This window comes from Silurus aristotelis (assembly GCF_946808225.1).
Source record: "Silurus aristotelis genome assembly, chromosome: 8".
Classification (NCBI taxonomy): Eukaryota; Metazoa; Chordata; class Actinopteri; order Siluriformes; family Siluridae; genus Silurus; species Silurus aristotelis.
In genome coordinates this window covers 21,290,944-21,435,122 of record NC_139581.1, presented here as the reverse complement: position 1 = coordinate 21,435,122, position 144,179 = coordinate 21,290,944, and the positions used below count along the sequence as shown (strand labels likewise).

Here is a 144,179-nt window from a genome sequence, read left to right as displayed (position 1 = left end):
CCCAGTCCGAGGGAGATTGACAGTCATGTTTAGCTTCTTCCATTTTCTAATGATTGCTCTAACAGTGGACCTTTTTTCACCAAGCTGCTTGGCAATTTCCCCGTAGCCCTTTCCAGCCTTGTGGAGGTGTACAATTTTGTCTCCAGTGTCTTTGGACAGCTCTTTGGTCTTGGCCATGTTAGTAGTTGGATTCTTACTGATTGTATGGGGTGGACAGGTGTCTTTATGCAGCTAATGACCTCAAACAGGTGCATCTAATTTAGGATAATAAATGTGGTGGAGGTGGACATTTTAAAGGCAGACTAACAGGTCTTTGAGTGTCAGAATTCTAGCTGATAGACAGGTGTTCAAATACTTATTTGCAGCTGTATCATACAAATAAATAGTTTAAAAATCATATATTGTGATTTCTGGATTTTTTTTTTTAGATTATGTCCCTCACAGTGGACATGCACCTACGATGACAATTTCAGACCCCTCTATGATTTCTAAGTGGGAGAACTTGCAAAATAGCAGGGTGTTCAAAAACTTATTTTCCTCACTGTATATATGTGTATATATATATATATATATATATATATATATATATATATATATATATATATATATATATATATATATAAAACATGTAATATAATAATATTAAAATAAGAAGAAGGAAAATAATTCGATAATGAAATAGAAAATGAAAAATGTTTAATGTAATGTTTTAGATCCACATTAGTTGCCTGGCAGCCCATAAAATAATATTTGATACAGCACAATTAATTTTTTTAATAAGCATATAGGCAAAAATGAATAGCTGCTTTTGAGGGATACTGGAGGTGAGTCCAGAGTTCCTTCTTTCCCTTAAATTCTTGTTGCATGTACTGACAAGTGATATAAATTGGGTGTACAGTAATGTTACAGAGAAAAGCAGCTCAAGTGTGAACAATTTACCATTTTAGTTTGTTGGTTTAAAGTTTTTTCTGCTTGACAGGACCATACAAATTTGTGTAACTTGTATTAGAGCAGTTACAATTTAGTGCTTTGAGTACAATTCTTTCATATTGACCACTGGATCTTCAAAATGGCACCTCATTGCAAAAAAACGTTCTAAGATTTGAGAATTAGTATCGTTGCTCTCCACAAAGATGGCCGAGGCTATAAGAATATCAGTAACACCCTGAAACTGATTTACAGTACAGTGAACAGGTCATACAGAGGTTTTCCAAGATGGGTTCCACTCGAAACAGACCTCACAACGGTCGATCAAATAAGTCGAGTCCTCGTGCTGTGCGTCATGTGCAGAAGCTGCTTTAAGAAACAGACACATGAGTGCTGCAGCATTGTTTAGGGGGTGCAGAAGTAGAAGGTCTGCTTGTCAGTGCTCAGAACATACACCGCCTACTGCAACAAGCTGGTTTGCATGCATCGTCCCAGAAGGAAGCCTCTTCTGAAGCTGGATCAAAAGAAAGCCCTCAAAAAGTTTGCTGAAGACAACTTGTCCAAGAGCATGGATTACTGGAACCATGTCGTCTGGTTTGTTGAGACTAAGATAAGATGTTTGGCTCAGACAGTGTCCAGCATGTGTGGAGACGCCCTGGTGAGGAGCACCAAGAAAATGATGTCTTGTCTACAAGCATGGTGGTGGTAGCATGAGTGCTGTTGGTACTAGGGAGCTGCAGATTGAGGGAAACATGGATTCCAACATGTACTGTGACATTCAGAAGCAGAACATTTTCTTCCCGAAATTGGGGCGAACGGCAGTTTTCCAACATGAAAACACCCAAACACACCAGCAAAATGACAACTGCCTTGCTGAGGAAGGTGAAGGTGATAGAGTGGCCAAGAATGTCTCCAGACTTGAACTCTATTGATCACCTCTGGAGCATCCTCAAGCGGAAGGTGAAGAAGTGCCAGGTATCTAACATCCAGCAGCTCTGTGATGTCATTATGGAGGAGTGGAAGAGGATCCCAGCAACAACCTGTGCAGCTCTGGTGAATTCCATGTGCAGGAGAATTGAGACAGTGCTGGATAACAGTGGTGTTCAAATAAAATATTGACACTTTAAATGTCAATAATGGATGGTGAAATGTGAAGGGGTGTACTCACTTTTGTGAGATAATGTACACATTATCCTGACTGTGCATTGTGTATAAATCTTTCTTCTATTAATTTTAAATATTGTTGTATCTAAAAGCTTCTTTCACCATAATTCCTTCTATGTGTGAGCACACTTGGTAAGAAAACCAATAAAATCTACACAAAATGCCATCCTATTATTTTTTTCAATGTATACTGTTGTCCTGCTGGAGTTAAAACTCTCCCATGTTTGAGAAAAAATAGGGGGAAAAAAAATATATTGATATCAAGGTCAGAATCCTGTGTAACTAAAACATGCACTGTTGGTAAAACATCACATTATTGAACAATGCACAATGATTGTATTTATGTCTGTGATCTCAAAATCAACATTACCTATGAAATTGAAAACTAATTTCTCACTGCATTCGTATTACTCAAGTCTGAATGAAGCCCTAAAACCATATCTGTAAAGTTTCCCAACATCTATCACTTCTGGTTTCTTTTTAACCAATTTAAATCTGTGAGATTCTTTAATCTGAAGCAACTTACAATTCAAATTTAACTCACAACCAGACTACTAGCACATGATCTCAGTTTCTGACATGCAAATGCCAATAAACAGAAAAGTTCAAATGTGGGAATATACTTACATATTTCCACTTAGTTAATATGATGTCCTCTTGTTTGATGCTTCCTTTGTTGCAAGGCACCACAACAGTTTCCCCATATTTACCCACTATGGGCTGTCCAGTCACTGAAACAAAACAGAAGAAAAACTTCAGAAAAGGGCAGGTAACAAAGCAGAACAATAGTAGTGCCATTTTTGTGAGGACTTCAAATATTAGCCATACAATCGCATTAGTTATTTAAAGAGTACATTTAAGAACAAGCAGGTTAAGAGGTTTAATTTCTCCTATCAAATTTGAATCCTGTTGGATTGCGCTGAAAGTCCTCGTCTGCTTGACAGGCAAAGCAGCCAGGGATTTTGAATATTCAAAAATTAGTCAAACGCTACCATGGAATTGAAATAAAGTGCATAGCTTTTTCTTCCCTTTAAACAACACTCCAGGGTTGTGATTCCTTGTAGCGATTCGTCGCTCTAAGCTATATATGGACTGAATATAGACTGCTATGCAGCATAGTGTGTATGCAATATATTCAGGCTGAATACTATATATAGTCTAAACTCTTTAGAGATATCTGTTTCATCCCAAATCTGCAAAATCATTCCCATTGATTTATCTAGTAACAGTATAAAAAAAACTAAAATATCCATTTAAGACTATGTGAAATTTGTCTTGTTTAGCTAAATTTACTAAGATTTAATGAAGTTACATACACTATAAGGACAAAGGTTTGTGCACACCTAACCACAACATTTGTATGTGCTTTTTGAACATCCCCGTTCACATTTAGACCCCACTGATAACCTGATGTTAGAGCTTGGACTGTACTTGTGGAGATTTGTGCTTATTTAGCCATAAGAGAGTTAGTAAAGTCAGGTACTGATGTAGGGTGCGGTGGTCTGGGGTGCAATCAGTAAATAGGGTTGAGGTCTGAGTGCTATAGCAGGCCACCCAAGATCTTTCACTCCAACCCATGTAACCCATATCTTCAAGGAGCTGGCTTTGTGCACAAGGGTATTTTTTATGCTAAAACACGTTCTGGGTCTCCTACTTGATATGATTTGATATGGTATGATATGATATATGGTTATGGACAAGCCATATTTTAGTCTATAATACTTGCTTATCCCCCCCATTTTCCATACATGTATAACTATTTTCAGGTTCAGGTTTCGACAAACACACCATCTATCCAATACACAGCACATCCTCCCAAACCTTCACCTGTCCTACCTGCATCAATTACATAACAGTAGGTATATAATCGTAAGCAAACTATAGCATAAAAAACAATATTTCATTTATTGGTGTGCAACATCTTTAAGAGACTTAACATGCTGCTAGGCTGCATGTTAAGTCCCTTAAAGATGTTGCACACCATGCCATTTTCTACTAATTATAGGTTTAATGACTGAATCTGTGTCATGATATAACAAGCTGAGCTCACATTTAAACTCCCCAAACTATTATTTTGTAATAGAAGTAAAAGAAATGACTTCTTACATAAAATATGGGAAATGAATTAACAAAAACTTTATATATAATTCGAAAATAAGAGACCCAGAAAAATGGAGGTTAAAAAGAATTCTTGTCCCGATTTGAGCGACTTGACATTTTGTCAGTACTGCTAATTGTGCCCTTGTATTTTTTGACGCGTTTAAACCCAGTCAAAGATCAAATTTCATAAATCATTCATTGCTCGTTCAATTCGTGGTTGAACCGGTACATGATGTAATGTAACTAGCTGTTAAGCGAGTATTGCACAACACTATACAAATATTTTCAAAGCAGAAACGTTGCACTAAATATCAGCTCATAAGTGCATATATGCCTGCATATGCAAATCAACATGTACAAATGCTAATTTTTATTTCGACATGTAAAGTGTTTTTATTGTTAAATCAATCAACCCTGAGGCAGTAGTTTATTAGCAGCACTGGGTTACAGAGTGTCAGGCAGGAAATGCATACGCCTATGTCATAGGTCAGATCAGAGGTGTCGAAACACATCACACCCATCTGTCACAAAGGAATTCTGACTGGCATAAGTGACACTGTGACAGGCACGAGCCAGCTGCCAATCATGGGGGAAAACTGGTGGAAATAATATAAACTATTAACAATTTATTAAATATAGTGAGAATTGATGCACGATAGAAAGATTATTAGCTGATTTTCTTTATTTCCGAGTTTGTATCGTTAACCAGTCATTATTTCTAAAGTGAAGGATATACAGTATGTGGAGAACTAGTTGAATTCTTGTGTTTCTGTGTAATTTTGTACTTCATTCTCTACTGGTGTGTTTTTCATCCACTGACATTTGTCTTTTAGCAGACAAAGAGAGAGACTGTAGCTTTGTTCTTGGCTTTATATATTAGCTAGCAAGCTAAAGTTAGAAGTGATGGTTAGCTTACTGCTATAGCTGTTTATAGCTTACATTTAGAGCAGTCCAAGAAGTCAAGTAGTGTGATGTCAAATTAGAACCAAGCAACCCTTTCCTCCCCAACCACACATTACATTTTCAATACATTCGACAGCTTTGACGCAAACTGCACGTACATAAGCCTGATGTGAAGGCTCTATTTTACAAACTTGCATGCCTGTGTTTAAATGAATCCCAGACGTACCATCCTGCGAACACAGATGTAGTCACCTGTCATACCTGTCAACAGAAGCCTCTGCTGTAGATTTATGACCTGAACAGACTTGTTGCAAGACAGATCTTTGTCTCTACTTGCACGTTTTTCAAAAATGGCGCACAAAAAGAACGAGATATCTTTTGTTTGGCTTTTTTATGTTATCGGTTAAGTCAGCTTGCAAAACACCGTTTTAAAAGTCACTAATCAAGCAAATCGATATAAAAAAAATGCCCACATAAAGGTTGGCTAAGTCGTAACGATAAGACCTTGACATACGGATCTTCTAGTGTTCTCGATCAGATCGGATTTCTCTATCCGGATGGATCGCATTCGTAACAATGAGTGACTCATGTCTTTCTTTAATGTGTAAGCGTCTTTCCTCAGAAATGCTGTGCATGCAAATATCAGTACCAATCTTGCATGGTCCACAGGAATCCAAAACAAAGAATTCAACCTGGTAATGTGAATGCGGTCTAGGTTTTTAGAAATGACCGTAGTAACTTAGTCTGCGAATACACAGGAAATATTTATCTTTGCTGATTTAATCATCACATATTCATGAAAGATACATCTTCAGTGAGTTGTCTGAAAAAAATGTTGATAAGATACACAATCTGGGTTTGAACCTTTTTTTTCTTTTGAAGCTGTTTTCTGTTTTACTTTCTTTTCTGTTGCCATGGCTTGACTTGATTAGCATGGCAAGAGGGCAAAATGGCTAACTCATCTGACCTGAATTGCTATAACAGATGTCTATTTTATACAAGCGTTTCTAATAGCCTTTATGTTCCTTGGATGCCACAGGCAGTGCTGCCCTAAAAAACCTTCCTCTTCATCTAATCCCGCTCAACAAACAGAACACGCCATAACACCTACATTAGAGTTGTGAGCACCAGATGAGCACACAAAGAGGGATCTGCAAATGTGCTGTGGTGTGTGTGTGTGTGTGTGTGTGTGTGTGTGTGTGTGTGTGTGTGTGTTTCCCCTGCGCTGATGACTGTGGACCAGGTGAAGTAAACAAATCCACCCCATCCCCCAATTTTCAATCTTCTTTTGTTAGCAGGTGCTTTGTTTAAACATTGCGCTCACCCATCACTCATCTGGTGCCAAAGTATCACACAATGTCTAATGACTTCTATCCACTGCACATACAAATACAAAACACACACTTTACAACATTCATATTCTAAACCTGTATTAAAGTTTCACATAGCTGGATTGAAATGACATGTATCGTCAAGAAATATTCATCATTATAACATTAGGTAAGAATATAACTGTGTCCTTGGCTTTATTACCTCAGCGGTATGTAACTGTACTGTATTGATTTTATGTCTTTTTTTTTTTTTAAGAGATTGATTGCATCATAAAGCCTATTGGGCTAATGTCCTTAGCAAATTGAATATATATATATATATATATATATATATATATATATATATATATATATATATATATATATATATATATATATATATGGTACAAATATAAATTCATGTTTCTCAAAAACAAAAAGACATCTGAATTTTTTGTCCGTGATCGTCAGATTATTAACATCTTAAAATAGATTATTTTGGATTTTTGCGGAGCCAAGCACAACAGCACCACAAAGGGCGGATAAGAAAAATGCATAGGCATGAACACGCAGCATAGGGCTCGCAGCCAATTCACACCGTCTATCACTGACAGTCACAGTGTGAAACGCCCCACAGATCTTTATTTCGGCTCATATTTTGCATCACAGATCACTGAAGTGTATTAACAAAGGCGGTGTAATGCACTACCGATCACCTTTCTTCCATATAATGCCTTTGGGGGAGGAATTAAAAGTAGATAGGCTATGCAACACATGTCCAATTAATGATATAAATTACACAAAAATACAGATGATGGAACTTAATGGGTTTTTTTTTTTTTTTTTTTTAAAGGGGTTATCTGCTTAATCAGGGAAACGTGACAAACACAGATGGGCATTATGCCAGTGAAATGCCTATCTATATTAAGCCAATTAAGCTGCCTATCTGTCTATTAGTGTGTGTGTCTAATTAAGCCATTGAAGCCCTGTGATATAATGCACTTCTCATTCCTAATAGGTTTTCGCCCTCTGGTCTAATGTCTTATCAAGCCAGCATTGTACAATAAATAATGTTTCTTCTAGGCCATAACATCGACTAAGAGGATGGAACAGCTTTTATGGGAAGAGTTTAGCGTTCACTAACCACTGATTATTAACCTTTAGGACGTTAAAGTTCAGTAAGGCTGTGTCTTGGATAAATCGAGATGGCCATTTTCTAAGTGTTGAAATTGATTTCCAGCCCATATTACTTTCCCAAATGTCCTTGTGTCAATCCAATGAGCAGATCCCATTAAAGCTTCTTGAAACTGCCATAAATTAAGTCAGCGAATGCCTGCATCGGGTAAATGCTTCATAAAAACAAAAGTCGTTTTTTGCAGGTTACGAGATAAGTGCACTCCGGATTCACATCCATTAAGAGCTAAATTATGAATTTGATGGGAGATGCCTCTGGGGGCCAGAATGCATTAAAATAATATCCAGCATAGTCTCCCATAATGAGGAATCATTAAAAACCAGCGCGATTTAGCACCTGGTGACTGCATGTGGTTTTGTTCACAATGGCTACTGCATCAAAAAATGCATTCAGACATAGCACATTTGAATTTCCAAGACCTGCAGCGCTGTGTTCATAGTATCAGCATTTGCATGCATGACGTAGGAAGGCGGTCACAGCTGCCAATCGGAACTGGTGCCAAAAAACGAAGGTCAGCTAACTAGCTTTGACATGAACATTCTCTTGACTTACCGACACCTTTGATGAATGGAAAGGTTGGTAGTGAGAAAGAATAAGCCCATGTTACTTGCACAAACAAAAACTATGTAAATAAAACAGCAAACATACTGTAGATCGTCTGTGCAGAATGGAAAACAAATAATAGCTTTGAAATATTAGATTTTGTTGTGGTCATACCCGTATTTTTCCCTTCACTGTGCCGTGTGCTTCCATGGTAATGAGTAACAACCCCTCCAAGAGGACTTTAATTAAGTCAGTCTCGGTTTGCATGTTACACATTCATTTTACATTCCTACTTGGTTAGGGGCCTGCCCGGAACAGGAAATTACGAAGCCATGCAAGTCCTAACCTGCCTACCTTACTTTGATCTGTCCTGCCTTGAGGATTCATCCTGAAGCATAAAAACCCAGCTACAGTTTGACTGCTTATGCACTAGCCTATTATCAAGAATGCATTAATATATGGTCTAAGGAACGCATAGCCTACGCTATTATTCACATAATTTCATTAAGCCGTTTCGCCTGCTTCAACGTGAGTTAACCTAGATTACAAAAATGTCAATGGATAACTTTTTTTATAGCTGACTCTTCACCCTGTGTGAGGAAAACTGTCAGCAGCTGTTGAAGCAGTGCTCTTTGGGCTAACACAGAGGCTTAAAGACTATAGAAATGCAGGAAAAAGAGACTTTTAAACGTTCTACGCTATGGAACCGCACACCTGGAACAGGTGTGTCTGCTCCAAATTGCAGTGGCAGTCTGTGTTGGCTTGCATACTCAAAGCAAAGTAACATCAAAGTTTGCCCTAATGAAAGACTGCCCCACCTGCAGCCTATTCTCCTTTTTTTGACCAACCGCAAGCAATCCGTGTCTCATAATCAGGCTTTTGCTTACAGTTCAGCGCTGATCTTCTGTAGAAGTATGCGGCAGAGCAATTTCACGCTACAATTTACAGTGCTCTAAAATGCTGTACTTAAAAGAAGTTTGGGAAAGTGGCTGCAATGACGAAATCTACATATCCAGACCACTTACGGCTACTAATTATCAATATTTTGGTGAGGGTTGTCGGGTGAATATTTGCCTTTAACTACCAGAAGTGTGCCCCCCCCCAAACCAGTTGAACAGGAAGTAGCTTAGTGAAACAATGGTGTGGTTTAAATTTTTTTTTCCATCATTGAAGTTTCGAGTCTGAAAGCTCATGTCTATTGATTTATAGACACATAAATACACTTTAAAACATCAATATACGTTTATAGTCTAAATATTTTTCTTCCTACGTAACTGCAAATCTTGTATAAATTACGCTCCATTTGGACAAAAAAGACACCTAAAGACCATCGATTATTTAACTGTGACTGCACATGATGAGAAAAGGGAAATGAGTCTGGAGCCACTGACAATTCATGACCAATGACTTTACAGCAGTCGGTCTATGTACAGCCTCTGATTCAGTCATGTGTAACATTTAAATGACTGGCAGTTTGAGAAGTATTCCATTCCTCGTGAAGGGAATTTCTCAAATAAATGTCGACTGGCGCAAAAAAGGCTCCTGAAGATCACTTCGGGATAAGAAACACATACTCTGTCTTAGATTTACCATAAGATCTGGCTTTATTTTCTAAACCCTGGCACGCCCTAAGCAGGATTATGAGCTCTAAAAATCTTAGTGAAGCTCCTTTGTGCTCAACAGCTAAATAAACCTGCTAAATAAAGTTGTTTTAAGGTGATAGCATGATAGACAATGGGTACAGTACTTATTCTCTTTCTTCACCTAATCAGAATGAAGCACTAAGACCTTATAGAGTAGGTCAATATTAGAAACTGTTCCAGTCACTCCAGTCTCACAAAATGTAAATAGACCCGATGGCATATTTCAGACTGAGAGCCTGCAGCCGCATGGGGTGCAGTCATTCATATGAGCCCCAGGATCCTCAAATAAAGGAAATAAAGGACATAGAACAGATAAGAACCTCTCCATGGGGGTGTATGCACTTGTGTTAAATTCGAAAGAAGAACTCCTCACTTGGAGATATACATGTGCCGGTTAGGAAAAACCCATCGGACAATGCGGCCCACAGGGGTAAAGTGCATAACAAAGGGAGGGGAAAACTTGTCTCATTGTCCAAAGCAGGGTGGACCTCCAGGAGCACTAGAGCTTCTAGAAAGCACCTTAAGCGCATTTCAATGGGACCCGTTCCTGCGCTGCAAGAGCGGCAGAGTCGTCCTTCTGTCGGTCGTAAAAAGCAAGACATCTCCTCCTTTTCGAATGCAGAAACAATTGTTCTCTTGTTTTGCTCGATAACAGATAAAGTCGCTCTTATGAATAAGTGCACTCCCAGGAAAGAGGAATTGTGGTTGGGGGGGGATTTACCATTTTATTTTATAATTCACTTTATGTTAAGGTAAATTTGAGCAACTTTTTCTACACTGAATATTGGACAATTGCAAATAAAAAAATTAAGAAAAAAGGGAATATAACATGTATCGATAAGTGATTTCTTTTTGAACCAAGCAAAAAAAAAAACTAGCCTGCTTACTAAATAAACCGAGAAAAAGCTCGATGAAAATGTTGATCTAATCACAAAAACAATTAAATATTCCAACATTGGAGAAGTATCTAAGTATTTGTTTGGAAGACAGGGAAGGGGACGTTCTAATAAAAATAAACCCGAGAATCCCACCAGCTAAACTAGTTGGGCCAGGTGTGGCTCTGCCAACACTGTGTGCGTGTATGTGCCTGCACATTTGTGTGTGTGTGTGTGTGTGTGTGTGTGTGTGTGTGTGTGTGTGTGTGTGTGTGTGTGTGTGTGTGTGTGTGTGTGTTTATGTATGAGACCCGAGGGGGTGGGGGAGGCCAGGAGAACCACAAGAACAAAAAACAGATGCCTCGCTAAGGCTACTTTTCTGTGACTCCTTCAATGACCAGTAAGCCATATATGATCTGGTGGAACATGTCGCAGTGTTACAAAAGAATCTAAGTTCAAAGAAGATTTTTCGGCCTTTAGAAGATACCGGTACCTGTTTATCAGGTTAAGTTCAATGCCTAGCTCGTTTCACCACACTGGAGGAAATGCGGGCTGCACTCAACTATAACGACACCGAGATCACACATGTGCACCCTCCACCCTCGCAAAACAGGCGGTCAATCCCCGAGCACGAGACATCATTATCAAACTGACATCTTCGTGTGGATGTGTCTGACCACGAAACTACCCTAAGTGAAAAACCATCCTTTCTATTAAACAGAAAGGGTTCTTCTCACAAGGCCATTCTGACCGGCTCACAAAATACTGATAATGAAGATGTATTACCGAATCTTTAGAATGCAAACCTATTCTCAGCATGAACCTTTTCATCACCTGGCACAAGCTGCATTCATATGCGAGCCTGGGGGAAAGAAACCAACGCCTCTCTCCCACACCAACCCCCTCTTCACAATACCTCACTCTTTTACTCTAACGCACTCATACACACATTCCTGAAAAAAAAACCTTATCACTGGCACAAAATAGCAGTGTGTTAGACAAAGTAAAGTCTCTCAGCCATGCAACAGGTGCTGACTTTTTCCTCATATTTAGTGTCTACACTTCCCACACCCAGTCTCCAAAAAGAAGACGCTTTTCAGTTAACTTCTATCACTTGATCTCTTATCTGAATGGGCACAGCTGTAAATAACTCAAACCCCCCACCCCCCCAAACCAGAGCACATCTTTACATTTCTTTAGTAATCCACATATGGGTATGTGTGAGTCCACATATAAATCTGGGAGATCATTCGATCAATCCAGTGCTATAAGGATTACTTTGGTAGTCCCTGAACTTAATTCAGAGAGTTGAGATTTAATCCAGGACAATAAGGACTTCTTTAGTAGAAGCTGTACTTTATTCAAAGCTGTAAGATTTATTCAAGTACAATAAGGATTACTTAATTAGTTCTAAGAGCTAATTCAGAGATGTGTAAGTGTTTATTCCATGCAGTAATGCCTGCTAAATCAGTCATTATAGTTCATTCAGGTCTGTATGTACTGAATTACAGCAAGTTGGTTAAACAATTCAATACTGAAAAAAAGAAGAAAAAAAACAATCAGCATTTTGCTGTAGTATTTTTATCTTAATATAGTTACCCCTGATTCAAGATCACTCAAGATCAGATCAGATCATTGCACTCTAGTGTTAAAATGCAATCTCTATATCCAATTGCTTGCAAAATAAATAAAGATATAAATAACCCCAACTGCATTCATTCATTCATGGACATTACCTTGATCCAGCAGGGATATGATCAGGACGCACGCAGAAAACGCAATCGCATGCATTCTTAAAAAAAAAAACAATCAGTACGCCTCCTTTTGCGATTAAAAAAATGCAATTAGATGATGTGAGTTTTGTAAAATAGGTCCTCTGGAGCCTTTGTTGCTCTACAGGAGCAGCGTGTTGCACAAACGATTCAGACTGTAAAAGTGATACGGACCGCGTGCGCCTCCTGTTCAAGCCCTAGCGCGCCACAGCCATTGGTCTGTTTACGAGGCCCCGCCTTCAAATCCATGTAGCCCCTCCCACTTTTGTTAGACTTTTAAACTTACTGGTAGGGATGGCCTCAGTGGTTTAGCGGTTTCTCTCTTTTTGTTTCCACTTTTCAGCTTTTGATTCACTTAAAGTCTAACAAAAGTGTTGTACTAAACTAAAAACACTGCATTCAATCCAATGCAGTTCACTTATAGTTATTTTAACAGTGCACATTGTCCCAAAACAGCTGTATAGATATAGGGTATAAAATCTGAAATGATATATTAGTGCCTTATAAATGTATTCCCAATTAATGATCCAGTGGCAACAATGACTCCATGGGAACCAATCCTTATCTGGGTGACACCAAATGTCCATTCATTATAGTTTTATCATCGTTGACGTGCCGTTTAACAACTGAATGCAGAGCTACACATGCAAATGTAGTAATGTAACCATTTTGAGCTGTACTGTGGTCTGAACTGCACAATATTAATTTTGTCTCCAGGTCAGACTACAGTACAACTCAAAATGGTTTCACATGAATAGTCTAAAACTTCATAAAGTGACTGAGCAACTCAAGAACTATGAGGATGGATTTGGACTGTAATTAATATCAACAGTCTACTACACAACATCTTTTGAACTACATTACTACATTTGCATGTGTAGCTCTGCATTCAATCATTAAATGACACACGTCAACGACGATAAAACTATAATGAATGGACATTTGGTGTCACCCAGATGAGAATTGGTTTCCATGGAGTTTTTTCTTTGTCATTTTTGCCACTGGCTCATTAATTGGGAAGCACTGTAGTTTCAGCACTGGACTTTTGCTGTCAATAAGGTCAACTAAAAGTGTGTTTGTTTTGTTTTTAATAGCCTATTAAGATACCCCAACTAGAGCTATCTTCTATTATACTTTTATACTACCAAGACTGATGTACCACATCTGCTAATAATGTTTGTGTTCATAATATTGGTTAGATATGCTCCACACACACACACACACACACACACACACACACACACACACACACCCACACACACACACTCACAAACACACACACACACATATATATATATATATATATATATATATATATATATATATATATATATATATATATATATATATATATATATATATATGTGTGTGTGTGTGTTTGTGAGTGTGTGTGTGTGTGTGTGGGTGTGGGTGTGGGTGTGGGTGTGTGTGTGTGTGTGTGTGTGTCTATATACACACTCATGCATATCTATATTCTATTTGTAGTATTATCTCTTAATTCCAAAACATTACATCAAGTTAGCAGTACCATCAACACTGTGTCTTTAGTTCCTTATAACAGTGTAATGCCATATACCTGTATATAATCACGTTCCTGGTGTAATACACTATAATTACGTTGACATAAGATCAAAGAATCTTAATATCTCTCCAGGGACTATGTCCCTTCGCTCATGGTCACTCTCTCTTTTGAATTTACATTTTATGGCCGTTATTACCAAAAGTGTCCCTGCTGCTACACTATTCTTTCACTTCATGCACATTTCTATTGTCCTTCGCAACACCTCCTATTGGCCTGATGGTGAAGCTTGACCCCCCCGAACAGAATGAGAACCCACAGCAGGAGATGAGATTTACTTGGTTTTGGGGACAAGTAAAAGAAAGTAAATCTTAGTTATAAATCAACCATGCTTTTTATTAGCATGGTGTGAGTAGATTTTATCCTTTGGAGCAGTCAGACAATTTAACCAGACTTTAAAAGACCTATATATGTTTTTTAACAACTTTTGGAAATTGGACAGAATTCAACATGACCTATGATGTGTTTTGAGAAGATTAAAAATTTGTATCAACTTACACAAAGGGTCTTGTCATAAAGTACCATCTGTAATACTGGTATTGCACCAAAAAAGATTTCAAACTACGATATGCAACCATCCCAACAATAGACTATTTTCTCTGTTACGTTTAGGAAAATGCTTTCGCTTCTTGAGAGCAAACACAGAGAGAATGAGGAGGAGCTTCTTCTCACAGGCCATTTAGTGTCTAAACCAGGAGACACCCAGCAACTAGCACCTGGACTTCTCTCTCCGTCTCAATTTGTTCGCTGGACAACTATTATCTACAAGTATTTACAAGTATTTACAATTATTTACTATAATTTACTATTATTTGCATTACTTACACTAGTGGAAAAACATTAACTCTGGACTCTAGCCATTCTAACACTGGACTGGACTAGCACAGCGTCACTTTCATACCATTTCACTTTTACATTTTTTATACCAGCACATGGACAATCACATTAATGACACTTTAGAGTCACTTTTCATACATATCCATCAATCTTTTCTGTTTAATTAATGTATATATATATATATATATATATATATATATATATATATATATATATATATATATATATATATATATATATATATATATAATAATTATTGTATTTCTCTTTCATGTTTACAACTTGAACAGTCATGAAATGCATTTCACTATATGTCATACTCTTTATAAATTTTAATTTGTATTTTTATTTTTATTCTTACAGTTCTATTAGAGTCACTACATACTAAGTACTATTTAAAAGTCCATATACAAGTTTTTGTTTTAAATTTGGGTTAAAAACAAAACAAAAACTTGTGATTTCTTTAGATACTTTTTAGAGTATTCTTTAGAAACAGTATCTAAAGAAATATGTGGAGAGTCTCTTTTCCGGCGTGCTCCGGAGGAAATAAAATGGCTTACTACACGGAGAATTTATGGTGACACTTGGCCATACAGAAGGCAGTGGCGAGAGACCGCATTATGTCCAGAGCAGAACAAAAAAAAGGGCAAAGAGCAGAGGAGGAATTCAACATACTGTCAGGTTCTGGACTGGCAGGAGGTGCAAATGGCCTTAATAGCTGTCTGATTGTGTGAATGCTTCATTAGTTCATGTAAAAGGATCTCATCACTTTACAAAAACTAAGTATGAGGGTTTGCTTTTAGCCTGTACCTGTATATAAATTATATTCCCGAATGTATACAGTTATAGAACAGTATGAAAAATGTAATTTGCATGATATTCTTGTATGTAGCATATAAATATGTAAAGCATTTTCTCACATTCCTATATTTACATTACATTTTCCATATTCAGTCAGTGTCTAAACAACAAATTAGAAACAGTATGTAATTGAGTCTTGCGACTTGTTTAAGGGCCCATGAGTGGCAGCTCACTGAAGCTGGGATTTAAACTTCTAACCTAGCATAGTGCAGCTCAGTGGTTAAGGCACTGGAAGGGTAGGCTGTATGAGAATTAGATCATTTAAATGTCATAAAAGGTTAAAACTCTAACTTTGTGGTTTAGTAAATAGTGTTGATGCCTTATATCTCCCTTCTACACTTTGTACATATTTTGATGATATAGTTATTTATCTGTTTTCTATAGTTCTTCCAAGTTCTCCAGTTTCTCCTAAAACATTAAAGTAGGGAGATTGTCTGTGCTAAAATGCTTGAAAGTGGAAATGAGTACTCAATTGTGTGATTCTGGTTTACAATCCGAAGGGAATTATGCCCAGTCTTCCCTGGAAAAGCTTTTACTGTAATTCTGATTAAGATAAAGCATTTAATGGTGAATGAATTAATCCTCTTCTTCTTCTTCTTCTTCTTCTTCTTCTTCTTATTCTTCTTCTTCTTCTTCTTTAGGCTGCTCCCGTTAGGAAATATTTCTAAGTTAAGAAAAATGTTATCTATATCCGATGCAGAGAAGCTCGTCCATGCGTTCATGACCTACAGAATAGACTACTGTAATGCATTACTAGCTGGATGTCCTGCGTCATTAATAAACAAGCTTCAGTTAGTTCAGAATGCGGCAGCAAGAGTTCTTACAAGGTCAAGAAAATATGACCACATAACCCCGATCTTATCATCCCTACATTGGCTTCCGGTTAAGTTTCGAATAGACTTCAAACTACTGCTTCTCACATATAAAGCACTAAATGGTTTGGCTCCCATGTATCTCTCCAGTCTTTAAACACGCTACAATCCGTCACGCTCCCTGAGATCTCAAAACTCTGGGCTTCTAGTAGTTCCTAGAATAGCAAAGTCCACTAAAGGTGGTAGAGCATTTTCACATTTAGCTCCTAAACTTTGGAATAGTCTTCCTGACAGTGTTCGGGGCTCAGACACATTCTCCCAGTTTAAGTGTAGATTAAAAACATATCTTTTTAGCAAAGCCTACACATAACATACGTCTCACATCATAACATTAAGTCTGGTTCCTCTCAATGTTTCTTCCTCATTACATCTAAGGGAGTTTTTCCTTGCCACAGTCGCCACGGCTGCTCATCAGGGATAAATGCACACCGTTCACATTGACTGTTGATTTCTGTAAAGCTGCTTTGAGACAATGTCTGCTGTGAAAAGCGCTATAGAAATAAACTTGACTTGACTTGACTTATGGGTCGCCACAGCAGATAATCTGTCTCCATACTACTCTGGCCTCTACATCTGCCTCTTTCAAACCTGCATGTCTTCCCTCACCACATCCACAAACCTCCTCTTTGGCCATCCTCTTTTCCTCCTTCCTGGTGGCTCCATCCTCAGCATTCTTCTACCGATATAAACCATGTCTCTCCTCTGCACATGTCCAAGCCATCTTAATCAAGCCTCTCTCACTTTGTCTTCAAAATGTCCTACATGCACTGTCCCTCTAATAAACTCGTTTCTAATCCTGTCCATCGTCGTCACTCCCAACGAAAAATCTCAACATCTTCAGCTCTGCTAACTCCAGCTCCACCTCCTGTCTTTTACTCAATGCCACTGTCTCTAAACCATACAACATCTCAGGTCTCACCACAGTCCTATAAACCTTCCCTTTCACTCTTGCATATACCCTTCTATTTCCACCTTTTAGAATGTTAAACAATCTTGTTATAAAATCCTTACTAATTCCATCCAACTGCCTGTTTCACCATATTCACATCAACCAACCTTTTCTCTTATTCATCAGCTGCTCAAAATACTCCCTCCATCTTCTCAACACACACTCATCTCACTAGTCACCATACTTCCTTATTCATCCTTTATTGCTCTAACTTGCAGCACATCCCTCCCAGCTCGGTCTCTCTGCCTGGCCAATGGGTATACATCCTTTTCTCTTTCCTTAGTGTCCAACTTCTCATACAGCTCCTCATATGCCTTTTCCTTGGCTTTTGCGACATCCCTCTTTACCTGCTGCCCCATCTCCTTGTAGTCCTGCCTACTTTTCTAATCACTCTGTCAATCCCAATCCTGTTTCGCCAACCTCTTTCTCCTTATGCTTTCCTGCACTTCCTCATTCCACCACCATTCCATTCCACCATCTTTTAGTCTTCCATTTTTTTTCCAGATGTCATACCAAGTACCTTTCTAACTGTCTCCCTTATCCAGGACCTCTTCACCACCACTGAGCCCCTGTCCGACCTCTTCCCTGAATCTCACACTACAGTCCTCCTTCTTCAGTTTCCACCATCTTATTCCTCTTTCAGTCTTCACTCTCCTCCTCTTATTCTTCATCTCCACATTCATCCTACAGACCAGCATCTAATGCTGTTTTACTTCACTGTTCCCTGGCAACACCTTACAGTCTCCAATCTCTTTCAGGTTGCATCTCCTGCATAGAACATAGTCCACCTGTGTGGAGATTCCGCTACTCTTATATGTCAAAAGATGAATGAATGAATGAATGAATAAATGAATAAATTAGTATATGAATGAACGAATGGGTGCATAGTTATTCATTTATTCAAAAACACTGTCACAGTTATGCATGTTTTCAGCCATACAATAACTGTGTGTGTGATCAAGACCAATAAAGTGGTGTTACTGGAAATAGAATAATGATCCCCATATAGTTCCTTATGAAAGGAATATCTGTAAGCTCAAAGTATTTGTAGTTTGACTATGTGAGATGTGTGTACTTACTCATTTAGGAGTTAATTCATCTGTCCTTGATAGCACTTCTCAATTATTTAGATTGGAATGAAATTCAATCGTTGAAGGTGTTTGGACTGTCGAATAGGTAGATGGCAGACAGACAGAATGTGATGAAATATCCCTCTAGGACCTTATTACATCAGTATACCAAAACTCCAATCCAAGTCTTCTCACTGCCTACACTCATGTAAAAAAGATCTGTCCACCTTCTGGTTACACTCCTAAATGTTAAGATTCTTCAGCCTCCCTGGGCATAAGCTTATCCAATGATTATTAAATCATTATGAATCAACTTGAAAAACAATTAAAATTGCAAGTACTGATTATAAAGCCCTGTTTAATTTGTACATTTGAACATGACATTTACATTTTACGGCATTTAGCAGAAGCCCTTGTCTAGAGCGACGTACAAAAGTGCTTTGAGTCTCTATCAATAAATAAATGTACACTTGTACACTAGATTACAACTTAAGGTAAATCAGCCTACAACTCTGTTGAGGTATTTTTATTTTTTTTTTGACTTGCCACACATGGCATGGTTAATATTCAGTTGAAAATACAGGGTATTATTAGCTGAGCTTTTTATTCAACAGTGATCTATGAAATAGGGCTTTGCTAGGCTGATTATCCGTGTGCATCTAAAAGGATCCGGGAAAAGTAATCTCTAATTCATGCACTGTTCATCTTTATGTAAAGTCAATGTGGATGTATTCAGTTCTGTGCTAATTCACACTAGTATTTTAATGTGTTCTGAGAGACAGACATGGCATGCTTTAAATGACCATTGCACCAATGATGAGTTCACTAATGAATAATTAATCACATTAATAATAAATCACACAATTTTTTTTGTTATAGCTGAATTGCCATGCACATAGCATGGACAGGCAATTATAGATTCATATTTGTGCTTACTGTTTTTAATTAATTCAACTTAAAAATAGTCATGATACATGTACAGTGGTGCAGCCTATATCAAAATGCTGAGCTGATTGACAGTGGAGCCACACTGCCTGAGCAAAAGAATAACATTAAGTACAGCAGCCTTACTATGAATAAAAACGTACAGTATGTGGCAGTCAGTCACAATCCAGATTATAACAAGTAGAAGTGAAAATGCACAGACATGGACTAGAAGTTTGCTTTATATAACTTGAACATGGATACAAGATGACAGTGTAATATACATTTTGCGTCAAATTGACCTGATCATATCAATGAATTATTAATCCCTAATTTAAGAGTCCAAAATTTCTATATTTTCCTATTTGTCTGATGGTGAAGCCTGAATGCCCCCCTATACCCCCTGAACAGAATGAGAACCCACAGCAGGAGATGGGATTTACATGTTTTTGAGGATAACATGAAAAAACCCACCAAGCTGCCAGGATTTCATGACAACGTTCTAACCACTGGGCTCCCACCTCCGTAACCAGATTTTAAAACAAATATATATGTCTTTAAACAGCTTTTGGATATTGGACAAAAGTTGGACATGACTTGTCACCTGTTTTTGAGAAGATACAATGGCAAAAACAAAACATGCATATTGTTATTGCATAACAATAAACAAAGTGTCTTTTACAATCATGGAGTTTCAATTTGTGCTCTGGTGGTTTTAATCTGGTGGATGAAGTACACAAATCATGTACTTGAGTTAAAGTAGAGACTCTGTAAAATGCTAATCCAGTAAAAGTGCTTCCTTTAACCTTTCATGTGTGTAAAAGTACAAAGGTCTTCAACGGTAATTAAGTATCCAAAGTACTATGATTTATTATGGCTATAATGTTCCTATTACCATTTTTATCACAAGACTCTGTGCCTAATCAACTCAGTTGATGTGAAAAGACTCTAATGTTACTTTTAGCACACTGATCTATTATTAGAATGATATTAATAAGTCAAACACTGATTGATATCTATTAAAATTATCACGAGCCCAAAACAAAAAAAAAAATCATGCAAATAAGGCAATGGGTGTTGTGACACGTTCAAGTCAGGAGTTTCTTCCATCATTTATTCCTCTTAAAATGTTCTTCTTGCTGTTGTACCAATGCTGAACTGTATGTTTGTAGATACCACCAAGCAGCAGTCTTTCTTTCGGCTTCTCCCATTAAGGGTCGCCACAGAGGATCATCCGCTTGTTTGTTTTGGCACATGTTTTTATGCTGGAAGCCCTTCCTAACGCAACCCTCCCCATTTATCCGGGCTTGGGCCTGGCACTAAGGCTTGTGCAACCCTAATGGCTGAGGTTGGTTCCCTGACCGGGGATCGAACCCGGGCCGCAGCAGTTAGAGCGCAGCATCCTAACCACTAGACCACCAGAGAACCTACCACTGAGCAGCAATCAAAAGTTCAAAACAGAGCGTGTTCTTTACCCTGATTATCTAGTTAACGTGCTTGACCAGTTATGTCAGGGTTTATGCAGGTTGCACAAAGTCAAATTTAAGACTTTTTAAGAACTTTTAAAGACCATTAGGAATTAAATTAAAGACCAATATCACAACATCAAAAACACACATACAAATATTTTGGTAGCAACTGGCCCTAACCAAGCCCTCGATAAATTAAGCTAAGTATTGCTAACCTTGCAATTCCCCACAACTAAAAAATAAAATGGTACAATCTGAGAGAATTTTGCACCAATAAGAGAAAGCTGATTGGCTGTTGCATGTTGGTCTCAAGTTATAAGGAATCTTCTGTAATACTGCTATTGTACCAACAACAAATTCAAACTATGCTCTTCTTGGAAATTACTATTATAATCACTTTAAGATACATAAAAAATGCACATAGACTTTGGCACAGTTGTCTAGTGGGTTAGATTTCCATGTCAGTTCTGAGTTTGAGTTACAGTCTAAGCAGTTTTCCCATGATTTACTTGTATCAACCTAATATTCCCATGGGTTCTCTTGTTTCCTCCCAAAAATGTGTACACAAGTGGACTGATTAGAACAATAAAAGTGTGTGCACACAATGGGTTTGTAGGTCTTATTTTACTTTTCACCTACTGTTTCTAGAATTAGCTCTAGATCCAAAAACAGCCTGAACAGGATAAAATGAATACCAACTTATGTTTCAATGTTGAATTGAATTGCTTTTAGGACTTCATATACTTTGTAAACTTTAATAAAAAGAAATTATAGTGCTGCATTTATACAATAACGTTTAGCCCTCAATCTCCACAGATATCCATTCATAGTGAATGACAATATGTTCTGTCTAAATGGCAGTTTAAATAGGACACCCCTCTCACACAGCTGACACAACTATCTACTTTTGCATAAAATCGATTTGCTCTCTAATGTTTGTATTGATGTTAGCTCAAATCAATTTGACACTTCATACCAGGTTGTAACTTCTACTTGCCTCCAAGCAACAATATAGCAACAAATCAAACTACAATGACAGCAGCTGAAACAGTGGGAAAAAGGTACTACATTTTTCGAGCAAAAAGACAAGATATTAAATTAAGGATACTTTGAAATTGGATATACAGATAATGAAATGTTATAAAGTAAAATGTGATTGAAATGATACATGAAATATAATTTAACAGCAGAAAACAGCCTAGAGGAATGATCAGGTTTAGAAAAAATCAGTCTCGATTTATACACGGCTACACTCCTGCGCAAAAAAAGTAAAAAATAGCAAAATATTAATATTAATTAATATTAGTCTTAAGAACAAATCACTTTTCAAAAAATAATCATGAATCGAAGAAACAGATTAACTGACTTGCTACAGGATAGTGTTTCCTTTCTGATTTATTTAAAGGTTTTATGTTTTTAATGTTTTAAAGACCTATCGTTAAATTAGTGTTCCCTTTTTATAGAAAGAAAAGTCAGTGTAGCTCCATTCATTGTTGATGGATTTAGACAGATGATAATAATTTATTTCAAAAATTGTAAACCCAGACATATGTTTAATTTTACAATGAATATCATAATTTTAACTATACACATAGCTTCTAGCTTTTCCTCAAACACTGTAAAATATAAACATGCAAATGGTGGCGAATGAGTTTGAAGAGTTATTTTGTTTTATTCTCTTCTGACCAATGATTTGTTATTATGTCTATTAAAAGTGTAATATTTTGCAATTTTGGGCTTTTCTCAAATCAAATATATATGGTACATGGACTAGATGGTAGAATTTGACAACAAATTACAATGAAAAGTAAAAGCTAGACATTAAGTGTGGTACAAGACTAAACCAAAATCATGTTTGTTAAACCAAAACTTAACTCAGGTCTACAGACATGCCACATGATCTGTTGAGGTACAGTGGCTGATGGAAATTATAGTCATGTGTCGTCTTTGGCATAACTATGACACGCTAATGACACGATCATGAAAAATGATTGCATTGACTCCAAACATTTCATGTTCCTTACAGTCATTTAGAGCACTTTCTTTGCTTTTTAAAAACAATCAATTACAGATAGATATATTTACTGTATACGACTTCCACTGAGGAGAAAGTTGACATACTCCAAGATTACTGACTCTTTTCAACAGTCTGGATGACTGTCATAATTAACTCAGTCAAAACCTGGACTTCCACATGTGTAGTTTCTCCACAGCAGCAATGTCTGAAAGTACCAAGGCCATCTGTACAAACAATAGCATGCAAATATAAGAAACTTGGCCACACTGACACTGCACCAATTAGGGAAGAGACACAAATTAACCCTCAGAGATGAACTTTGGTATTAAAGGTCACTGAACCTTCACACAACCTCAAAAGAAACTAGTGATAGGGATCAGGTACAAAAAAGCTTGTACAGCCATTAAGAGAGTCTTACGTAGTCTGAAAGTCTGTCCCGCAAGGAAAAAGCCTCCCCTGTTCTAAGGCAGGCGGGTGAAGATTGCAGGTGCTTACAAGCCTCTTTACTGTCCAAATGAATCAATAACTGACCTGTTTGTTCATTGAGAAAAATACCATATATACGTAAAAGAATAGGAGTGAGGGTTTTTAATCTGATGAACCACCATACTGTACCAAATGTGAAGCATGGGAGTGACGGCATCATGATATTTGGACCAGGAACTGGTGAACGTAAGAAGCTTATCTACATATACTCATACAAACCCACAAGATATCAGATAGAATGATCAAAACCTAGTTTTTTGATAAATCGACCTCCAAATTTTTTATACTAGTTTTTAATGACAACAAAGTACAAGTACTAGAGTGGCCATTACAATGCCTTGACTCTCTGGAAAATTTGAGACTGAACTGATAAAGCCTGTTTGAGCAAGAAGGTCTAAAAATCTGACTGAGTTACAGTTCCGTTAAGAATTCCAGCAAAGTATTGTTAGTACGCTTGTGACCAAAGTATTTGAAAGTCATCAGCAACAAATATAAATTTAAATACTAATACAAACAAGTGTTTGTAAATCCTTAACAAATAAATTAAAGCTAATAAATCTGTCTCTTAGCAATTATTTTGAAAAGATCTGTTCTGAAAATTAATTACACCCTAATTGGTGCCACTAGTGATAAAATAAAATGTAAGTCATGAGTCATGAAAACTTTTCTTTGAATGTTTTTCTTAACTGTACTTCCAAATCCTTTCAAATGAATTTATGTAGTTTTATTTCCAGTGCTTTATAAAAGCAGGACAGAGGTCACTTAAAGAGGGCCATGCTTTAGTGCTTTAACTGAATAATATGGTTGCTACAAACACGCAACTCATCAAAAAAATGCAAAATTCACCTGTGTCATATAATAAATTTCATTCATATGCATTCTGAAGAATCCCAATTCAATCAAAAACCAAGAGCAGGATTCAAAAGACACAAAAGACAAAAGCAAAAAGAAGCCATAAAAGAGACCCCACCTAAAATGCAGCAATAGAGCATATGCATTCGAATAGAGAAAGCCCTAATAAAATCGACCCCCGAGAAACAGATTCTCTAATGACACTGATACTGCTAAAGAGAGTGAAAGTGTGGCAAAGACCAATCCTTACAACAAACTGAAACATTAAACAATTGTTTTCAATTGACAGAAAATTATGTTTATGGTTTTTATTATGTTAATGGACCATTGTTTAAATTTTTTTAATAAGTAAACAATGCACAGTCTGTATTTTCCACACAGAAAGTAATTTGTCTGACTGTGTCTAAATGAATACGTAGACAGATATTTGATACACTCAGAAAGCAGAATCCAGCAATATTATTTTATAATGTATAGCTTATTTATATAGCTTTATGCTGGTCTGGGTGACAGTGAATTTGATTCACCCTGAATGAAATTCCAGTCATCAACCATCATGTATACATACATATTCACATATTCATTCACATCTAGGGACATTTTACCACAGCCACTTGATTTACCTGCAGTTTTTTTTGGAAAGTGGGAGGAAACAGGAGATCCTGGAGGAAATTCAGAAGGAAAAAGGAAGAATTCTACACAGCCAATAATCTAAACTCAGTTAATAGCGCTGTTATGCAGCGATACCGCCATCTGAACCATTGTGCCACCCTACAGATTATTCAGTTTGTTTATACAAATCTGAGCCACTGATACTCTGTTGTGACATCAATCTATCTACGATTATACTATACTATTATACTATACTGCAAAAAATTTTCAACCAGTCACATCATTTAATTGTTAATAAGACAATTTTAGTTATACGCAGATTTTATTTTGATTATTACTAAGATTTTTTTTTTGTGTGACAATATTTACATTAAGCAGGGTATACATGATACGTGAATCTTTAAAGCTCTGTTGTGGAACCACAATGGCCTATGCAAGATCATTCATATGCCCCTGGCAGTTTCTTGGAGAAATGTAATTGCCCTTTCCAACAACGCTCACATTCCAAACCAAGGTCAATACCCAACCTCCCCAAATGTCTACATTCAAAACAAGCTCTCATCTAGAGCCCCCACTACCATCGACACCCTCCCATCACTAAAAGAAGACACACAAACACACACTGATCCTTTCTCTGATATCCCCCAACCCAACACTTGTAGTGTTTCAATGCCCTGAAGAAAAATACTACTTTTTTGTAATGAATGTAACACAAATTTAAGACAAAGAACATTAAAAAAAGCAGCACCCAGAAACTAATTACAGCATTTATTCATGTTGTAATTGGATCTATAGTATAGACTTGTTTTTGAGTTATTTCGTTTCGGATTAAACTTCTTTAGGCAAACAGGCTTATAAATTATCTCCAAATAATCTCTAATAATATCCATATTTGATTGCTTTGATAATGGTTGTTGTATTTTCCACCAGTCTGTGCTTCACTCCACATTGAGAACATTTTTAATAGCATTTCGGACTATGACAAAAATTCCCTTCAGTGTCACTAATTCAACAAATGAAATGATCATGGGCATACTGGTGGACAATTTAGTTTCAATATTGTATAGTGTTTGGTTCAGTGTTTAAATTCTAAAAAAAAAAAAAAAGGCTGATATTTGGAAACCATCACTTTAAACCTCCATTAATCCGTTGATAGGCAGCTTGTTGCAACACAATACATAATAGCTTAGTGTTAAAAGCTTGGTGAGGTTAGGGAGAATTGGCACTCCTGGCACTCCAGCCTCTGAATGGCTTTTATGTTTTCGTTTAGATTTGTCTTTGTGTTGTAAGGCTCACTAAACTGCTGGACATTAAAATACATATAAAATATATATATATATATGTATAATTTCCATTTTTTTCTTCTCAGTTGATAGATAGAAAGAAAGAAAGAAAGAAAGAAAGAAAGAAAGAAAGAAAGAATAGATAGATAGATAGATAGATAGATAGATAGATAGATAGATAGATAGATAGATAGATAGATAGATAGATAGATAGATAGATAGATAGATAGATAGATAGATAGATAGATAGATAGATAGGTGCAGTTTAGCATTTACCAGAAGAGCAAATAGTAGCAATTGTTCAAATTGACAAGTGCAGATAAATATGTAGTATATGTACAGCGCGTGTGTGTGTGTGTGTGGGTGTGTGTGTGTGTGTGTGTGTGTGTGTGTGTGTGTGTGTGAACATATGTACAGTAAATAAATATAAAGGCTATAGCAGTGAAAAATATCTATAGTTATCACACACATGTTTAGTAAAGAACTCCTTAGCTCATTGATAAATAATTCCTACCTTATACGCTATATTTCTACATGGTCCACCTCAAACCTTTTGTGGAAGTAGAAAAATGGCAACCGTTTCCAATCAATCACACAGAGGATACATGAGGAGAAATTTCACATAATTCAAAACAGGTGGTGTTTACTTTTTGGTGTTCCATCTTTCAAAGGGCAGACCTTTGCTCTGCTGGAACACAACCTGTCCCATGCATAATGTAACACTTTTTTACTTTTAGCAGAGCCTGAAGGGAGTCTACATTTGTGCTTTGGGATGTCTGATCCCTGTTATGAATTATAAAAGGGAGTGTTCTCCCCAGGCTCCAGGCAAGCATTGAGGGTCAAGCACTCTCGACTCGCTGAGAGCAGTAACAGCTGCAAGGCTGCCAAAAGCCCTCTAACCGCCATTAAAAGGGCCAACGGACCACACATTTTTAGGAAGCCCTCCTGTTCATTTTCTGTTTTTCTAACCACTGTTCTCAATTTCTTTATCAGTCTCACCTGTCTTTAGATTGTTTTAGCTGCTTCTTGAAGTTTCTTGGTGTTGTGTTTGCAATTTTCGTACATGCATAATGTTGTTTTGTAATATCTTTGTGTGTTAGTGGAGATTTATTTAATTATTTTGAATGATGAAGCTTAAATATGGCATGAATTATTTGCAAAAAGTCTTCCTGTTTTCGCCTTCCAGCATATGGAGGTGCTGCTTAAGCATGTAAATTCTGTAAACCGTTTAAACTTCATGCCAATTGTTGTTTTAGTCTATTACAAATTCTATTTTGTTATTTTAATTAAATTTATATATACAGTGAGGAAAATTAGTATTTGAACACCCTGCTATTTTGCAAGTTCTCCCACTTAGAAATCATGGAGGGGTCTGAAATAGTCATCGTAGTTGCATGTCCACTGTGAGAGTGGACATGCACCTACTCCTTGGTTATCCTGGTTGTGTGCTTCAGGTCATTGTCATGTTGGAAGACCCAGCCTCGACCCATCTTCAATGCTCTAACTGAGGGAAGGAGGTTGTTCCCCATAATCTCGCAATACATGGCCACAGTCATCCTCTCCTTAATACAGTGCAGTCGCCCTGTCCCATGTGCAGAAAAACACCCCCAAAGCATGATGCTACCACCCCCATGCTTCACAGTAGGGATGGTGTTCTTGGGATGGCACTCATCATTCTTCTTCCTCCAAACACGTTTAGTGGAATTATGACCCAAAAGTTCTATTTTGGTCTCATCTGACCACATGACTTTCTCCCATGACTCCTCTGGATCATCCAAATGGTCATTAGCAAACTTAAGACGTGCCTGGACATGTGCTGGTTTAAGCAGGGGAACCTTCCGTGCCATGCATGATTTCAAACCATGACGTCTTAGTGTATTTCCAACAGTAACCTTGGAAACGGTGGTCCCAGCTCTTTTCTCACCTTCCTTAGGATCATTGAGACCCCACGAGGTGAGATCTTGCATGGAGCCCCAGTCCGAGGGAGATTGACAGTCATGTTTAGCTTCTTCCATTTTCTAATGATTGCTCCAACAGTGGACCTTTTTTCACCAAGCTGCCCGTAGCCCTTTCCAGCCTTGTGGAGGTGTACAATTTTGTCTCTAGTGTCTTTGGACAGATCTTTGGTCTTGGCCATGTTAGTAGTTGGATTCTTACTGATTGTATGGGGTGGACAGGTGTCATTATGCAGCTAACGACCTGAAACAGGTGCATCTAATTTAGGATAATAAATGTAGTGAAGGTGGACATTTTAAAGGCAGACTAACAGGTCTTTGAGGGTCAGAATTCTAGCTGATAGACAGGTGTTCAAATACTTATTTGCAGCTGTATTATACAAATAAATAGTTTAAAAATTATATATTGTGATTTCTGGATTTTTTTTGTTTGATTATGTCTCTTACAGTGGACATGCACCTACGATGACAATTTCAGACCCCTCCATGATTTCTAAGTGGGAGAACTTGCAAAATAGCAGAGTGTTCAAATACTTATTTTCCTCACTGTATATATATATATATATATATATATATATATATATATATATATATATATATATATATATATATATATATATACACACACACACTCTAATCAAACGAAAGAAGATGCTGAAGATTTTCATTCTAAATGACGAGAATGAACATGATTAGAAAAGAGTGTATTAGAGGGACAGCACATGTACAATACTTTGGAGACAAGATGAGGGAGGTGCAATTGAGATGGTTTGAACATGTGTAGAGAAGGGGACATGGGCTATATAGGTAGCAGAATGCTGAGGATGGAGCCGGCCAGGCAAGAGGAAAAGACGATGGATTTGGTTGCGGGAGGACATGCAATTAGTTGGTTTGAACAAGGCAGATGTAGAGGACAGAGTAGTATGGATGATCCACTGTGTTGACCCCCTACGGAAACAGCCAAAAGAAGAAGAAGAAGAAGACTCTAATAAAACAAAATATAAAAAATGTTTACCATAAAATAAAAATGCATTTATTGGGGACACTTTTTCACAGATTTTTCTCATAATTTTTACAATGAACATTTATTTTCATTCATTCATAAGCCAGTTCAGTGGGGCCAACACAAAGCAACAATGTCGAACTCGAAGCATGTTAGCCAACTTGTTTTCTGTTCATTGGAATTTCACGTAAAATATATCCCTGACGCATTCCCTGCATTACTGCTCTAACGATGCGCTCATCCTAATCTAAAATGAATTGAAATCCTTCCAGTGAATTATTGATGGGAATGCTCTTGCTTCCTGAGTTGTACATAATGAGAGGAGTGTGCATTTTCATTGCTCTCAGTATTAACAAGCTGTTGTTTCCGATTATCACACAAATCAGCTGATATTAATTATTCAGTAGATCTAATATGATGGAATTATCTGAAACAAGATACGTCAGAGTGTAGAATGGACTCCGAGCGGTTTATTTGTTAGTGTAAAATATGTTAAAGTCAGATACAATAAATCAGTGAGTCAGTAGAGTTTATTTGAAAGTAATTATTCCAGGTGTACAGGTGCTTCTGTTCAGTGGAATCGGATGAGTCACAACAGTAGATAAAAGATGAGGTTGAATGTAAACAAGGTAAAACACAGACTTTTTGAAACATATACTTTTGCATTTCCTCCTTACACTCACTGGTCACATTAATATATGGACGATGTAACTGTAGAATATACATGCAAAATCAACAGATCAAGCGCTTTAATATTAATTTCTAATATTTAAATCGAACGTCTAAATAGGGAAAGATGTGAGCACGGTAAGCACGGCAGAGTTGTTGTCAGAAAGGCTACTTTCAGTATTTCAGGAATTTCTGAATATTGCATGATGTTTTCATGCATAAGATTCTCTAGAGTTGACGAAGAATGCTCCGAATAACAAAAACAAGAGAAACATCTTCTGAGTGACAGATCTGTGTGTGGAAATGCCTTGTTAATGACAGGTCGTCTGCACTGACAGGAAGTCTGTGGTAACTCAAATGCTTGCTGCCAGCATGGTGAGCAGAAACAGGTTCCACTTCCATTAGCTCATTGAGATGCATTCTGATGTTCATCATAAACATCACCTGAAGCTCATAACTCTTAAATGCCACATGATTGGTCAGATTGAATAACCGCACATTTTGTTCAAAAATGTCAAATTAAAATGTAAATATAAATGTGTCTTCAGTAAACTTTAATATGTCTCTGATTTTGACCACAGCTCTTCCATATACCGGAGATAATGAATAATAAACAATTCATAGTTTATTATCAAATATAATAATAAAAAGCAACATTTATGAGTTATGTGAATATTGCTCAAAGATCCCTTTTTGAAAAAAATGATCTCACTTGATTTGTAGCTTCCTTTTCATTGTGCTGTGGCTCTGTTAATGGTTTTGGCTACCAGATTTTATTTTTGTGCTTCCCATCATGCTTTTGCTCTTATTGACATTTAGATGGAGGAAGTGGTCTTTGCCAACAAAGAACAAAGCTGTCGATTGTGGATTGTCTCACCCCTGACACAGACATGTCTACAAAGAGCACATCATCTGAATATTTGAAGAAATGCATCTGCCCTGCGGGTACTACTGCACAATGGAAAAACGACAGATTTTCTATTAAATATATATATTTTTTTTTACATTGAAGGAAAAAAAGAAAAAATCAATGAAATGTGGTTTGTATTGCTAAAGTGAGTAGGTTCTGTCTGCCCAACAGTTGACCTTTATTAACATATGCTGTTTAGAACCAACATACTTACAGCATGTTTGTTGTGTGTGGTGGTTAGAATAACAGTGTACACAAACAACACAGGGTCGGTGCTAATGTACTAATGGTTCAGCACCAGGTGCTCTGAAAGGAATTCGGTGACCATTATGACCCCTGCCTTTAAATAGCACGTCTTATAGTATTTGATTCCATCAATACCACAACAATTTGAAATGGACAATTTGATTTCTTTAATACCACAAAAAAAAAATTTAATTTACTGAAATAAAACTAATGACATTTTATTTAAATGACATTTTCTCACATAGTGTAATAATAGATTTTCATAAACATGTAGTCACACTATAGACACATTTTTATCACTGTTCAGCAACATTTCAAAATATGAATATTAATCAGATACAAAACACTTTGTCACAAAAACAAGAAATTAATGTTTATTACATTAAAACATATTTCGACTGTGGCTTAATATTCAAATCTGGTTTTCTTTAAATCACATACATTTAAAGACAATAAATGCTGTTCAAATGGGTCACTAGTAGAAAATGTATGTGTTTGGAACCACAAGGAAAAAGTTAACTAATTCAAAAACATGTGGTTGCCAGGTGACTATAAAAACATGTTTAGAATGATATGATCTTTGCACTTGAATTACTCATTGATGGTATGAACGTAGCTCGATGCAGAAGCTGGTTATTTGGCTTACACAGCGAATGCACCTGCAATTTACAACAACTCTGCTATTTTTAATTGTAATATATACAGAGTTTGTTTCTCATTTCATCATATCATCATACCATGTCTCCATTAACTTTTCATTTCATTTAACTTGACAGATTTTAAAGGAACATTAAATCTTATTATGGATCATATTCTGCGCAAAATTGTTATCAGGTACTAAAGTTCATTGCGAGCCAACGTAATGGTTCCATATGGAGTAAATTTAATAAAGAATAAATGTGCTCATATTTGCACTTGGTTTTTCTGGGCAGACAAAGCCTTGTTCTGGAAAACACTTCAAGAGCTGATGCTATTCCCTTTATTCGTGAGAGTTTCAATATATCTTCTTATAGTGCTATTAGTTTTTTTTTTTTTTATAAATCTGATTAACCTACAATGTCCTTACAAACAATTCAAACAATAGTTTACAGTCAGTCTCCAATGTCACATGAAGCCAGTTTCTTTGTTTTTTATTAAAAGTCATTTTTACACCTAATTCTTTGCAACCTCTTTTTTAAGTATTAAAATGTATTTATTCATCTTTAGTGAGTGCTTAATCCTGGTCAGGACCATAGTGGGGACAATTTAGTTGAACCTACAGCAGGATGATTTTAGGACATGGGTGGAAACCAGAGAAAGGAAGAGAACCTCACAGGGTGTAGGGTGGGTAATAAATGCATACTATAAATCTAGAAATCAAGAAATAAGAAAAAAGAAAGTCAGATCGATCCAACCTTTTCATAGAGGTTAATTTATTCAGGAAATAAAAGTATTGTATGAAACTACAGATTGTTCATGAATGAGTTGTAGAAAATACTAAATTACTGAAATAATTATAGTCCAATGTCAGATCCCCTCCATTATACCTATAAATATAAACAAACAAATAAATATTGGTAATCTTAACATCTCTAGATAGAACAATGAACTCTTTTAGAACAGGGTTGATGATCCAGTGGTAAGATTCCCTTACAGCATCTTGTCTAATTATTAAATTCATGTAATTTTTCAAGATTAAATGAGCTTCAGGTCATTCCCTTCATTCATTTTTCTTGTCTACATTAATTCACTTTTAATTTTTAATTAACCATGTATCAAAAATGAGAGTAGATGTTACTGTAGAGTTTGTCGTTGATGATAATGACGACCATCATGAACATCATTACTGTAGTGATATATCAAATTATAGACCTTTATCTATGTCCATGTTGGATTATAGAAAATTCATAATAAAGTACTATATATGCCACCTCAGTAGACATGCAGTTTCTTTTGTTCTGTGTTAGTATTTAAACAAAAAAAATAATTCAGTGCATGTGTCTGAATGTTTCTTATATTTATAGTCCCAATTGCTAATTGCTTTAAGAATAATATAGAAATAAACAAATGAGATACAATTTCTATCATACTTCTAGGAAATCATCCTGATGTAATTAACTTCAGCTTTAAACTGTAAACACACTAAATTACGCAGCTAGACCATCCTAATAAGTCATTAAGTATATATTAATGATATTTTTTATAAATACAATACATACAGATATGAAGATCCAGTAATTCCATTATTGATATTGTTTTCTAAATGAATTGTACCTCTATACATTTCCCATTTTATGAAACCACAATAACCCACATGTCTAATATTCATGTCTCCCTGCAACCACTTGCTTTTCCTGAAAAAAAAAAAAAAAAACGCCCCAAAAACAAATAAGATCAATAAAAATTCTGTGCAGTTTTACACTTTTGTGTACTTTTACACACATTTCCCTCCAGGACAGTTAGACGAAGGATAAATACTTAACCGTCAATACTCTCATCGATTTTTAAATAACACGAGGGAAGCAGATGCAAGTGTAGAATCATCTTTTACTTCAAAAACCAAAAACATTACAAACAAAACACTGAATACCTAAAAACCTAAACAAGACATGGAGAGGCACTGAATGCAGTGAAGGGTGAAGCTTTTTATACAAGTACTTATCAAGGTTACAAGCAACAGCTGATCAGTAACATGTGACAAACAAGGAAGTGCGGTGGCTGTTGTGTAATGTAGTCCATATGTAGAATCCGGACAGGGACCATAAGTACGTTGAGTTTATAGAGCACTGGCAATGAAAATTAACAGATAAAAACCTTCACCCACTCCTATAGATTTATTACCTATTATAGCTATATTTATTTTATCGAATGAAATACTATCCAATGAGACACAATGGACACACACACTTACACACAAACAATCCAGGTCAAACAGGTTTATCTATTTTGGCACAATAACAAAGTAAACACAGACTAAACTGATTTCTGATGTCTGTGTATCAAGAGATGAATGTGTTCAGGCAACAGGGTTAAGCAGAAATAATGAAAAGGAGGATTGTGATGCCAAAAGAGTTGAATAATTATTGTCCAATGTCAAATGTATTTATAAGTAACTGGGAGTGGCTGCAATGGCTTTTTCTATTCTATTCTATTCTATTCTATTCTATTCTATTCTATTCTATTCTATTCTATTCTATTCTAGTCTAGTCTAGTCTAGTCTAGTCCAGTACAGCTATTGTTTCTGACACAGCTTATAATAATAGTGGTATATTAGTATATTAATACTGGAGTATTAGTATTAGTGTCCATTAAATAAGATTTTTTTTCCAGCTAGGTTTCAGTGAGTTTGTAACCAGTCACTTGCATTCAGGAAATTGCCATGTAACCTGTGTAAACCTTCAAGACTTTAAATTATCATCTAAATTGAACACTAAATCTGACATACAGTACATGTAAAATACATGCACTGAACTGTAACCATTTCAAACAACATTATAGCTTTTACAAGGTTATTTCATTTGGCTGGATTTCACTCTCTTATTGCCACAAGAACATTAAAGACATCCCAATGACTTACTTGAAATGATTTTTCTTAAATTAACCATTTTTTTTAAATGATCGTTGCGCTAATGAGGTTGTACATTCAAAGTGACCCCATCAGCCATAAATCTCACTAAGAATAAAGGAAACAAGAAGTGGTAAAAATGACTTTATTCCCTTAGATGATCTTCAGCGAAAAATCAAGTGACTAACATTTCATAGAGATAAACGTGTTCAGATAATAAGGTTGAGTGAAACTTAAATGTACATATACATTTTTCATAGCTGAGTCATACAAAAGGAAGATTGAATAATTATATGACAATTTTTGTTATAATTAACTGGGAGTTGCTGTAACTGTTTTGATCAAAACTTTTATTTTTATCTTAAATGTTTATCCTAAACATTTATAAAGTTCTATTCTATTCTATTCTATTTTATTCTATTCTATTTTATTCTATTCTATTCTATTCCATTCTATTCTATTCTATTCTATTCTATTCTATTCTATTCTATTCTATTCTATTCCAGTACAGTTCTATTCCAGTACAGTTGTTTTCAATTTTATTCCACATTTCATTGTCGGAAAGAGGCAACACTCTGTTCTCTTGAGAAAAACATCTCAATCTTTCACAACCTGATTTGACACGCAAATAATAATGACGATTCGTGAATACGCAAATGAGCAAGTGGCTTTCTTTTAGTTTAGGGCGTGGTTCAAAAGAACATTTCGAAGGGTCAAAAAAGTAAACATGAACAAAGCCACAGCCCCATCTTCTGGTGAAAGTTAAATATTGCAGGTGTACAAGATTTCCAATAATCTTTAATAATTTTCGACATAGTTATTATAATGATAATAGATATAAAAAAATCTGCTAGAACTAAAGACACTGCTGCAAACTAATTTTCAATTAACAAATAAAATGACAGCATTATGTCAAAAAGTAGAAAAATACATCATTATTTAATGGACAAATAAAATAAAAGTAAATAATAATAATTAAAACCAAATATTCAGCGCTGACTAACTGATTACAAAATGTAATTGGTAACGGTCATTGTCAATTAAAATATAGTGGAGTAAAAAGTACATATAGTTAATTAGAGAGTAAAAGCTGCTTGTATCTTCAATACACAGTAAAACTAGAAATGACTTAAGAACAGTAATGAAGTACATTTACTCAAATTCTTTACACCACTGCTTACTTACTACTACTAAAACATTATATAAGGTGGTGTGGTCAACATTAAACATCATGTTAACGCCTAAAATATTTGGGGTAATAAAATGACAACAATTTTTACAGGTAAAAAAGTTTCATGACTAATATGTTGTACATATTGTGTGGCATATAGTTGCCGATTGTGGCCTTACATCTCAAAATGAGCTTAAATATGACTGCTTCTGAGCACAGTTTTATGAACCATTATTAAAGATTAGAACAAGTGTGTAGCAGGGTTTATTTAGAGTGATTTATAAAATATTAAGTTATAATTTTTTCACTTGAATCTTCTTGGTTGGACTTTGTCACCTGGAAATTAAATTCTGATATGACAAATTTTTTTACATCACATAAACCTGCTTTTAAACATGGGAGTCTTGACTTGTTATTCGACGGTATATGTGTCACCACTAGGTGTCAGTGAAAACACTTAATATCAGGTAATGTCGAACAGAAAGTACATAGAATAGCGATAAGTGAAGATATCTTAATGTGACTGGAGTTCTTGTCTTCATTAAATACATATTTTGGTGACAATAAAGTTGGCATTAAATAGAAATGATTCTGTCTCTCCTGCATCATACATTCTATAGGGACAAATGTCTATAGGCCAAGGTTTTCTACAATGCTTAGGAACCAAAGGCCAATTTTTCTTTTTGCACATTCCATTAAAATCAGGATTTTGTTGGTGCATTGCACAAACTGACTGTATTCTGCCTTCATCAAACTGATGAAATGCTAATGGTGATCTGTGCAAATATAAAAGCTTCTTTGATTACAGCTTGCTCTCACACTTGGCAAATGCCTCAGCATCCAACATACATGAACTCTTGCTGCACAAACATCAGCAGTACAACAGATCACACCAGCTAAACAAATATCATACATGAAATTGTTATAAGTGCAGATCAGATTTGAACATACAAAAGGCAAGAACTGAGGTAAGACAGAACACTATAGCATAGGTTTGAAAATCAAAAGGTAGAAATAGTAGCATCTGCAGTGGAAACACCAGAGATTGTACATGTTCTTGAGGTAAAAAGTGAACAATATGGTTGATAGATGTTCATCTGTGTCCACACACACACACACACACACACACACACACACACACACACACACACACACAGAAAGCATCTACTAATACTCTTTTCATGTCCCCCCCTGAAGCCACTTAAAGTAAAACTGTTGACCTACTCCTGAGTAGATTTACCTGTTCCGTGCTAGTTCTCTCAGTTAGAGATGGAGTCAGAAAATAACTACCCCACTTACAAAAGGTTGACATCACTGAAAAGTGGATGCTTCTCTTCAGTTGTTGCTCCTTTGTGAACACTCTTGCATTGTGCTGAACTGCTCCACACAAGTATGGCCAGTGACAGTGTGCCTAAAGACCAAAGCTGTTTTCAGATAGACTGATAGAGCGCATAAAATCTCAGCCTTTCAATTTATGGCCTCTTACATACACAAGATATACGTGACACTTTTGACTCTGAAAGCTGTTCCGACACAATTTGTATTGTATACAGTTGCAGTGTGAGTGTTTCATCATGGCAGTGAAACACTTGGACTGTGTCCAGAGAGCAATCGTGGAAAGTAAACAAAGGCTTTCTAATCCAATATCATCCTCTACACCATTGGCTGTTTAAATGGTTGGTATCCCAGAGTGCCAGAACGCACTGAACATCCTGTCTTGACACAGTGTTGACACAGCTGAGGCATGAGAAAAAAGTGGGGACCCAACAGTGTTGTGGTTTTGCTTTGGATAGACTCATTATGTGTCATCAGATCAGCTTTAAGCCAGAGAAATACAGGTGCTTGGTGCTAAAGAGGGGGAGGACGACTGTCTAGACCTGAATTTGATCCACTTTTCTCTAGGAGGCATCAAATTACCATCAGTCACAGAGAAGCCTATTAAAGGCATTGAGAAGACCACTGACAGCCGTCTGATGGATGCTTCATCCATTAAGGTCAGCATTAAGGTGTGAACTGGGAGAAAATAAAGGGTGGACAATGCAGTGGACCAGGCTATGAATCATAGCTATGGCAGAAGGCTCTTGTGAGAACAGAGTAGAGATTGGTGGCATGGTGGCATTGGTGCGTTTAAAGTTTTTATGCAAATCTCTGTAGGACAAACTCTCGCACTGCACCACGCTGTCTGAGAACCTCCAGCACTGCTCGACTGGTACCTCCTTCTCTCAGAATGAGAGGTAAGTACACTTCAAGGCTCTTCTCTGCTCTGGCACGGAGGTGGTGGAATGACCTTCCCCTAGATGTCCGTACAGCAGAGTCCCTGACTATGTTCAAGCGACGACTGAAGACCTACCTCTTCCTGAAATACTTAAATTAGCACTTTCCAAGCTTGTAGAATTCAAGGGTTATATTTATATTAGGTTTGTAATCTTGCGTACCAGTGTAGATTTATTCATTACTAGAGACTCAAAGCACTTTTGTACGTCGCTCTGGATAAGGGCGTCTGCTAAATGCCGCAAATGTAAATGTAAATGTAAATGTAAGTGTACACACATGTATATCTCTCACATTGTTATTTCTATCACACATTAAGTAATAGTATAAAGACCACCCAATGTTGAGGCTAAGAATAATGCAGTTTCTAGTGTTACTTCATGAACGGGCATGATACAAATGCACATTAAACACATTCTTCAGGTAAACACTTTTTCTGGAGGTAAGGACATGTGCAATAGAGTGTTTAATACCCACACCTGGATTGTAAAAGAGTTATAACACAGTGGGACACAATGGGTTGATGGGTACTTTGCTCAACAAAACGCTTCCCAACTATAGTAAAATAATTATCAGTATCAAATTAAATCCAACCAGGCATAACATTATGACATTATAACATTATGATGGGTGAAGTGAATAACGCTGACTATCTCTTCATAATGGCACCTGTTAGTGTGTGGGGTATATTAGGCAGCCAGTAGCAAAAGAAATGGCCAAGCATAAGGATTTGAACAAGTTTAACTAGGCCCAAAATTGTGACGGCTAGACGACTGGGTCAGAGCATCTCCAAACCAGCAGCTTTTGTGGACTTTTCCCAGTCTGCAGTGGTCAGTTTCTAATAAAAGTGGTCGAGGGAAGGAACAGTGGTGAATCGGCGACAGGGTCAGGGGCGGCCAAGGCTCATTGATACACGTGGGAAGAGAAGGCTGGTGTATATAAAGCAATGTATTTTAAACTGGAGTTCATACTTATGGGTCATTTCAGACAAAATGTAGTCAAATGTAATGTGTTTATTGGAAATACACTTCCATAAGTACGTACATCTGCAATGAAAAATTACTTTTTACAAAATCAATAAACAACCAACCAAGTTATAATGGGATATGGCATTTACATAAACATATTGCTACTTAAACACAATGATATACACAAATGCATATAGAATTATCAGCACCCTTCATAAAAATAAGCAAACATGATGATTTAAACACTAACTACAAAAATAAACATTTTTGAATAGTAACAGCAGACACTATTTAATCCCTTTTTTCACAAACATACCACCAGTTTATATGCATTAACGCATCAAACTTTCAATATTAAAAATGATGACCTGTAGCTGTGTTAATCATATTGAACCCAGTGTTTTGTAGAAATGCTTGCATTATGCACTAAATCATTTTTGTGCTTAATAAACTTGATTAAATAAAACATGCAAAGTCTGTGTAAGTTTGAGCTCAAAGAATCAGTTATTGTATGTGTTCTATTGTATGTGCTGTATTCTTTTAACTATATTACATTTTTACTACTATATACTACTTACTACATTTTTATGAAGGGTATATAATAAAAACTAGGTAAGGTAATAAACAAAAAGCTGCCTTTGTCTACATTTTTACAATAAGTATACTTTTTTTTTATCAAAACAGATGATGGTCTGAAACAGGATGTATTTAGTTTAAAGAAATAGCATAGCCAAATATAAAGAAAAAAAATAGATTGTAAAAATGGCATTAACTCTGGCTGTGCCAACATATCATTTCTGTAACTGGCAGTGTCTCCAATGGAAAAATATTTCGAAGAGCAAAAGTAGTGTTGCGTTCTTTATTCAAAGCTGGAGTTTGATACGCCAGTCAGAGAAGGGGGACTGGATCGGCGCAGAAGCCTGATGGAAAGGATGAAGAAGCTCAGACTCAACAGGCCCAACACTGTCACGCCAGCAACAAGAGCACTTGTCACTGTGTCCAGTGGGGAGGAGGAGGTGCTAGGTGAAGCTTTAGTGAAATAGGGACAGAGAGAGTCTTTTATTAAGAATCATTTCATTTTTTTTTTTTTTATAACTAGTGACACTTAAAGTACTTGTTACTTCAAAGCCAGGGTCGGGGTCACATTACTCCCAATACACAATGCAGATTTTAAATATGGTCTCTCAAAACTACAATACCCAGGACTCAATAACTCAACTTAACAGTGATCGCACACACAGGAATCCAGGAAGGGTCAAAGTTTTCCTAGGAGTGTGTCCTCCATCTATTCAAATGGGTGTTCACACACCTTTTAAGAGGGCAAGGAAGTTAGAAAGAGACTCCTACCCTCAAGGGTAACCTAGGCAAAACAAGCTGGCACTTTCTGTTAAGATAAGCTTTCATCAGTTTCCTCACTGAACATGTCGGCCATGCCTTGAATCTCTGATTGACCTGTACATTCACCTAGACCTGCTGCAAATGTGCCTTAGGGAGGTTACAGGGAAAATAAACTCTGGGGTTCTATCGTCCATTGTACCAATCCGTGAAAACTAGTACCTTAACAGCAAATGTCTTCCTTCATCACCATGAAGTTCCTTAAAGTGCATGCACACACCTGATCCTCAAATCTCCTGCACAGAAATAACATACTGGCACACACATACTGTATGTCTGTGCTACTGAGCTCATATTGTACTTCTTTTCCATGTAACCACGATTATACCGTGTCCATCAGAAATAGACACTTCCCAGCTTTCACAGACCACTAAAACCTCAGGCATATTTAGTCATATTTTTTCCCAAAGGCTTATCTGCAATCTTACCATCTATCCATCCCTTCCCCAGAGGAACACATCTTACAACACTAGACATGCTCTGTAGGGGGTATAACCTGGAGCATGTATTGGAAGATCCCAGATGACATTGTGACCCAATGAGGAGACCAATTTTCATCCCAAGAATGGGGGAGAGAATTTGGGGTTTTCCATTAGCCTAACCTTCAAGTAACAAACCCCCCTTCTCCAAGAAAATGAACAAGTGGAGGGAACTCCCAGATCAACTGATTCCTTGGCACATTAGTGCAGACAATTAGGATGACTGCATTACCATTCTTACATCTACTTTTTATATTTTCTATTGTTAGTTTTAATGTGCTAGCTAAGATTTTTAAGATTATCTAGATGAAGCTTGTTAGTTGTCAGTTAACATTTGTTTCATAATATTCCCTTCTTCCTTAGGGGGCAATAATTTACCACCATCAACTAAAATGTAAATGAGATTTAAAATAAAATAAAACATTTTTGTGAAACTTTCTTTTTTGTGGGTTTTTTTTGCCACTGCTGTATGGCAATTAATTGTATTGTGAATGAAAAAAAAAAAAACCTTACCAAGCTGTGAGTTGGAGGTTGAGGTTTCATCTGCAAAAGAAAAAGACATTTAAAGGCTATAGTATGGTGATGGGGAAGATTGTGTATGCACAAGTAGGAAAAAAGTTTTTTGGTTTTCTGGATGATAGTAAAGTTAATGGAAATATATAAAAAAATGTAACTGTAAGTATGATTTGGATGTATGTAAATTATGATGTAAATAATTCGCACAAAATTGCCAGGACACCTTTATCCCTGGTAGTTCTGTATAATATGCATTAAGCCAAATAACTGAATAAGTCAAAGGGGGAAGATTTCACCAGTCTGCTACACTCATGACTACAGTTTGCATTTGATCACCTCAACATCATTTAGCTGTAATAAATGGCCATTCGGTGCCACCCAGCTGGGGATGGGTTCCCTCTTGAGTCTGGTTCGTCTCAAGGCAGTAAGATTTGAGACAATGGCAGTAAGATTTGAGACAATGGCAGTAAGATTTGAGACAATGTTCATTGTTAAAAGCGCTATACAAATTAAAATAAATTGAAGTGAGTTGAAAACACAACCTTGACTATTTTACTATTTTCTTACCGCCTCTGGTGATTATCGGGCCTGCGGTTATGATAGCATCTTCAGAGGAAGCATGTGGCACTATAGTGTCCTCCCTCTTTTTTCTTATTCCACAGATCTGAGATACCATTACCACAGATATTAAGTATTAAGATTTCAGTCTGTCTGAAAAGCCTTTAGTAATAGAACACAGTCTGTGTTAATTAACAATAAAAAAGAATTACAAATTTACCGGCAGCAGCATTGCACAGTCGTCTACCCGACACAACTTTGTGACACAGTGCAAGAAGACAGTGGACATCTTCTGGTTTTTGTGTTTCACAAACCGAAAAACTTCAAAGGCAAAGCGGCCCATCTGGCTTTTCCCATTCTCAAAAACTGTGGTCTGTGGATCTTTGTGACATCTATTAGGAAATGAAGACTCAAGCTCAAGTAAGACTCAAACTATCCCTTAGTATACACACACACACACACACACACACACACACACACAGACACACACAGAGAGATAAAGCATTCTGGAAAAGGCCATTGTAAGAGATTTGTATAGCAAATGGTTGGTTTAAGCAGGTAATGAGCTCTCTGCTGGTTAATGCGCACCTCTTAACGCACCACTTTAGATAAAGTGAAATTACCCGAAGAAAAGATCGTAGCGTATCTCATCATTGGGATTCCCAGAGGGGGTGGTGTAACAGTAATCCATCAGTATATTCCATCTAGGGGTGGACGGGGTTGAAATAAGCATTTGTGTTACTGAAGCCATTCAAATCTCTGATCGTAAAGATTTTTTAAATAAATGTTAAGAATCTATATATAAGTTGAATGAAAGAAATTCAACATATGAAATATGTAATTAGTATTCATGTTTTGTTGTAATAACTGTATATTGTCATGATAGTTTATTAACATTTTTTTTTTCAAAACAAGCAAGGGGCAAAGTTAGTGTGCACTTCATAGCAAAATTCATTTTGTAGTATGGAGATTTTATTTAACAATACCTTCTATCAAGATTAGTCGCCTTGACAGCAGCAAACACTCTAGTCTTCAGAGCCAGACCAGCCATTGGAATGGACAACTGCTGACCGAAGGATGAATCCTAAGAAGCAATGTGTATTAATTTATATATATATATAAATGCACCCATCTATTAAACATTGACCATGATAAAGCATGCATACACAAATAAAGGAAAAGGAGACAGTATCATTAACAGAAACCTAATATAGTGACTAGTGCAGTAAATATTAATATAAAACTTTGTATGATACAAATGTTTGCACAGACACTTCTTTCTCTTAATAAAGCGAAAACAACTAAATATCAAATGTACTCACATTGTATAGAATCAAGCTCAAGGTGCTAACAAAGGTGCCATTGTTGTCTTTTACTGCTATTGCTGCTGATGATCTTGAAAAAGTAGAGAAAGAAAGTGCCTTTATTTGTCACGTGTACATTACAGCACAGTGAAATTCTTTCTTCACATATACCAGGGTGCAGGGTCAGCCATGATACAGCATCCCTGAGACAATTAAGGGCCTTACTCAAGGGCCCAACACTAGCAGTATGGTGGTGATGGAGCTTGAACCCCTTGACATACTAATCAGTATCCCACAGCCTCTACCAATGAGTCACCATTGAACAGGCCAGATGTTCAAAATGTACAACACAGTGCATTAAAGTAACATAAAATTTGATCTTTTCATATGCAGATCAATTAACATTTAAAAAGGTAATGTTGATCAAATAATACACTTCTACCCGCATCCCTTAAATTTAACTTTTGGATCATTTGATATTAAAACAGCTCTACAGAGGAGAAGACTTACGATGCCAGCTGAGAGTTGTTAACCAGATACTCCAGAGGGTAACTGCAGCTGAATTTATAAAGCAAGCCTGGCAGGTAGCTAATGATGGTTGGAGGGTCAGGGGTATCAATGTAGCCTGATACATTCCCAATCTGTACCAGGGACATGTTCCCAAAAGCATTGTAGCCCTGAGCTGCAGAAACCTACAAAAAGACAGATTATTATAACTGGAATATAACTGTCATAACATTTTATAACAGATTATTTAAAAGCAGCTATTAATGTAGCCTTTAAAGAGTCACCATTACTAGACTAACAATTGCACAACACAATGCTATCTTAAAAAAATTGTCAGTTATTAAAACTAATATTAGCTTGAAGCTTTACAACCATGAACCACAAATAATTTAAAGATAGTAAAGTGCACTGGTGGTTTGACTTCTCCTGACCAAACAACAATATTTAACAGTTCTCACCACCAGCATGTTTCCACAGGCCTCCAGCGTGCTGAGGCTAATGCTGAACAGCACTGCTGTAGGGAAGGTGTTGTTGTTAATAAAGCCGCGGCACTGGGCGTCGCTGTGATGGCCATTCAGTGCCAGGTCAGCATCAGTGTAGCCCGAGTAGAGCACCGGACAGAAGTTGATCTTTAGTGTGATGGTCTGCACACCACAGTACACAGTAATATCTCGCTCAGCTGCAAATATACATAAAATTAAGGAAATAATAGTTTAGTTTCAAAAGAAGCACTTAGTCTAGAAAGAGAAGCAGCTAATTGTAGGTATTTATCTCCTTACCTGGAAATCTACTGTGGAAGGCAGGATCACAGTTATAGCCATTAAACTGAGTAAAAGCCAAAGGCAATCCAGGTATTAAAAAAATGAAAAGGCATATTAGCTCCATTTTGGCACCTGGAAAAATGGTGATAGCGAGACCCATGTGAAAAAATTTATCCACTGCCAAGGATGAAAGGTATGTTCTAAAAAGAAAAAGATAGTGTAAGATTTTTGTGTCACTTACTGTTCTTCCCTGAATCAAATGCGTTTAGCAGAGCCCCATGTGCTCTGACCTGCTGCCTTCAAATGAATGGCTATGCAGGCTCCAAAAAGATGACATCTGCAATCCAGCCACCTGCTTAGAACCAAGACATGGAGTTATTATCAGAACTCTTCAACAATACGAGCTGTCCTGCCCAACATGGGAAAATGCATCAAATTGGACTGCCTTGAACAAATCTTTTCACAGGCCTGGAAACATGAAACTCCTTTGCAATTTCCCACTCATATCCTTATGCCTTGATCTGCTTCTGTCATCAGGCACTAATGTCTGCACTCAGCAGGGGGCTAAATCATGGAATTATGTTTTCGTCAGCCACTGAAGGGACTAAACGGGCTTTTCTCTGAGTCTGTCTATCAGGAAAGGATGGAAGGGTAGGCAGCTGACTTTGACGCATTGAGACTCAAGCTCATCTACTACATCAGGCCACTTATCTGCAGCTAATGATGCTAGCTGGATGCTAAAATCAAATTCTTGGTCCTTTCAGTGAAAAGAAATCTGGAAAAGATTAAATAAATAAGGTGGTATGCCATTGCTGTTTCCCATTTGTAAATATATATTCATAAAATGATTATGAAATAACATAATGCTGGCTTATAAAATCACTTTCTATAAACATTTTAATGAGATTTTTTTTTACAGTTTTTTACATTTACAGCATTTAAAAGACGCCATTTTCCAGAACACTTCAAAATTGGTGAGTTCGGGGTTAAGCATCTTGCTCAAGGGCCCAGCAGTTTAGTTAGGTGGTACTAGAATTTTAACTTGTTACTTTCCAATACAGAGAATTGCATTGTGTGTTGTGTGTCAGTAGGAGTAAGACAGAATACATGTGTGTGAATGAGAGGGAGGGCAGTGGAGTGGTGTGGTAGGAAACCCTAGATTTTTAGGTTTTCTTTGGGAGTGACAAGGATGGACAGGATAAGTAATTAGTTTATTAGAGGGACAGTGCATGTAGTATGTTTTGGAGACAAGTTGAGTGAGGCACGATTGAGATGGTTTGGACATGTGCAGGGGAGAGACATGGGGTATACCGGTAGGAGATTGCTGAGAATGGAGCCACCAAGAAAGACATGCAGGTAGTTGGTTTGAAAGAGGCAGATGTAGAAGACAGGGGTGGTATAGAGAAGGATGATCTGCTGTGGGACCCCTAATGGGAGCAGCCGAAAGAAGAAGAAGAAGAAAAAGAAGAAGAAGAAGAAGAAGAAGAAGACTTTTCAATAAAGAAAATAATAGCATAACCATTAAGCTACCTCCCTGTGTATAGAACATATTTACAATACAGTGCACATACACATGCTAGACTTTGGCTGGAGCACATCCTTTTGGAGTATAGAGACAGATTAAAAAAACTCTTTCAAAGTCAGTAAAAGTGAACTTTATCCTGATCTTAATTTTCTAATAATTCACGCCTTTTGTGCCCTTAAGATTATTTATAATTATCCCAGTGAATAAACCAGTTTTAATGTCACTATATTTTGAGCAATAATCATAACCAATGTTTGTATAAAGTCTGATCACATGTGTTGTGACTGTGGAGCTATGCACTACCTCATGTTTGGCTCATGGACGTTTGCACTATTGTGTTGAGATTGGCTTGTGGAGCTGTGTATGGTGCTACTATTGACATGTGGAGCTGTTCACTGTGCCGTATAATTATGTTCCTGTCCATTAGAAGGGTTTAAACAGTTTGTTCTTCTTTTTTTGTTGACCGGCTTACTTCTTGTTTGCGCACACTGGCTGATTTGCAAGCATACGTTTTGGTGTTTCACTAGGGGATACCCACCTTCCACATATTCCTCAGAAGCCGTATTACATTGCACCAGCGCCTACTGGCTGGCAAACATGATACATTTGTGTCTGGGAGTGGCTACCTGCTGCCAGTATATAAAAAGGCTACACAATGTCTCTGTTATTCAGAAAACTTTTACTTCAATCCAGAAGCCTGGACTACTATATATAGCAATGCTCCTAGAACATTTACAGAAAAGAGTGTATTAATTTCTTCAAGGTCAGTAATGTATTTTAGACTGATTGGATTTGGTAACATTCTGAGTTTGACTGGTAGTGGACAGAGTGAAAAGCTTCCCTTAATGTCTGGCCAAGTTTCAGGAAGGGTACAATGTTTCCTTTCAAATATACCTCAGACTTTTACATCTAATGAACTCAGCATTGATAATCATTCCCCCAGATTGATTATTTATCAGAGAACTTCAGTGCTGTGTAACCTCTCTGAGATTGGATTCATTACGGACCTGTGAACAAGGAAGTGATCAAACAAGTTTAGGCCATTGGTGCCACCCTTGATAGGTGGACCATTACGGCAGAGTGACACACAGTGGGTGGACCTACTTTTCCCATCAATGTTAATTACCTCTAGAAATTAAGAGAAAGGTGACAAAGACTGATGATGTTCCTCTATGTTGTCACAAGCAGAGGAAAATTTCTTGATCCTCATTGAGAAATCATAATACTATGGGCCTGGCCAGTGAGTGGGTTAATTTAATCTGGGTTGCCAAAAGCGTTAACAGAATCATATTAAATGCTAAAACCTTGTCTGATAGGTTATGTTATATGCTACAGTATGTGATGGCATGCATTTAAACACAAGAAAATTTTTTTGTGCAGTTACAGTTATTCTATAAATCCTGTAAGATTTGATAGACCAAGGAAAGACATTTTAACCATTAAACTGTCAGATAGTTATGACAGATGTTATTCTTAACACCTATTTTTTTCCCTTGTGGGATTTAGTATTGGTACTCTTTCGTTAATGCTCTTTCAGCAATCTTTTTCTGTTTTTTTCTGGTATCTTTGGCAAACTGTGTTAGCAAATTTAAAGCTGTATACATATGTGCAATTTACACCTGGGGATGTATTAGAATTAGAATTAGAATTAAGCTCTTTTAATGCAGTGTAAATGTTGGTCATTTCTCTTGAACTAAGAGTCTTTCATACTTTGCCTCAGCAGAGCATCAAACGCTAATAGCATTATGTCCTCATATGAGGAATATTTCATTACACCGGCACCCAGACACTTTTAACACAGATTTATAGTACTGTTACTAGTTTTAAAGCATATGAATAGATATGCTGAATGGATTAGAAGCATCCTACATTATAAGTGTCTGACTCTATGTATACTAAATTAATAATGGAAAGACTGCTTCATTGACTTATTATTATTGTCATTATTATTGTTATTATTACATACTAAGAAACTAGTAGATTCTTCTTATTATTTTGCTTACTAGATATTTTTAGTAAACATCCGTTTGGTTTTGTTTACTATAATCCATGCCTAGACAAGGTGTCTGTACTCCTTTTGTGGAAAGTAGATGTGGTAATTCAGTTTTTTATCAAATATTAATTAAAAAAACAAAAAACAAATCCTCCATTCCATGTATTTAATGATGCAGGTTTAACTTCTCTTTTATGGGGTTAACCCCACATTGCTGTAGCAAATGTGTACAATGTGAACCAATGTGGCATTAGAATGAAATATAATCGATATAAATGTTCAAAATAATCTTTGGAATTGCTTTAAGGACAATAATGAAATTTCTTGGTTTAAGTGATAATTGAAATGTATGAAGATATTCACTATATGACAACAAATAGCCTTTTGAATTCATTGAATTAAAAAAACATTGCAATGTTTTAATAGTATGTTTAATAGTAATTATGTGGTAACACATAAATGAACTTTGAGATGAAAAATTGTGCTTGTGGACCAATCTAGCAGTATCTGATTAGAAAAGTCCATTAACTTTTGACCCCGGCTCACTGAATGATACTGCAGCATTTCCTTTGTGAGTGTGATAGGGGCTGCAGCCATGGCAGGGGTATCTGTAGTAATGATGAGCTGCAGTAGGCTCTGAACTGCATGTCATCTTGGGCCACATGGGACTGAAAGTGCTGAGTTAGCTCCAGACACAAATCGAGGAAAGTCTGCTGATGTACTAGTTGTAAGCTAATAAGGGGCTAGATCAGCCATGTCAAACTCAAGGCCCCGGGCTACTTCCAGCCAATGGATCCATTATATCCATCCTGCAAGGTGATATCATTTTTCTCTTATAACTTGTAATGATTGACTTTGTGGAGGCTGCAGTTTCTATGCTTACTCCCTGAAACAATGCACGCTTACAGGCAGCTTAAACGCACTGCATGTGTGGAAGTACATTATCTGTGCTCTATTATGAAGATTAACAAAAGCACAAACAGGATGCTGATCATCTTACTGATGAACACCTTCGCTCTTTCATGAGAGTTGCCCCAGCACAGACCCTAACACCAAACATTAATGTACTGGCAGTGAAATAACGATGCCAAGCAACTCGCTCAGACCATATGAGTAGATGTACTGCTTTTGATTACTGTTTAATTTTTCTATAGTTCATTTGGTATCCTCTCTGTCTTCTTGTTCATTAAAAAATGACAGTGTTTGGCCCTCTATGTAGACCCAGTATTTTATTTTGCCCCCCCCCCCCCCCCCCCCTCTTTACTTTAGTCCCATCTTGAATGTTCAGTTATAAATCCATGATTGCGCTACACACACACACTAGCACAGGTGAGATGGTGTAATAGAGGGATAGCATGATCGCATGATGGGGAGGCATCGCCCTCTGGTGGACGGGCAGTTACGTCACAATGTCTACTTATCAATTCTACTAGACTTGTGCACAACCTTAGGTACAAGTTAAATGGGCTTAAATCCCTTAATAATCACAGATTAATGATTGTATCTTTTGGATTGAGTCCTCCGGAAAGGTTGTTCAAAATGATATTTCATATCCATTACTTGGATTATATCCATTAATATCCATTACCTTTTTTAGAGGCAACAGGCAATGATAGGATCCTTAACCAAAAACACATGTATATAATAAATCATCCACGAATCATTTATCAATCCTAATTAACATCACTGGCCTAATTTATTGCATGGCAGCCGAGTGAAAATTCTCATCTTAGACTGTAAGAAAGCATGGGTTTATATATATTTCATGAACGATTAGAGCAAGTGCATTAATGATTTCCTGCCTGGCCAAGGTGTGGAGCCTAGTTACGGCGGATGAATGTCAAATGCCTTGCTCTTATATATATAGTAAGCTACATAGGCCGCACGAGCTATTATAGCATAGGCGGTGTAGTGCATTTAGGTAGGGAATAAGAAGTCATTTGGGATGGGACCATTGGCTGATCCAGGATCAGCATGTAGCGCAGTGTCCTACATTGAAGGAAGCCGCACAGGCCCGCCATTTCACTGAACGCTTTTCTGCTCCTTGGAACACGCCTGCAGGTTGGCGGAAAAAAAGGGAGGAGGGGAAGAAGACAGTCGGATTTGGGGCAAGAAAGGAATGGGAGATGAGGCAAAGGATCCGTGCCACGTTTTTTTTTGTTTGTTTCACTCGGGTTTTTAACGATGTAACGCTGTAGAAGAGGGAGCAGATAGCGATCTCGCCTCGGTTCCGGATTTGTTCGGTCTCGGTTGCTGTTTTTCTTTGTATCCCTAATCAAAGACTGCGAACACACAGGACGACCTGTACGTGTTGTTGTTGTTGTTGTTGTTGTTGTTTTTTTTTTTTTTTTTAAGAAAATCCGACATATTTTCTTTTCTTTCTTCACCCGCCTGGGCGCGCTGAAGATGTCGGGCCAGAGCATAACGGACAGGATAACGGCCGCTCAGCACAGCGTTACCGGCTCGGCCGTGTCCAAAACCGTCTGCAAGGCGACCACACATGAAATCATGGGCCCTAAAAAGAAACATTTGGATTGTAAGTATTTGGAAAGAGTTGACAGGTTTGGGATTCGGGTTAGATAATAAGAAAGATGCTCCAGATTCCCTCTTTTGGGCTTCTATTGTATTGTTATGGCGACCCTGTTTACGCTTCACCACAATGATCATAAGTCAGGGTCATGAGCTGGATGAATAATTCCAGGACATGATCAGTGATGATCGGATATGATTTTTATGATTAATAGTCCCTCCATTTCTTGTAGAAATACTTGTGATGTGTTTTATACAATCGAAGGATTTTGCAGGCCGAGGTGTGTAGACAAAGATGAACATCTCTTGAGGATTTTTTTTATGCAGGAAACAGAATCAGCATCTGTTCAGACTGTTTATAAGCACCAGGTTCACTTTCCATGAGATACAAATAACAAATCACTGCTGCTGTTATTTATTTATTTTTTATTAAATTTTGTACAATTTATCCATGATGGACCTTCACTTCAGTGTTCAAGTGATGATACATGATGATTGCATTCATATCTGAACAGGTTGCACAGCATCACAATCCCTGTTCAGAACATCCCCGAGATTATATTATTTAGCACGCGGAGATTACTTTTTTTTTTATCCATTTGGCAGATGTTTTGCTATTTAACAACCAAAAAAGTAAGGCAGTTCAGAGTTTTACTTAGGAGGACTCAACGTTTGGCTGGGATTTGATTGAAGTCAAGTGAAGTTTATTTCTATAGCGCTTTTCACAACAGATATTGTCTCAAAGCAGCTTTACAGAAATCAACAGTTAAGGTGAACGATGTGTATTTATCCCTGATGAGCAGACATGGCGACTGTGGCAAGGAAAAACTCCCTTAGATGTAATGAAGAAGAAACCTTGAGAGGAACCAGATTTAAAAGGGGAACCCATCCTCATTTGGGTGACATCAAGAGTGTGATTATAGTCTTTAAACAATACAGAACACTGGAGAGAGAACCAACATGAGCACTGGAATGTAAGATTATAAGTAATGTTCTGTCTCATTTGATAATTTGATCTGGACTATAATTATTATGAGCAGTTTGTGACAATGGATTCGAGCCACATTTCTCATGAACGGTTTGTTCTCAGTGAACAAATGACATTGAATGGATATTCGGTGTCGTCTAGATGAGGATGGGTTTTCTTTTGAGGCTGGTTGCTTTCAATGTTTCTCTGCCTCATGACTTCTCAGAGAGTTTTCCTTGCCACAGTCGACAAGCTTATTAGGGATACGTTTAAATGGATACAATTATAGGGACTAGTTCATGAATGTGTATTCGTAATCTGGTCATTTCTAAATAGCTGCTTTGGAATATCCAATGTCTAAACATGCTTTACAAATATTGAATACTACAACAGAATAACTTCACTTGAATCTAAGTTTTTACTTCTACAAGAGTTTTCTGGTGATTCTGATGGCGCCCATGTGCGGATGAGGAAGTCTGTCGTGTACTGAACGAGGCCTGTGAGAATGGAAAAAATGCAAAAAATATACAAATCAGTTGGTTCACAGGACTAGAATTTGGTACGACATTATTCAGTCTCAGAGATTAGAAGCCTGCATGACATGACAACGGCCACCGCAAATTCCCGTTTACATCGCAACAATAAACACGTATATTTACCGTATTTTTCGGACTATAAGCCGCTACTTTTTTCCCATGTTTTGAACCCCGTGGCTTAAACAACAAAGCAGCTTATTTATGAATTTTTCCTGGGTTTTTCCCAGTTTCACAAACTTCAAGCCAAAAAACTGAACCCCATAACATTAGACCAATGAAATTTCCGAACGGAAACGAAAAAACGCACCTCACCTGTGTTCTGAGCTTCACGGCATCGGGAGAAAAAAATTCTTTTTAACGCACTACGATGCCAAAAGATAAACTCCCGAGAGAAATAGTTGTGAAAGGAAGGAGGAAGACAGTGAACAATGACTTTCTTGGTCGGCTACTGTTTAGATACAAGCCGTTGTAACGCGTTGAGTCTGGGTGAAGGGAGAGCTCGCTAACTCCATTTGCAACAGAATTCATATAAGCACAGACAGGTTTACAAAACTCGTGCTTTTTTATTTTTCTTGGCAACAGCGTTACGGGTTAGTCAAAGAAACTTAGAAATTAGCATCAGAAAATAATAAGGACATATTCCTCGGTCTTGAACACACGCAGTAATACCGGAAAAACTTTATAGTCCGGAAATTACGGTAGCTAATTTGTGGGGGAAATGTTGTGCGATGGTCAATAGTGTGTGTCAAGTGATTAGTGTTGCAGAAGTTGTATGTTGAAGTTATTGGCAGCTTGGAAATGAATGTTTGTTCCCCAACCAGTTCCTTCCATCGCTGTACCGCTCAGATCGATTGAGGTTATGATTTTTCAGGCTTGCTCATCACAATGCTAATAAAGAAGCTACCAAACAAAAGCAGTTTAATGCGTACGATTCGCCTCTGAGAGATTTGTTTGATTCAGGTTTATTTAAAGGCAGAAACAAAAACCTGATTCAGATGCTGCCTTTAGTGTAAGTGTGACAGATTCATCTGAAACTTCCACCACACACAAGATTCCAATTACCTGATTGCTGTTCAGAAGCCTTGAAATATCTCTGATCATGGGTTTGGAAAATCCTGGATTGTTAATGTTTAAATTCTGCCTAATTCTCTGTCTTTTGGTTAAAGATTGTTTGCTCCTTCGATATTTCGACCTCCATATGGCAATGATATTGTTAAATACTGCACTTGTGGCCATACCCTTCTTACTATGTTATTACTATAGAACCTGATTGTTAAGCCGAAAATTCAATGTGTTATTTATATCACGTGATCACTACAGCTTCTCTCAAGAAGGTCATCCATTTTACTTTCTTCACTTTTCTATGGGGACTTGATAGATACTAACGAATCCAGAAAAAGCAGGGTATAAATTCTACAATAGGCAAAAAAATGTAATAGTTTATACAAAGCTAAGCCTTTGTCATTTCCTGGCTTTGTTTTAACGTTTTGGTTGTCATATGCAATCAATACCCAGGCAGCGTGAAGCCGTGCTCACACTACACGTTTTGTTTCAATGACTTCCATTCAATGCATGCGGATGGCGTGCACTAGAAACGCAAGCTCTCATTTCAGTTCAGTGCGCTCCAAAGCAAAGCTCTTACTATAAATTATTTTAGTAGTCAAGTATTCTACCGATTATTCCAATCATTAATCGAGTCATCGGATAAGACTAAATAAAAGACTAAAAGTAAGCTCCACCTTATCTTCTCCTTTTCCTTCTCTCCACCTGATCTTCTCCTTCTCTTCTCCAATCTTCTCCTTCTCTCCACCTGATCTTCTCCTTCTCTTCTCCAATCCTCTCCTTCTCTCCACCTGATCTTCTCCTTCTCTCCACCTGATCTTCTTCTTCTCTCCACCTTATCTTCTCCTTCTCTCCACCTTATCTTCTCCTTCTCCTTCTCTTCTCCAATCTTCTCCTTCTCTCCACCTGATCTTCTCCTTCTCTCCACCTTATCTCCTTCTCTCCACCTGATCTTTTCCTTTTTCTTCTCTCCACCTGATCTTTTCCTTCTCCTTCTCTCCACCTGATCTTCTCAATCTCCTTTACTTCACCTGATCTTCTCCTTCTTTTGACTTGATCTTCTCCTGCTCTCCACCTGATCTTCTCCTTCTCTCCACCTGATCTTCTCCTTCTCTCCACCTGATCTTCTCCTTCTCTCCACCTGATCCTCTCCTTCTCTCCACCTGATCCTCTCCTCTCCACCTGATCTTCTCCTTCTCTTCACCTGACCTTCTCCTTCTCGCCACCTGATCTCCATCTCCTTTACTTTACCTGATCATCTTCATCTCCTTCTCGCCACCTGAAATTCTGTAAAGCTGCTTTGAGACAATGTCTGATGTGAAAAGCGCTATAGGAATAATCTTGACTTGACAAAATACTAAATATAAAAGTACACTATAATACTAAATAAAAAAGTAATTTGAGGTTGAGGTTAAAAACATTTAGCACACCATTTGCTGCTTTTTTTATGTTTCAGTTTGAATTGATGGCAAACTTTGGAAACTTTCCCTCTCTTTCTTTGTGGCCTTAATCCTATGGAAGCCCGTTTCCACCACATAAAAAATAATAATTTTTTCCCCTGCAATTACCACTTTTTACTCACAATCATACGACATTTCTGGTGCATCCAGGGGTATCCAGCATGAAGTTTGATGCTGTTGGCATATGAACGAAGCTCCTCTGCTTCATCTGTCTTGTTTCGTCTCCTCCAGAGCTGATTGTTAGACAGAGTTCTCTCCAGGGATCGGAGCCTTAGTTTGATACCATGCGATTCTACTGATTGTAGCACATTTTATTTTCAATGTGTAAACTTTCTGGCTCTACAGAGGGGGTGACGCCGCCCGATTGGCTAAAGAATTGCGAGAAAAGAAATAACTGAAACAGTGTGGCAGAAACAGGCTTCCATACGAATCTTCTCCTTGCCCCTCGCTGTTTTCTCCCCGTTCCTCCATTTTTACTTCTGTAGCGTCTTCTGTGTTACCTGTCCACAGCGCTTCAGAGTTTAGCGGGTGGTGCATCAGTAATAATGGTCCGTGGGAAACGCAGCGCTCCGTGTGTAGTTAAATGTATTCAAATTTTTGTAATTGAATTACTTGAGTTAGTTGAGGAATTGTTACAGCCCTTCAAGTTTGCCAAGCTCTCACCAGCAAACTCATATCATGTGAAGATGTGTGATTGATAGAATACTTCAGAAAATTAAGATGAAGGAAACAGTGATTATAACGTTGTCGCACCAATCCAGTTTCATGCAGCACGGCTTTAAAAAAATATAAAATCAGCATTTGAAAAAACTGCTTGGTTTGCAGTGTTCCAGATATATTATATATTTTAACATTGCCATATCTGGTTGCTGCCTGTATTCGTAGCGTATCTCGGAAGAAAATTTGTTTGTGGAAAGTCTAGTCTGGCGTCGGCTTATGCGTTCATAGTGTCGGAAATTTGTCGGACGTTGGTAAAGATTTTCTTTGATGTACCTCAGTCACTAAACCGGTGTGTCATACATGCTGTAATTTAGATAATTCTCTTTGTTTTGTGCTTAAAGAAATTGAATATAATGTCGATTTCAGTATGACGCAAGCTTTCGTAATTGTTGGTTGCAGTCTGTTATTGAGTTCACTGTATGTCTTGGTTTAATATCATGTCTTGGTTTAATCTTTTTTCATTTCAAATACAAATATTTTAACAGTTGATAATTCCTGTAAAGCAACTAAGGAAATTCAACATAATAGGATAAGTTATTATTTTTTAACGGATGCTGCCTTTGTTCTTTTTAATTGTTTATGGTTACAATGTTATTACCCAGCTTAAGTTACATAGGATGACTGCTATACAAGTCCCAGTGGCATACACATTCCTGTTCCCAGTATAATCGTATAAATTGTAGAGATTAAAGGTTCACTGACTTCTTTAACCTCTGATATTTCTACACATATTTTGCTATTACTAACAGCACGCCAAAGTATGTTTTTCGACAAGGTTCTAAATAGAGGGAGACCGATTTTACTGGTGCATTTTAAAGATACCAAGAGAACCTATTGCTGATAACCGATTAATCAACCCATTAATGTAAAATAGTACTAAACTTCATTACAAAAATAATATAATAAAAAGTACTGAATCATGAAAATGTGCCAAATTAAATAAATATGAATATATTCAATCTATTAATCAATTAAATAAAAAATAAAAGACGCATTCAAACTGAAACGAAAAGTAACACTTAATATAAATAAAAACGGTCACATCGAAAATGAATAATAAAAAAACCACTTAAAATAACAACAAATTTTAAAATGGTCAAATCAAACACACTGTATAACGACAACAGACCTTTACAGTCTTCCAGCAACAGACACAACCCGGAAAAACTATACTCTAAGAGCTACTCTTAGTCTAGTTCCAAATGAAAAGTCACGAACTGTCAAGGTCGCTAGTATCCAGGTTCCACTGTATATTTTTTTACCAAAGCTATCGACTATCGGTGCCGACAAATTGCCAAAACCATTGAATCAGTTCTAAACCTCTTTGTGACTTGTTTCCTCTCCTTTATAGATCTCATCCACTGTACTAACGAGATGAACGTAAACATTCCTCAGCTGGCTGACTCGTTGTTTGAGAGGACTACCAACACCAGCTGGGTGGTCGTCTTCAAATCCCTCATCACAACACACCACCTCATGGTCTACGGCAACGAGGTCAGTACCGATGTCCACCATTTACAATATTCAACGTTAGTAATGTCAGTGTTATTATAGTAAGTATTTTGTTTCGCATTGTTCTGCAGCGTTTTGTTCAGTATCTGGCCTCCAGGAATACCTTATTCAACCTCAGTAACTTTTTGGACAAAAGCGGACTACAAGGTACTGTGGGACACTTCCAGGAACATAATCTATGTAACTTTGTAGTTCAGCTAGGTTGTAAGGCTATATAAGGATGGAATTGTACCGATAGATTTTTTTTTGTTTCTCCCATAGGTTATGACATGTCCACTTTTATTCGGCGGTACAGCCGATATCTGAACGAGAAAGCAGTGTCTTATCGACAGGTGGCGTTTGATTTTACAAAAGTTAAGCGTGGGTAAGACATCAGATAAAATACGTACCTTCTTTTATCCATTTTATTTCGAAACATAAATATATGAGACTTAAGTTTGTTTGAATTTTGTTACAAGATGTCAAGTAGAGCTTTGCTAGATTTACAGTATGTCGAGTCTAGTTTTTAGTGCGCACCAATAAATAATGTGATGCAATGATGCTTACCTTTAGGGTCGATGGAGTGATGAGAACCATGAATACGGAAAAGCTCCTTAAAACCATCCCTATCATCCAAAACCAGATGGATGCCCTGTTGGATTTCAACGTGAGTTTAGCACAATACTGAACATTATATTCTGTTCACAAATCATTTTGTGAAGAAATCAAACGGTTGTTCTTTGTCCAGGTTAATGCCAATGAGCTCACCAACGGGGTTATTAACGCAGCCTTCATGCTCCTCTTCAAAGACTCAATCAGGCTTTTTGCAGCTTACAACGAGGGGATAATCAACCTGCTGGGTAAAGCTTTTCACACATCTACACATCCCATTGATTTTTCCCTTTTTTTTAATTGCAGTTTTTTGATGGACCTAATGATACATTCTTCTTGTTAGTATTAGTCATATTTAATAACATCATTACTTATGCACAATTATTATGATTAGAATATTCTGAATATTATTTGTGATTTGTCTTGCGTTCTCTTATGAACAAGGTTTGAAGAAAGTTTCCTATAGGTACTCTCTGAAACTTTTAGCAGATCGCAGTAGCACTGTCTAAACATGTGCGCAGTCAATGCCTTGTAGCTCAGTAGATGTTCAAATAGTAGCAAATAAAAAAAATAAATTATTAGCAAATTGTATTATTAGATATTGTATTTATTTTTAAAGCTTACTTCAGAAATTAGAAACTAAAAGATAAGTATTTTGATATACTATATGGACACCTGAACATAAGATTTAGTTCCCATTTGCTGTTATGATAAACTCTAATCTCCTGGGAAGGTGTATCTTTAGATTTTGGCGTGTGCTTGTGGAGATTCATGCTCATACATCAACGAGGGTTTCAGTGTAATCAGGTACTGATGGAGGTGAGGTGAGGAGGCCTGGGGTGCAATCAGTATTCTAATTTATGCCAAAGGTGTTCAGTAAGGTTGAGGTCAGAGCTCTATAGAAAGCCACATAAGAGCTTCTAATCCAAATCATTTAAAGCATATCTTCATGGAGCTCTCTGGAACGGTTTTTGTGTCTCCTAGTACAAGTGAAGGGAAAATTTTGGTAACAGTGGGGAAGAACCGCATATGGCTTGAATCTTCAGGTGTCTGTATAATTTTGCCTATATAGTGTATGTAATGAATAGATTACAGTCATTTCTTAGGCTTTAATATGATTATAAAGCATTGAGATTTGTGTTCCCTAGTTCTCAGGATGTCAATGATGTGAAATGATCCCCAATGAAAATGTGACTTCTCTAATGTTGTGTAAAAAAGTTATTTAAAAATCGTTCAAATTAATATTACAGTAGATAAAAAATCTCTATTGAGCCTGCAGGTGAATTTAATTGATAAATCAAATGTCAAATCTTTTCTCAACCTTTAGTGTGAGCAGTCAAAAGTGAAAAGGTTTTGAGGAAAAGGAAAAGACGTACAGTTACTTGGTTGCACAAGTGTGCACACAGACTTGTGCATGTAGTTCAGCACTTTTTAGAAAAGTCTGCCAGTTTTTATTTGGCAATTTGATTCTTCTCCTATTTGCAAAAATGCTCTATCAGCTTGTGAGGGCATGCTTCAAATCACTCAATGGGATTTTTGATAGGATTTAGATCTGGGCTCTGATGAAGGTATTTTAAAATGTAAATCTTTTTTTTTTTTTTTTGGTAAATCTCTAAAGTTGTTCCTTGGTTGACTTAGACATTCAAAATGAATAAAAAAGACACTTCAATAAACAGCACATAGCATCAGTGAGTCGTACTCTATATTGACAGTGGACCTTCTCAGCCTTTCCAGCAACAGATGCAACCCGGAAAAACTTTCAGTATCGATTTTTCCCATAGCCGATAGTTTCAGCAATGATGACTTATAGTTTTTATCAATATATACCGCAATTTCCGGACTATTAAGCGCACCCAAATATAAGCTGCACCCACTTAATTTGGCAAAGATTTTTATTTTGAACATAAATAAGCCGCACCTGTCTATAAGCCTTCAGTGTCTACACTGAAACTAATGAACTTTACACAGGCTAATGAAAGACAGTGTCTGTTACACGGCTTGTATCTAAACAGTAGCCTACCAAGAAAGTCATTGTTTACTTCCTCCTTCCTTTCACAACAATTTCTCTCGGGAGTTTTTCTTTTGGCATCGTCGTGCGTTTAAAAATCACCATCGGTGAAGCTTTTCTCCTGATGCCGTGCAGCTCAGAACACAGGTGAAGTGTGTTTTCATGCCCGGTTGTTTTCAGCGTGACTAATGATTCGCATTTCCTGTAGATAGTCCAAGTGAGCAGCAGGTCAAACGTCAGAGGAACATCATCCATATTTATGATGTGGTGCGGCCCGATTTAGTGGGAGCGCATCTGATTTAATATAAAGAGTTTCATTGGTTTACCTGAACCTGTTTGGCAATTTCATTGGTCTAATGTTATAGGGTTCAGTTTTTTTGCTTGAAGTTTGTGAAACCAGGAAAAACCCCGGAAAAATCTATAAATAAGCCGCTTCATTGTTTAAGCCACGGGGTTCAAAGCGTGGGAAAAAAGTAGCAGCTTATAGTCCGGAAAATATGGTACTTAAAATACAAATTCAAATATATTTGTTATTCAAATTCGTTTTTACTGCTTCAAATGGGGGGCATATTTCATGGAGTGTCATGAGACGCTTGTGTTCCCATCCACAGAAAAGTATTTCGACATGAAGAAGGTTCAGTGCAAAGAAGGACTGGACATTTACAAGAAATTTCTTACCAGAATGACCCGCATCTCTGAGTTCCTCAAGGTGGCAGAGGTGAGTTTCTCTGGCAATAGTATTATAAGAACGTGTGAAAGGTAAGCTCCGTTTTAACATTCACGCTTTTGTCCATTTACAGCAGGTGGGGATAGACCGAGGGGACATTCCTGATCTCTCTCAGGTAAAATCCCATGTGGCTGTTGTACACTAGCTCCTCAGGGAAGATCTAGAGCCAGAATTCATTTTGCTATTTTTCCCTGCATAACTTTATTTTGCTGTATGATCTACCTTAGTGTTCTCCAAATATCTGCTATTATAGTTTTCTCACTGGGCTATTATTTAATAATAATAATAAAAAAAAAAGCATGAAGCTTACTAAAGAAATGCATGTAACTGAAAAATCTTCACTCTGCTTTTCTTAACTTTCCTCTACAGCAAATAAAGGTGTTTTTATTTTCAGTGCAGCTGTAAGTAGAGGTGCATCTCAGTCAGCTTCCTAGGGTGTTAATCAGTATATGGTGTACATGAGTTCGGGCACTGGAAACGACTCTGGCTCACTACACTGTTGATGAAATGTTCGGTAGCATTAAAACATTCTGATAAATAGAATCACAAATTTGTTAGCATAACCAAAATCTTTTTCTGTTATGGAACTTTGTAGGCTATCTACTAAATTGTTTTAAGAATACTTCAAAGTAGTTAGACACCAACATTTTAGAATAAAAAAAAAATTGTGAATCATTTGAGCATTCAAACAATAAGCTATGGAACTTAAATTTATAGACAATGTTGGCTAAAAGTCTGTCTGAGATTTTATTTATTTATTTATTTTTTCTACTGAGAGACTTTAGAAAACATAATTTCCTTTTTTTCCAGAAGGTAAACATAGTGATCATCTATGTGTCCTGTTTTTTTGTTATGCATTGTAGTGTGAAAATTGTACGATTTTACAATTGTGGCAGCCCTCCAATTATCCAACTCCTTGCTCAGGGGTCTGACTACTGAACTAGGAAGCTGATTGAGACGCACCCCTAGGTGATCGGAAAAGTACTTCATGAAGAATTTTGTTTATTACATTACAGTGTATGACTGCCACAATGTAGTTATACCAGTCAAATTAGTCAATCCAATCTAAACCCAATCAACCAATTTAAAGCCTATTAGTATTGTACATATAAACAGTACATTAATAAATAAATACAAATAAACAGTAAATAAATTTAAAGTGCAAAGTAAAGATCTCTGATCAATATCACCTTTATATTCTGTATCTAATCCTTATGTTTCCACTTCCTGTCCACCTTCAGTTTACAGTATGTGTAAGTACTTCTTTACTCACTTTTTCCTGCACTTGATTTCTGCTATGTTTTGTAGGTTTTTTTTCTTTTTTATGGGGGGGTACAATCATTGTCTGGTTTATATTTTTTGAGCACATGGCTGAACTGCAAAATTCCTTGCCTTTGCTGTAGGCTCCCAGCAGTCTTCTGGATGCTTTAGAGCAGCACCTGGCCTCTTTGGAGGGCAAAAAGGTCAAGGATTCCACTGCGGCCAGCAGGTATTCGCTATTGGCATGGTTTTCCGAATCAGCATGATTTCATTAACCATTCGTTTACACTACATAAGAATTGTTGAGGCAGATTTGATGGATGTAGGCATGTCATAGAGCGAAATGAATACTATGTATGCTTTTCGTAAGTAGCCAGTTTTTTGTGTACCTGTAAAATAGTGAGTGTTATACAGAGAGATGTAATATGCAGTAATGTAACTGTGTTCGACTCACAGGGCAAGCACGCTTTCTAATGCTGTTTCGTCCTTGGCAAACACTGGCATGTCTTTTACCAAAGTGGATGAGAGAGAAAAGCAGGCAGCCCTGGAGGAAGAGCAGGCCCGTCTGAAAGCACTGAAGGTGAGTAATCAGAACACAGCTAAACTTACAGGGGTGATAAAAATCGACCAGTTAAAGGCTTGAACACATACAAGGGGCTTCATATTGTAATTTCTATTTTATACTATTTTCGAATAATAGTGAAAAAAATGTATGCTGCTTTATATGTTCAACTGCCAATATAACTGCTTTATATTTTTAACTGATAAACTAGACCAGAGCTCTTCAACGTTTTTCAGGTCAAGGACCCTCTGATACAAAAATGTGTCAAACATAGCCACTGCTGTTAATTACGTTACGATAATTAGAACTATGTTGTTATTGTACATGTTGTCCAAATAATATAAAAAGATTTAAGCACCATAACATATATTTTGTAATTTGTAAATCACAATTTATTAGCTTGTTCACAGTTGTCTTTTATTTTAATAGCAATATTTATTTCCTTTTACTATCAGGTGGACTATAATACATTTACATGAACATCAGCGTTTAGTATAATTTAATTTCAATGTAATAATTATAATATTTTTACAGTTAAATATTTTATCTCTGATGTTTTTACCTATGCTTATTTTTTTAACAAAAAATGATTTGTGATTCAACATTCATTAGTGGACCCCCTGCAGTACCGCCGTGGACCCCCTAGGGGTGGCAGACACCCAGGTGAAGACCCATAAGCTAGACTTTTCTTGATGCTTGATTGTTTGCTGCTACTTCTAGGGTTGAAACGATTTCTCTAGTAACTCGAGTAATTCGAATACCAACATCATCGGGGGAAATTATTATATGCTTTGTTTAGTCAGTTTAACTACACACAGAGCATAGTTTTCCTTGTGGAGCATTATTACTAACGCACCACCCGCTAAACTCTGGAGCACTCTGGACTGGTAAATACAGAAGACGCTACAGAGTAAAAAAAAATGGAGGAACGGGGAGAAAACAGCGAGTGGCGAGGAGAAGATTCATATGGAAGCCCGTTTCTGCCACACAGAGTTTTTTCCTTGCAATTCCTAATTTATTTCTTGCAATTTCCACTTTACTTCTTACCGTTCTGACTTAAATTCTTGCAATTCCGCCTTTTTTTTTTTTGCCAATCAGGCAGCGTCAGCGCCTCTGTAGTGCCAGAAAGCTTTACACGTTGAAAATAAAATGTGGTACAATCAGTAGAATCGCATGGTATCATACTAAGCCTCCGGTTCCTGGAGAGAACTCTGTCTAACAATCAGCTCTGAAGGAGACGGAACAAGACAGATGAAGACAGAGGAGAATTCATTCATTTACCAACAGCTTCACACTTCGGGCTGAGAACATGGAAATTATTTGCGGTGCGGTGGAAATGACCTTCCATAGGATTCAGGCCAAAAAAAAAGAGTATGCTAAGAAAACAACATAATGTTTGTTTCCTTTATTTATTTATTTATTTATTTATTTTTGGAGCAATCTGAATTATTTTTTGTTTGTTTTAAAATGCACTAAATGGGTTCAGTATGCACAGATGTGTAATTTCAGCAGTCCTGAAAAGGAAACACATTACTTGTCCCTTTCAAGGGACCTGTTTTATTTTCTCTTATTATTTAGTGTTGCTCTTTAATAAAGAAAAAGTATGTCTTATCCGATTGCTCAGTAAGAATACACGATTACTAAAATCATCCATAGCTACAGCCCTAGCTACTTCTAAGATTTTTTGCCAGGGGAACGACTATAGTTCTGAGGTCAAACAGGTTGACAGCAGTACGATGGTGTGGTGGGCACCACATCACAACTCCAGGGTCCTATTATCAATTACAAAGCTCAGGTTACTCCATGTTTCTCCTGGTGTCTGTGTGGGTTAAGTGCTTTGGTTTCCTTCCTTCCCAAAAACATGTAGGTCGATTGTGTATGGCTATGCTAAATTGCCCTCTAGGTGTAAATGGGTTTTTGATTGTGTGTGTGGCTGCAATGAACTATTATATTCCTGCCTCATGAACAACCTCTGTCACAAATTTTATTCACAAATCAGCTTTCGCTTTACTACTTACATTTGTCTTCAAAACAGAATTCATCCATGAGACTTTATTAATGCCTTTTATGGACATTTTACTTATGACCGGCTCTGTTTCTTCCCAGGAACAGCGGTTGAAAGAGCTCTCTAAAAGGCCCTCATTTGCCACCACAGACACATCTCCGGTGTCCACCACAGCAGCCAGCATCAGCACAGCTCCTGCTATTGACCTGTTCTCCACTCCAAGCTGCTCTAATGGGTGAGCCTTTTAAAAATATTTGTCCAGTCTTTACCACTATAATGAATGTGGTAAATGTTTTACATTCTTATAAAATGAAAATGGAATATCAAATGTGATTCAGATGTAGAGGTCGACGTTTAGTGGATTTTATTGATACCAATAGCCAGGTTGGCTCTAACTTGCTCATAATCGAGTAACTGCTAGTTTTTAAAATGGATATTGGACAAAAAAAAACAAACATAACACTCCATGTAAAATAGTACTGAACTTTATTACAAAAAATAAAAAATACAAATGCGATAAAAGAAACAAATATGAATATATTAATTATATGCATAAATATTGAGGAAAATGAGACATGCGTTCAAACTGAAACAAAAGTAACAATACAGATAAATAAATCACAGTTACATCCAGAACGAATAAAAAAAGGTTTAAATGTGCATCCTAAGTGTCAGCGCTCAGTCTCACTAGTCAAAACAAACAGCACGTGGCATCAGTGATTCGCCTCTAGAGGCCGCTCTTGTACCGTATAATGACGGCCGACTTTCTCAGACGCTCCACCAAAAGACGCAGCCCAGAAAAACTATCGATATGGATTTTTGCTGATAGTTCCAACAATCTACTATCGGTGCCAATTAATTAATCGACCTCTAATCGTCCAACATGCCTCAAGCTTTTAATTTTGTAAAGTATTAAATTGCAAAATAGACGCTGGCCTTTAGACATCAAATCTATAGTATTGTGTATTAGTAGATTCGAATTAGTAACAACAATTAAAATTGGAATAACATTGATCCTGATCCAAACATCCTGTGCTAAAAGTAGGCAGTATTAAATAGCTTTGTAAATAGACCTTTTGTTATATCCTTTCAGTAACTGTGTAAGCAGACCAGTGTGGGGAGCAAATAATAGAAAATGTATCCTTGTATGAAATAAATCATTAATAAAATCCTACCTGCTAAATATAACAGTTAATTTTTCTGTCTAATTTATGTAGTGTAAATTTTTGTTTAGATAAACCACACTGTCATAACTGTCTCAATCTTTAGTTTGGTTCTCAACTTTTGATTCCACTGTCGAACTATAACAGCTATAACCTGGAACACGTGAGCAAGTGAGCTTTTATTAGTTTATGCTTTTGCTTAACCAGCAATTGTAAAAAAAAAAATAAAAAAAAAAAATAAAAAATGTTGTGTTCTGCTCATCTTTTGTTTTCATTTGCTCCCACGTGAATTTTTACTGCTCATAGACAGAGAATAAAGGATATTACAGAAAATGTGTGGCAGAATAGGGCTCATGTGTGGCTTATTTGGTCATTACCCCTCTTGCTTGTGCCCAAACACCTACATGGAGGGCAGACCCATGCTAAACCTTTTTCCCACTTGTCACACACCCCAACACTCAACACCCACAGGTACATGAGGATGAATTGGGTTGTCATACAAATGCAACATTCAGATCAGACACTAGGTGGCAGAAGATTCCACACAGCTAAAACCTTGCACTGAAGATCCAGCAGTATCGGCTGATTTATTTGTGTTCAGGTCTACAAAATTCATTTTGAGATTGTATTAGATGCAGTTTTTCCAGGTCACTTGAGGTGTTTTTATATTTCTATTACACAACTTTGATAAGCTACTGTTTCTTTGAATAATGTAAGTAATTGTGATTCGGTAGCAGTTCGAAACTTTATTAACTCTAGGATTAATGTGGTTATTGGGAAATATTATAAATGCACAATTATAATAATAATAATAATAATAATAATAATAATAATAATAATAATATCAAGTATCTACTATTTATGAATAAATAAAGCAATAATGACATTTTTGGTAAATATTTTGGTAAATATCCAATTTCTTACAAAACACTGTATATTAACGAAATCACATTTAGGTTATTTTGGCCAGAGATGAATGGTGTAAAATAATGAATTTTAAATAAGTATTTTAGATACGTTTATTCCACTAATATTAAATTGCTTTTAATTTTTATTTCATTTTATTCTCAGTTCATTGAAGAGGGAGAGTGACCTATTTGACTTCCATCCATCCATGCAACCAGGACCCTCACCCACACCATGGGGAGGTAGTGTAAACGTTCCTCCATCTTTATGTGTTAGCTTCATTGATTCTGCATGATCTCGTCTACTCCATGTTTTCATTCTGATGTCTTTCCTGTTTGGCTGTTCTGTTTTTTTCCCTCTTCTCTGTCTCTCCCTTTTGCCTGCTCAGATCCTTTTTCTGCTTCTGAAGCTGTCGAAGGCTCCATCCCAACCCTTAACCCTTTTCTAACCAAACATGTCGATCCTGCTCATCCACCTGCTGTGTCGTCCGATGGTGTTAGTTTTCCTTCTAGGACATCAGGTCATGAGCTATTCAGTGGTAAACAGTCTTGCTTTCTTCCTATTCTTCCTTTCTTCCAATTTCTCTTTAGATCCCATATGTAGTGCATTAGAAATATTGTTTTAGATGCAGATAGTGTAGTTCACTTAATCTCTTAAGTAGTATGATGGCATGCCATCCTTACCTATGTTCTTCAGGAAACTTTAAGGCACTGAGGCTTGGTCCCTTGCAAAAAGGGATGTTCATAAGCAAACTCGTCATCTCTACCGAGTACCATTTCGTTTTTGAACAAACATGGATACTAAAGTTAAAATGCAAATATTGGCATTGTCTCTAGTGTTCTCTCAGTGCACTCTTCAGACTAATATAAAATGCATCAGCCTTTAAGTATCTATAATGTTCGAGATGCTCTCTCTTTTTCTTCACTCTTGTTAGATTCTTTTGGTCAAGCATCTATGATTCAGCATCTTACCAACCCCTCTCCCTTCCCGCCTGAGCCTTCCACTGTAGCAGGTCTTTTCCGAGGTAGGAGGCCTGTGCCTGGCGCTTGCTTTATGCATAACTCTTTTTGGTTCCTCTTGCCTCTTTTCAGCACTGTTCTATGTCTTGACTCCCCCTTTTGCACCTCTTCCAGTTTTGTCTGGCGTTCCTATTACCTGAGTGAACATTTATGCTTTGTTCATATATAAATTACTTGTTCTTACTAAAGGTGGAATACTGCATGACCAAAATGTCTGCAAATTGTCAAGACCAAAAAAATCACAAGACCAAAACAAGAGGGCAAGGCACTAATCAAAAACCCTCACAATGGCAAAGATTAAACAATGAGCAACCAGGCAAGACCATATTAAAGACTGAACAGTTCTAAATTTATAAAGAAAAAAAAAGAATGGGCAGAGCTAGTGGGCAATTTGTGACGGATCAAAAATCTTTTTTAAAGATTTGATTGAAGATTGTAGGAAATGTAAATGTGTATAAAGTGTACTAAAAGCAGACCATTCCACAGTTTCCTTCCTGAAGAGGTCATTCCAGGAGCAAGCTTTCTAGGTCAGCTCTTGTTAGCAAGGATCTGGGCAGCTAGGGGGCAAAGTGCATGAAACTTTCTAGTTAGGAATGGGTCCAGGATGCCCTGTTGCAGGACTCAGCCATGTTCCTCGGGGCAGTATATACCTCCCTATTGATAGAGGCATCTTCCTTTAGCAGCTGCTGCAGTCAGGCATGGAGTTTTTTTCTTGCTGGATTCCTGCTTGAGCACTCATTAGATCAAAAGTATGGCTTAAGTTGATCTGTCATCAAATAAGACAAAAGGCAGACCTTTTATCAACACTTGTGTAGAATGAGATTTTCACTGGTTTTCTGAACAGCTGAGTCACTGGCTGTTTGCCTTGTGCTGTAAATTGAAATGGTGTGAGCTGTGTGATGCAGAGTTGCCTGGTCCAGATGATCGTAGGCGTTTAAATGGTGTGAGCTGTGTGGCTGTGTTACTGGCCGGATTTGAAATCCAAGGTATCAAAAGTCATTTTCATAGCGATCAGCAAGAAAAGTTCTTAGATGCAATTAGGGATGTTGAGGAACTAAGGAAGCAGAAATAGCTTGCTGGTCAGCGGAATTCTCAGGCGCTTAGCTTGCGTGCACATATAGCATGATTTTACGAGGTACTAAATGCCAGGCAGATCAGATTCCCACCAATAGCAATTAACAGTTGGTGTGCTTTACCAACACTTGTACAGTGCACACATGTGATATGAGCTCATATAATTAGGTCATCACAAATTTTGGGGGGGAGATACTCTTTATCTGAAAGGCACTGAGGGGTACTCGTGTGGTTATGGACAGTTTTGGGCTTTTTATTATTTCTTTTATTTTTTTTTACAAAAAAAAAAAACAGTTAAAATGTTCTTGAACCCTTTTTTAGTGTTAAACCTCTTGGTTTCTTTATTTCAGGGCAAAATGACAAAACCTGTGCCAAATTCTTAGACCTGGCTGTATATGGTGTATAAAACAGTATAAGTAATTAAAAATAATAAGGATAATAAACAAACATAAATGTTTAGTAAAGGTTATGGCAGTTTTTTTTAAGGCTATTTAATGTCATAGGTACAGTGTTTTGCAAAAGACACATAAATGCTAAGAAAAAGATGCCTTGAATAAGAATAAAATGAAATGGGCTTTTCTATTTAAAACTATCTATATAGAGCATTAAACAGCAATAAACAGATTTTTTATGATAATCCTGGACAGATTAGTCTTAATTAGTTTTAATAAAAAAAAAAACTGGTCCGTAATATAATCACGTTACCTTCTTTATTGACAAGTGTTATTTTTATTGGGTTTTTTTGTAACATTTCATATTGGTTGAAAAAATAATATCTGTATTAATTTGTTTTCTTTCTTTTTTGCCCAGTACTGTATGTTGTGTATGTGCCTTTATGTACCTAAGCATTTTGATCTTATCTGTATATTTATGTTAGAAGGCTCAATTTTACATTATATACAGTTCTACAGTGATATATAGGAGTAAAGAGAGGAAAGTAACAGCTTTTTTTTGTCTTTTGCAGGATATGGTCCTCCACAGGTTCCTCCTCCACAGAATACAGGGGAGCTAAATGTTGACTTTGAGTCTGTTTTTGGAAACAAAGCTGCTTCCTCTACTAACTTAGACACTAATGGTATAGCTCATATCATCTATTGTAAACATAACACCTTTTTTAAAAGTGTCTGTCTGTTTGACTGTGCTTTCATTTGTTTTTGTTGTGCCTCAGAATAAATCTGCTATTCTCTTTAGTTAGTATAAGTCACATGTTAAAGCTATACATTTCATTTAGATGCTTTTGTTGCTTGTCATTTTGGAAAATCTTTCAGGAGGGATTTTGAAGCCCACAATGGCCAGCTCTAATCAGCCTTCCTCTCAGAACCAAGAAAAGCTCATGTCAAATGATCTAGACTCCTCCTTAGCAAATCTAGTTGGAAGTAAGTTTTTATATGTAAAATTACTTATTTAAAGCTTATAATTTATGCCTTTTTTTAATACATCATTTTCGATATCTCTTTTTAATGATTTTAGACTTGGGAATTGGAAATGGCACCACTAAAAAGTGAGTCAAATTATAATTTTTAGACAGTTAAACAAATCCAGTTTGAACGCATTAACCATCTCTTAATGTGTTAACAGTGATATCCACTGGAGCCAGCCAGGAGAGAAGAAACTGACAGGTGGAATGAACTGGCAGCCCAAAGCAGCCCCTTCCACTACATGGAACCCTGTCTCAATGGTAAAAATTTCTGAGTTTGGTCATATCAGAATCTTGGCAAATTAAACTGCTATGATCTCACTGGTGCTTGTTTTGTCTTTCAGCCTCCATCAGTTATGTCCTTTCCTGCAACAACCCCAACAGGCATGATGGGATATGGCCTGGTATGTATTTTAAGCTCAAAGCTACAAAATATTTTTGATGTCACTTGTAGAAAAAATGGCACTGCAAACAGGAAGAAAACTTCAGACAATTTTAAAACAACGCTTCTGAAAATGTTCTAATTACACAAGATTACATTCGATAGTTTCTGCAAATGCTTTTTAAACCACAGAATAGCATAAAAGATAAAGAAATGACTGCTTGATTGTGTGTAGCCCCCACAGTTGCCCTCAATGTCCATGATGACACAACCCACAATGATGTACACACAGCCTGTCATGAGGCCATCCAACCCATTTGGATCTGTATCCAGTGCACAGGTACGCATATCTACTTGCTTGTATATAAGGTATAGTCCTGTAAAAGCTCTTTAGTTAGTGTAATGATCATAGGTCGACCGATTCATTGGTTTTGCCAATTAATCGCCACCTATAGTTGATTGCTGGAACTATCGGCTATAGGCAAAAATCTAGAATGATAGTTTTTCCGGGTTGCTTTATACAATATGAGAGCAGCCTCTAGAGGCGAATTACTGATGCCACATGCTGTTTATTGTCTTTTTTTAAATTCATTTTGGAGGTAACTGATTTTATTAATTTGCCATTTTATTTGTTTTTATTTAATTAAGTTCAGTACTATTATTTAGATGAAGGGCTTGTTTTTTATTGAGTATCCATTTAAAAAACTTGGTTGATTAATCGGTTATTGGTTATCGATCCAACCTAGCCATCGATGTCTGTAAAATCCATTATCGGTCGACCTCTAGTAATAATGTGCTGCATCTCTCCTGATTAACCCTGGTTCACTGTGCTAACATTGGCCTTAAGACCTAAAGAACTCTAATCCAGACTGCAAGCCTTTCTCCTTTGTGAGTTCCTTCCTTTACTCTCTTTCCTTGACTGTTTCTCTCTTTGTGTCATGCTGTCTACACTAGCCCTCTGCTGCCTCTAGTCCCTCCAGTCAGAGCCCTCTTCGAGCTCCAGGACAAGACCCCTTTGCACAGCTCTCTCTCAAGGATTTCTTGTAGAACCTCATCTCTTGTCTAGGTACTACACACTCCCTGTGTATGTAATCTAGGTGCTGCATGATCCTTTTGTATTTAATCTAGGTAATTCATGACCCCTTTGCTTTTGCATAGTCACTGCATGCCCCCTGCGCTTTCCACTAGGTATTGCATGACTTCTATTCTTTTGTCAGCAAAAAAAGGTTAATTTTTGTTTCCAGCTACCAACTCACTTAAACCTTGGGACCAGTCATCTTGTTTTGGGTGTGTTGGAAGCTGGTAAAGAAGCTAAAAAGAATAGATGGGTCTCAATTTGTAGCGTCGCCAATTTTTTAAAAATATTTATTTTTAATATTTGTAGTACCTTTTGTTTTAGCTGTGATGATTTCTGGGTGATCTTAGAATGCTTTTATGTAGTATATGTGAAAACCTTTTGTTTAAATGTTTATTTGTAAAGTCGTCCATTTATCTTCAGTAACCACTTTATTCTGGTAAGTGTCACACTGGATCGATTGAACACCGGTACTCTGAATCATTAATGCTATCATTAACTGCACTATCGTGCTTCTCAACGTCAATGTGAATGTTAGTATAATTGCATTTGCCTAAACAGAAATGTTGTCTGAGCAAGGTTTGAAAACTTTTGTGGAACAAACCATACCTACTATGTTCTCAGCACATAGCAGGAACATCGCATCATCGCCTTTCCAAATACACAGTGTGATATTTGCAAAGGACTTTACAGTATCCCACATAAGTGAGTACACCCCTCACGTTTTAGCAACCATTTTACTATATACAATCTTCTCAAGGGACAATACTGTAGAAATTAAACTTGGATATAGAGTGGTCAATGTGCAGCTTGTATAGCAGCCATACAGCCATTATTGTCAAAATATCTGCCAACAAAAGTGAGTAAATCCTAAGTGAACATGTCAAAACTGTGTCCAAAGTGTCATTATTGTGCGTGAGCAAAACTGTTATCTAGCACTGCCTTATTCCTCCTGGGCATGGAATTCACCAGAGCTGCACAGGTTGTTGCTGGGATCCTCTTCCACTTCTCCATAATGACATCACAGAGCTACTAGATGCTAAACACATGGTGCTTCTCAACCTTCCGCAGAAATCTGGAGACATACTTGGCCTCTCTATCACCTTCAGCAAAGCAGTTGTTATCTGGGCGGTGTATTTGAGGTCGTTATTACCTTACAAATCTGTTGTTTGCCCAAGTTTCTGAAAGGAGGGCATCTGCTTTAGAATATCACAGTACATGTTGGAATCCATGTTTAGCTCAATAAGCCACAGCTACCTATTAACAGCAACACTCATGCAGCCTCTGAGCCTGATGCTACCACCACCATGCTTGACTGAAGGCAATTTTCTTAGTGCTCCTTACCAGGGCGTCACCACACGTTTATCTTAGTCTCATGAGACCACAGGACATGGTTCCAGTAATTCACGCTCTTGAACAAGTTGTCTTCAGCAAACCGTTTGCAAAGTAAATCTGTACTGCTACACATACTTTACATTGATTACTCTAAAATATATCCAAATTTCATTTTTTATAGTATTGTGCCTCAAGAAAATATAATAAAATTGTTGCTGAAATGTAAGAGGTGTACTCACTTTTGTTCGATACTGTATTGGCAAGGTTGCAATGTGATATTACGCGATACATTGCGATACTGTAAGCAAAGTAATATATATTAGGATAAGATATAATTGTAGGAAATATGTAATAAAGAACACATGTGTCAGGAATCCCCCTGCGGAGGCTGTCATAACCCGGGATTCCCGGCCGCACCTTGCTCCAGTTCTCGTGCATGCCCCGCCCGCACGAGGCTCAGTGCAATCGGGCTCATCCCGAACACCTGGGATCAATCCCAGGCCACCTATAAAACTCCCTCACACACACACACGGGTTGTCGGTTATTACATGTACGTGGTTATGCTCGTGTGTGTGTCTGTGCAGGTTCCAGGTGTTGTTTCTCCGCGTCAGCCTTTCCCGCTACGCACCTTCTGTTCCCGGATTCCCCGCTTTCCCCATGGTGACGGCTTTCTTCCCCAGCGCACCTCGGATTTCCGACGCCTCTCCGTCGCTGCCTCCGCGTTGCGCTTCCTCCACGCCTCACCGCGGATATTACCCAAGGAACTGCCTTTTGCCGGTTTTATCCCGCTCTGCGGGTGTTTTGTTTTGGCTCTGCCTTCTTCATTTAATAAAGACGCCGGCTTCTACTTCTGCCTCCGCCTCCGTGTTCCCCGCGTGACAGAATAACCGACCTAACGAAAAGGACTAAAACGAAAGAGAAACAAAGAAGGAGGAGGGGACATGATCGGACTAACGCCGTGTTCCCGGCGCGAATCGCACCTCGGTGGGCGGGTTCGCTCGGCCGCGATGCCGAAGCAGCCAAGCCCCGCCTCCAGGAAAACCCAGAAGCTCGCGGCCGGCTCGCGGTCATGTTCGGCGGCGCCACACCTCTCCGATGACGTCACGGATCTCCCAAACCGCTTCTCGGGCAACAGACATGAATGGGGCGAATTTGTACGAAGCGTGAGAAAGTATATGGAGACGAATCCGTCCCGTTTCCCGAGGGAGAGAGACAGGGTCGCGTGGGTCACGTCTCTTCTAACGGGGAAATCGCTCTCAATCGCTGTAGAGCTGTGGGATGCTAATGGTGGTGAGTTCGGCTCGTGCACCCGGTTCCTCCAGCTTCTCACCAGGGAACTCCGGATGGTCACGGCTGATCTCCATCTCCTCACCTCCACCTCCAAGAGCACGGTTCCGCCCCTGAGTCTCATAGAGACCTCCGCCCTGCTTCGAGACCTCCAGGAAAGCTCCGCTCCGCCTCAGGTTCTCCAGGGAATCTCCGCCGTGCTCCAGGCCATCCAAAACGGCTCTGTTCCGCTTCAGGACCTCCAGGAGCTCTCCGTCCTGCTCCAGAATCTCCGGGAAGGCCCAGTTCCGCTCCAGATCCCAGAGGAGAGCTCGGCTCCACCCCAGGCCCTTCCAGAGAGCTCGGCTCCGCCCCAGGCCCTTCCAGAGAGCTCGGCTCCGCCCCAGGCCCGTCCAGAGAGCTCGGCTCCGCCCCAGGCCCGTCCAGAGAGCTCGGCTCCGCCCCAGGCCCGTCCAGAGAGCTCGGCTCCGCTCCAGGCCCGTCCCGGGAGCTCGGCTCCGCTCCAGGTCCCTCCGGAAAGCTCGGCTCCGCCCCAGGTCCCGCCGGAAAGCTCTGCCAAGCTCCAGGTCCCGCCGGATAGCTCTGCCAAGTTCCAGGTCCCGCCGGATAGCTCGGCCCAGCTCCAGGTCCCGCCGGATAGCTCGGCCCAGCTCCAGGTCCCGCCGGATAGCTCGGCCCAGCTCCAGGCTCCTCCCGAGAGCTCCTCTCCGCTCCAGGCTCCTCCCGAGAGCTCCTCTCCGCTCCAGGCTTCTCTCGAGAGCTCCTCTCCGCCTCCGAGCGACCCCGCGAGCTCCGCTCCGCCTCCGAGCGACCCCGCGAGCTCCGCTCCGCCTCCGAGCGACCCCGCCAGCTCCGCTCCGCCTCCGAGCGACCCCGCGAGCTCCTCTCCGTCCCTGAGTGACCCCGCAAGCTCGGTTCCGTCCCCGGACCTCCCGCCGAGCTCCTCCGCCTCCGAACGACCCCTCGAGCTCCTCTTCGCTCCTGGTCCCTGACGAGAGCCACGCCCTGTTCCAGGCACCGCCAGAGAGCCACGCCCTGTCTCAGGCACTGCCAGAGAGCCACGCCCTGTTCCAGGCACCGCCAGAGAGCCACGCCCTGTTCCAGGCACCGCCAGAGAGCCACGCCCTGTTCCAGGCACCGCCAGAGAGCCACGCCCAGTTCCAGGCACCGCCAGGGAGCCACGCCCAGTTCCAGGCTCCGCCAGTGTGCTCTTCTCTGTCCCTGCGCGACCCAGTGTGCTCTTCTCTGTCCCTGCGCGACCCAGTGTGCTCCTCTCTGTCCCTGCGCGACCCAGTGTGCTCCTCTCAGTCCCTGAGCGACCCAGTGTGCTCCTCTCTGTCCCAGAGAGTCCCCAAAAGCCCGGTTCCGCTCCAGAGAGTCCCCGAGAGCTCGGTTTCGTCCCAGAACTCCCGAGAAAGTCAAGCTCCATTCCAGAATCTCCAGAAGCGTTCGGTTCCGCGCCAGTATCCCAAGAAGAACACCTCTTCGTCCAATGGGATCCCGGAGTACACAGCTCGCCTCCGAGATTGCAACGGGGGAGTCGTCCCGATGCCTCTGGGCTCCACCGAAGGCGACGGCTCACCCCACGGTCTCCCTAAAGGCGATGCTACCTCTCAGAGCCCCGCTTCACTTAAGGGATCCCCAGAGCTCTCAACTCAGCTCCGAGACTGCGAAAGGGATGTCGAACCACTGCCCCTGGCTTCCTCCGGAGGCGACGGCTCGCCCCACAGTCTCCCAGAAGGTGACGACTCGCCCTACGAGCACTCTAAAGGCGAAGCTACGACACAGATCTCCTCTTCGCCTAAAGAAACCTCAGAGCACTCACCTCAGCTCCGGGACTGCGAAAGGGAGGTCGAACCGCTGCCCCTGGCTTTCTCCACCGGCGACGGCTCGCCCTACAGTCTCCCAGAAGGTGACGGCTCGCACCAGGAGCACTTAGAGAACCAGGTTCCTCTCCCGAGCTCCTCCCACGGCGACAACCCGCTCCCGAGCTCCTCCAATGGCGACGTCCCGCTCCCGAGCTCCTCCCACGGCGACGTTTCGCCCTACAGACTCGCTGGAGGTGACGTCGGTCCTCCCGGTCCCTCTGACGGTGACGCCAGGCCTTCAGATTCCTCAGAGGAGGATAGGGCGCTCCAGGGGGCCTTCAAGGGCGTCGCTCGGCCTCCTGACTTTGCCGGGGACGTTTTCCAACCTCCAGTCGGCACCGAAGGCACCGTCCAGTTCCGGTTCCCCGCCGTGGAGGTGGCTCCGCCTCGGCGGTCCGCCAGGGGCTTCACTCAGCCTCCGGCCTTCGACGAGAACGGGGCTCCGTTTCCGGTAAGCCCCGCAAACTGCTCTACCCCGCTTCCGGCAGTCACCAGGGTTGTCTCTCCATTACAGGTCTCCGTGGGAGAGAGAGCGCCTAACCAGACCATCCGGAGCAACGTCGTCCCGTTCCAGGACATCAGGGTGGTCGTCCTGGATGTCGTCGGTCAGCCCCAGGTCTCCGTGGTGGACGTCCTCCTCCATCGGTCTCTGCCGAAGGCATTCCTCCGCCTCCGGCTTCCACTGAGGGTGTTGCTCTGCCTCCAGCCTCCCCTGAGTGCCTCGTGCAGCTCCTGGCCCCCGTAGGAGACGTCTCTCCGTCTTCAGTCGACGCCGGGGGTTTCGCTCCGCTTCGGCCCGCGGTGCTGGAATGTACACCGCTCCTGGTCCCCGTAGGTGACGTCTCTCCGTCTCCGGTCGACGCCAGTGGTTTTGCTCTGTTACTGGCCGCAGCGTTGGGAAGTGTTCCGGTCCTGGGTCCTGCTGTGTCCGTGTTCCCCTTCCGGCTCTCCTCGGGGGTGGTCGCTCCGCCTCGGGTCCTCCCCGGCTTTCCCCGGCTCCAGAGCGGTTCCAGCCGGGTCCCTTCAGGCCCTGGACGATCGGGGAGGCCCTCCTCCGAGTGCCCCGGCCCTCCGGGCATTCCATGGGTTGTGGGCGTCCGGTGCCGCCCCTTCGGGGGGGGGGGGGGGGTCAGGAATCCCCCTGCCACGCCCCCTGCGGAGGCTGTCATAACCCGGGATTCCCGGCCGCACCTCGCTCCGGCTCACGAGGCTCAGTGCAATCGGGCTCATCCCGAACACCTGGGATCAATCCCAGGCCACCTATAAAACTCCCTCACACACATACACGGGTTGTCGGTTATTACATGTACGTGGTTATGCTCGTGTGTGTGTCTGTGCAGGTTCCCGGTGGTGTTTCTCCGCGTCAGCCTTTCCCGCTACGCACCTTCTGTTCCCGGATTCCCCGCTTTCCCCACGGTGACGGCTTTCTTCCCCAGCGCACCTCGGATTTCCGACGCCTCTCCGTCGCTGCCTCCGCGTTGCGCTTCCTCCACGCCTCACCGCGGATATTACCCAAGGAACTGCCTTTTGCCGGTTTTATCCCGCTCTGCGGGTGTTTTGTTTTGGCTCTGCCTTCTTCATTTAATAAAGACGCCGGCTTCTACTTCTGCCTCCGCCTTCGTGTTCGCCGCGTGACAACATGATTATGCAAAAAAATTAAATAAACAGAACAGAGTGAGATCTGCATTTGCATTGATTATTTCTAAATTTACACTAACCCCTTAAACCTACCCATACCATGAAGCCTGTGCCAGTTTTAACCGTGTCACACCTCAGTGGCATCGAGTGGCATCGTATCACACATCAGTGGCACGAACACCACATGATGCTTCTCAGCGTTTTAATGCCATTTTAACAAAAAACAAACCACACATAAACAAAACATATTGCCGTCGTTACAAGCCAGTCAACGCTGCTATCACTTCGGCAGAAGTTGTACCTTTAATCGTTTTTACAGCAGCACCCCAGGAAACAAGTGGACATTAATGCTAACATTAGTAGCGCACTGTTATGCTTGTACTTTCTGTCACTGAGTTCAGAGACAAAAAGAACGCTATCTAGCGGTAAGGATAGAAACTCAAAATATAACAGCTGAAAACCAAACAAAATATTGCGATACTTACGTGTATCTCTATTTTCTTACACCACTAATTTTATATCCTTTCTGGATGATAAATACATTCCAGACTGATTGGTCAATCAAAGTGAGAGCTTTATTAATTTTAAACGCCAGTAATATTAAGAAATATAAAGTCCTAATTCGATCCGAATCCTCTGGAAATGAATTTACATCCTTGAAACTTTCATTTGTTTTGACTTGTATATATTTCATTAGTAAACAGTAAAACCTTGAACGCTTTGCTTGCAGATGCAGTTTATGTAACACAAGCTGAATTCACTCCCTGAAGTCAAAGCATTGTCCAGCGCAGCTCTGTGGTCTGTGCTGTCCTGCTCTTCAGAGGAACCAAACATGTCTAAAATGTCAACGGTCCAGGAACAGAAGGTGTGATGAGACCGGGAGCTTATTAGAATCATTTTGTAATTTTGTCTGCGATATGAAGTGATGCTGCTGTTCTACCCTGACCGGGGTTTCCTCATGCATTTTATAATCTGTAAGGATAGATAAATGGGACTGAGAAAGGTTATCATTGTATGAAAAAAAACTATCTATGTTAATGTTCCCTGTTGCTGTTATTTTTCTTTCTTTTTGTTTCCTTTTTTTTTGGGGTTTTTAAAAGGAGAGAAAGGCAGGAATCTCCCTAAATCTAAGACTCTTACATTACATAGGATACAGTGATGCTATTTTACCACTTTGTTTAGTTTTGTCTTTTTAATTATGTTCACAAATAGACCTCACTTGTGTGTTTGTATTTATTTATGGTTTATACAAAAAAAAAGAGAATATGTATGAACGTGTATGCATTGGGGGGGAAAAAACTTAAAATAATTTAACTTTACACATGGGTGTTGGATTGTATAAGGCGATTAAAGCAATTAGAGATTTTTAAAATAGCTATGTGAAAATTACACCTGTAAGTTAAATGATATAGAACACTAAGTATTCTCTATGTTTCATGTCTAGAAATACTCTTTTGTAGATCGAGCATTCACAACCCAGAAGTATTGGGCAGATAAGATTTAGAACCTGGTTTGCTGATCTATATAGCCGAGTAATCACGCCTAGGGTTTATGAACTGAGTCGTCTAAGTATCTGCCGGGTGTCGCACTTGGGAAAGAGATGTTTCTGCATTATGCATGGCATGCCATTGTCTCAAATACACAGTTCAAGATGGCTGCCTCTTTGAATGTGAACATTTGCCCTCATGTTTCAGACTTGAATAATAGCAAGCCACTTCCCCCAGGACAGCTGGCTGGGCCCACTTGCCTAATTTGATATCGTAATGGACAAAGGTCATATTTATCACTGTATATCTAACATGTAAAATACAAACAGACAAACAAAAAAAAGAACGTCTTGACCAAAAGAAACATTGAGCGCTGTTGACCAGTGCATTATGTATATATCGGATTCTGGGTGTTTAGCTAAGGATGGATTGATATGTGAAAGCAATTCGAATGAATCTGACTTTATTGACGTTCTGCTGAATATTGTCGTCCTCACAGATTGTTTTCTTTTGTTTACATATTTAAAAAAAAAAAAACTGTAAGAAAACTAGTGTACTTTTTTTCAAATAAAGTGCAGCTTCCACAACACGCTGTCTTCTTTCTATCGGTGAGCTTCGGGTTTTTGTCCAGTAGGGTTTGACTTTAGAGGTCCGTGCATGGAACTATAGAAATCGGAAATATTCTGATGAGTGGTGGGTCAGTGTACAAAACACATTTCCAGTAAAACGAGTCCAGACGCATAACAATACAGTTCGTTTTATTTACTGTGACAAAAGCATTTTCCATGGTCAGCTGACTAACCTCATCGAGAGGCGGGATATGATAAAAACCCAGCAACAGGTCTAATAGCTGATGTGTTGGAAACAGCAAGTGAAAGGATTTGAGTTACTTTGACAAGGGCCAAATTGTGATTTCTAGGTGAGTGGGTTAGGATGTCTGGACAAAGCAGATCTCTGGAGGGTTCCTGGTATGAAGTAGTTGGTACCTACTGAATTTGGTTTAAAGGTCTGGGGGGTCCAATTCTTACTGATCATACACGGTTGGCAAATGATACCCTGGCTGGGTTCAATCCTACTTAAAGACCTACTGTAGTACAGATTAATGACTAGTTAATGCTGCATGTAGTAGAAAGGTTTATGTGATAGAAGAGTATCTGCAAGAGAGAAAGGGAAAGTTGATAAGACTGTGGTAAAACCTGCAATGTATGGTTTACAGACAGTGGCACCGACAAAAAGACAAGAGATGGAGCTGAATGAGTTTAAGATGCGATTTGAACTGGCAGTAAGGAGAAAGGATAAGATTAGAAATGAGTTTATTACAGGGACAGCGCAGGTAGGACGTTTTGGAGACAATGTGAGAGAGGCAAGATTAAAATGATTTGGCCATTGGCAGAGGAGGAACATGGGGTATATCTTTAAAAGAATCCTGAGAATGGAGCTGCCAGGCAGGAGGAAAAGAGGAAGGCCAAGGAGGAGGTTAAAGGATGTGTTGAGGGAAGATATGCAGTTGGTTGATTTGAAAGATGCAGATGTTGAGGACAGGGTGGTATGGAGATGGATGATCCATTTTGGCATTCCCTAATGGGAGCAGCTGAAAGCATTTACAATGGTCACACGATCATCCAAATTGGGCCACATAGCAAAGAAGTTGGTTTGGTCTGATGAGTCGTGTTTTCTTTTACATCCTGAGAACGAGTGTGTGTGTGTGTGTGTGTGTGTGTGTGTGTGTGTGTGTGTGTGTGTGTGTGTGTGTGTGTGCTGCTTCTTACACAAAAGTAATGCCACCAGAATGTACTAGAGGAAGAAGGCAAGCTTGTAGAGATGAAGTGATGGTGAACGTGGTTTTAATGTTACAGCTAGTATCAGTAAAGAGTACAAATTCTGGATGACTTTGTTCCCAGTTTTACTTTGTTTCTGGTTGCAAATACAGCGACATTACTAAATCTACTGCCACCAGTCTCAGGTTCACAATTTATGTAAACGTTACCAATCTGACTGTAACTCTGTAGCTCGTAAAGGACAAAAGCTTTAATTTTTTTTTAAATTAATTTTCATACAGTCAAATGAATGAGGTACAGTTTAACACACACCAATCAGGCATTACATTATAACCACCTGCCTAATATTGTTGGTCCACCTTTTGCTGTCAAAAACAGCATTAACTTCTTCAGCAGTTTCAGCTACAGGAGCTTATCTATTGGATCGGACCAAACCGGCCAGCCTTCGCTCCCCACATTCATCAATGAGCCTTGGCCTCCCATGACTCTGTCGCTGGTTCACCACTGTTCCTTCCTTGAACTACTTTTGATAGACACTGACCACTGCAGACCAGGAACACCACACAAGAGCTGCAGTTTCTAAAATGCTCAACCCAGTCGTCTAGCCATCACATTTTGGCCCTTGTCAAACTTAAATCATTGCTCTTGCCTTATTCACTCTTCTAACACATCAACTTCAAGGAAAAATGTTCACTTGCTGTCTAATATATACTACCCATTAACAGGTGCCATGATGACAAGACAGTGTTATTCACTCACCGGTCATAATGTTATAATGTCATGATGTTATGCCTGGTCAGTGTAAATTCAGCTTATATTATGCTATAATATTTTGTTTTTGTTTAAATGTTCCTTAGTAAACAACAACTAATTTTTCTATCATTCATTCACATTTACGGCATTTGGGGTTAAGGGCCTTGATCTGGGGCCCAGAAGTGACAGCTTGGTGTGGCTGGGATTTAAACGTGACATTCAGATCCAAAGTCCAATGCCTTAACCATTAAGATACCACCACCCCCTCTACTATAGTACATTTCATTCAATTCAAGAGAATAAAGCAGTTATACAAGAGTGTATAAGTTTAGGGCCTATAAGTTTGTTCCTTATAATTGTAAGTTGATCCTTAATAAGTGAGCCAGTGGAGACTGTGGAAAAACTCCCTGAAATGGTATGAGGAAAAAACCTTTAGATGAACCCGTTTTATTCTGGGTGCCACTGAATGTCCATTTATTACAGTTTAGAAGTTTGCAGAAATTGTTAAGAGTATGTCCCCCTTGGGGGTTTTCAGTTGGTGGTCCATCCTAATGATTAATAGCATTTTGTATTCTCTCAAAAGATTAAAAAGATCAAAAGCAGAATAGATCACAAAACACAAAATGTGCAATTTTGTCCGATTTAGTCTTAAAGGTTTAACATTTAACAGCTTGTGAACCTGTGCTCAAAAATACAAAAACAAAAAAAATATAATCATGTGCAAACTTAAGCATAAAAGCAACTTTTGAAAACGTAAACTTTAACAGTTCTGATTGGAGAAATTCCAAGACTACCAGGACTTTATATTTATGTAGATGTTTATTTTTATATATATATATATATATATATATATATATATATATATATATATATATATATATATATATATATATATGATTATATACATTTTTGTTCATTTTATATATATATATATATATATATATATATATATATATATATATATATATATATATATATATATATATATATATATATATATAGTTTCTTTATTCATACACCAGTTTTAACTCATTTCACTCTTTTTGAAAGCTATAGCCAGCTAAACTTCTGGACTGAACTGTGGTAATGAGGAGGTATACAGTACGTACTTCCTTTTTCCGTGTGGCAGCACCTTTACACACACACACACACACACACACACACACACACACACACACACACACACACACACACACACACACACACACACAGCTACTCAGTAAACATACAGCAGGATCTTCTCTCAGAGGAGCTGAAGGTAAGAGCTCTTACTTTATAAGTCGAAAACAAAACAAAGCAGTCACAGTTTACTGAATCTGAATAACTGAGAGATGATGTGTGAGTTTAGTGCAGAAATCAGACATCAGATTTAATCCTGTTTAGTGTACAGCATGTATATACACATTTACAAACATGTTTACATATGAGAGTGTTTAAAATGGATGTAAATGTACACTTGTCTGAGAATTGGGTGAAAATTCGAACCTTTTGGCTTCGTGCTTGCTCTTTTTATCAGGTTTAATGTGTAACAGGTCAGAGTTTTAACAGCTTACAGTTTTTCAATAAACACCTAAAGGTGTCGAATCAGCATTTACCGTGTTTGTATGCATTTCTATTTGTATACAGTTTTTTATCGACACTTGAAAATGTGCACGATAACAACTGAATTCATACATAATGGTGTTTATTTGTCTTCAGTTTGACTTCAGTTAATAACTTGTTGAATTAGTGGCAAATATGTTCAATGTTATATTAGAGACAAAAGATTAATGGAAATAAGTTTGAAGTTTTGTCATATTGTAATCTTGTTATTGCCTGTCCTTCATGAACGAGTCGACTCGTTAAATTGGTTCTTATTGAGTGACACTTGTAGATGTACAGTTCATTTTGTGTGCATCAAAATCTTTACATGCAAAACACATTTATAAATGTTTGAGCTGATCATTAGTTTGTATGGTGAGGCATACAGCAGTGTGTATGAGGCAAAGAAGGTCAGATTCACTGATGCTTATTCAAGATGTTTGTGAATTTGCAAGTTGTAAGTGAATTAACAATTTTCAGAATGAAAATAATATACAAAATACAGACACAGCATGCACAATCAATAAATGGATGCTGACCTGCTGATCTTCTGATGTTCCACTAGATTTTGGATTTTCATCAGTCACAAGGGTATTATAAAAGGCAGGTACTGATGTAGGTGAGGAGACCTGGGGTGCAGTCAGTGTTCCAATTCATGTGTTCAGTAGGGATGAAATCAGAGCTCTATAGCAGGCCACTCAAGATCTTCCTCTCCAAAGCATGTAAACCAGATCTTCAAGGAGCTCACTTTGTGCACAGGGGCATTGCCCTGCTGGAACACGTTTGGGTTTACAAGTTCAAGTGAATGCAAAATTTTATTACAGTGCATCTAAAGACATCCAATACAATTGAGTGCCTCCAACTTTGTGGTAAAAGTTTGGAAAAGAAACACATATAGCAGGAAATGTCAGGTGACCCAATACTTTTTGAATTTAAATAATTAAAATAATATTTTTTAGGCTTTCTATAAAATAAAAAAATATGTTTTTATGTTACATTGAAGGTATCGTGAGCTTTCATAGAACAGCATTACTCAAGCAATGACTCTCCATAATGCCAGCAATCACTCTACGTAATGTCACTTTGTATTTATTATGAAATGGTTTGGGAGCTGAAAATGCCTGTTCGGGTCTTGATTAACTAAGTCAAATGATATAACTTACTCATTATGATGATTCATAATTTCATTCCCTCTCCGGGCAACACGTTTCAGCCTTTTCATTTATCCTACAATTACAGTAGCTCCACCTCTCCTCCTGGAACACATCCCTATTTTATGCTTCATATCCGCAATACATTCACACTTCCAGTGCCAATGGCACAATTGTTATTTGCATAGCCTTTCTATACATAAACCACATAATGTGCAGTAATTTCTACAGAAATACAGTATATACAGTATCTCACAAAAGTGAGTACACCCCATACAAGTTAAATTTAGAGATATTTTAGAGTAATGTGCAGCTTGTATAGCAGACAATTTACTGTCTTCTGAAAATAACAACATACAGCCATTATTGTCAAAATAACTGGCAACAAAATTGAGTACACCCTAAGTGATTACAGCTGTATGTCATGTAACCATGCAAAGCCACATGCTCTATTCATCATGTGCATGTTTTTGTCTGTTTGACAGGACCAGACAAATTTGTGTATCTTGTATTAGAGCAGTTAAAATTTGGTGCTGCCACATTTGTTAGCAGCTATTTTGACAATAATGGTTGTATGTTGAGTTATTTTCTGTAAACTGTACTATTATATAAGTATATTGACTACACTAAAATACATCCAAGTTTCATTTCTATAGTATTGTCCCTTGAGAAGATATATGTGTGAGGTGTATTCACTTTTGTGAGATACTGAATATTCATACATATCAGTAGACTCAAGATGGCTGATCAGGCTCAAGATGGATGAATACATTCACATCTAGGGCAATCTAGTATAGCCATTCCATCCACTATCTTATTTTGATACATTCTTTTATGTAGTCTGGCTCGACTTGTGGTTGATTTCGAGTCTGTTGTAGGTACATTGTGTTCAGTGGAATCCTTTCCAGAGCAGGCATCTAAACAAACTTGAAAAGCTAACAGAGCCATTGATGAAACATTGCCAAACAGTTGTACAATCAGATATTACTCTGCAACTAAGCATACTTCCTAGTCTCCATCTCGCTCTTCACATTGTTAAATTAGTTGTGCTTTTTAAGCTAACACTTAACATTGGCTACGTTACAGTACTGCAAATTTGCAAAGAGTAATTACTGATATATACATATATTTATCAAATCTTCAATCATTGTTTTATACTGATACGGTGTGGAAACCCTGGTTTGGTGTCTCTTGCATCTGTACATTCACATATGCTTGCATTTATTTATACCTGGCGCAGTTGTGAGTAGCTGATCTACTGATCATCATGTTTTTGAGAGGTGAAAGGAAACCAGAGTAAGTGGGGGAAAAACGTGCAGAAATACCATAGACAGTAACCTGAGCCTGGGAGGCAGTAACGGTACCAGATTAGCAGGCATTTGAGCACTATGGTAGGGACAACTCTTTAGCTTCAACTTACAGAAGTCTACACTATATTTTCAGGAAAACCTGCGATATAGGTCACTTTGTATACAATTACAGTATATACATTTACTGGCTTTAGCCCCTCTGGTGCCATTCACAACATATCTTTCTGTCATTACCTTTTCGTTCAAGATAAAGACACCACCAAAGATTCAGCTAATATGTTCAAACTAATATTTTTTGGAGGTATGAGTTTTTTTTGGTATGAGTTTATCAGGCTTCAGAATCTACTGTCCAGAATATTCAGCAAAGCAAGCTCAGCCTCAGTATTAACTATATAATTATGATATTCTGTATACTACAATTTTCAGCTGTACTCCTTTTCTAATCTTTGTTCATAAACAGTGATATAATGTATAAACCATAACCATGTTTTCTTTTTCAGTGATTATTTATGCACCAAAATTCTTTGGTTCTTAGTAGGTACAAAGTGTTACAAAGTGTTATTTATCCTTTTATAGGCTGGACATGTGACATGTTAACACTATCAATGGCATTTTTTATGTACTGATGCTGATTTTCTAGGAAGAAATACCAAAACATGGCAAAATCCCAGACATAAATCTCATTAATGTGTTAGTGAAATGCAATTACAGGTGACTATTAAGCCATAAATACTCAAAAGGGTTAACTTGTGTCCAATTAGCTCTAATATAAAGAAATAAATCTTATTTGTCCAGACAGAAAATATGTGACTGAATGATAAAAGATGAGATGTGGAGGGAAACATGGTTCTGTTATTTATAATCAGGGATTTTGGTTTTCACTGTTCTTCTGGCTTCAGTTACATGAAGTAAAGAGAGAGTGTTCGACATAAATTGTTTGCTGAAACATATGGTATATGTCTGTGTCTGAGGATAATAATAATAACTAAAATGTTTTTTACCAATAGACCAAAATTGGTGGACATAAATGTTTAAAGTGTAGAGCTCAAAGAGATAAAAATACCTAAATCAGTCATCAGAAATGAAAACGTGCCTGTGGAATGTGCATTGCAACAACTTGTGCTAATGGAACCAGTTAATATAGAACATTAATATATTTGGAATGATGAATGTATACATAAGTTCCCATTAGTTAAAGGTTGGATTCACGGCATAAGGAAAAGTCACTCTGCCTCATTAGGCAAAACACCCACACTTTAAAACATGTGCTGTCATACACATACACTGTACATTTACACATGTATATATACTACATGCAGTACTATTTCATTCTCATTACATTTCTGGTTTGCTTGATCACGCTGTAAAACTGAGCAAATAGCTTCACTAACATCTTTGCACAAATATTTGTTCAGCTAACAGAGATAAAACCTGCTGTAGTTGGTAGAATGTTAGACGGTGGGTTGTGGTTCATGGGAAGTTTTATTATTTGAGACTCGCTGAAGCAGGTGTAACTCATGAGAAGTCGTAGCTTCTTGTAAAAAAGAAAATCAATAACAATAAGGTAATAAACGGTACTACTAAGGAATCAAGACGTTGAGTTCCACACTGTATGGACTGCTGGTGAATATTTAAATAGACTGAGTTAATATAGTTGTTATACAGTATAAGTAAAATATTCTCACTTTTGTTTTATTTGCATTTTTTGACTAATGAAAAAAATTTACAATATTCTTGTGAAGGCCAATGCACTCATGAATATTCTTTGTACTACACGTTTCAGCGCAATTGGGTGTCAAATGAATATAGACTTTAAGGCTGAATAATCATTATATGTATACAGTTTTAAAAAGCATATCTGATCAGGTGAGGGGATCAGGACAGTGTTGAATCTTACGTATTCTGCCCTGTAGATGCAGCTGTTCAGTAGTGTGTGATGAAGGATTTTAAAGGCCGGAACTGTAAACAAACCACAGTTCAAGCACAGGTGACTACCAGAAGCCTGAAGAACATTGGGAAGATTTCAAACTAAACTGATCACCATGTTAGACCTGAGCTACCTGACTGAGGAGGAGCAGGAGGCGATCATGGCGGTGTTAAAGAGAGACGCCGAGCTGAAGAAGTCAGAGGAAGAACGAGTCAAGTAGGTCCGCCGTAATAATATCATTAATGTATGTCTTGTAATGTAATTAAGCTTGGGCTGATCTCTACCTCTTATCACTCATAGGACTGCTGCAGGGTGAGTTGGATAATTACATTGCCTTGGGCTTTGAACAAAAAACATTCAGACGATGCTAAAATGTCTATATGAGTGAACGTGAAACGGTTCTCTACTTTGTTGCTAAGTGCGAACCATACTAAGCAGCCAGTGATAAGCAGACTGCACATGTAATAAAAGAATATGGACATAAAAGGAGGAATGCAGAAACTGGCCACAACTGGGTGATTTCTTTGCTTTGCTCAACCATGGATAAAAGGATTAAGTCTACCCTTGTGGAATAATTGCCCTGCCCTTTTCATATGACCAGAACACAATCGTTTCCCTGAAATTGGGAATGTAATCTGCCGGTCATGTCCAGATAATTTTAATCAAATTGTTTTAATTTAATGCTATGGTTCGAAACATTTTGTTTTATGACCTTTTAAAATCATTTCCTTTGATAGTTGATTTTAGGATTGTGTTAAACCTTTGTGTATGTGTGTATATGTAACTCATAGATTCAAATATAATGCTATTATTTTTCAAAAAGTTCTTTTAACAGCTAAATTAAGCTCTCGAGTTTGGAACATCGACCTCCTGGGCAACAAGTAATAAATTGTAGTTGAGTGCAATGTTTCTTGTGTGACAAACTGTTCTCTATATTTATTAAGCAAACACAGTTGTCTCAAGAGACTGTCAATATTGTTAGTCATTCAGGAGGCTCAAGAGCAGATCGGTGTTGCTTCTGTTCAGCAAGTTAATGTTGCAAAAAATTTCGTTGCAGAGAAATGTTTCATTTCAGTACACTCACCATATATACTCATCAGTTCAAGATGTATATACCCTAAAAAAAGGTTCAGTAAAACCCTGCCTAATGTGACATTCAAGATTCTGATGAATGCTTTTGGAATGGGTGAAAATCATCTGACTTGTAGCACACAATTAGATTTCAGTTCATCACAAATATACAAATAATTAATAATATATGATATTAAACTGTATTCTTGCATGCATTATCAAGAAGTCACAAATGCGAACCAGATTTCAGTCAGGCAGATGAGCTTACTAGGGTTAGATCTGTACAGATCCCTGATAGTGGAAAGAAATAATTGTGAAATATGGGGACCCACTAACCATGGTTTCTTTGCCTCACCTGAATTCATTGACATTTTTGAAAAGGTTTTTTTTGCATACTAGGCATGTGCAAAAGCAAGGCTCTGATGAGGGCAAACTAAAGTACATCACAGGGGAGTGGTTTTATGAGGTAAAGTCTCAGAGACACCAGGACAGAATTCATGGCTCCGATATCATCATGGCATCCATGAAACAGAAGAAACCCATGACAGTCGGTGAGTTTCCAGGCATTAAACATACAGAAATATTGTGTGCTGTACAGCCTGGCACAAACAGCTACAAATCTTTTAATCTTTTTGACAGCAATGTGTTTGTCTTGTCTTCAGAGTTTTTGACACAGTCATGGAGAGAGCGACCCAGTAAAACTAACAACGATCTCTTGACAGGAAAGGAGAGGTCAGAAACAATGTTCCAGCAATAATCTAACAGTTTTTTCTACTTTAGTCCTGTCTTGGCTGCTTGAATTAGCATTGATTGTTTTAAAGAAACACGAAGGATGTACTGTCATACGGACACCACGTTCATATGCGTATAGAGATGAGTCTTGCTAATATTTTTGACAGTACTCTCTGTTTGTCAGTTAAGGTTTGCTCATACCTGAAAACCTTGTGCGATGGATAAAATTGCTGTTTAAATAGCTCATGTGTGTTTTTGAGGTGTGGAAATCTTATGATTCGAAGTACTGGATGAGTCAAGCAAGAGTCAACAGAGGCGTTTCCATAACATGGTTTGAGTAAACCGTAGAAGCTCCTTTTTATTGCTATGCATATACATAAAATGAGAAATGAGTGAGATTTTTGCGTTATTGTCTGTTCTAAAAAAAAATCTAGAACAATTTTCAAATCAGCAGATTCATCTTGATTATTTGAATGAACATCAAGACTTATGCACACTATATTTCCAAAGGTTTGCAGACATATGACCATCGTGCCCAGTTCTAGTGCTCCGTTGCTGTAATGTATAGTAACTTCCACTCTTTCCACTGGGAATGCTTTCTATTTGCCCAGATCGCACTTGGCATTCCAGTTTATCCCACACGGGTTCTTGTCATGGCTTTTGTGCTGGACACTTAAGTTTTTCCACTCCAACTATTTCCTATCAACTTGTGAACAAAAGCATTGTCGTACTGTAATATGTTGTGGCCCCTTAATTCCATTGATGGAAATTGTAACTTGGCTGCATGCAAGTCATTACAGTTTGGAAAAAAGACCTATGGTATGATGGTTAGTTGTCCACAAACGTTTGCCATATAGAGCACATAATGCAATCCAAAGTTTATACAATAAGCATGAATTCAACATGTGCAGGTCTTAAAAAGCCAGGAGTTTGAAGACATTCATTTGCATAACCATAAACCAATTTAAACATTTCTTAAACCATTATTTTGTCAGTAATGCAGTTTTCTACAACATTCCTCAAAGGCTTAACATTTCATGTTTTCTTTTGAATCGATACAGTCTGTAAAAATTTTGCAAGAAAACTTAACAAAAACAAAACAAAAACAATTTTGCATCTTCACACTTCTTCTCTTTGTGTTAGTAACAGGAGACCAAAAGAGACTCAGCAAGAAAGTATAAACAAGGTAGGCAAACTGCTTACTGTTTACTATAAAGCTGTATTTTTCCACTGACCTTTTATGTAAGCATTGAAAAAAATCAGGCTCTTTTGTAAAACATTCTATTTTTTGTAGGCAATAAAATCTTGCTCTAATCTTTACTTTTTTCTTCCTTTTTTTTGCCAGCAAAGGCACAATCCATTTAATAATGTGCCAATTGATCTAGAAATGGATTTACCCAATGGAGCTTCATTTCCTGAATCTATGAATTCACCAGGTACAGGTTACATGTCATTTTACGTTTCAGATGTGGCTTTTTGCAAAATGCTAGGCTTGTTGTAAATATGCATAAATCAATAATGTAATATAGAGAGATAGTGTTCATTAAAACAAGCAAGCTGAATAAAAAAACATGCCTTTGGCTGTTTTGAGTTTACGCAAATGTATTTCCTGGATTTCATAGACTATTTACTAGATCTTCCAAACACATGAGAAAAAAATTGCATGTGTACACTTTGTGTACTGGCGGCTTTGTGTATACGTATACATTCGCTGACCACATTATTATTGAACACCTTTATACCTGCTATTCATTCAGTTAACTAATCATGGCAGCAGAAGAATGCTATGAAAGGTATGATATGATGTGATTTTCTTAAGTTCATGTTCACATTATATATCAGAATGTAGGAGAAATGTGAGCATAGTGATGTTGAGCATGGCTTGGTTGTAGGTACCAAAAGGAGTCATGTTAGTATCTCTGAAACTGCTGATCTCCCAGGATTTTTTTATGTCTAGGTCTCTAGAGTTTACACGGAATGATGCAAAAAAAAATAAAAAAAATCAGCGAGTGTCAGTTTTGTGGTGGAAAAATGCTTAAGTAGGGAGGTCAAAATAGCCAGACTGATTCAAGTTAGTAGGCTATATACTCTTTACACCCATGATGAGCAGAACAGTATCTCTCCCCTCTATCTCGGGCATTTACACAACAGTGCAACAGTTTTTTCCCCTCAAACCATCAGGCTTCTCAACACACAGCACCAAACTGGAACTGAAACACACTCATATAACTATATGTTATTGAGCTGCTACAAATCTGAACTCAAACACTTGCTCAATACTAATTTCGATTCACACACAAATCCACCCATTTTATATTATTATTCTATTATATCTATATTATAACTGTTCGCATAGCTACTTGATGGCTGCTGTTGCTGTTTTGCACAAATTTTTGTTTTTATATTTTGTTTATATTTATTAGTACACTCTTGCTTACAGTTCTCTAATGCACATTGTACTGCATAACACATTACACAGTAGGTTTACTGTGGGAGTGTATGTTTTGTGTATCTGCCCTACGCTGTTTTGTGTTGTCCGTTGTACTGTCTTTTGTCTGCACCGTTTGCACTCGGTTGCACATGATGCACCTTATGCATTTCTGACAACTTACTATAATCCTTAGCTCTGTGTAGGTCTATTTACTGTAATGTAGCTCTAAGTTGTTTTATGTAGCACAAGGGTTCTGGAGAAACGTTGTCTAATTTCAGTGTGTAATGCGTCAGCTATATATTGAAATGACAATAAAAGCGTCTTGACTTGACTTGAGTATCAAAGAATGGACAACACACCAAAACTTGATGCAGATTGGTCACAGCAAAAGAAGACCACGTCAGATTCCCAATCAATTTAGAGAATCTCAATTTAAAGTAATTACAACTGGCCAGTTGAAGATTGGAAAAAGACAAAGTGACCTGTGGAAACTACACTTTGTGTAACTTTGTGAGACTGTTGTGTGTGGCATCAACAACCATGACAAAGTCATTGAGATTAAAATGTTTCTCTCTCTCTATGTTTGACATAAAAATTAACTAGTTTAGACCTGAATGATTGATTGTATGGGGTACATGCTGTCACATGATTGACTGGGTAGATAATTGCATGAATAAGCAGGGGTACCCAATAAGTGGGTGTTTCTAATAAAGTTGTCAATGAATGTATAAATAAAGGTGATTGGGTAGAATCTGTTTCAGGGTTATAAGTTATTAAGTAATTGGTGTTTTAATTAAGTTGACCTATATTTACCTGCTTACCTCTTTAGCAGAAGTGCTTCCTCCAAAAGAGGGATCAAAAATAGAAGGATCACAAACAGAAGCCAAGACCAAAGCCTTTGATATTTTACATGAAGCAACTCCTCGTCAAAAACCTGTTCCAAAAAAACGAACTAAGATTTTTCAGGTCCAGAATTCAGTCACAGACAGCAACAGCTCTATTTCCACTCTGAGTGTGTCTACAAATGCTTCTGTGTCCACACAAAGTGTGTCTACCACCTCCAGTTCCAAGTCCCCTCTGTCCACCCAAAGCATGTCTACAAGCTCAGACAGCAGGTCTACTCTGTCCACTCTGAGCATGACTACAAATTCAGAAATCAGGTCCCTTCCACCAAAAGGTATCCTCAAACACAGTTCCAGCTTCAGCTCAAGTGATTCCAACATCAAGAGCCAGCTGCCTCAACCCATCAAATCCCTGAGTAAGGCTTCCAGCGTGACTGGTTCTGAACAAATTCTTGAAGAGAGCACCATAACACAGGAAAGGTTAGATAAGTCTTCTGTCAATTTAAATGACAATGGACCATTGAAGCCCACTTCACCAATGAAGTCTACTATACCAAAATCACGACTGCCTGTCAGACCTTCATTGTTGTTAAATAATCCAACACAGACAGAGAAGCCAAAAGCCAAGCCAAGACTGAGTCGGAGTTCTAGCACACAATCAAATAAAGAAGAAAAAACATCAGACAATGTAATCTATACAAAGCAAAAATCTGAAAATACTCTTAATTGTACAGTATCTACAGAAGCAGAAAAACAAAAAACAGTTTATGATATATTAAAAGAACCTCGGCCCTTTCCTAGAAAAAAGGCCACATCACCATTTGAATCACTCTTAGTCAAACCGATAAATTACACTACCTCTCAAATCACACCAAAGAACCTGGAAAAAGAGGAAAGTAAGGCATTTAAGAGGGAACATGAAAAGACAGAGGAAAAAGCAAATCATCCTTTGAGCATTACAGGTATGAAGAACTATAGACTTATATATAGTATACTCTGTACAAATATGTATAAATACATTTGTTGGTCATTTTACACCTAGGCTTTCAGTGTTGTCCTACCTGAATCAATCCAACGCTTAATACCATCATTAAGATGGCACATCTATAGAAACCATCAATATTATAGAAAAACACAGTATAACAGAGCATTGCATCACAGACATGTAGGAAGAATGAATCCATTACTAAAGCAAGAAACACAATTAACGCAATTCAACAAGAAACATGAAAAAGCTTAGCAACAGTTTGGGCTGACCTTTTCTCACGATGTTCAGCGTTCCTTAAGAAATGTCTTGTAAATGTCCTTGCATGTGTATCTGGGACCAAATCAATTGCATGCAGTTGTGGAATAAAAAAAACATCTATTAAATCCATATGAATATTTGAGCTTTGGCAGTTTGTTACAGCTGCAATTTCCAAGCTCTGACCATTATGCTCTCTGACCATCCAATCAAAGGATGTTCACATTACTGTATGCCTGCTAGTTGGCCACAGAATCACCAACTTGTAATCTGATTGGTTAAAGCAACAGCTTTATTCTCATGTTCTTTAAGATACACGGCACCCACACTGCTGATTCTGAAGGATAGAGGCAGAATCCCTTGACCCCAGCAAAAAATGATGTGATGGCTTAAATTTGACTGGATAGAAACTATAACGTAAGCTTTTGGGGCTCAAGGAGCAGCACAAAGGAGAGAAAGATGTGAAATGAAGGGAATAGACTATTGGGAATAATTAAATACATATTCATGGACAAAAAAAATACTAAAACGCAAGTCAGTGATTATGATCAGTGAAGGCCTTGCTGGCTCTGATGAGCCGCCATAGATTTATATATATATATATATATATATATATATATATATATATATATATATATATATATATATATATATATATATATATATACATATATATATATATATATACACTTTTGGGCTGCTAGCTAAAAGTACAAGAACTACTTGTTTAACTACCACCTTTTTTTCTATTCTTTTTAAATGAAACAAATCGTAATGTTCAAACGATTGTCTTCAACCAAGTTCAATTACAGTATCTAATTACAATTATCGTAGAATGGTCATTGGTGTATACACCAGAGGATGGATGTTTTTCTGTTTGTATTTGTTTTGAAAATTTTAATTCTGTCGACATTGAAGACTTGAAGCAGAATGCAGGAAGTAAATGACATAATCGCATAAAGAAAGGCAGCTTATCTTTGCGTTATCGCTGTTGATTAACTAACTGCTCAAGTAATGAGTGTCATTGGGATTAATAACATTTCGTGTGTTGTTGAATTAACAATATTAAATTAATTAGAAGCAGCTGTTGAACTGAATTTGTAGGATTAGCTTAACCTAATAGCTAGCGTCATACTGATTAATGTAAGATTCCTTGATAAATAGCGTGTTAGATATAACCAGAAACAAATTGAACAAAAAACAGTTTTAGATGCCTAAATATAGTTAAATAATGTTAACTGTGTTTCAATAAGCAATAAGGTTCAATATTTGAACCATAGCTTAGCTACTTTAAATAGTTTTTAACAGTATTACAGTCACACCTTTAGATCATTACTCACAGATTATGATTTGTTCATGTTTTTAATGCTGTTTAACAATTATAGCAAATTAACAACAATGTCTCATATATTTTATTCAATAATGTATTTCATTTTATAGCCCAATGTGTCTATGAAGCCACCAACCCAACTAATGCCTCAAATAAGACAGAGTCTCCCCCTTTGGCACATGAAAGTGACTACAGGCCACGTCCATTTAATATAAAGGTATCTAGAGACACTAAAATGGACGACTGCAAAGATCCTCTCATGATGAACTCTCATTTTCACAAAACATCTGAAGAACAAGGAGACTCCATTGCTAAAGTTCTAGAATGGTTTAGCAGAAGTTCTGACAGCAGTGATAAGCATGACTGTGAGGAAATTATACAGGACACTGAGGACATTAAGATTGATGACATTGACTCTGAAGAGGAGCTCTTTTCAAGACCTAAGCCGGAGAACAATGTTTACTTGATCGTCCCGAAACATATGGATGAAGATGCTGCTATGATAAATGATGAGTTTTTTAATTTAGAGCTGAATGTGCATAAGAAACAGGCTTCTATAAATTCTCAGGGTGTTCAAGAACTAATCGGTGAGACTAACCCATTGAGCGCAAACGCAACCTCTGGAATGGGATCTTATAACACATCAGCACAGGACACCCCTAACAGACTGTTGGACTCTAGAGAATCAAGTCTAAAAGAGAAACTGCTTGAGACAGCTAGCAAAAAAGAAGAATGTAGAAATGTTGACCAGACAGGAATTTCAGATCTGCTTCAACATGACCTTGAGGGGAGTTGCTCCCCAAAAACTGCCAATTTAAGGTCAATGTGGGATAGAGGTAGCACTGAGAGCCCAGGAATGCTAGTTAGCAAACCAAGAATAAATTTGGAACAGGAAAACCAAAATAATGGTGTCAAGAAGGCAACTGATCATGAAGAGGAACCAACCAAAGTTAATATAATAAGTCCAAAATATTCAGCACTTGAAAGCAAGGAGCAATCATATGTAAAGGACATTTATAATGAGATAGAATCTGATAACACTGTCCGTGACTCATCCAAAAAGCAAGCTCATGTTAGAGATAAAGCAAATGAGATGAAAGTACAAATAAGTGATATAAATCAAATGAAAGATGTAATGGCTCAGAGCATAACCTCAGACAAAGATAAACGCAAACATTTGAGCCAAAAATCCTCATCACTAGATTTTGTGTTCCAGCTAGGAGACCAGAGCAAAGAAAATGTTGGAGAAAATATTAATAGTAGTGAGGAAGGATATATGACTTCAGCAGTACTAGAACTTAACCAAAAAGTAAAGTCAGAGGAAAAAGGATCACAGCTAAACCCTCAACCAACATCTAATGTTCACTTAAAGCAACAAATCCATGTCTCATTAGTAAAGCAAAGCAAGCAGCAACAAGACAACAGGGCAGAAAGAATAAAAGCACTCAAATCATTTTGGGAAAGAGAAGAATTGCAATCAAAAAAATATATAAAATCAACAGCAGAAAGTAAATCACCTGTGAAATCTACAAAACTGAATAAAAGGTTTACCAAATCAGAGCATGATCTTACATCCATAGGTACAGAAACTGAAGCAGAAACTGTCAATTTTACAGTTCTTCCATTACGAGACAGAGTAGAGAAGACTGTCACAGAAGAAGGTATGAACAGATTACAGTTCAAAAAGCTTCGTGACTTCTGGGCAGAAACTAGCAGGGAGTCATCCAATCAGGAAGGTAAACATGCAAAAACTCACAAAGAGCTTGAACTGGTGGATGCAAGGCATTCTTTAAATCAAAATGTTTGCCCAAATCAGCCAGACCAAGGTTTTGGAAATGATAGTGGGAATGCTATGTCTCCAAAGACAGACAGAGGGCTCCAGTTATCTCCAAAAGCAAAAATTGATGTCAAATATCCTGAAACTGATACCACAGATAACTTGTATATTTCTCCGACTGAGCTAGATGTTCTAAGATCATCTGATTATACACATCCAAAGAGTGGCACACAGTTCTCTCCAAAAGATGAAGCATCTCCTAAACCTGCAGGGTTGCCCAATAAAGAATCTCAACAGCAAACTAGAAGTAGTGGCAAAGGAACTTTAAATGGAAGAGGAAATTCACTTCGGCGTGCCATCAGCATGTTTGCAGTGAACATCGAAGATCAAGATGAAGATTTAGAATTGCAGTCCAGGAAAGTATCTGAAACAGTCCTTCCACAGGTTGGAAAAACAACTGAAAGTACAGTCTTCTCCTCCACAAGAACACCAGAAGTTAATTTACAAGTGAAAAAGAATTCAGTCACCAAGAATAAGCATAAAGTCACAGAAAGAAGCACTTCTGAGGATTCGGATTCTCAAACTTTTGCAAGGTCGTTTCTTCCACGAGACAACCAGCATTACCTGGGAACCACAGAAAAGCGAGGCAAGGACATTTCTCCACAGGATAAAGAGCAGATAAGTGAATTAGTCTGCACCTCATTTCAGACAGATGGTGTGAGGTGCTGGGCTGAGCAAGATGATATTCCCCTGGACTCAGAGCTTTGCACCAGGAGGGGGAACTTGGAACGGCAAATCAGCTCACATGCTAGTGAAGATATCAACCGTGGGTCCTTAAACAGAGATGACTCCTTTTCTGGGACAAGTTCAAACTGTGAGACATACCTTTTTCAATTTCCAAAACTTTACTGATATAGTATATTTAATGTTTATGAAAGGATAACTTAAAATCCAAAATTGTATGAAAAATTGTGGCGAAAATAGTGCAACACTTAGTCAATCGAAAATAAAGACACTTTATTGTATTATAAAATAGACATTTGTCATATTTTAACCCAATAAATTGCCCGTTATATTATTATATACAGTGAGTGTTGCAGTGTTTTAAGATTAAGATCATGTTACACATTACATTTTATTACCTAATATTGCATTTTAATGATGTTAAGTCTAAGGGAAGTATTCCAAATCAAATTACATTTCATATAGTTTATATTTTTAACAGCTCGAAGAGTTTTTTTTTACTTTTTTTGGCTGGAATTTTTAAAAACACTTGTATGGCAGGAAAACCTTAAACCAGGAGTCATACCAACTTTGTTTGAGAGTTTTTGTAGGTGAAAACCTGTTGTGATCAATTTTGCTCCAGCTTTGTAGTATTCTACAGCTTTGTTTATATATCCTTGTTGTAGATTTGATCTATGCTTATGTAACTGTCTTTTTTGTGTAATTTCTGTTCTGCGAATGTGCAAATGTGGTAGTACCTGATGGGAGCCTAGTTCAGGAAGCGCTAAGACGGGCAGCCACTAGACCTGTATACCATAAGAGCCTCGAAGACATTACTGCAGTACCAAGTGAGCATTAGTTGTATTCATTTTGTCACAAAATATGAGTCATGTGGAAATTTCTATTGTAAGTGTAATAAATCTGATCTTTTGAAATATTTTTCAAAAGATTGCAAGACTATCTGCATTTCTTTTCATTTTCATGTCATGGTTCTGTATGGTGGTTAAATATATCCTATATATTTAAAAGGATTAACCCTACCCTAACCATAGAGAATGCAAACCCATGGCTGAGTTCAAAATCTAACAGCTACATGGACAAAGGTTTTTGGACACCTAATCATATGATTTGTTTTATGCTTTTTGAACATCTCATTCCACATTTGCTGTTATAATGACCTTCACGCTTCTGGGGTGATTTTGAAGTGTGTTTGTGGAGATTTTCGTTCTTTCAGCCACAACGTTTTTAATAAAGTCTGATACTGATGTTATTGACGTGATGAGGCATGAGGTGCAGTCAGTGTTCTTATTCATTACAAAGCTGTTCAACAGAGTTGAGATCAGGACTCTGTAGTATGCCACTCAAGATCTTTCAGTCCAACCCATGTACTGTTATCCATATTTTTATGGGGCTGGTTTTGTGCACAGGGGTACTTCCCATGATAGAACAGGTTTGTTCTCCTATTCCTAATGAAGAGAAATGTTATGCTACTACATTCAAAGACATCCTATACAATTGTGTGTCCCCAACTTTGCGATAACCATTTAGGGAAAAACTACATATGGCTGGAAAAGTCAGGTGTCCATATACGTTTGTCTATACAGTGTATGAAGCTTTCTAATAGGAAAAAAAATTATTTTGTCATTAGACATGCTAAGAATTTAATTAGTAAATACCTCCCAGAAATAACCATTGTTGTTATATTTTTACAGTCTCCAGCACTCCATCTCGATCCACATCTTCCTTCTCAGATAGGGAGCGTATGAGGAAAATCAGCAAATCTGTTCCTAATTTCTTGGAGACTGAGGTACAGCAGGATTATATGTAATGATTATTCAAGGTTATCTTTTTTTCTCTTAGAAACCAAAAAGGATGTGACAAAACTAAAGAATCAATCATACAAATCATTTAACAATACTAAAACAAAATGCAAAACAGCACACAATAAAAATCTGAGATTTTAAAGGGACTTCAGCAGTGACAGTGCTGCATGGGTCAGTATTTTTAATAATGATGAATTTTGTGGTTTTTCATTTAGGATGATGGAAATGAGAGTGATTCAGAGTGCAGCTCTAACAGTGGAAAATACTGGAAAAACAGCAACCCCCAAGCTAAACTTAGCAGCAACTCACGCATGGCCACGTTGTCTTCGGTATGTTGATGTTTCTTTGCTTGATGTTACTTTGGGTAGGTTCTGCAATTATCACTATCATAATGCACTAAAACTACTTATAGTAATATTTATTCTGTCGCAACATGTGTTTGACACCCACAGATGAGCGGGAGCATAATAAGCATTTCCAGTGCAGACTATGTGAATATTAAAGTTCAGGGGATCATCAAGTTTTCAATCAACTATGTCCAGAAGATGAGGGAGCTCCACATTTTTGTAGTCCAGTGCCAAAATCTGGCCCCAGTGGACGTGAAGAGGAATCGATCTGACCCGTGCGTAGCCTAGAATGTTTGTACTACTTTGCTATATGTGATACATACCCATGTTATTTGGAATCAGTAGGCCAACCTTGTAACAGTGAAATAAATAAACATCTTGCAGGTACAAGAGTTGTAGTTCATCTCAACAACAAACACCAATGATGTGATATGTTTATTTGTGCCAGATTAGTTTTTCATTTACATCAGTTGTATGCACATCAGGCTGTGAAAAAATAAATAAATAATAATAAACCACAGTTTTGTTGCTGGAAACAGCTTGATGATAAAGGTCTAAGAATGTTCATGCAGATAGGAGAGTGTGGTGACATCAAAACCTTAGGAACAATTAAAACTTGATATTTTTTTATAAAACTATTTGACCTTGATTTAATTGTCCAGCTGTCCAGTATAGGTGAGCCTGTATTTATAGATTATTATTTATATAAAGATTTATTGCAGCCTCTAGAGTGGTACATAATGTGGTCTTTTAAAACTCATTTACCTCAGAATTCAGCATGTTGTGTGACCCACTAATCGAAAAATTCTCTACTGACCTTTCTCATAAATTCAGTGTTTCCATTTTTTTTAAACATACCTGCATGAGATTTTGCATTGCACTGCTGCCACATGAAGAGGTGAGTGTATATTTGATCAAATTTATATGTTTACTTACATGTGCCTTTTTTTTTTAGGTATGTTAAAAGTTATCTTATACCTGACACTGCCAATTTGGGTAAACGAAAAACGTCAGTGAAAAAGAAGACATTGAACCCCATATATAATGAGATTCTAAGGGTAAAGATTATACAATACATTTATATTGTACTATACTATATACATTACCTACCATAGGATATGAATGTGTCGTGGCAAATAATACAAATAATACAATTACTCTATAGTTACATATATTTTATACACATTGTTATTTATATTAATCACGATATTTAATTTGTTTTTGTTTTTTTACCTCATACAGTATAAAGTTCAAATGGAGTATGTTAAAACCGAGATGCTTAACCTGTCTGTTTGGCACAATGACACATTTGGTCGGAACAGCTTCCTGGGAGAAACAGAGATTGACCTTTCCAAGTGGGATTTTAAAAACCCTCAGATTAACTGCTTATCCCTCAAACAAAGGGTATAGTACAGCTCTTTTTATTTTTAGGAATTCACTGTATATATTATATTTGTCAAGCAAAGGCTGGAACGGTGTGGTTTCTGACACTGCTGCATCTTTTGCTAGTCTATGGCTACCCCGACTGGACCAATAATATAAAGAAAAATGGTGGACACATAGAATTACCATTTTAAATTCTTTACATAGACCTGATTTGCTAATTGACAAGGACATGATTAGCTTAATATACCGACCATTAATTATTTAGTGAGAAAGACCTGATTAAAAAAAGAGCCATTATTGTTTGATGCAATACTAGATCTGATCACCTTCTTCGCTCTGTATAAGATTAAATTTTTTACCAAAACAAAGCTGTTCCAAGACTGAGGGAATTTGTACAGGGGTTTTAACAATGAGCATGTTCTTTATAAGTGTAGGTTTGTCCCTGATGAGCAAGCCGGTGGTGGCTGTGGCAAGAAAAAACTCCCCGGGATGGCATAAGGAAGAAACCTTGAGCGGAACCAGACTCAAGAGGGAACCCATCCTCATCTGGGTTGTCCATTTATTACAGCTAAATGATGTTGCGGGGTGCAGTGATGGTGATCAGATGCAAACTGTAGTCCTTAGTCAGTGTAGCAGACTGTTGACATTAACTGAAGTCCAAATCCAAATCCTCAGAGTTCCTGTTCTTACTTTGTAATTTCATGGATCCCCAGGGTGTTGTTAAGAAACCCTCCCCTGCTGCACAGTGTGGCCTCCAATCAAAGAGAACACAATCCAGAGGCAGGCCTGTACGAAGTGGGCAGATCCGAGGAGAGGAAAGGAGCAGAAAGAGTGGTCACTGGAACCTCAGGAGCATGAGAGAGAGAGAGAGAGAGAGAGAGAGAGAGAGAGAGAGAGAGAGAGAGAGGTGACAGGGAGAGAAGGATATGGATTATTATGTATCCTTATTGTTGTAATGAAGTTAAGGACACTGTGAAGTTGGGGACTCCAGCAAGACTCGCTACAACAGCACAACTAAAAGGGAGAGCCATAAGATACCACAGACACAAGGGATCTTTGGAACAAAAGACAACTTATCTTAGGGAACCTTTGCTTTCCTAAAAATCTAAGCTGACCTGCTATGTCCGCCTTATCTGTAATTGAATGTCCATTTCCTTGAAAAATCTCTTGAAGGTCAAGACATTCTAAAATAATTTTTGTGGTGGACTTGGCATTGGGATATTCCACAGTGGTTGAGGCAAGGACAAGACTAGGGAGCTGGTGGACAGTTCTAGAGGGATGTTGTTTTGTTTCACTGTGTACTATACTTTATATGTCTAAAATGACAATAAAAGCCACTTGACTTAACATATGGCAATTAGAGGACCACTTTGATTTCCTTGCCACTCCATAATATCTGAAAGTCATGAAGGAGTATACAGGGGACTCCAGTGGTGGTGGGGGTTTTGGCAGTGACAGTTATGAGGAATGAAATGTGTTTTTGATGGAAAATGCAGACTTGTAGCAAAAGGAGTTTGGGGCGCATTGAGACAGTTCTGTTTCCTATTGATCATTGAAATTAATAATCAATAACACAAATTGTAAGCAGGTTTTGTAGAGGTTGTGTGGGTATGTGTGTGAAACTCAGACAATATCTAAATTCTTGACTTGAAATCCTCTGTTTGTATGCAGTTTTAACAAAATAAATAAATCTGATTTTACTGTGTCATGTACATTTAGACCCCACAGTATATTTTGCATTTAGAAATAATTGGATTTCAGTCTATTGAATTTGCAGTAAGGTGGTGTAATATAAATTATGTAGACAAAATGCTTTTGTAATTTACCCACATCTGTCTTTTCAGGCCACAAGCAGTATTCTACTGACAGATGATAGAGGAGAGATGAAATTAGCCATACGGTTCTTACCTCACATCTCCCTCGGTAAGAGTTGATGACTTACTATGACTTTTAAAATATCTTTACATTTTGAATTCAGTCATTTGAAGTCTTGTTTTGTTCACACATTTATTCTTTTTCATTTTCCAATCCTTTATGCCAACTTTTAAACCTCTTTAAAGCTAGAATTAGAATGAGGTGATCCATAATGAAAAAGCCAGAGACAATGATCAGTAAGCACTCCTGGAGTGGACCCTTCAGTGATTCAAATGGGAAACCTGTTCTCTTTTGGGGACTCCAGGAAGTGCAATTCTAACCTATTAAAGCATACATATTATGGGGATTAGTAGTAGGCAAACGGTAATATGTTTTGTGAAGGAATGTTTAATACACTATAAACATATTGTGGCAGAGTTTTTGGATGAGCAGAATACAGTAGCAATCATATCCTTTATTGTCATTTGTGTAAACAGCCATCAAATTAATTGAATATAAAGGTCATTGAAGTAAACAAAACAGGTCCACAGAATGAGTTATGTCCTTTTTTATTCCATTTTTTCTTTTTTCCAGCTAAATCAGGTGAAATTCATATCTGGGTCAAAGACTGCAAGAACCTTCCTCCAATCCGAGGTGGAGCTATAAACCCATATGTGAAATGGTAATGTGCTTAAAGAGCATACGCTATTGGTTTATTGTATTACTTTTGTATTAGCCTTGTTGTATACATTTTTATTGTATAATTTCAATAATTTAATTGTATATTTCTGTTTTATTGTGTAATAATAACAAACTAACTGTATGTATATATATATATATATATATATATATATATATATATATATATATATATATATATATATATATATATATATATATATATATATATATGCATGTATCACAACACCTTTAGTAGTGTATAAAAAGAGATTTGACATTCTATAGTATACAGTTTTATATATTTTAGCTGCAGGAGGTCATTTGTAAGACCTTTTTTTTTTTAGAATGTTATTTATATACTTATAAGAGTATTGATACTGCTGACTTTTATGTAAATATTTTTTTATCTGCGTTTTGTGCTAGTTTGGTGTAAAATGCAATTAACAATTAAACCTGTTGTGTTTAGTTAGGATATAGGTTATGTGACCTATATATGTTGAGGTGTCTTTGATAAAGTAATGAAGTCATTAAGTGAACATCTGCACTTGGAGTCAGGGGAATATCTTAGTCTTTCATATGCAGTAGACAGGGATCTCAGGCAGCAATGATGCATGCGCATCTTGGGTCACAAAAATGTACCTGCCAGACTGAATGACATCCATTTTTGCAGTTTTCTACCTTAGTCAACAACATTTTAGGAAATTATACTTATATTAGAATGAAAGATGATATATACCCTGTCATATATTTTAACTTATTTTAAATATTATTTCATTCCTGCTTTCTATAATAGTCATTCATTTGAAGTTTATTTAAAGCCATTTTATTTGTTGTTCCACATGGGGTTAAACTAAATTATGTCACTTTCTGACAAATGTTTTCCTGAGTTTCTCAATTTTATGACAAAAATTACAATAATATGAATTTTTGAACACCTGTCATGTTTTGTCCATGTTTGCTTCTATAGTTTGGTGCTGCCAGACACCAGCAAAAAGAGCTGTCAGAAGACACGGTTGTTAAAGAGGGCATCAAGCCCTGTTTTTAATCACACAATGGTGTATGATGGCTTCAGGGCCGAGGATCTAAAGGAGACCTGTGTGGATCTCACAGTATGGGACCATGAACGACTCTCTGATCACCTGGTGGGAGGAGTGAGACTCAGCCTGGGAACAGGTATAGACTTTCATTGCTGGAGTCAGAAACTTTTAAAAACTTGAGATCACGTCTGTTTTGGTTTGATATTTCTGAAAATCAGTTTTTGCTGATTCAAACTCTGCAGTACATCTGACCGTGTGCTAATAGCACCCTCATGTCTAAACAGGTCACTATGAGTGACCCGTGTGCACTGGTGGTCCAGTAAAAATATGTTAAATACAGAAAGTATCTTATGTTTCACAGATTATGCTTTGGATTGCATTGCATTTAACAATGAACAAACATCCTATAACTACAAATAAATGATCATTTAAAAAAAATACACTAGATCAGAACAGCTTTGTATGAACACTAACATCTATCTCTTTCACAGGGCAGACTTGTGGGAAAAAAGTGGACTGGATGGATTCTGTTGCTAATGAGGTGGAATTATGGCAAAGAATGATAGATTCGCCAAATGAGTGGGTGGAGGATGTGCTGCCATTGAGAATGATGACAACAGCAAAAAATGCTTGGAAATAGCATTGATTGTAAAGTGCAAGATTACACACTCACTGAGCACTTAGGAGATGTTTCATTAATATGTTGTAATGACCCCCTTTGCTCTTAAACGATTTTCAGTTCTTCATGGCTTGAATTCCACAACATGTTGGTAACATTACTCAGATTCTGGTCTATGGTGAAATTATTGCATCACACAATTCCTGCAGACTTTTTCAGGTGCAATTTCATGCCGCATCGTGCTGGAAACAGGTGTTAGAAGATGGTAAACTGTGATATTAATGCACAAAAATACTCAAATAGGCTGTGGCTTTCAAGCGAAAATTAGTAATAACAGGTCCTAAGTGTGCTTAGAAAACCTTCCCCACACCAGTATAACGCCTCCACCAGTCTGGACTGCTGACACAAGGCAGGTTAGATTTATATTTTTGTGCTGGACTGTAACTACAAGATTTTTTACATTACATGCCAACTGATTGCCTGATTAGATGATTGCATGAATGAGTAGTTATTTAGATGTTTCTAATAAAGTGCTCAGTGAATGTATAAATAGTATTTTGAATGACAAAACTCAGCACTTCTAATCATATATTAACATCATATTAGTATTTTTTACAGCCATCCTACTGATTATGAAAAGCATTTTATTTTATTATAATAGCTTTACATTGTGAAGGATATCTGAAAAAATTCACAGCATTTGGTGTCACCTACTTTATCAGCAACTGTCATACCTATTGTCGCTTTAACTAAAATTGCAAATTCACCTAATAAATTGTTTTCTTGAATGTTATTTATTTTAATCGAATGCTTACACTACTAGGTGATATTTTCTGGTTATCTGTTCATCTGTATAAGATATTCAGCGCAATATCTCAAGAATTGACTGTTTCTAGGACTTATATAGATTTATCACTATAAGCAGCAGAATATCTGATTTGATTTGAGAATCTATTCAACACAGTCAAAGTCAAAGCTTGGTTAATAGTTTGTTTGTTTTTTTTCATTCAAAAGCTTCCTTTCTGTTTTAGATGTACAATTAAATCAAAATAAATTCAATAAACAACGGCTGAATTAGCTGCAACAGTGCCAGTAGATTCACCGATAGGTTCTTGAAAAAAAGAGATATAGAACTACTCACCACAATGATTCTACTGTTCCACATTTCAAAAGGATTTCTTCTGTGTCATATTTATATCTTAGTTGTGATACCATGAATCACAGGAAACACACAGCTTGCCAGTTTATTACTTGGTGGTGGTGATGAAGGTGGGTATCAGGTGTTGGAAGTCTAAAACAAAAATGTCAGGCAATAACAGGGCAGCCTGAAAAGCTAAATGTTGGCTAATCATAGAAATGTATCATAACACACCATGCAGTAAGGAACATGATACCTCCTGTGAAAGAAAGAGGGGGCTAAATTATACTTTGCTTCTTATTGCTTGGAAAACCTTGAATCTATGCAGCAAACAGGAAAATCTAAAAAACTACCAAACCATTCTGGAGTTCTCTGGCTGAAAACAAAACAGCAATATTTTTAGCTTTTAAAAACATTGTACAGTACTAAAAAAGATTAAAAGTTTAATTAAAGACTTAACTAACAACCCATACGTTAAGCCACTGAATGTGCAGTGGAAGACATTTTGAGGTCAGTATGCCAGTGCTTTCAGCTTGCTCTTGTCCATCATCACTACGTTTGGATGATGTACCACAGAAACTTGACAGTGCTTTTTTCACATACAAGTTTTACAAGACTTCTTAAAACTGCATATACCATGGTAAGCTCCAGGCCTTAGGATATTATCCATATAAATAATAAATTCAAGAACTCATTAACCACTTCACTGATAAAAATTTGGAACATTAATAAGCCCGTATGTCATGATGAGGCCTAATAATTGTATTTAGTGTTTGTCACAATGGCAATTTTTATCATCTTCTTGGTTACAAATCAAGTACCACACATTTTTGAGGTCAAGTTTATCAAAAGGATAACGGTAGCTGGGACTGGTGGAATAAAAAATATACTGAACTTTTTAAAAGATTACCTAAAAGAACAAGGTCAAATAATTGCACATAAATCAGTCGCATATTTTTTTTTTTAATATTTTAATTTCATATCAAATTGTATTTTTTTTTCCACACAGAAATTTTAATGCATATATACTATATACATTATGTATACTTTGAAAAATAAAGACATGCGCACATTACAAAAAGGTTTTTCTTTCATAAAGCAGCTTCAGTGACATGTAAAACTTTAAGAAAGCAACATGTCAAAAACATGTGTTCCTACTGTAGATCAAAATCTGCACCACCAGTCCTGTACAGCAGACACTTAACAAGCATGTGAGTATGGCAACCCCTGTCACACAGTCTTTATATTTAGAGTACGTTGAGGCAGCTATAGAAAGAAAAGAACATTGCAATGAATTAAATATAAATACTTAACAATTTCTCTTTAGTCACATTATTCATGTTTATAATTATTGTTGTATTCTTTGTATTTAGTGAATGATGCAAGGGTAACAATTTAAATACTTATTTCATCATAGAAATTTAATTATTTGTTTGGTGTAAATAAAACAAGTGTAAGTATACAGTGTTAGTTATTTTACATCACCATTGTCATTTCTTGTTTTGATTGGGCCTGAAGTAATAGTTTCCACATTGCTTGAATACTGAGTCAGCTGGAGTGCCCTTCTCTTTATACAGTTCTGCAAAAAAAAAGGCAGTTCACATTTCACTTGATTTCACAAAAAAACATATCTGGACATCAAGTACTTTACTTGAACTTATTCAATGTTGTTTGCACAAACAAGGTCCCCAAAGACATGGTCTGCCAAGGCCCTTGAGAATCCAGGGTCCAAACTGAACCCTTTGGGATTACATGGAACACCAACCATGAACTATGCACAACCTTAATACCTGACCTCAGTAATTATCAGGTCTGCACATGCTTTTGGCCAAATAGTATGTATTACACAAGTGATTAGACATCAATGCATCATGTGCCAGTGGGCCCTAAAAGAATCAAAATTGGCAAAAGTTGATTTGGCTTCGGTAAAGAGGTCTAACCATGCCCTGCCAAACTTTTCCCAGAACTGGGACGCAACCTCCGAATACAAACAGCGCTCTCCTGAGAGTATATGCTGTCTCAATGGTTTGTTGTACATGTTGTACAGTCCTTCAGTCCTTAGGTGAAGTACCCTCATCCAGGCTAAGTGTGGATGAGGGTAAACTGAAGGGATTGTGTCCATGGTAGAGAGAGTCTGTCAACCTTGTGATGATTGATATATCTAATTGTTTCAATGTTGTCTGCGGTCCTAGTGTGGGTATACAATACAACTTAAAGTCCAAATTACTCCCAAATGTTCGATAGATTATTATCTAATACCAGTGGGCCACAAATCCTTTGCATGTCTGTGGAACCATACTGCTTCCCAAGCAAGAGAAGTGTTTGTGTTGGGTTTTATATGCAATGCAATGCCATTTTATCACGATAAAATAATTAATAGTCCTCGGGCAGGGTATGTCTGTACGTGTACTGGTAGCAAACTGGTATATATATATATATATATATATATATATATATATATATATATATATATATACTTCCCGTGGGCTCACCACCTGCAGGAGGGACCGTAAGGGACGGGATTGAGGAGAGGACAGACTGTATTGTGAATTCTAATCCTCAAACCACCCAACCACCCAATATGGAAATCCGATATATGGCCATATATATATATATATATATATATATATATATATATATATATATATATATATATATATATATATATATATGGCCATATATCGGATTTTATTGCAAAAAAAACCATAATTTACAACATCTGTTTATGGCATTTGTTACTTTTACAAGATTTATGACCTAAATATACTCCCTGATCAGGCAAAATTTAAAAATAAAATAAAAAAATGGCAAGTTCCTCATGACAATAACAGATAAAAAAAATAATCTTTCAATTATCTTTCATGTATGCAGAAACTATTTAAAAAAGAAAGGGGATATGAACGCAATCTCTATAACTAAACATAAAATATAGGTTCTATAACAAAAACAAATTTTGGTTCAATAGGAGATATGTACCCAATCCATTTGGACCAAAAGTCATTAAATATGTCTTTTTGGTAATTCACACAAAATGTAATATTCTCCACAGTAAATATACTTTAAACATCGTCCATGTATTATTGGCGGTTTATACCAGCATCTTGTAACAGCTTTTTGTACTTAAATTTGTTCTTCCTTTCCCAGAAATCCATTGACACCTAACCCATAAAAAGTACTGTACTTCAAAGCTGTAGTTAACGGAAATGTTTAAAATCTTCTCTAATACAATATGTACATCTTTCCAAAATTAGTGTTACTTCATTACACGTTTCTGCATTTTTGACAATGGATACCCTTCCTAACGCAACCCTCCCCATTTATCCGGGGTTGGGAACGGCACTGAAAGTGGCTGGGGTTGGTTCCCTGACCGGGGATCAAACCCGGGCAGCAGCGGTGAGAGCACCACATCCTAACCACTAGACCACCAGGGAACTTGCAATCACTTAATTATATAATTATTATTAAATGTTTATATATATATATATATATATATATATATATATATATATATATATATATATATATATATATATATATATACATACTGTATATATATAAAATATACTGTATGTTACATATATAAAAAACATTTTTGTAACATTTTGAAATACATGTTCAAAAGAATACTGTGCCTTCTATTTGTGTGAGATTATTTTCTATCTTGAAAATCAATAACCAACTATAGGCAACTCTAAGCTCATGTAAAGTATCTCACAATAGTGATTACACCCCTCACATTTAAACAACAATTTTAGCATATCTTTTCAAGGGACACTACTATAGAAATCATTTTAGAGTAGTAAATGTGCAGCTGGTATAGCAGTACAGATTTGCTGTCTAAATAGCTGGCAACAAAAGTGAGTACACCCTAAGTGATAACAGTGGTAAATAATTGGTAAACATGCAAAGCCACATGTTTTATTTATCATGTTCATGTTTTTTTTTGCTTGAAAGGACCATTCATATTTGTGTATTTTGCTGTTTAAATTTGGTGCTTGAGTACAATTCTCTCATACTGACCACTGGATGTTCAACATGGCACCTCATGTTTAAGAACTCTCTGAAGATTTAAGAATTAAAATTGTTGCTTTCCACAAAGCTGGCCTCTGATTTAAGAAGATCGGTCACAGCCTGAAACTGAGTTACAGTACAGTGGCCAGTGTCATACAAATGTTTCACAAGACAGGTTTCACTCGGAACAGGCCTTGCAAAGGTCGATCAAATAATCAAAGGTTCGATCAAGGGTCGATCAAAGTCCTCGAGCTGTGCTTCAGGTGCAGAAGCTGGCTTAAAAAAAACAGACGCATGAGTTTAAGCAGCATTGATTTAAAGGTTGCAGAAGTGGAAGGTCCACTTGTCAGTGCTCAGACCATCAGAAGGAAACCTCCTTTGAAGCTGGCTCACAAAAGCATGATTTACCGGAACCATGTCCTCCATGAACCATGTCAGATGATGTCCAGCATATGTGGCGACGCCCTGGTGAGGAGTACCAAGAGAATTGTGTCTAGCCTACAGTAAAGCATGGTGGTGGTAGCATCATTGTCTGGGGCTGCATTAGTGCTACTGGTACTGGGGAGCTGCAGTTCATTGAGGGAAACATGAATTCCAACATGTACTTTAAAATTCTGTAGCAGAAAATTATGCCCTCCTTTAGAAACTGTGTCAAACCTCAGAATAACGATCCCAAACACAACGGAAAGATGACAATTGCCTTGCTGAGGAAGCTGAAGTTTGAAGGTGATAGAGTGGCCAAGTATGTCTCCAGACCTGAACCATATTGACCACCTGTGGGGAATCCTCAAGCAAAAGGTGGAGAAGTGCCATGTGTCTAACATCCAGCAGCTTTGTGATGTCATTATGGAGGAGAGGAAGAGGATCCCAGCAATAACCTATGCAACTCTGGTGAATTCCATGCACAGGAGGATTAAGTCTTGTCACACACAATATTGACACTTGGGATACAGTTTTGACACGTTCAATAAGGGTTTACTCACTTTTGTGTCAGCTATTTAGACAGTAATGTTGAGTTATTTTTAGAGGACAGTAAATCTGTACTGCTGTACAAGCTGCACACTGACTACTCTAAAATATAAACAACTTTCATTGTTATAGTATTATCTTTTGAGAACATATAATAAAATGTTTGCTGAAATGTGAGGGGTTTACTCACTTTTGTGAAATACTGTATTTAAAAGGGCTAAGGGCTTTCCTTAGTTTAAGCAGTACAGAAAATTAAAATGAGCACTAGTTAAAACCTGTTTAAATTCTAAACGCTGGATAATATGTTCTAATCATTAGGACATGCACTTCAATCTGGTTTATATGGCAAGTTAAATAGCACAAAGTTAATAGAGCCAGGGATTATGATTTTTTTTTTCAGACACAATGCTTTTTCAGAAACATCCGGATAATTGTGCCATGGAAGCAAGATCTGACCCAAACTGATTTTATTGTTCTGTGTTGGCAGTGGTACTTCTGTAGCCTGCCCTGTGTTCTGCTAGCCAGCCCCTGCTGAAGTTTCTGAAACCCATCTTTCACATGAATAGTTGTTGGGCACAGACGGTATTGTTAAACAGTTGAATGCCACTTGCTAGGTTGATCATTTTCCCCTATCCCTTTCTTTTCTCTGTCCATTTACTCTTGCAAAGTTATTTCCATCTTTAATTATGTCAACCACTTTATAAGTGGTTAGTTGACAATATGTGCATTGCATATTCAGCCTGAGTATGAATTATATTTTATGGTAATTGTCAAGTTTACACATCATTGCTACACTTTTTATATCTTGGTGTCTGTAATAGACTATAACTGGTACTAGCACATTTTTATTTGTAGCAGATGATGTCAGCTTGCCTAATCTCATTTTCCAGTCGCAGCCGTATGTTGATGTTGATGTTTTTCCTGCCTCTGGGTTACTGAATCTTCTCGCTTGTTGTTTCTGTGAGCTTTGCCTTTTTCCAGCTGTTTTATGGCACATTTGGGTACTTTTATATTTTACATTAACTTAATATATGCTTTTTCCTTCCTTTTATTAATCACAGTGAAGCTGATAGTCTCAACTTTATAGGTAACTAGTATGCAATACTTGATTGGGGTTTATTGCATGATTGTGTGCTTTAGGTATTTGGTTTGGTTTGTGTATGTATGTACAGTATGTGTGTGTGGGTTTTTTGTTTTTGTTTTTGTTGGTTACTGTGTGAGTAAAGGCCTCATGTTGTCAACTGATTAAACAAATAAAAATTAGGTTTAGTGTTGGTTGAAAAATAAGCCTTGCGCCACAATTGCCCTTTTAGAAAACCCATGCTGAACTAATTCTTGAAGTCACCCTGAAATTTCTGGGACAAAAAGAAGCAAAACTTTGGAGTTTCCCATCTCTATTTTGCCATAATAACTGGGAAATCAAACTAACAAACTATGAATTCTTGTGTAAAGATTTTTTTAGACCTCACACCAGAGGTGGCAAAAGTACACACATCCTTCACTTAAGTAGAAGTACAGATACTTGTTTTTTAAAATTACTGACTACACTTTTTTTACTCAAGCTAAAGTGAAGCGGTTTGGGCTCTGACATGTACTTGTACATGTAAAAAGTAGCCATTACTACTACCTGTTGTTTACAGTCACACTGGTAATTGGATGTTACGTCATATTAATATTAGGGCTGTCTTCTTCTTCTTCTTCTTCTTTTTCTCCTTTCGGCTGCACCCATTAGGGGTCGCCACAGCGGATCATCCGTCTCCATTCCACCCTGTCCTCTACAACTGCCTCTTTCACACCAACGACCTGCATGTCTTCCCTCACCACATCCTTGAACCTCCTCCTTGGTCTTCCTCTTTTCCTCCTTCCTGGTGGCTCCATCCTCAGCATTCTCCTACCAATATAACTCATGTCCCTCTTCTGCACATGTCCAAACCATTTCAATCTCGCCTCCCTCACCTTGTTTTCAAAACGTCCAACATGTGCTGTCCCTCTAAAAGACTCATTTCTAATCTTGTCCATCGTCGTCACTCTCAACGAAAACCTTAATATCTTCAGCTCTGCTACCTCCAGCTCCACCTCCTGTCTTTTACTCAATGCCACTGTCTCTAATCCATACAACATCGCAGGTCTCACCACAGTCCTATAAACTTTCCCTTTCACTCTTGCAGATCCTCTTCTATCACAAATCACTCCTGTCACTCTTCTCCACCCACTCCACCCTGCCTGCACTCTTTTCTTCACTTCTCTAACACACTCTCCATTACTTTGCACTGTTGACCCCAGGTACCTAAACTCCACCACCTTCTCCACCTCTTCTCCCCACAACCACACCCCTCCACTGCCCTCCCTCTCATTTACACACATGTACTCTGTCTTACTTCTACTGACTTTTATTCCCCTTCTCTCCAGCATGTACCTCCACCTCTCCAGGCTCTTCTCAACCTGCTCACTACTCTCACCACAAATCACAATATCATCCACAAACATCATAGTCCAGGGAGACTCCTGTCTGACCTCGTCCGTCAACATGTTCATCACCACTGCAAACAGCAAAGGGCCCTTGATCCTTGATGCAGTCCAACCTTCACCTTGAACCAGTCTGTCGTTCCTACTGCACACTTCACTGCTGTCACACTGTCCTCATACATGTCCTGCACCACCCTCACATACTTCTCTGACACACCTGTCTTCCTCATACAATTATATTAATATTAGGGCTGTCAATTAATTAAAACATTTAATTGTGATTAATTGCATGATTGTCAACTTAACTGCACATTTTATCTGTCCTAAATGTACCTTAAACTAATATTTTTCATGTTTTTAATACTCTAATCAACATGGGCATGGACAAATATGGATGCTTCATGTAAATGTATGTTTATTAGTAGTAAAACCGAACTCAACATAGAGCATGAAGACAAAATATTCTTGTAAAGGTTTTTAAGTAATTATAGTGTTTTAAATTACGTTAATCATCAGAACACCAAAAAGAACTTGCTATGTTTCCACACGGACAGGTTAATTAGGTGAAAATGGAGAAACTGTACCTCTTCTAACTTTCATATGGATTACATAATCACAGAATATTTGTTTTCTTTATGTGAATTGGTTTATTTATTTATTTTGACATTTCAAGCTTTCTATTTATATATTTATTATGTCTGTGAGGCAAGTATTCATTGAGATTCAGGTTGTTATTTACGTGTCTGTGAAGAGAGATGACAGAGAGAGAGAGAGAGAGAGAGAGAGAGAGAGAGAGAGAGAGAGAGAGAGAGAGTGAGAAAGAGAGAGACTAGAGTACCCTGTCTGTTTTCTTGGTTTAACAAAAGCACAGCGTTTTGTTGTTATAATGTAAATACAAATAAAAGCAGACCCTTTACAGATTCGAATGATAATGCTCTTATCTGTACGATGAAAACAGACATACGTTTCGGTGTGATGAGGAGAAAATGCCACAAAACATGTCGGTGTGTTTGTCGCCCCAAGAGGGTTAATTGTGTGCTTCATGGCAGATTTGGGTGTTTAATTTGAGACTTAGAATAGAAATGGTCAAGCAGAAATGCACACTTCATTAGTCCCGTTAATATAAATTTGCCTTAACACATTATTAACTTGTTAATTTTGACAACCTTAATTAATATATTAATACAAAACAAATTCTCACATCTTGTTACATAATGAATGTATCCAGGCTGAACAACCACCATATAGAACACAAGCAGAGAACAGATGATGATGATGATGATGATGAGGTGATCAGAAATGTCTCTGTTCTCAGTCATGGTTACATCGCTGACCCCCACTGTCTCATCCACATTAGCTACACTTCTTGTTGCCTCCTGCCTTGCTCATTGTTAGCTTCATAAACTAGCCTACATCTGTGGTTTATGAAAGCCAGGAAATTATACACAAGTGGTAGATAGAAAAAGCTGCACAATGACAGGAAATAGGTTGATGGGCTGAAAACAGCCCGCAGTGAGAAGAAAAATATTGAAATTTTAACAAATAGTTTATAACTAAAGTAACAAGCCTGGTTTGAAAATTTAAGAAGTAGAATGTACAGATATTTGTCTAAAAATTGAATGAGTGAAAGTAAAAAGTTGTCCGAAAAATAAATAGTGAAGTAAAATAATGGTACCAGAAAAATCTACAAACTATTTGTACTTCGTTACTTCCCACCTCTGCCTGACACTCATGATAAGAAAAAAACTTATAGGCACTAAACTTAAGCATTCTTTTATACTTTATAACTTCTTCATCTCTATGAAGCTGCTTTGAGACAATGTTCATTGTTAAAAGTGCTATACAAATAAAAAAAGAATTCGATTCAATTCAGTTCACAAATTTTATAGGCTCTAATCCAAAAAATTACGTTGTACAAGTTAAACTATATTTTCAAAACTAGTACACTGAGTGTATAATCTCAGACCCAGAGTGTTTATTAATTCAGAAACATAACCATCCAATAACTACCAATGTCCCAGTTTAAAAATGCAAATAGGCCTCAAACAAAATACAAGTCTTTGGAAAACACCCACAAGGATAAAAGATTGCGGTAATATAGTTACCGGTAGCATTGAGGGACAGGTGGAATTCTCACAGAGTCGGGTGACACAGTGCAGGTAGAATGTGGAAAATGTTTTGTTCTCACGCGCCACAAAGTGGAAGGCCTCGAAGGAAAAGCGTGCTTCTTGGGATACCCCATTTAGGTACACTACTGTCTGTCCATCACGTCTGCACCTGCAGTTAAAAGGAACTACCTTTACAATGTTGTTATAAGAAGATTATCTAGTCTGCTTTTTTTCATTTTCTTAATTTATACTATACTCACCCAACAAAAAGATCATAATAAGTTGTATTTGTTGGATAAGGGCTTGTTGTTGTAAAGCAGCGATCAAGCAGGACATTCAACCTATAAAAACATGATTGTTGAGAACAGAAAATGTTAGAACTGGCAAATTGTATGTATTTTATGTAGCCAATAATTTTACTGAATCGGATATAATAATACCTGTTAGTGAGATTTGTTGCCTTGACCTGGACATAAATCCGAGTTTTCAGTTGTAGCCCCTTTTCAGGTATGCTTAGAGGTTGTGTATATTGTCGATTCTTTTGGATGAAAAGAACATCATAATTATAACAAACTGCAGCAGTCATGTCCTGTATGCAAAGAAGATTGCAGAATACACTTACAGTGAAAAGATTTATATGGAGTGCCCTGATAAAACTTCCTCTGTTCTCTCGGGCAGCTGGGTTCATGCCTGACCTGCCAACGCACGATGTAATTTGTTGACAGCGCCAATATGTACAATTTAAAATGCACATGTTTTAACAGTGAATCTGTACTCACACATTTACTTTCATTTCATTGACTAAATACTGCAGCAGGTAGCGACAGGAAAATTTGTAAATAGGCTTATCGTGGCCACTGACTGGTTCCCCAGAAAGTATCCTTCCGGAAATATTGGCAAACCGAACTCTAGAGTCAAAGAATTGCTCTGTTCCCACTTCATCTGTAAGCTAAAAATGACAAGCCTTCATTTTGTATATTGTGTTAAAGACAACAAAGTGGTAAAAAAATATTTCCTTAATAAGGTTTACTTAAACACAGAGTTTTATTGAGAAACATATTGCATTCATAGTTTGTACCTCAACAGAATTGTCACAGAGGGATATTTCCTCTGCAGAGATTGAAAAATTAAGCACAGGTGTAGGGGCTTTTAAGTCAACAATTCCATGGCAAGCTGGAATGTTAAATTTTCCATTAAGGGCTATAAGAGATTCATTGTAGCCAGCATAGTAAACTGGACACAGCAGGATGCTCAAATGGATTCTATCAGTTCCACATATTACTGTGAGGTCCCAGTCAGCTGAGAAAGAGAGACAATTTTTTTTTATCTCAGAGTTATTTAAAAACAGTCAGATTGCTTATACAACTATACTACTGAGCAAAAAAATTGGGCAAACCCAAAATGGCAAAATATTGAGCTAGCACTGAGTTAGCAGGAATGAAGCAAAGACATAAAAAAACGTTGCATGGGATAACTTTTCTCTTTGACTTCCTTCAATGTGTTTAAGCATTGTGAGCTAACCTACAGTTGATTCGTTTTTTAAAAAAAGTTTCCTTATTAGTTTGTGTTTAAAAGTACAGGCTTTTGCTGGTCTTTGCAGTGTGGGTAGTAGCATTGTCTTGTTAAAAAGTATCATCTGATCATACTTGTTAATATTTTTTCTATATGCGAAAGCAAGAATTGACCTTTTACAGTAAAACAGCTCATCAGTACCAGCAACTGAGAAGGCTTCCCACACACTGACATGCCATCCTCAATGCTTATAACTGTGGCAGACTTGCATTCACTTTTCTATTTCCCACCAGATCTTCAAAGACACCTCTTTGGAGCATCATTATGCAACTCAAATGACTTATGATTCATCATTTTCAATAACTCTGCCAAACCACTAGTTTTCTTAGCTTAATATGTTGTCTGGGCCATTTTCCTTAAGAAGTGTAATTTTACATTATGTTAACAGTGCTTTATACTTATTACAAGAACATTACAGCACAATGAAATGTTTTCTACGCATATCCCAATGATTGAGGAAAGTGGGGTCAACCATGATACAGCACCCCTTGGAGGACAGAGGGATAAGGGCCTTTCTCAAGGGTCCAAGAGTGGCAGCTTGGCTATTCATGGGTGTGAACCCCCAACCTTTAAGTAACCCAGAGCTTTACCCACTGAGCCACAACTTCCTGTAAATGTAAGTTTCAGGAATTGTAAAGGTCTATGACCTAGGTATTAATGTGCACTAATTATAGACATAGGAGTCCTTGGCTACAAAAAGTCTTTGTTAGATATACCAAGAATTAACTCTGGGTTCAGAGCGTATGTACCATACATTAAATGGGTATGTAAATATATTTTAATATTATTCAAGGATCTTTCAAATAGCAAATAAATGTGTTCGTCTTAGTTTATGTATCACATTGTAGAATAGTAAAGTTTTTGGAAATGAATACATAAAAATGTTTCCTGGTAATTATCCTGGGCTTTATAAGGAGGGATATGCTACACAGGTGATACAAGTAAACATGGTATGTATTACAATTCCCAGTGGGTAAATCTATTACACAGATCACACACAGTATGTGTTACAATTCTCAATTCCCAGTGCATAATTATATCTTTATATAATTAAAGTAATATTAAAAACAAGTTCAAAGCTTAGTACTAACCTGCTTGTCTAAAGGTAGAGTGGTATCTGCATATATCAGAGCCTGTCTGAGCCTCAGCGTGTACAATCAGAGTAGTCACACAAACCAGCAATGCTCGCCACATTATCCTGAAAGCACACTGTTTTTCATACTACTCACTAGTTACTCATCCTACGCGATCAAATATGTTATCAGTTTGCTGTAATTGTACCAATACAGTCCAGACAACAAATATTTCCTAAACACATTTTAATCAAGTCACCAAACTGAAAATATGGTATATCATATATAAATGATAGAAGTTATTCTCTTACCGTATTAGATTAAAATCTGTTAGACATGTGGCTGTTTGTTTCTCCCTTCTTTTATAGTCATTTGCCACGTACAGAGTGAGCCTATTTATTAGCTCTGCCTTTGAGGTAAAGGGTGTGAAAACACAAAAGCAAGTGCAACATGAAACCTTTCACTAATGCTCCCTTAATGCAGGACATATTTAAACTGGGCTGAGACAATTATTTGAATGCTGGGAAATTATTATGGAAAAAACAAGAACTATACTACTTTAAGTCTTAAGTACCACTATATTGGAGTTAATGTTCACCATCTGAAAATGTTAAATCAAATTTCTATGTGCTATAATTTCTCCAGGGTGTACTGGATTGGGGTGTTTCCTGTTTGTTGTCTCCATCGTGTGGCACTGGATATTTAATTCACTGTAAACCAAACACCGTTGTTTATATGTTATATAATTAATTTAGCACTATCTTTAAATCTCATGATCTGATGATGAGACCTCCAAAGAATTCCTTTAAAGTGAAATATACAGTCAGATCATTTAGCCTGTTTATTAGCGTTGTGTTCACAGTTCTCATGTCCAGATACTATATTACTATACAATGTTATGATACACCCGATAATAAACCTCAGTCTCACAAAAGAACCATTTTTAAGTATATAGATCATCGCTTTACAATTGTTTTGTTTTGTAGCCAATTTGTGTATGTCTGTGTATAATTAATATAAATATGTCTCTAATCATGGCATAAAAAATATCCGATCAACAACTACTATTCAGGAACAAATTTGGCATCTTAATATTGCTGTAGAAATGTTTCCTCTTGAGTTCCCATAACTCCAGGCATACCAGAATGTAAGCTATTATAGTTAACAATGTATGAATAGGAGTGTGAATAGGAGTGTGTGTGATTTCTGTATAGCTTTTCTTTAATTCATCACACCCACTAAACAATACATGTATCTCTTTTGTGAGGCAGTGGGTCTTTCCGCTGTCCCGAGGGGTATTAATAGTGTCCTGATTTGGCTTCAGATGTATGTTGACTGGTGGTGTTATAAATTTCTTGGTAGTGAATGGGATAGTTGATCTAATGGTGTTATTATTAGAATTATTTTATGATAATGAATAGAAATGTTGATATCATTTTTCTTTTGGATGACATATTAAAATCTTACTCAGCTTATGAGAATAAATTGCCATTTAAAACTGTAATAATTTTCCCCTACTTCAGCAGGGTCGGACGCCTGTTGCTGGATTTTGTTATATATTGTGAGTGATTTGCTTCCACAACAGTCATACAGGTGCACCAGCATGTTTCACAGAGAAGATGCATTTTTTCTCAGCCAGGAGATATAGCAGAAAGAAGGTTACATTTCCTACTTTAGTAGATATCTGTAGTTGACAGTATAAGCCTATGTATCTGTTTTTAGAGAAATCAAATATTCATATCTAGTTTTAATGGTATATAACTACTTTTTTAATTAATGCAAAATCTATAACTATTCACTGGAAATAACTTAAAAACTGGGCCTTTAATTAAATGATGTACCTTTATCTGAAATTCTGAATTATATATCAAATATCCAATAAAAGGAACTTCCTGGAAACTGTTATTTACACGTGAAAACAATTGTTAGATTCATTAGTTTCAATATTGTTTGTAGAGAAATATACTGGAGAAAATGTGATTTTAAGATGTATTGCTGACAGAAATGGCAAATAAAATGCAAATCACTGTTAAATCATTTCGACTGAAAAGACTAATATAAGGAAGAAGCAAACCGTTTCTTAAGTGTGAACATGATCTGTTTTTTCTTGTGATTTCTGTATTGTAGTAAGTGGTGAAATTTTGCTGACAGCAGGTAACCCCCTTGCTGTTCTTTAAAATGGCACATTTATTTAAAGCCTGTACATGCACGTTCTTTCTGATGGATCTAAATGCACTCACTTAAGTTTGGAACAAAATAAATGAATGGAAAAACTCCTGAATATCATTAATTGATGTGGTTGAGTGCTTCAAAAAGCATGGGGGGCTGCCAGCTGGATGTTTCCTGCATGCAAAAACATTGCTCATTGGGCTGAAACATTGGGCTGCAGTGTCAACCATTAAGACTGTATCAAATGAGATGGTATTCATAGCCTTCCTGGAAAGCATAGTAAGAAAAGTTTGCTCATTTTCTATCATTATCTGGCTAAGCAGTTAAGTCGATAAGAACTTGGACAGTGATACAATTTTTTTTATATTTTCCCCTCTTTATACTGCCATACTGGATTTGAATCTAAGCAGTCGAAATGGAATTGAAGTATAGACTTTCAGCTTTAACAAAAAATATTACATATACATAAAGAAATCAGTGCTTCCTCACACAGTGTTTCTGTGGTGCCAAAACCCAGGAAATTTTAGATGAATATGCCATCATTGAGACATTGTCACTGGATAAGATTATCTTGTCCTTCAACAGCTTACAACTAATCTATCAGCAGGCTATCCTCAACCTATGTACAGAGCAAGACCAGCACTTGTGGCCCAAGAAATAAAGAAACATAAGTGCACTTTAGAGCCTACTGCAACCTGTCTGTAGTACAGCTAACCCTGCCATGGCTGAACTGCCTCTCACACTCACAAAGATGAGGCCCCAAGAATGAATTGGAAATGCTGAAGTAGCATTCAGTGGGCAAAAAGATAATGGACATTGGCGATTAACATATTATCTGTGGGCTGATGACCTCATCTCTCCTCCTTTTTCTCTTGTTCTCTCTCTCTTCCTCTAAACCCTTTCCAATTCATGCTCCTTGGAAATCAAGATTGTTCTTTTCTAAATCTCTTCTTACATCTGGGTTCCAATTTGGCCCTCTTCTGGAGCAATCCCTTCTTACATTTCTGCCCCCCAACCTCTCTACACACACAGCTGAGAATTTAGGAAGGGAGTGCTGGATTAAGGACTTGCCAGGCACACTACTACTGTTAGAAGCCAAGACATTTCCAGGAACGCTGCCCAGTCATGGAGGTTTGAACACTGGTCAAGCTCCCTGCTGTGCATCAGGCTTTCCCCTACTTGAGCTGGGACATAACACATACCTGCAAGTGTTTAAAAACAAACCTATTGATCCAGTTACAACCAAATGTTTAATCTCCAATACCTGTACATAAGGGGTATTAAAGAAGGCACATCAGTTGAAAGTGAAAAGTAAATTTAGCGATCTGGATTTTATCTGCTGCTGCTCAACATTATTCAGTTCTGGAGACAAAAGCATAATACATAGATGACAGCTAGTCCTTGCCGCACCCATCGAGTTACATTTCAGGGCCTCCTGACAGTGAATGCTACTGGATGGTATCTGTCATCGGTATTGAGATGTGGGATTTATGTAGTACTGAATAGTGGGACATTGCCTGAACAGTGTTAGAAACAAACACATGAAATCCAATGAAACACCTTTGAAAAAGTGAAAATAAAAGAGTCTCTGCAAGCCTCCCTGAGGTCCGGCCAGTATTATATACTCAATGCTCATAATCCATATGTCTTCTGTGAAAATTAAAACCAACAAACACAGAGAAATTTGCTTCAGACTCATGAAATCCTGGCATAATAAGATTAGCACCCCGCTGTGTGAGGTTTTCCTGAGAGATTAGATCCCAATTTTATTATCAAGTGCTCTATATTACTTGCAAATAAAAAGGGCCCTTTTAGGTCACACAGACAATATCTCTTATGTGTGCAATAAATTACATTTATGAATGAACACACACACACACACACACACACACACACACACACACACACACACACACGCACACATTTATTTATACTGCATCCAAATGAGCATCTTATTTTATTGATCATAAAATAAGAAAAATGTTCCAATATATTTAAGGCTAGATACTCAGTAAAATGAGAGGAAATTGTCATGTATTTCATTTAACATCCTTTAAAATTGCATGCTTGCAGTGACACAATCCAGTGTGTTAACAGTTTGGAAAAACCCCCATTCACCTTTATAATAAAAATAATAATAATAATAATAATAATAATAATAATAATAATAATAATAATAAGTTTAATTTATATAGCGCCTTTCCCAAGCTCAAGGACGCTTTACAAGGTACAATATAATATAATGAACATACATAAACATAAACATATTCGTCGGACATTTGCCCAGGACGAAGGATCACATGCAGCTGCATGAGTTAATAGCAGAGACAACATAGACATAAAAACATACAGGACAAGAGATAGAACACTACATAGTACATGAAACATACACCACATTTCAGAAAAATGAAGGACTCCTAACACATATGCATTGACTGATAGTGGAGGTTGAAAAGGTGGGTCTTAAGCCTTGATTTAAATTCAGTCACCTTTATCACTCTCTTCTACTCATTTATTATGCTGGATACATCAGTTCCTTTTTAACCTTCTTTTAAAGTTCAGTCAAATATTTGTTACAGACTGTAAAAGTTGTGTGGCATATAAAAAAAAAATTGCATTAAAAACAGTACATTTTTGTTTTCAAATGCATATGCTGTGAGGGGTGATATCAATGGGACTTTTAATGAACTAGGACAATATATATATATATATATATATATATATATATATATATATATATATATATATATATATATATATATATACACTCTATAATATATATATATATACACTGCTATAATATAAATCAAAATTTCTACTTTAGTTATTTCAATTCAGATAAAAACTTAGAACATCACTATTTGTTTAAACCCACTCAGTTTCTTGTTGAGCAGGTGAATCATGTTAGTTTAATTGTTTAAACATCTAATAACTCTAAATTTCTACTTTTGTTTTGAAGAGCCCTGGCCCTTTCTTTTCAAACAGAAAAAAAGAAGACCAGAAAAAAAGTATATTGGAGAAAAACAAGCAATTTTAAACATGAGAAGAAATAAACAATTGTACATGCATTGGATATAGTAGAAAAGTTTTGTATGTCTTGAAAAAAAAAAAAGAAATATAGAGTCACACAGATGTTGTTAATCTCTAACAAGATTATTCTCTACCAAAAGGCTAAAGTTTGGAGAAGAATAGGATCTGCACAAGAAAACAGTGAAAACTCATTGTCAAGCATGGAAATTGTTTTTAAGGTTTAAGGCTAGCAATGCCAGTCACATCAACCCAATTATGCATAGATTTCACTTCATGAAGAGGAGAATGAAAAATTTTATTAGCTGAAATATACGTCTATAGGTGTTGAACAATTTAAACCGCTTGCACATTTGCTGGCAGACCACCCAATATTTAGATGTAGCAAAAGCACTAGCATCAACAGTGCATTTTTTTTTCAGTGTTCCCTTCAGGATATGAAATGTATGCTCCTCAGTTGGGTTAATGACCGAGGACAGGTTTTTTTTTTTTTTTTTTATGAGTTTTTGCGACCTTTCAGTTGTAAAAAATGGCAAATGGTTGGCTGATGGGAAGATTACATGAATGAACAGTTAAACGGGTATTCCTATTAAAGTGTCAATTAATTATAAATTGTAAATGTTGATATATCCAAGTGTGATAGAGTACAGGGATAAAACAACAACAATCATGCCTGTCCCACAATGTCACTGTATACTACATTGTTAATGACATGCATAACAGAGAAAGCCTTTTACAGTGTATTATACAGTAGTGTGTACATTTTTAGTCAGCCTTTTTCTTAAAACTCATGTACATGCCATATAAGAGAAGATAATTTGTGTGTGTTGGGGTGCCATTTGGAAATACTTTAAAAAACAGTATTGTTCCTTATTGTACTATAAGTTCCTCTAATGTCACATTTATTTACTGCCCCTGACATTCAACAAAAAATTTATTTTTGCCCCTTTACAGGAAAAAAGATTGCACTTTAACCAAACAGCACACAAGCAAGGGTGTTTTTCCAAAGATCTGGCACCCAGCCTGAGTACTTATATAATCTTTAGCTTAATACATGTAGTCCTGCACGAATACCCGAGTCAGCTCTTAGGCCTATCACGTCATTTATGATTTGTAATAAATGATGATAACACTTCCTGATATTTCTTTTTTTAAACCAACTTTTCTAACGCTTTTTTGTAACATTACACCTTCTATAATAGATATGGTCAAAGCCGGATTCAATAGCCCGATTCCTTATATGACTCGGGAGTCATGAATCATTCTCTTCATTTACTCAGATCATTTGAGTCTATGGTTATCCTAAAACTAACAACATTGTAAAACTTGGTTGTTCTAAGGTTGTTAAAAAGTAACTGTAGCAACAGGTAGCTGACTGAGTTGTTCAGGAAACTTCGTGTATGGTCGGAAACACAAGAGACTCAAAATCACGGATCCTATGAACCGTTTGATTCAGCGGAGCCAAGGTCAATTCCGAGGGACTCGGGGTGTGTGTGTGGTGTGTGTGTGTATGAGTCCAAGGATTTGTTGGATTCTAAGGATTCAGAGAGCCCCCTCTAGTGGAAGGATTATGGCAAATGCAGGGAGAATCCCTATCACTATGACAGAAACTGCAGCTGTTTTAACACTTTGGAAATTAGATGTAGTGCTCTATAATCTGCTTTATTTAACATTACACCAAATATATTTGTCACATGTTGGGCTGTTATTTTGTGTCACGTCAGATATTAAATAACATTAATCCAGTTGACTCCATTGCGCATGCTTGTATAATTTCTAGTTCTTCTGTGATTGCATATGCAAAGAATAGGCTTTTATCACTTTGCTTTTTACATAAGCCAATTCTCCTCACCCGGAAGTGCTGGCGAGGTGATATATGTGTGTGTGTGTGTATTTGTCGTTAAAATGTTAGCAAGTAACTATAGCAACAAGTAGCTGGACTAAGTTGTTCGGTAAACTCCCTGCATGGTCAGACACACAAGAGACTCAGTTTCGTGGGTCCTATACTTGTCCTGTTTGATCCCACCGTGGGATTCATGAGTCCACTGATTCGGTGAGTGCCCTCTAGTGGAATTTATTAGCATAAACCTTCAGAATCTCTTCTGACTCAAATGACTCACGATGACTCGTGATGACTCGGATCAGTTGACTGAGTGATTCAGAAAGAATGGTCTCTATTTTAGAAAAGTTTGAACCCGAGCGAGTTCTTTCCAAATGAACTTGAATGCTTCTTCCATGTTTGTGGTGCGGCGCGAGCCTTGGAACAGTTTCGCTTTTGCTGATTGGTCGGCTCTAGCTTTCTCGATTCTGATTGGTTGGCTGCATCGAAATGTTCTGGACGGTTCTATGGGCGTTAGTAGCGGAACACGGGCAGGCGCTATATATAATGCGGATGCAGGCGCAGATTATAGTCGTACTGTGGTCGGGCATCGTAGTGACACGAGTAACAGCCAGAGAAAGCAGCAGAAAAGGCGGAGTTTTATAAACGAGTAATCAGGTAAGAAAAGACTTGCAATAAGCTCTCCTTATTTATGTGGAAAAAAATAATAACAATACAAACGTTCAAAAAGTTGTTATTGTGATTTTCGGTGGTAATTTCGGGTAAAAAAAATAGCTGAGAAAACGTAGGCAGTATTTATAAATATAGTTTGTCTCATATGAGAGTTATAATTGTCCTGAATAGTACTGGATAGTTTGCGTGTCGTATTGAGTCGGCGTGAGTCAATGCCAAAACGTGCAGAATGTTCTAGCAGGCATTCACGATTGTTTCGAAATCTGCCCATACAAGGATTACAGGACACTCCCATGGGCTCTTATGTAATGCTTGAAAGAAATGATTGCTCCTTTGCACTTCGAAGCGAAAGAACGTTCGTGTGATAACACACAAAAAAAAGAATTTCCTTCTTCACGTTACTTTCACATTCTCCTCATACCTACATGTCACGATTATGTTTACGTAGCAAAGACAGTCGAGCTCTGTATACATATTTGCTATAAAAAAAATTAAAAAACCTAAAAGCTATACATAGCTTTTTCTTTATTCCTGGGAAGGAGCTTTCAGCTAAACACAGAGCTGTTAAGAGATCAGGAGAACAGGTGCCTGATAATGAAAGTAAGAGGAGCTGAGAGCTGTGAGTGAAGATCATGTCATCATGCAGTCAGGAATAGAATCCTCTTGGGGTATTACAGCAATATGGGTTTTAGGAAAGAAAAAAAAAAACCCACCATGTTTCATTAGTAAACTTTCCCTTTTCTTCACAGGCAGCGAAAAGCATGTCGAAGGGACCAGCAGTTGGAATTGACCTCGGCACCACATACTCGTGTGTGGGCGTCTTTCAGCATGGCAAAGTGGAAATCATTGCCAACGACCAGGGTAATCGGACCACACCCAGTTATGTTGCCTTCACCGACACTGAGAGACTGATTGGGGATGCTGCCAAAAATCAGGTCGCTATGAATCCCACCAACACGGTGTTCGGTAAGCATTAGAATAAAGTCTTATCACTTTGTTTTGAATCGTATGTGTGAATTATGACACGCCTAACTGGAACTTGTCTACATCTTGGGTTTGGCGTACAGATGCGAAAAGGCTGATCGGACGGAGATTTGACGATACAGTTGTTCAGTCTGACATGAAGCACTGGCCGTTCCAAGTAATCAATGATTCCACACGGCCTAAAGTTCAGGTGGAATACAAAGGAGAGACCAAAAGCTTTTATCCAGAGGAGATCTCCTCAATGGTGCTTGTAAAGATGAAAGAAATTGCTGAAGCATACCTTGGAAAGGTAATCATGAACCGTCGAACTTGTTCATTTGAAAAAGCATAAACACGTTTAAGCCGTGTTCCCAGAAATGCTTATGATCTCGTTGTTTATGGGATCAAGGACATGTACTTTATACAGGAATTGGTATGTGATGTTTATAGGTTAAACACGAGCAGTCGACACACTTGTTTGGCGTGTTTTAACTTTTCAACCTTCACCAGAAAGTTTCTAGGCAACACTGTTTTAACTGCTCTGAATATTTCTCTCCCTATAGACCATCACGAATGCAGTGGTTACAGTACCTGCATATTTTAATGACTCTCAGCGGCAAGCTACTAAAGATGCAGGGACCATTTCCGGGCTAAATGTACTTCGGATCATCAATGAACCAACTGCAGCTGCTATTGCTTATGGTCTGGACAAGAAAGTGAGTGCGCTTGCATTACATCATAGCGGCATTACAGAAGTAAATGTGCTTTCACTTGTGATTAATGCTCAGCACGTATTCTTCAGGTGGGTGCCGAACGAAACGTCCTGATCTTCGATCTCGGCGGGGGAACTTTCGACGTGTCCATCCTCACTATCGAAGACGGAATCTTCGAAGTGAAGTCCACAGCTGGGGACACCCATCTGGGCGGGGAGGATTTCGACAACCGCATGGTCAATCACTTCATCACTGAGTTTAAGCGCAAGCACAAGAAGGACATCATCGACAACAAGAGGGCCGTGCGACGTCTGCGCACCGCCTGCGAGCGAGCCAAGCGTACACTGTCCTCTAGCACTCAGGCCAGCATCGAGATCGACTCTCTCTACGAGGGCATCGACTTCTACACCTCCATCACCAGGGCTCGCTTCGAAGAGCTGAATGCCGACCTGTTCCGTGGCACCTTGGACCCCGTTGAGAAAGCGCTTCGTGATGCTAAGCTGGACAAGTCCCAAGTCCACGAGATTGTCCTGGTCGGCGGGTCTACCCGAATCCCGAAGATTCAGAAACTTCTGCAGGACTTCTTTAATGGAAAAGAACTCAACAAGAGCATTAATCCTGATGAGGCTGTTGCCTATGGTGCAGGTAATCTTAATAATCGATGTCTGCCAATTGGCATGTAGGTTAAGATTTGCATAATGTAAAGTACTATTTTTATTTATTTATTTATTTCTTGATTCTTTGCTCCACAGCTGTCCAGGCAGCCATTTTGTCAGGAGACAAGTCAGAAAATGTTCAGGACCTGCTGTTATTGGACGTCACTCCTCTGTCACTGGGTATTGAGACCGCCGGAGGAGTGATGACTGTCCTGATTAAACGCAACACCACTATCCCGACCAAGCAAACGCAGACCTTTACTACTTATTCAGACAATCAACCTGGTGTGCTCATTCAGGTGAGATTGTCTCCACGGGGATGAGACCAATGAGAGACATTGAAAATAGTTTTGTGTACACACACTACAGCCGATTCCTATCCGATTGTTTTCTGCAGGTGTACGAGGGTGAAAGAGCCATGACTAAGGACAACAACCTGCTTGGAAAGTTTGAGTTGACAGGAATTCCTCCTGCACCACGAGGTGTTCCTCAGATCGAGGTAACCTTTGACATCGACGCCAATGGTATCATGAACGTTTCCGCAGTGGACAAGAGCACGGGCAAGGAGAACAAGATCACCATTACCAATGACAAAGGTAGCACGACTGTCATGAGTTTTGTTTAATTGAATTTTTTTTATTTAGAATGATTTTGTAAGCAATCTTCTATTTTTTTATTTTGTTCTCAGGTCGTCTGAGCAAGGAGGACATTGAGCGAATGGTCCAGGAAGCGGATAAATACAAAGCTGAGGATGACCTTCAGCGAGACAAAGTATCCGCAAAGAATGGCCTTGAGTCTTACGCTTTCAACATGAAGTCCACTGTCGAGGATGAGAAACTGAAAGGGAAGATCAGCGACGAGGACAAACAGAAGATTCTGGATAAGTGCAATGAGGTTATCAGCTGGCTGGACAAGAACCAGGTACAGGAAAAATCTATGGTGACATGTTTCGCAAGTCGATGACAACATTTTCAAATTAATATGTATCAAAGCTATCATTAAAACATGCCTCTATTAAAAATAGATTAAGGTTTATGTTCATATTAAGAGCATCAATTATACATCCTTAGTAATAAGAACATATTAGAATATAAATGAAAGTAGCCGTCCCCGTGCGTCCTCTTTAACTTGTTTTTCTGGCCATGCTTGTAGACTGCTGAGAAAGAAGAGTTTGAGCATCAGCAGAAGGAGCTGGAGAAGGTGTGCAACCCCATCATCACCAAGCTGTACCAGGGTGCGGGTGGCATGCCAGGCGGGATGCCTGGGGGATTCCCTGGGGGGGCCGGTGCTGCTCCTGGAGGTGGATCTTCTGGACCAACTATTGAGGAAGTTGATTAAAATGTTCCAAAATGATCTTCAAATTTCTAATTACAGCGCAGTTTATTTTTGGTGGCATGTTTCTAAACACACTTAACACCATGTATTTAAGGTGTTGTGTTTTTTTTTTTTTTTTTTTTTTTTTTTGGTTTAGTTTTTTTTATTGCTTAAAAAATCTACACCTGTCACTTTGCTCACTGAAAGGCATGTTTAAACTTTCACAATAAACAGTTTGTTCTGAATATATTTGTCTTGAGAAATTATTCTTTACTTCCTAAATGGGTTTTTTTTTAAAGATTTTTTTTTAATAAATAGACTGATGCACTAATAGAACCAGGCCACAACACTATATTCTCTAGGATTGCTTTATTGTAAATCAAATTATCTTTTCACAATTATTTATCCATTAATCATGAGGTAAATATATGAATTAAAATCTTGGCATCCAGAGTCGGGATGGTGAATCACATGTAGACTGAATGTCTAGGATGAGATGCCTCAGCGGGACATCGGGCCTATTGGACCGTGCATCCGATAAGCACACGTAGAATATACCTGCAATAAATGGGACATAATGAGTCTCTGGTAACCATTTTATTGACCAAGAAGTGTTTCTGTCAAAAGATTTATGTAGTATATGTCTAAAATATGCTATACCTGAAAAGAACGTAAGCACCACTGACACCCAGCCCATTATATATGACCAGGAGAATCTCCAGTTTCCATAACGCTTCCCATAGTAGTTCACGGTCACCCCAGTGTATATAGCCATTGCCAAAAGCACAAAAAAGCCTGTGGAAGAAGTAAAAAAAAAAGTAGAAAATAGCATTATTTTTTAAATATATACAAATACAATATATAATTATTTTATTTATGTACATAAAACTAGACCGAACAAGCGAATTAACTGAGGTTTTGCTCTGAATCTAAGCACACTCACATGACATGAAATAGAGAATTCCAGCAGCAAATGTTTTGTCGAAGCCACCAAAAGAGCTGTAGTTAATGAAAGCCATGATGCCGATCAGCAGGCCAAAGAAGCATGCCATAATGGCCAGGATCATGAATGCACGTGTGGCGTCCCAGTAAGCTGTATTATTATTATAAAAAAAAAAAAAAGATGTATATGTTGTACTCTATCAAATATGTTATATATGTTATATAACTGCTTTCTATGTCTCACCAATGCTGTCAGAGTGTATCATGCATTTTCCTGGCATGCAGTAGCGCCACAGGCCTTGGTGCATGTAACCGCTGGCCTGGCGATACTGCATCCAGTAGTCTGTGGCTGTGGAGACCACAAGCAGTATATTGCTAAATGTACTTCGGATCATCAATGAACCAACTGCAGCTGCTATTGCTTATGGTCTGGACAAGAAAGTGAGTGCGCTTGCATTACATCATAGCGGCATTACAGAAGTAAATGTGCTTTCACTTGTGATTAATGCTCAGCACGTATTCTTCAGGTGGGTGCCGAACGAAACGTCCTGATCTTCGATCTCGGCGGGGGAACTTTCGACGTGTCCATCCTCACTATCGAAGACGGAATCTTCGAAGTGAAGTCCACAGCTGGGGACACCCATCTGGGCGGGGAGGATTTCGACAACCGCATGGTCAATCACTTCATCACTGAGTTTAAGCGCAAGCACAAGAAGGACATCATCGACAACAAGAGGGCCGTGCGACGTCTGCGCACCGCCTGCGAGCGAGCCAAGCGTACACTGTCCTCTAGCACTCAGGCCAGCATCGAGATCGACTCTCTCTACGAGGGCATCGACTTCTACACCTCCATCACCAGGGCTCGCTTCGAAGAGCTGAATGCCGACCTGTTCCGTGGCACCTTGGACCCCGTTGAGAAAGCGCTTCGTGATGCTAAGCTGGACAAGTCCCAAGTCCACGAGATTGTCCTGGTCGGCGGTTCTACCCGAATCCCGAAGATTCAGAAACTTCTGCAGGACTTCTTTAATGGAAAAGAACTCAACAAGAGCATTAATCCTGATGAGGCTGTTGCCTATGGTGCAGGTAATCTTAATAATCGATGTCTGCCAATTGGCATGTAGGTTAAGATTTGCATAATGTAAAGTACTATTTTTATTTATTTATTTATTTCTTGATTCTTTGCTCCACAGCTGTCCAGGCAGCCATTTTGTCAGGAGACAAGTCAGAAAATGTTCAGGACCTGCTGTTATTGGACGTCACTCCTCTGTCACTGGGTATTGAGACCGCCGGAGGAGTGATGACTGTCCTGATTAAACGCAACACCACTATCCCGACCAAGCAAACGCAGACCTTTACTACTTATTCAGACAATCAACCTGGTGTGCTCATTCAGGTGAGATTGTCTCCACGGGGATGAGACCAATGAGAGACATTGAAAATAGTTTTGTGTACACACACTACAGCCGATTCCTATCCGATTGTTTTCTGCAGGTGTACGAGGGTGAAAGAGCCATGACTAAGGACAACAACCTGCTTGGAAAGTTTGAGTTGACAGGAATTCCTCCTGCACCACGAGGTGTTCCTCAGATCGAGGTAACCTTTGACATCGACGCCAATGGTATCATGAACGTTTCCGCAGTGGACAAGAGCACGGGCAAGGAGAACAAGATCACCATTACCAATGACAAAGGTAGCACGACTGTCATGAGTTTTGTTTAATTGAATTTTTTTTATTTAGAATGATTTTGTAAGCAATCTTCTATTTTTTTATTTTGTTCTCAGGTCGTCTGAGCAAGGAGGACATTGAGCGAATGGTCCAGGAAGCGGATAAATACAAAGCTGAGGATGACCTTCAGCGAGACAAAGTATCCGCAAAGAATGGCCTTGAGTCTTACGCTTTCAACATGAAGTCCACTGTCGAGGATGAGAAACTGAAAGGGAAGATCAGCGACGAGGACAAACAGAAGATTCTGGATAAGTGCAATGAGGTTATCAGCTGGCTGGACAAGAACCAGGTACAGGAAAAATCTATGGTGACATGTTTCGCAAGTCGATGACAACATTTTCAAATTAATATGTATCAAAGCTATCATTAAAACATGCCTCTATTAAAAATAGATTAAGGTTTATGTTCATATTAAGAGCATCAATTATACATCCTTAGTAATAAGAACATATTAGAATATAAATGAAAGTAGCCGTCCCCGTGCGTCCTCTTTAACTTGTTTTTCTGGCCATGCTTGTAGACTGCTGAGAAAGAAGAGTTTGAGCATCAGCAGAAGGAGCTGGAGAAGGTGTGCAACCCCATCATCACCAAGCTGTACCAGGGTGTGGGTGGCATGCCAGGCGGGATGCCTGGGGGATTCCCTGGGGGGGCCGGTGCTGCTCCTGGAGGTGGATCTTCTGGACCAACTATTGAGGAAGTTGATTAAAATGTTCCAAAATGATCTTCAAATTTCTAATTACAGCGCAGTTTATTTTTGGTGGCATGTTTCTAAACACACTTAACACCATGTATTTAAGGTGTTGTGTTTTTTTTTTTTTTTTTTTTTTTGGTTTAGTTTTTTTTATTGCTTAAAAAATCTACACCTGTCACTTTGCTCACTGAAAGGCATGTTTAAACTTTCACAATAAACAGTTTGTTCTGAATATATTTGTCTTGAGAAATTATTCTTTACTTCCTAAATGGGTTTTTTTTTAAAGATTTTTTTTTAATAAATAGACTGATGCACTAATAGAACCAGGCCACAACACTATATTCTCTAGGATTGCTTTATTGTAAATCAAATTATCTTTTCACAATTATTTATCCATTAATCATGAGGTAAATATATGAATTAAAATCTTGGCATCCAGAGTCGGGATGGTGAATCACATGTAGACTGAATGTCTAGGATGAGATGCCTCAGCGGGACATCGGGCCTATTGGACCGTGCATCCGATAAGCACACATGTAGAATATACCTGCAATAAATGGGACATAATGAGTCTCTGGTAACCATTTTATTGACCAAGAAGTGTTTCTGTCAAAAGATTTATGTAGTATATGTCTAAAATATGCTATACCTGAAAAGAACGTAAGCACCACTGACACCCAGCCCATTATATATGACCAGGAGAATCTCCAGTTTCCATAACGCTTCCCATAGTAGTTCACGCACAAAAAAGCCTGTGGAAGAAGTAAAAAAAAAAGTAGAAAATAGCATTATTTTTTAAATATATACAAATACAATATATAATTATTTTATTTATGTACATAAAACTAGACCGAACAAGCGAATTAACTGAGGTTTTGCTCTGAATCTAAGCACACTCACATGACATGAAATAGAGAATTCCAGCAGCAAATGTTTTGTCGAAGCCACCAAAAGAGCTGTAGTTAATGAAAGCCATGATGCCGATCAGCAGGCCAAAGAAGCATGCCATAATGGCCAGGATCATGAATGCACGTGTGGCGTCCCAGTAAGCTGTATTATTATTATAAAAAAAAAAAAAAGATGTATATGTTGTACTCTATCAAATATGTTATATATGTTATATAACTGCTTTCTATGTCTCACCAATGCTGTCAGAGTGTATCATGCATTTTCCTGGCATGCAGTAGCGCCACAGGCCTTGGTGCATGTAACCGCTGGCCTGGCGATACTGCATCCAGTAGTCTGTGGCTGTGGAGACCACAAGCAGTATATTGCTAAATGTACTTCGGATCATCAATGAACCAACTGCAGCTGCTATTGCTTATGGTCTGGACAAGAAAGTGAGTGCGCTTGCATTACATCATAGCGGCATTACAGAAGTAAATGTGCTTTCACTTGTGATTAATGCTCAGCACGTATTCTTCAGGTGGGTGCCGAACGAAACGTCCTGATCTTCGATCTCGGCGGGGGAACTTTCGACGTGTCCATCCTCACTATCGAAGACGGAATCTTCGAAGTGAAGTCCACAGCTGGGGACACCCATCTGGGCGGGGAGGATTTCGACAACCGCATGGTCAATCACTTCATCACTGAGTTTAAGCGCAAGCACAAGAAGGACATCATCGACAACAAGAGGGCCGTGCGACGTCTGCGCACCGCCTGCGAGCGAGCCAAGCGTACACTGTCCTCTAGCACTCAGGCCAGCATCGAGATCGACTCTCTCTACGAGGGCATCGACTTCTACACCTCCATCACCAGGGCTCGCTTCGAAGAGCTGAATGCCGACCTGTTCCGTGGCACCTTGGACCCCGTTGAGAAAGCGCTTCGTGATGCTAAGCTGGACAAGTCCCAAGTCCACGAGATTGTCCTGGTCGGCGGTTCTACCCGAATCCCGAAGATTCAGAAACTTCTGCAGGACTTCTTTAATGGAAAAGAACTCAACAAGAGCATTAATCCTGATGAGGCTGTTGCCTATGGTGCAGGTAATCTTAATAATCGATGTCTGCCAATTGGCATGTAGGTTAAGATTTGCATAATGTAAAGTACTATTTTTATTTATTTATTTATTTCTTGATTCTTTGCTCCACAGCTGTCCAGGCAGCCATTTTGTCAGGAGACAAGTCAGAAAATGTTCAGGACCTGCTGTTATTGGACGTCACTCCTCTGTCACTGGGTATTGAGACCGCCGGAGGAGTGATGACTGTCCTGATTAAACGCAACACCACTATCCCGACCAAGCAAACGCAGACCTTTACTACTTATTCAGACAATCAACCTGGTGTGCTCATTCAGGTGAGATTGTCTCCACGGGGATGAGACCAATGAGAGACATTGAAAATAGTTTTGTGTACACACACTACAGCCGATTCCTATCCGATTGTTTTCTGCAGGTGTACGAGGGTGAAAGAGCCATGACTAAGGACAACAACCTGCTTGGAAAGTTTGAGTTGACAGGAATTCCTCCTGCACCACGAGGTGTTCCTCAGATCGAGGTAACCTTTGACATCGACGCCAATGGTATCATGAACGTTTCCGCAGTGGACAAGAGCACGGGCAAGGAGAACAAGATCACCATTACCAATGACAAAGGTAGCACGACTGTCATGAGTTTTGTTTAATTGAATTTTTTTTATTTAGAATGATTTTGTAAGCAATCTTCTATTTTTTTATTTTGTTCTCAGGTCGTCTGAGCAAGGAGGACATTGAGCGAATGGTCCAGGAAGCGGATAAATACAAAGCTGAGGATGACCTTCAGCGAGACAAAGTATCCGCAAAGAATGGCCTTGAGTCTTACGCTTTCAACATGAAGTCCACTGTCGAGGATGAGAAACTGAAAGGGAAGATCAGCGACGAGGACAAACAGAAGATTCTGGATAAGTGCAATGAGGTTATCAGCTGGCTGGACAAGAACCAGGTACAGGAAAAATCTATGGTGACATGTTTCGCAAGTCGATGACAACATTTTCAAATTAATATGTATCAAAGCTATCATTAAAACATGCCTCTATTAAAAATAGATTAAGGTTTATGTTCATATTAAGAGCATCAATTATACATCCTTAGTAATAAGAACATATTAGAATATAAATGAAAGTAGCCGTCCCCGTGCGTCCTCTTTAACTTGTTTTTCTGGCCATGCTTGTAGACTGCTGAGAAAGAAGAGTTTGAGCATCAGCAGAAGGAGCTGGAGAAGGTGTGCAACCCCATCATCACCAAGCTGTACCAGGGTGCGGGTGGCATGCCAGGCGGGATGCCTGGGGGATTCCCTGGGGGGGCCGGTGCTGCTCCTGGAGGTGGATCTTCTGGACCAACTATTGAGGAAGTTGATTAAAATGTTCCAAAATGATCTTCAAATTTCTAATTACAGCGCAGTTTATTTTTGGTGGCATGTTTCTAAACACACTTAACACCATGTATTTAAGGTGTTGTGTTTTTTTTTTTAATTTTTTTTTTGGTTTAGTTTTTTTTATTGCTTAAAAAATCTACACCTGTCACTTTGCTCACTGAAAGGCATGTTTAAACTTTCACAATAAACAGTTTGTTCTGAATATATTTGTCTTGAGAAATTATTCTTTACTTCCTAAATGGGTTTTTTTTTAAAGATTTTTTTTTAATAAATAGACTGATGCACTAATAGAACCAGGCCACAACACTATATTCTCTAGGATTGCTTTATTGTAAATCAAATTATCTTTTCACAACTATTTATCCATTAATCATGAGGTAAATATATGAATTAAAATCTTGGCATCCAGAGTCGGGATGGTGAATCACATGTAGACTGAATGTCTAGGATGAGATGCCTCAGCGGGACATCGGGCCTATTGGACCGTGCATCCGATAAGCACACATGTAGAATATACCTGCAATAAATGGGACATAATGAGTCTCTGGTAACCATTTTATTGACCAAGAAGTGTTTCTGTCAAAAGATTTATGTAGTATATGTCTAAAATATGCTATACCTGAAAAGAACGTAAGCACCACTGACACCCAGCCCATTATATATGACCAGGAGAATCTCCAGTTTCCATAACGCTTCCCATAGTAGTTTACGGTCACCCCAGTGTATATAGCCATTGCCAAAAGCACAAAAAAGCCTGTGGAAGAAGTAAAAAAAAAAGTAGAAAATAGCATTATTTTTTAAATATATACAAATACAATATATAATTATTTTATTTATGTACATAAAACTAGACCGAACAAGCGAATTAACTGAGGTTTTGCTCTGAATCTAAGCACACTCACATGACATGAAATAGAGAATTCCAGCAGCAAATGTTTTGTCGAAGCCACCAAAAGAGCTGTAGTTAATGAAAGCCATGATGCCGATCAGCAGGCCAAAGAAGCATGCCATAATGGCCAGGATCATGAATGCACGTGTGGCGTCCCAGTAAGCTGTATTATTATTATAAAAAAAAAAAAAAGATGTATATGTTGTACTCTATCAAATATGTTATATATGTTATATAACTGCTTTCTATGTCTCACCAATGCTGTCAGAGTGTATCATGCATTTTCCTGGCATGCAGTAGCGCCACAGGCCTTGGTGCATGTAACCGCTGGCCTGGCGATACTGCATCCAGTAGTCTGTGGCTGTGGAGACCACAAGCAGTATATTTCCAACTCCAGCACAGAACAATCCACCTCCCATAAAGCTGTACATTCTGTACCTGTAGGGGATAAAATATTGGTAACATTACACTACATTCATTTGTTGTTTTTTTCTTAGATTGATTTCACCTGCATAATATTTCATGTGTCTGATAATCACTGAGCAGCAATGAATATTTAATCATAACCTACATATTCACAACCTAGGGGGAAAAATACTTAAGGTAAAAATACAGTAGTTATGGTTTTTCTATACTATTTAAGTAGTTTAATTAAATAAATTTTTACACATTACACAAATTATGAGTTCAAATCCAATTAAACCATAGCAGCAATACTGCTCATATAAATATATAACTTAAAGATATATACACACACATCCCAACACCTACCTTTTTGTATTTTTCACCTACAAAATACTTTGAGGCTCAGTTATACCAGGACAGACAAGCTGGTTCACTACCATAGACAGATGTGTTTCTGTTGCGTTCCGGCACCAGGGGATCACAGCACCGAAGGACAATAGAGCTGCCAGAGACACAGTCTATTGCTGAAGGGAATTTGCTGAAAATACAAAACCATTTAGCACTAGATACAGAGGGCTGCACTAATACCGATGACAAAGTAGTTTTATTTGACAATTTAAAAGCATGTTTTTTATGTATTTGATTTTTCCCCTCTTTTGTATTTTTAATAGTACACTTATGTATTGGTCAGAGGTGGCAAAAGTACACACATCCTTTACTGATTAAACTTTTTTACTTAAGTGAAAGTAAAGAAGTTTTGACTCTGACATGTACTTAAGTAAAAAGTAGTTATTACTTCTACCTGTATAGATAGATAGATAGATAGATAGATAGATAGATAGATAGATAGATAGATAGATAGATAGATTAGATAGATAGATAGATAGATAGATAGATAGATAGATAGATAGATAGATAGATAGATAGATAGATAGATAGATAGATAGATAGATAGATAGATAGATAGATAGATAGATAGATAGATAGATAGATAATGTGATAGCCTAGTGGGTTAATGTCAGTATCCCCACAAGGATGAGTTTGAGAGTTTGATTCCTGGTTGCTGTGTTGGTAAATAAAACATCTGGACCTTGTCCCCTCTGAAAACATTTCAATTCTGTCCTTTCTGTGTTGGATTAATTTCTTGATTTCCTGGTTTTTAATGAAAGATAACTCCACCAAATAAAAGGCACTTCTGTGGTAGCTCAGTGGGTTAAGGCTTGTGCCTGAACATGGTCCTTAATATAGTCCATGCTGGTGATAAGGTTTCAAAGCCAGTCCTACATGCCTTCTTTCTTACTGCGCTGGCATGAAACAAAGTATGAACCTTCCAAAAAGCACACATGCTTTTCAGCAGTGGTCCCTCAGTGATTTAAGGCTTGTGTCTCATCTAAACATGCTTCCCAGTCTGATCTCTTCCATTGTTGACTGGGTTAAGGCTGATGGTGAGGATCAGGGTTTGAATCCTGCTTTCCGCCTGCTAGTTGCGATTTAGGTTATGTTCCTGCTTCCTAAATCTTTCTTTAGCTGTATAGGCTTGTGTTGATGGTTTAAAGGTAGATAGACCTGCTCTAAACAACCTCCCTGGCCTGTCTTCCCTGATGGTTCAGTTGGTTAAATCAGGTTTCTTGCTTTTTTGTGGGGTTCAGGGTTCGAATCCTGCTTTCTGTCTGCCAGTCACGATCAGGATTCACTTCCTACATCTTTCTTTAGCGATATATTTTTGTTTTTAATGGGTTGAAAAGAAAGATAGACCTGCTCTAAACAAGCTTCCTAGCTTGTCCTTCCTGATAGTTCAGTGGTTTAATGCTGGTGCCTTGCTAATGGCGTGAATCAGGGTTCGAATCCTGCTAGTCATGTCATGGGTTTGCTTCCTATGTCTGTCTTTAGCATTATATTCTTGTGTTGATGGTTTGAAGGAAAAGATAGACCTGTTTTAAACAATCGTCGCAGCTGGTCCTTCCTGATGTTTCAGTGGGTTAAGACTGGTATTTCGCTGTTTGTGGGGTTCAGGGTTCGAATCCTGCTTTCTGTGTTTCTGTCTGGTCTGAATTTCTTGCTTTGAAGCCTGAAACAAACAATAAACCCCCCCAAAAAAAGAAGGTGCATTGTGGGACTTAACGGCTTTGTGATAAAAGCCTTGCCTCTGAGCTCAGAGGTTGCTGGTTCAAATCTGGCTTGTCCCCACACTGGGTAAGCTGTGTGGAAAGTAGTGTCTTGTAAGCAATGAGGTAGTTGACCCTAAACAAAGGCTGTGAATACTGGCTGCTTCACAGCCTCAGAAAAAGTGTGGGTGATAGGTTTTTGGCAGAATTTTTCCCTATATATGCAAAACTAAGTCGATTTTTGCTTCATAACCCACTGTTTTCAGCTACTCAGACACCGGGGGGGCAGATGCCCGGATATTGCCCCCCTGCTTCAGGATACGCCCTCCGAAACCACATTCAACCTTCCACGCAGCCATTTCTGACACCTTCCTTACTACGGCCACCGGAACCTTCCACATTCTTAACTTTATAACCCTGGCCAGGGTTTGAACCGGCAACCTCTCAACCCAGAGGTAAAGCTCTTCCAATTGAGCCACAGGATTTCCTGCAAGAACCTGATTTTTAGGACCTTTTTTGGTTCTTTTTAAAAACTTTTTAAACAATTTAAAGGAAAGCTAAGGGGTAGGAATCAAACCGGGTGACTCAGATAGCAGTGACCACTTCACTGACCATTACACCAACAAAGAAGAGGCAAACAAGCCTTTGCTTATTGGACTCTTGGCTTTTCTATAGTTAGGAGACCAGTGTTTTCTCTTAGATCATGATGGTAGGGGGTCAAAACTTCTCCTTCCTGTACATTCTCTCAGTAACTCGAAGTCTATGAGAAGTGACTCAGGTACAAGAACCACATCTCCAACACCTGCACCATATACCATGATCATATACCATTATTTGCCAGCAACCAATTTTAATGATCTTTTATTGTTCTGTTTTTAAAAACTTCTTATAATGTTCAATATGAAACTAGAGGTAAGAATCGAACCAGGGAAGTCTTTCATCATAGATCACTAATGGCATTACTTCAAAACTCAAAACTTTGTTAGACATGTAAATAAGCAGGAAAGACAGAGACAAAGACAAAGAGACACAGACACAGCTTTAGAAAGAGTGAGAAACAAATAGAGAGACAGCAAGAGAGAGAGACTTATACAGTGAGACAGAGACATTTACTAAAAGAGACACAGAGACAATTAGATAGAGAAAATAGTGAGACAAAGATAGCGAGATATAGCCACTTCCTGTTGGAAGTGTTTATCCCGAGCGACTCTTAATGATCTAATTTACTAAATGAGCAGTAGTGAGTTAAGGGCTTGCTCAGGTGCCCAAAACTGGCAGCTTGGAGGTGTTAAACATGTATCATATGTACAGCATGTGATTAAATATATAGGCTATATCAGTGCAGAAACGTGTGGACATCATTAAGAGCCTTTGCTATGTTTCCACACAGACAGTTAATGAGGTGATACCGGAGAAAATGCACCTCTTCAAGTCAAGTCAGGAAGCTTATATATATATATATATATATATATATATATATATATATATATATATATATATATATATATATATATATATATATATATATATATATATATAATTATAGACATTTTACAGATTTAAATGATGTATTGTTTTTATCTGTACAATCAATAAAGACAGTAATTTAAGTTTGTGTTGCCATTATGAGGGAAAAACCCACAAAACGCCACCCAGAGGATAAATTGTGAGAATCATGGCGGATTTTGGTGTTTGATTTGAGACTAAGAAATAAAACAAAAGTTTACTGATTACAAATATTTTTATCTGAAGTTAATTAATGTATTTTATATCTAAGTAAAGAAAGTTTAAAATAATTCAAATTTTGACAGGCAAAAAAAATAAAAATAAAATAAAATAAATAAAAATTTTTTTGCAAGTTCTCCCACTTAGAAATCATGGAGGGGTCTGAAATTGTCATCGTAGGTGCATGTCCACTGTGAGAGACATAATCTAAAAAAATAAAAAAATCCAGAAATCACAATGTATGATTTTTAAACTATTTATTTGTATGATACAGCTGCAAATAAGTATTTGAACACCTGAGAAAGTCAATGTTAATATTTGGTACAGTAGCCTTTGTTTGCAATTACAGAGGTCAAACGTTTCCTGTAGTTTTTCGCCAGGTTTGCACACACTGCAGGAGGGATTTTGGCCCACTCCTCCACACAGATCTTCTCTAGATCAGTCAGGTTTCTGGCCTGTCGCTGAGAAACACGAAGTTTGAGCTCCCTCCAAAGATTCTCTATTGGGTTTAGGTCTGGAGACTGGCTAGGCCACGCCAGAATCTTGATATGCTTCTTACAGAGCCACTCCTTGGTTATCCTGGCTGTGTGCTTCGGGTCATTGTCATGTTGGAAGACCCAGCCTCGACCCATTTTCAATGCTCTAACTGAGGGAAGGAGTTTGTTCCCAAAAATCTCGCAATACATGGCCCCGGTCATCCTCTCCTTAATACAGTGCAGTTGCCCTGTCCCATGTGCAGAAAAACACCCCCAAAGCATGATGCTACCACCCCCATGCTTCACAGTAGGGATGGTGTTCTTGGGATGGTACTCATCATTCTTCTTCCTCCAAACACGTTCAGAGGAATTATGACCCAAAAGTTCTATTTTGGTCTCATCTGACCACATGACTTTCTCCCATGACTCCTCTGGATCATCCAAATGGTCATTGGGAAACTTAAGATGTGCCTGGACATGTGCTGGTTTAAGCAGGGGAACCTTTCGTGCCATGCATGATTTCAAACCATGACGTCTCAGTGTATTACCAACAGTAACTTTGGAAATGGTGGTCCCAGCTCTTTTCAGGTCATTGACCAGCTCCTCCTGTGTAGTTCTGGGCTGATTTCTCACCTTCCTTAGGATCATTGAGACCCCACGAGGTGAGATCTTGCATGGAGCCCCAGTCCCAGGGAGATTGACAGTCATGTTTAGCTTCTTCCATTTTCTAATGATTGCTCCAACAGTGGACCTTTTTTCACCAAGCTGCTTGGCAATTTCCCCGTAGCCCTTTCCAGCCTTGTGGAGGTGTACAATTTTGTCTCTAGTGTCTTTGGACAGCTCTTTGGTCTTGGCCATGTTAGTAGTTGGATTCTTAATGATTGTATGGGGTGGACAGTTGTCTTTATGCAGCTAACAACCTCAAACAGGTGCATCTAATTTAGGATAATAAATGTAGTGGAGGTGGACATTTTAAAGGCAGACTAACAGGTCTTTGAGGGTCAGAATTCTAGCTGATAGACAGGTGTTCAAATACTTATTTGCAGCTGTATCATACAAATAAATAGTTTAAAAATCATATATTGTGATTTCTGGATTTTTTTTTTTTTAGATTATGTCTCTCACAGTGTACATGCACCTACGATGACAATTTCAGACCCCTCCATGATTTCTAAGTGGGAGAACTTGCAAAATAGCAGGGTGTTCAAATACTTATTTATCTCACTGTATATACAGTACAGACCAAAAGTTTGGACACACCTTCTCATTCAAAGAGTTTTCTTTATTTTCATGACTATAAAAATTGTAGATTCACACTGAAGGCATCAAAACTATGAATTAACACATGTGGAATTATATATGGAATTATATACATAACAAAAAAGTGTGAAACAACTGAAAAATGTCATATTCTAGGTTCTTCAAAGTAGCCACCTTTTGCTTTGATTACTGCTTTGCACACTCTTGGCATTCTCTTGATGAGCTTCAAGAGGTAGTCACCTGAAATGGTCTTCCAACAGTCTTGAAGGAGTTCCCCGAGAGATGCTTGGCACTTGTTGGCCCTTTTGCCTTCACTCTGCGGTCCAGCTCACCCCTAAACCATCTCGATTGTGTTCAGGTCCGGTGACTGTGGAGGCCAGGTCATCTGGCGCAGCACCCCATCACTCTCCTTCTTGGTCAAATAGCCCTTGATGCCTTCAGTGTGACTCTACAATTTTCATAGTCATGTAAATAAAGAAAACTCTTTGAATGAGAAGGTGTGTCCAAACTTTTGGCCTGTACTGTATATACTAATACAAAACTAATTAAAAATGTTGTTACCTAATGAATGTGTCCAGGCTGAAGATCCACATATAGAACACAAGCAGAGAAAAGATAATGATGATCATGAATGTGTCTGTTCTCAGTCATGTTTACATCACTGAATCCCTCTGTCTCATCCACATTAACCCCAAACGTCTTACTGCCTTCTGTGGTGAGTGAGAGTCCGTACTTTATACACCAGTGGATTGAACGCGTAATGACAGGAAATCGGTTGTTCGGCTGAAATCGGCACGCAGTGAAAATAAAAAAAAGAATATTTCACCAAATCAATGGATTAAAACTAAAGTAATGAGTCTGTTTTGAAAATGCAAGAAGTAAAAAGTACAGATATTTGTGTAAAAATCTAATGAGTAA

At 38.0% G+C, this 144,179-nt stretch overlaps 10 protein-coding genes across 38 annotated transcripts in view; 5 read left to right on the top strand and 5 right to left on the bottom strand.

The window, feature by feature from the left end:
- Nucleotides 1-12,624, bottom strand: part of alcamb (activated leukocyte cell adhesion molecule b) — a 21,910-nt gene extending 9,286 nt beyond the window's left edge. Inside the window, exons 1-2 of one of the 2 annotated variants that reach the window (XM_083549489.1) lie at nucleotides 12,397-12,624; nucleotides 2,719-2,822 (exon numbers count right to left, since the gene is read on the bottom strand). In XM_083549489.1, coding sequence (XP_083405615.1) covers nucleotides 2,719-2,822; nucleotides 12,397-12,451 — 159 coding nt within the window. In that variant the 5' untranslated portion in view covers nucleotides 12,452-12,624. The remainder of the gene's footprint in view (nucleotides 1-2,718; nucleotides 2,823-12,396) is intronic. The other variant, XM_083549490.1, reaches the window with a different exon arrangement.
- A 27,215-nt stretch (nucleotides 12,625-39,839) lies between these two features.
- Nucleotides 39,840-44,660, bottom strand: zpld1b (zona pellucida-like domain containing 1b; the record flags this gene model as incomplete). The annotated part of the gene is made up of 10 exons (XM_083549601.1): nucleotides 39,840-40,009; nucleotides 41,368-41,397; nucleotides 41,938-42,034; nucleotides 42,149-42,320; nucleotides 42,552-42,632; nucleotides 42,915-43,012; nucleotides 43,251-43,323; nucleotides 43,743-43,924; nucleotides 44,198-44,418; nucleotides 44,519-44,660. The coding sequence occupies 10 exons, from the start codon at nucleotides 44,658-44,660 to the stop codon at nucleotides 39,840-39,842; spliced, it is 1,266 nt and encodes a 421-aa protein (XP_083405727.1).
- A 5,305-nt stretch (nucleotides 44,661-49,965) lies between these two features.
- On the top strand, nucleotides 49,966-79,198 carry picalmb (phosphatidylinositol binding clathrin assembly protein b). 21 transcript variants are annotated; one of them, XM_083549402.1, is made up of 25 exons: nucleotides 49,966-50,322; nucleotides 50,425-50,554; nucleotides 56,644-56,786; nucleotides 56,876-56,951; nucleotides 57,066-57,168; nucleotides 57,357-57,450; nucleotides 57,532-57,643; nucleotides 60,015-60,121; nucleotides 60,204-60,245; nucleotides 61,372-61,383; nucleotides 61,534-61,619; nucleotides 61,847-61,970; nucleotides 62,565-62,615; nucleotides 64,059-64,192; nucleotides 66,192-66,268; nucleotides 66,415-66,564; nucleotides 66,961-67,050; nucleotides 69,084-69,194; nucleotides 69,388-69,495; nucleotides 69,590-69,620; nucleotides 69,698-69,797; nucleotides 69,881-69,940; nucleotides 70,154-70,258; nucleotides 70,873-70,984; nucleotides 77,853-79,198. In XM_083549402.1, the coding sequence occupies exons 2-24, from the start codon at nucleotides 50,425-50,427 to the stop codon at nucleotides 70,963-70,965; spliced, it is 2,139 nt and encodes a 712-aa protein (XP_083405528.1). In that variant the 5' UTR covers nucleotides 49,966-50,322; the 3' UTR covers nucleotides 70,966-70,984; nucleotides 77,853-79,198. The 21 variants fall into 21 exon arrangements, with proteins under 21 accessions (XP_083405528.1, XP_083405539.1, XP_083405545.1 ...); XM_083549413.1 differs by having other exon boundaries at nucleotides 49,966-50,554; nucleotides 64,065-64,192; XM_083549418.1 differs by lacking the exon at nucleotides 62,565-62,615 and having other exon boundaries at nucleotides 49,968-50,322.
- A 3,126-nt stretch (nucleotides 79,199-82,324) lies between these two features.
- On the top strand, nucleotides 82,325-105,798 carry sytl2b (synaptotagmin-like 2b). 6 transcript variants are annotated; one of them, XM_083549344.1, is made up of 19 exons: nucleotides 82,325-82,398; nucleotides 87,096-87,325; nucleotides 87,410-87,421; nucleotides 88,580-88,731; nucleotides 88,843-88,930; nucleotides 90,056-90,098; nucleotides 90,258-90,348; nucleotides 92,173-93,147; nucleotides 94,869-97,409; nucleotides 98,014-98,106; nucleotides 98,971-99,065; nucleotides 99,297-99,410; nucleotides 99,534-99,703; nucleotides 100,384-100,486; nucleotides 100,671-100,832; nucleotides 102,659-102,737; nucleotides 103,263-103,350; nucleotides 104,317-104,522; nucleotides 104,878-105,798. In XM_083549344.1, exons 2-19 carry the CDS (start codon nucleotides 87,225-87,227, stop codon nucleotides 105,024-105,026), a joined length of 5,262 nt encoding a protein of 1,753 aa, XP_083405470.1. In that variant the 5' UTR covers nucleotides 82,325-82,398; nucleotides 87,096-87,224; the 3' UTR covers nucleotides 105,027-105,798. The 6 variants fall into 6 exon arrangements, with proteins under 6 accessions (XP_083405470.1, XP_083405471.1, XP_083405475.1 ...); XM_083549345.1 differs by lacking the exon at nucleotides 87,410-87,421 and having other exon boundaries at nucleotides 92,176-93,147; XM_083549349.1 differs by lacking the exon at nucleotides 87,410-87,421 and having other exon boundaries at nucleotides 87,096-87,336; nucleotides 88,843-88,912; nucleotides 92,176-93,147.
- Nucleotides 105,799-105,920: 122 nt separating this feature from the next.
- LOC310730431 (zona pellucida-like domain-containing protein 1) lies at nucleotides 105,921-126,792 on the bottom strand. Of its 3 annotated transcripts, none has more exons than XM_083549457.1 (10): nucleotides 126,090-126,792; nucleotides 118,361-118,504; nucleotides 116,776-116,996; nucleotides 116,477-116,646; nucleotides 116,320-116,392; nucleotides 116,138-116,235; nucleotides 115,958-116,038; nucleotides 115,695-115,866; nucleotides 107,629-107,722; nucleotides 105,921-107,409 (listed from the first exon to the last, which is right to left on the bottom strand). In XM_083549457.1, the coding sequence occupies exons 2-10, from the start codon at nucleotides 118,461-118,463 to the stop codon at nucleotides 107,282-107,284; spliced, it is 1,140 nt and encodes a 379-aa protein (XP_083405583.1). In that variant the 5' UTR covers nucleotides 118,464-118,504; nucleotides 126,090-126,792; the 3' UTR covers nucleotides 105,921-107,281. The 3 variants fall into 3 exon arrangements, with proteins under 3 accessions (XP_083405583.1, XP_083405584.1, XP_083405585.1); XM_083549458.1 differs by lacking the exon at nucleotides 126,090-126,792 and adding an exon at nucleotides 118,654-119,309 and having other exon boundaries at nucleotides 118,361-118,478; XM_083549459.1 differs by lacking the exon at nucleotides 126,090-126,792 and adding an exon at nucleotides 118,654-119,309 and having other exon boundaries at nucleotides 118,361-118,467.
- Nucleotides 125,603-129,945, top strand: LOC310730418 (heat shock cognate 71 kDa protein). Its single transcript, XM_083549436.1, has 9 exons — nucleotides 125,603-126,035; nucleotides 126,800-127,016; nucleotides 127,118-127,323; nucleotides 127,577-127,729; nucleotides 127,816-128,371; nucleotides 128,479-128,681; nucleotides 128,780-128,978; nucleotides 129,071-129,303; nucleotides 129,535-129,945. Exons 2-9 carry the CDS (start codon nucleotides 126,812-126,814, stop codon nucleotides 129,718-129,720), a joined length of 1,941 nt encoding a protein of 646 aa, XP_083405562.1. The 5' UTR covers nucleotides 125,603-126,035; nucleotides 126,800-126,811; the 3' UTR covers nucleotides 129,721-129,945.
- A 771-nt stretch (nucleotides 129,946-130,716) lies between these two features.
- LOC310730586 (heat shock cognate 71 kDa protein-like) lies at nucleotides 130,717-133,291 on the top strand (the record flags this gene model as incomplete). Its single annotated transcript, XM_083549600.1, has 7 exons — nucleotides 130,717-130,784; nucleotides 131,007-131,079; nucleotides 131,166-131,721; nucleotides 131,829-132,031; nucleotides 132,130-132,328; nucleotides 132,421-132,653; nucleotides 132,885-133,291. The coding sequence occupies 7 exons, from the start codon at nucleotides 130,717-130,719 to the stop codon at nucleotides 133,068-133,070; spliced, it is 1,518 nt and encodes a 505-aa protein (XP_083405726.1). The 3' UTR covers nucleotides 133,071-133,291.
- Nucleotides 133,292-133,396: 105 nt separating this feature from the next.
- LOC310730585 (lens fiber membrane intrinsic protein-like) lies at nucleotides 133,397-134,328 on the bottom strand (the record flags this gene model as incomplete). Its single annotated transcript, XM_083549599.1, has 4 exons — nucleotides 133,397-133,602; nucleotides 133,705-133,807; nucleotides 133,945-134,105; nucleotides 134,199-134,328. Coding segments are annotated over 4 exons (453 nt in total), but the record flags the coding sequence as incomplete, so codon positions are not given.
- Nucleotides 134,329-134,332: 4 nt separating this feature from the next.
- LOC310730584 (heat shock cognate 71 kDa protein-like) lies at nucleotides 134,333-136,607 on the top strand (the record flags this gene model as incomplete). Its single annotated transcript, XM_083549598.1, has 6 exons — nucleotides 134,333-134,395; nucleotides 134,482-135,037; nucleotides 135,145-135,347; nucleotides 135,446-135,644; nucleotides 135,737-135,969; nucleotides 136,201-136,607. Coding segments are annotated over 6 exons (1,440 nt in total), but the record flags the coding sequence as incomplete, so codon positions are not given.
- A 101-nt stretch (nucleotides 136,608-136,708) lies between these two features.
- On the bottom strand, nucleotides 136,709-138,232 carry LOC310730442 (lens fiber membrane intrinsic protein-like). The gene is made up of 5 exons (XM_083549480.1): nucleotides 138,062-138,232; nucleotides 137,547-137,728; nucleotides 137,304-137,453; nucleotides 137,021-137,155; nucleotides 136,709-136,918 (listed from the first exon to the last, which is right to left on the bottom strand). The coding sequence occupies exons 2-5, from the start codon at nucleotides 137,719-137,721 to the stop codon at nucleotides 136,860-136,862; spliced, it is 519 nt and encodes a 172-aa protein (XP_083405606.1). The 5' UTR covers nucleotides 137,722-137,728; nucleotides 138,062-138,232; the 3' UTR covers nucleotides 136,709-136,859.
- Between the last annotated feature and the right edge of the window lie 5,947 nt (nucleotides 138,233-144,179).

Excerpts from the sequence above, each read along its gene's own strand:
- picalmb (XM_083549402.1), top strand. The coding sequence starts at position 50,425 with ATGTCGGGCCAGAGCATAACGGACAGGATAACGGCCGCTCAGCACAGC. Across the intron at positions 62,616-64,058 it reads TAGGGGTGGCAGACACCCAG|GAACAGCGGTTGAAAGAGCT; the intron begins GTGAAGACCCAT and ends GTTTCTTCCCAG. Across the intron at positions 66,269-66,414 it reads CTCACCCACACCATGGGGAG|ATCCTTTTTCTGCTTCTGAA; the intron begins GTAGTGTAAACG and ends TTGCCTGCTCAG.
- sytl2b (XM_083549344.1), top strand. The coding sequence starts at position 87,225 with ATGTTAGACCTGAGCTACCTGACTGAGGAGGAGCAGGAGGCGATCATG. Across the intron at positions 88,732-88,842 it reads GAAGAAACCCATGACAGTCG|AGTTTTTGACACAGTCATGG; the intron begins GTGAGTTTCCAG and ends TCTTGTCTTCAG. Across the intron at positions 97,410-98,013 it reads TTCTGGGACAAGTTCAAACT|TACCTGATGGGAGCCTAGTT; the intron begins GTGAGACATACC and ends CAAATGTGGTAG.
- LOC310730431 (XM_083549457.1), bottom strand. The coding sequence starts at position 118,463 with ATGTGGCGAGCATTGCTGGTTTGTGTGACTACTCTGATTGTACACGCT. Across the intron at positions 116,997-118,360 it reads CTCTACCTTTAGACAAGCAG|CTGACTGGGACCTCACAGTA; the intron begins GTTAGTACTAAG and ends TCTCTTTCTCAG. Across the intron at positions 116,236-116,319 it reads TCCATATAAATCTTTTCACT|AATCGACAATATACACAACC; the intron begins GTAAGTGTATTC and ends TTCATCCAAAAG.
- LOC310730418 (XM_083549436.1), top strand. The coding sequence starts at position 126,812 with ATGTCGAAGGGACCAGCAGTTGGAATTGACCTCGGCACCACATACTCG. Across the intron at positions 127,324-127,576 it reads CTGAAGCATACCTTGGAAAG|ACCATCACGAATGCAGTGGT; the intron begins GTAATCATGAAC and ends CTCTCCCTATAG. Across the intron at positions 128,979-129,070 it reads CACCATTACCAATGACAAAG|GTCGTCTGAGCAAGGAGGAC; the intron begins GTAGCACGACTG and ends TTTTGTTCTCAG.
- LOC310730442 (XM_083549480.1), bottom strand. The coding sequence starts at position 137,721 with ATGTACAGCTTTATGGGAGGTGGATTGTTCTGTGCTGGAGTTGGAAAT. Across the intron at positions 137,454-137,546 it reads GATACACTCTGACAGCATTG|CTTACTGGGACGCCACACGT; the intron begins GTGAGACATAGA and ends ATAATAATACAG. Across the intron at positions 136,919-137,020 it reads GGTGCTTACGTTCTTTTCAG|GTATATTCTACATGTGTGCT; the intron begins GTATAGCATATT and ends CATTTATTGCAG.